General features: G+C 40.3%; 1 protein-coding gene across 1 annotated transcript; it reads left to right on the top strand.

The window, feature by feature from the left end:
* Positions 1 to 28,561: 28,561 nt before the first annotated feature.
* NKD1 (NKD inhibitor of WNT signaling pathway 1) lies at positions 28,562 to 137,794 on the top strand (the record flags this gene model as incomplete). The annotated part of the gene is made up of 10 exons (XM_082319592.1): positions 28,562 to 28,586; positions 28,726 to 28,758; positions 28,925 to 29,082; positions 99,108 to 99,165; positions 118,728 to 118,834; positions 121,439 to 121,534; positions 130,176 to 130,323; positions 131,383 to 131,467; positions 136,332 to 136,462; positions 137,220 to 137,794. 10 exons carry the CDS (start codon positions 28,562 to 28,564, stop codon positions 137,792 to 137,794), a joined length of 1,416 nt encoding a protein of 471 aa, XP_082175718.1.
* Positions 137,795 to 144,179: the final 6,385 nt, after the last annotated feature.

The following is a 144,179-nucleotide window of genomic DNA, read 5'->3' as shown; positions in this document are numbered from 1 at the left end:
TCCTGTATGAAGGGGTTTGAGAAGCGGGGTGTAATATGTCTTCTGCAAAGAGATTTTTTTGCAGGTTCTTAATCCACGGCAGCTCAGACAGACACCCAGTTAACTACCAGCCATTGATCTAATCTGCAAAATCAGGCACATTAAAAAAGTGCCACCGAGGATGGAGCAGAGAAGGTGACTGAGCTAGAAATCCCATTCCTGAAGAGCTTACTCCATTTGTTAGAATTATTTTTTTAATTTAAATATGTTGAAAAATTTGCTTTTATAAGGCAAGCTAGTACAGTGTAAACACAATCAGCTGGACAAATACACATTCAGTTATGATTGGTAGCATTTAGAAAAGGCTGTATAGTAAACCCCTTCATCTCTCTTCTTTGGCTTTTATCTTTGGTTGCGAGGATGTGAAATTTCAGGCTTCCCCAAAACGCCAGGCAGGATAGAGAAAAGACAGTCTTTTGGAGACATTCAGGAAAAAAAGAAGAGCTAAAATAGCTATATGAAATACAGTTTTCCTTATTTTAATAGTGTTTCTTAACTAATGTCATACTACAGTCATGTACTATCTAGTTGTACTGTTAGCTTGTGAAAAATAATGTGCATTGTGATGCTTCCTCTAGGCATTTATGTGTAAATTAGTTTCATTTCACATTAAGACCTGCCTACTTTTTACCCATTGTTCTTGCCTTTTACCGTAAGCGTGCCACTAGACATGCTGAGATATGTAAAGAATATTTGCACTGTATTTGAACTCTGACTTGGGTGTTTAGAGACTAACTTAAGCTTTGTTCTTCTCACTTCTTACAGAGCTTAAACTACAGTATGTGATGTTTTAAATATGGTCCCTGAGCCAAGTTGTTTCCTCCCTAGAACATGCGTTAGGCATCAGCTCTCGCCCGTCATTTGCTGGGATTGATAATGTGCCAAGTCTTGAAGTCTTGACTCAGTTCTTACTCTGACAAGACTCCCATGGAAATCAATGGAAGTTTTGCCTGATTAAATACTTCTGGATTCCTCTCCAAAACACTTGGCTTATTTATATCAGGCACGTTTGGAAAAATCCAACATTTTAGCCCCTGTAAAGTAGGATTATCAAAATCTTAACTGATGGAGGACATTCTGAAGGCAAAATACCCAGGGGCCTGCTTGCTGGCAGTGCAACACTGCCTGTGTTTGAAAAGCAAACCAAAACAAACCCAAAGGCTGCGGGACAATACATCATCTAAAAAGCAGTTAAACTTATCTGGCAGTATCCACATATGGACAACATGAGATGACAGTGTCTTCTTCCACTGTAAGGTGATCAATCGATGACTTGTGTTATTCAGAGTCACTTTGAAACTAAACAATGGGCTATGAGACATTATATATAAACTTTTTCTCCTGTTTGTGAAAATTAGAAGAACTAACTGTGCAATAGATTCATACAGAAAGAGGTACTGTAGTTTAGTAAACATTTCATTGCAATCAATTTCAATGAATACCACAAAAACACTTCAGGATGAACATAATCACCAGAAATAAACAGAAATTAACTTTAATGATCAGCTTTTAATGTATGAGTATCATCCAACTCTTATTTTATAAACATGCTTAGGTTTTCATGAAACTTGGCATGCTTTATGTCATACAATACATGTTGCTTTGAAAACAATATGTGCTTTGCATCTGGAAAAAGAAGCCATTTAGGGGGTGTAAGAAAAAGTAATGTCTATACATTCTCCATCATTCTGCCATAGAGTACATCTAGTTATTTTGAGACACATGCAACTTCCATTTCTTGGTGAAAGCAAAGGAATTGAAACGCAGTTTTCAGACAGAGTAAGAACTAACATCATATGAACCAAAATTAGATGTAATTTTTTAGTTATTCCACTGACTCTGTGCCACACTGGGGAGCATGAGAATTCCGTTCTGTACACCTCAGTCCTGGCAGTAGGAGTGTCCCAGTCAGGCCCTGCAGTTCCATAGGATGGTGCGCATCTTTGTTGCATCTTCCTTTGGAGCCAGAGTACCTCCTTGTGAGGTACGTGTACTGGTCCCACTGTAGAGTGCACTTGTCCTGCACTGTAGACACAGCTTGTTTACAACAGCTCTGACTATGCGAACCAAGATCAGATGGTGATTCTTTCCATTGCCTGGAGAGATGTGTCAAAGGAGCAGGGCCTTGGCTTTTGGAAAGAAAGCATATCATATTTCTCTCCAAAGTCTTTCTCCAGCTGTCCAGGAACTGCACAGTGAGATTGTGGGATTATGTCTACCCTGTGAGATGAAGAGTAGTTAAAGCCTACTGAAGCCTATGACTCATGCTTTCTTTCCCAATGACTATTAGCCCAGCTGCAGTTTTGACTTAGAGCATTCACATATTCAGGAAGAGTTGGCTTGTGTTATGTCTTGGCAGACTATTTTGTAGCATGTATGGTTTGCTTGTGTCTGGTCCATCCAGACTTATGAACAATAGCTTGGGCCCATGCTAAAATACCAGGCATGCTTCAGCAACTATAGGCACTGTTTCCTGCTCTGATACCTGCCTTTTATTTTCCTTTCTTTTACTATCAAACACAGCTTATGATCTTAGAACTGATTTACTATTGCTGTGTAACCTGCACAGACATTGCTTTTTCTTGTGCCTCCCGAAAGTACAGAGTTTGGGCTGAGACACACTCTTAACATCGGCCTGAGGTTTTCGCTATGAACTGGGGGCAGGCCAAACCCTGAAAATGCATATAAAAAGGTCAGCAAAGCTGACTTTGTGGCCATACGCTGTGACAGAGTATACGAAGGGTAAGGGCAAAAAAGCTATCGGGGGGGAATTCTTTAGGATGGGAGCTGCTGAGTTCAAGATGCAACAGGGCTAGGCAAGAGCCCAACTTGCTGTCTGCAAAACATTGTTCCCCGTCTCTACAAGAGCAAGTTGGGAGGGAAACAGCCTCCAGTCACCTCGCAGCTGTGTTTGGAACTGGATTGCACTGCAAGTTTTGAATGCTTCTTGCTTTAGTTCCTGTATGGTCAATTAGCAAGGGGAAGATATGTGTCAGAAGGACATATGCAACAGTAATGAGAACTAGATCTAGGGAGTCATTATCTGGTCAACTGTACTCCAGACTCTTAACTTTTATGTACAAAGAGAGTAGTCTGAGGTCTCTAAAAATATGAGCATGATTGCACCATGACCTATGAACAAAGCTACCTTCTTTGAAGCAGGGTGACATATTTTAAAGTTTTAATTCTAATTTTTTTCACCAGTTCATTTGTCTTTCTACTTTCCTATCTAATACCTCTGGAAATGCCCCTGCTTCCACAGGGCCTATGGATGCTTCTCACAGGCTAGCATCACTCCCTGCTAAAACAGAAAAAGTTAAAAAGCTTTATGCTACTTCCATTCTCTGAATCTCTTGGAGTGAGTCTGTTTTATCTTCTCTGCCTTTCAGTTTGTATGCTCTTTTGGCAGGAACTGTTGGCCTGATTCTGATCTTATTTGAAGTGTGTAAATCAGAACAAAGCTCCCTGCCTTTGAGTGAGATATGGGAGCAAACACCCTGGCACCGTCTATGGCATTATGTACTGCCAAGAATTCCATCCGGATTCACGCCAAAAGGGAATTCTTAACCAGGTTCAGTTTGTACAAAGGGCAGTTTGCTACTACAAAGGGAGTCAAATAAATAGAATGACTCAACACTGAAACAAAAGTGGAGGTAGGGACCACAGTAGTGAGTTTTAAAGACATTTATTGGAAAGTCTATAGAAGGGGGAGAAAGTGAAAAAGAGGATAAGAGTCAGTTCAGCACAGGCATGAACATTCAGTACAGACTCATTTTTCTGGAACATACTAAGCTGGTAAGACACCTGGTATTTTGATTAAAATCTGATGATTATTCTTTCACTGGCTATTATGACTGCTTAAACTCTCGGAAAGGGATGGGGAGGGATGGTGGCATCAGATGGAATGGAGAACAGCTATGGTAATTAAAGTCGGTATAAGTAAAAGCATAATTTTAAAAAGAGTGATTTTCTGTTTTAAGGTTCAGTGTTCTGGCCAGCAGTGATTTGGGCAGGAATATAGAAGAAAACATACAGCATTTTAAAGTGACTAGTGGTAATACCACAGTATTTAATTTTTAGTTTTGGACTGACACAGCTGTGTTTCTCTTGATAACGTCTTTGCAATTTGCCTTCAATTTCAAAAGTGGCAAGGATTTGTCTTTTGGGGGGGGGGGGGGGCGGAATCTCTATTTCCAAATTTCTTTCATTGCATTTTTGCAGTCAATGCTTATGTACATGTATAGATTTATCAGCCAATCTATAATATATTATGATAGCTATATTGCTGTAAATCCTGGGTGAACTGGCCTATTTTGGAGCGTCTTCACATGAGAAATTACTCCACTAGAAGCCCAATGGAAAAACTTCACTGGGATAATTCTGATGGTAAACTTTATTATTCAGAGAAATTCTCAAAAGATGCTAACATTTGCTATCTCAAGTTTCCCTGCACTGGAAAGTTTGAAAATATCCTCGAGATCTGTTGCCACTGAAGTTGTGTATATCAGCTAACAAAGTCATGCATCTTAGTCTCACTTGCTTCCAATACAATATTGCTAAAACTGAGAGAGCTCGGTTTGTTTCACAAGTGAAGGAAGCACTTTTTCATGATTTATAATTCGACTACAGCACTTACCACCACAGAAATTTGTGGAAACAAAATAGATTCAAGAAAGGATTAAACCTATGTCTGATTAAGCACCACTGCTGTGTTGCAGACTCTAACTCAAGGAGTTCCTAAATTTCTACTTGTTGGAATCAGGAAGGGTGATGGAGATAGACCTGTGCATGCCTTGTTCTTCCCTTAACAGCTTGTAGTGCTTAGAAACATGATACTGAATAATTAGCTTGACCAAGTGTTGCAGATCCTACACTTTTAATACTCCTGAGACTCTTCCCGGAGATGCACAGTGAAAGGTTGAGAAGCGGTGGTCACAGGTTGTACCAAGGGAAATTCTGAACGGGTATAAGGGTAAAAAAAATTACAGGGGTTTGGACTAGATGACCTCCAGAGTCTCTGCCAATCTAGATTATCAAATAATTCTGTGATTATCAAATTGGAAGGAACTTGGCAGTATGTCCAAGTTACTGCTATTGCAGGAAATATCCCCTTTCTGTCTCTTCAGTCTCTTTCACAAGTTGATCAAATTCCCTCTTCAAAATAGTTGGTAGGGTCAGGGGGAAAAAAAAATATCTAGGGAGCTTTCCAGCTTCAGCTTCTGTGCACTGCTCTTTTCCGTGTTAGGTCCAGTCTTTGTAATTTCAATGGCTCTTACATCTCATTGTTTTCCTCTTGACATAGGACTAAGGACCAGATACCATCAATCTAGAGCTAGTGTCCTTTGACCCACACAGCTGGGGATTCCCTGACTGAGGAGACCTCTCTCTTCCCTCCAGTAACTTAAGAGTAATAACAGTTTATGACAGTGTGTCAACTGAGAGATTTCTAAGTGCATGTATTTGCCAAAATTAGACTTCAGTAAGCCTACCAGAAAGAGATTAGGACCTTTTCATTAGTTTCCTTTCTTTGTCTCTTCATAAATATTGGAACTAAATTCCTTTTCCATTCATTATGCCTTCTGTTCCCAGACTACCAAACTGAGGATCCTGTCCTGCCTGCGAATCCCCCGTCACAGCACTCACTCTTACCTCATTAGACAGCTGGATGAACTCTGCTCTGCTTTGCTGATAGAGAAGCCCTAAGCTACTCAAGGCTCTGCAAAAGTGCAAACATCAAAACATGTGTTTCTCCATGGGGAAAAAAAACATCAAGAAAACAGTAATTTTTTTCACTCTTAGCCTTAAACCTGCACTATGGTTTGCAGAACCCAAAACGTTATACGAATGTCATATATATTTAATGTATTTTCAGTATTTCCCCGTACTTTTCAAGAATAATTTACACTCATTAGTTTCCTTAGTATTGTTCACCCCTGAAATATTTTACTTTAGAAAAAAATTTTTTTGAATTGTCATTATTCCAGCATGTGCAATGTAGGTGTATTATAGAGGTGTTCACTTGAAATGAATATTTAATTTAAATACAATCTAAATGTTAGAAATGTTTTTCTTTTACCTGGCTCATCACCTTATTGTAGTTCACAAAATACAGAAATCTATTCATAGTACTTTAGTTCATAAAGTTTTTATTTTGAAAGTCTTGGATCTTGTGATCTGTACTTCAAGTCACAAGAACAATACTATCAGTCTTAACCTTTTACATCTGCCTGATCCTCTTCTTGCCGATTTCTGGTTGATTTAATACTCTTCCAGATGAGCAATTGATGCCTGTGTCTAGCCTCTCATTTTCCAAGTGAAAAGAAGTGACCCTAGTAACACCCACCCTTCCTGCAGCCCAGCCATGACAGAGCTCCCTGCCTGTTGCATGCAGCACTTCTCTCTCACAGCAATTTGCCTTCGTAGGAATTTGTTTCATAACCAAGTTTGGCTGCAAGAGAACAAACTGTGGCTCTCTCCCCTGTGGGTATGGAGCCACTATTTTTGTTTTGATTTGTCGTTTGGGGTTTTTTTTGTGTCAGTGTTCTACATATTTGGCCTTGTCAACTATATTTACTCTAGAGTAGGAAAAGAGAAGCTGGTCAGAAAATGACACGGAGTTGAGCAGTTGCTGAACTGCTGCTTGTATCATTCTTTAACTGGGTTATCAGTTCACATTCAGAGAGCTGAAACCTGATATTCCTGCATTAGAGGCACAAGTAGAGCTTTTGATTTGAAGTGTATGTTCTCCGTATCTAACTATTTCTTCGTGATATTCATCTTGAGATTTGAAGAGGAAGGTTAAACTGGAGGCGTTTTACAGATGGCTTTAGGCTTTATCCTTGCTCTACTCACTCACCATGTGATGGGTCTTTCCTGTACCAGTGAAGTTCTGAGCTCTTCCACAGCCCAGTGCAAACTCCAGTTTTCACTGTTCTGACCTCATTGTCAGAGTGTACCAGCATTTCTGCCTTCTTGCCTCATTGAAGTGTAGAAGTTGGTAACCCAGAGTAGGCTGCCAGAGAGTGGGGGACATCAGAATGAAAAGATACGGCTCTGAATGTATCATCTTAATGTTGTGTCCTAGTGTTAAAATTCATGTAAGTAGCTGTCAGTGTATGGAGACCAGGAGCTAAAGCTGTTTGTGTGCTGTGTAACATAGCAGGGGAGCCTTTTGATTTACTGAGCGGCTTTGTCTAGATCCATAGCTGCTTCTTTGCATGCTTAATATTATCTTTACAGTTCTAAGAACAGATAAGCTGTTCTGACCCTCAACAGAATCATTAGATAGATCTTCTTAACAGCTATTATACTGATTACTTTTTTAATAGAAAATGCACTCACAATTCCGCATTAACATTGGGATTATTTTCCACATACAAACACCCTCAGAAGAGACTTCAGAGTGAATAGAGCTATTTTCCCATTTCATTATCTTTATATCATCAAATATAATCTGGCAATGAGTTTATCATCTCCTCTGATCATCCTCTCAACATCAGTTATTATCCCCCCATAGTCATGGGCTGTCATTGGCTGGGTACACTAGAGACTCAGCTAGAGTATTAATGCTTTGTGGGTATCAAGGTTTTGCATACTTGCTGGATTGCTTTCAAGCTTGGTCAGTGTCCGGCAATGATAACTGGATAATTTGTGATTTTATGAAAACATCTGTATGGATAATACTTCAGTTAAGTGTGACTAACGTATTTCCAAGCACCCATTTAATGGCCTACTTGAGGAATCAACCCTCTTATAAACTATAGATCTATTTCTGTTACAAGGAGCATCTTCTATCTGATCACGAGCTAATATTTTCTATTTATTCAATAGCCCTACTTTTACGTGTGACTCTTCTGATAAATACCTGGATTCCAATCAGCATTACTGCTGTGATGCTGCTAATGTGTTTCATCCTATGCATGTTATACCTGAGCCCAGTATGGTATCTTCACCCTAATGCATTCTAGGCTCTTAACTGGCTTAGGCAACTTTAACAATCTCTTCCACACAGCTTCAGCACTTGTTTAGACCTTCTTCCTGAATAAGACTAACACAGTCAATTGAGATTATCTTACAACACAGTTCTTCAGTACAGGCGACTGTTCCTTACCATTTACCTCCAACCAGCTTTCCTTTGCTTTCCATCATGCCCTGTGGCAAGATGAGCTCATGCTCTATATTTTGTTAGCTGAGGCTATTTGAAATAATATCTAGGCTTTGTTAGGATTCATAGATGTTAATGCATTCGAGGAATATAGTAAATGTAGGCAGGGCAACATGGCATTGTGGCAGGAAAATTAATTTGCATGGATACTGTGAGCTGTGTTAAAAGGGTGTGTCAGGCCCTAATTATGCTTAGCATGTAGGTTTTTTCCTGTATGAAAACAGGACCTACAGAATTGGATCTCTGAATCACTGTTGCCATTTCATATGTCTAAAATTTTTGGGAAGGCTTTGAAAATAAGAAGGAAATGGAGGTGACTTGACTGGAAAGCAGATATTGGGAGGTGTTAGCCCATAGGCCCCTTGATAAAGGCCCTATTTTGTAGCAACTTTTTGATGTCTGAGCTGTGTGAATGCATGTCTCAAAGACACAAAAGTGTTCAAGTGTCCTAGAAGTGTTTGTTCTAGATCTGGGACTAGCAAATCAGGGGCGCTTCCGCTGCACTCTGTTTTGGAAGTTGGAAGTTCAGAATTGAGATCTCTTTCTCCTTCTCCTTTGTGAAAGGAGACCATACCTTATTTTTGCTGCAGGTCTATCTTTGTTTAGTAATCACATAATAGGATGGGCAAACAGCTTCAAAAGAGAGACAATGAAATACTCATTGTTGGTCATTTAGAAAAACTCATGGTCAGGGTCTTTAGTAAGACTAAAGAGTTCATCATCTAAACTAGCACACGATATAGATGTTTGTCAGCTTGCCAACTTCCGAGGACTCTTAACAGCAACAGCTTTAACCAGAGTATTTCAGTCTCTTAAAAGGCCCAGTAGTAACGACTTATACATAGTTCCATATCCTGCACCTTTATTTCAGTTTGAAATACCGGGATTTCCTTCTGTGATGGAAAAAGCATTAACCATGATTATCTGAAGACAAACTGCGTATTGGAGTGTAGTGCTTCATTTACCAGATGATTTCACTGCGGCATACTGTTCTGATACAGCATCCCTCTTAGATAAGTATTTTAGCATTCTATAGGCTATTATTGAAAGAACAAATCCATTGTTCCAGTCAATGAAGTGGGAACGTTTTCAGTTGTGTAAATTCTGGGTGTACTCATGCTTTTTGATGAGCCAGTTCTTCCAGGTATATTTACCCTAGATGTTAACAGGAGTTAACAGAGGCACAAGGAGCCATCTGGTTTTTGTCATGTAGTTTTGTTTGGATGGCTTTACCTGGTAATTGCTCTAGTTGGGATAGCATTTGCTGTTAATTTTCCAAACTAGTGATAATGGACAAAGCATTATTACCATTCTTATATGTGAGCCTGTTTGTGGTTTAAATCTCTAAAGCTATGGCAGCAATGCATGGTTTGCCCAGATCATAAATTTGCTCTCCTGAAAATTCAGGCGGAAATGCCCTACTGATCTAAAACCTTTTGCCAGGAGGTACAGTACTACGGAACATAAACATTGCCTTTACTAAAGCACCACTCTCAGTTCTGTTGCATGCTCATTCTCCACCACTAGACTCTGGGTTCAATCTGTAACAACTTTGAATCATGGGTAGGCTAGAAAAGGAGCAGTCTGCCTGTGCATGCGTGCATTTGTATGTATATGTGTATAGAAGGGATGAATGAACCCTTAAAACTGCCAAATCACAATTGCTGACCACTAAAAGGGTACCTCTGTCTCATCCAACCTCTGCTGAAGTTTTCACATACTGGCAAACTCACAAATAAGCCTCCTGTACCCTTCAAAGCTCTGTGTATCTATGATCACCTGGGGACTTGGCCAGTTCTTTTTAGAGGCAATTTTTTCATGCTACCAGGTTTAATGACTTCATTTAATGTTTCAGTTGTTCCCATTTACTCTTTTTTCTACCAACTGAATTGATTGCTTTTGCTGATTGCACAAAAATACTTCAAAATACCTCGGACTTCCTCTTTCCCAAAATACAGATCAGGCTCCAAGTTGTGCTGCCTCAGCTCACAGCAATCAGTTGGCACCTTTTTCAGCTCCAGTTGCCTTCCTGTTCAGTGGGCTGCTGAAAGGGAAAGGGAAAGATTCAAGTTCTATGGGCAAATCCACAGCCTCTTGGAATGACTTTTGCTTCTTTTTTTTCCCCTGATCTTGATCTGCAAGTCCAGATGCATCTGAGTGTATATAAACTGGTTCGTTGCCTGTTTATCCTGGAAGATCTTACATGTACTCGAATATGCCAAAAATACAAGTTTCCTCAAGTCCTTTGCCAGGTCAAGTGGGGTCTCTTCCTTCCCTCCTGACTTCTGCCTCTTAGCTGTGCTGTGGCCAGCTATGCCCTGTGCTGGCTGGTTCAAGAGTATCAAGGGCTGGTCCTGGATTGGAATGATTCAGTTTTTTTTTTTTTGGGGGGGGGGGAATTTTGCAACATCATTGGTGCTAGATCAGACTAGCTGACTGCTAAAAAACCTGCCCTTTCTGACCATCATGTGGGCCATTCACTTGAATGTGACGTTGCGCTGAAAAAATGCCAGAGCTTGCACTTTGGTTTAGCAGGAGTAGCAGTATGCTTACACTTTAGAACTCATTGCTAACACCACTAATCCCTTTTTGACCTAAGGGGCTCGCCAATTTTAGCTTGTTTCTGTTGGGAGGAGAAGTTGACTATGGAGTGAAGTATTTCTCTGGGACAAATCTGTTTAGTTACAAAGAATATGCACTGGGGCCTGTTTGCCTGAGCACAGCTGGGATTAACAACAGGACTTGGAGATCCAGGCCTTCGTCCAGCCAGCCCTCTACTTCGAGAAAACTCTTTTTCTTAACTCTTCTCAGATCACGTTATCTCTGTTTGCTTTGGATTTCTTTCTGCTGCCTACATTTGTTCTTTCACTGCTTCTTTCACATGCTCAAAGATACAGCACAAAATTCAGTACAAACCCCTCTGTCATTGCATTTTTTAATTGAACCCCAGTTCAATTTCTGCCTGCAAGGATCAGCCCATTCCCAAGTCTTTCCAGGGCTTCTTTTCTTTCAGCTGTCACTTAACCAAAGGAAAACTAATGGAAATCATCTCGCATTTAGTAGAGTGACTTGTTTGTCTGGTGCCAACCGGAGTATTTTGAAAGAATTCTCCACTGATATTCGCTAGAGCAAACAGCTAACAAATGGAGTCACGTTTCTGTGGGCATATCCTGGAAGTTGGTGCGTGTCTGCAGAAACTCACCCATTTAGGAATTAACTGTGATTTTGGTCTTATTGTGATGAAAGTTACAGATTAATTTATGGAGGTGGAAGTAGAATGAATGCATCACTTCAGTTTAGTAGAATGGTGCATCACTTTTGTTCGTCTACCCAAGAAATGCACACCTGTGAAACTGAGTTGGGAGTGACTTACTCTTAACTGTATGTTTCTTGGCTATGTTCTAGTGTTTGGGGAAGAAGGTGGAGGAGTATGTTCTTAACAGAAAAAGTCGTGTCAAGGATTATGTCCTACTTTTTTGCATCAGCTGAATTGCAAGTACAAAGTGAGGATGAGCATTGGATTTTCAGCTGTAGTGGATAACCTCTAAAAAGGGGTGGAAAAGAAAGTTCTGTGACTGTTCAGCCTACAAGTTCTGGTCATCTCTATCAAACTAATCAAGATACTTGGTCTGTACACTATCTGTCTTTATTAATAAATTTAAAATAATTTGTGATGGTTTCATCCCAGAGAAAATGGCAGATGACACAGAATTAGTGGCATCAAGAGCACATGGTAGTACATTAAGAGGTATTCTTAAAGATTCTGCTGGGAAGGAAAAAATCTGCAATCAGGAAAGCTTCTATAGCATAATACAACTCTAATATTTTAGTGGTTATGATCATATTTCATTCGACTTCTGTGTGTGAAGTGTGAGCAGCGCTTGTCTTTCCCTCAGTGTAGGGCACTTGGTGATTTCCACGGTCTAGAGCTGGAGCTGGTAGCTATCAGGTAACTTCCTTGTGACTGACCAAACACAGACTGTCTCGCCTTCAAATATTAAATTTGTATTTCATCAGTTATAACTGGGTCCATTATAAATGCTCTTCCTGGAGAGCTGATAGGAATGCCAGAGCCCGACTCATGGCAATTTGGAAGTGCTGAGGCTCTTAGTAATTACTAATTTAAAAAAAGAATACTCTAAAAAGGAATGTGTTTAGTGAGCACAAGAGACAAAGAAGGCCTTAACTGTAGAGATGATCAAGAAAGACATTTTCCATTCTCAAATCAAATCAATGGAAGTTGAAAAGAGAAAGAATTCTCAGGCAAAATTCCATCTTTTCCAGTTTTATGCTGACATTATTTTCTAAGTTCTTGATCTTTCTATACTACAAACAAAAATTTTCCATGAAAATGTTTGCAGTTTTTTACCCAAAAAAGAGGAATTTTGTCACTAAAAAGGTTGAATAACAGATTTCAGCCAGCCTCATTTAGTATTTTACATACATAGCCGTGACCTAGGATGGTCATGTGTTCAGAATACCTGACGTTTCTGATGCAGCCCTAGAGTTCTCAAGGATGTTAAATTACTCATAAAAAAGGGAAAATTAAATCTTTTTTCTCCCAGGTATTTTGTTGCTAGTGAAAAATCAAACTGAGAAGCAGCACACACATTACTTGAGAAGGAGGGAATCCTCCAAACAGTTTAGGGTTTTGAATAGGTTCACCACGACGTACCAAAGAGGTGCTATCTGAAAAGTGCTATGAGGAAAGGTACAGTTTTTGATGGTCCCTATGATTATTTATTTTTCCCCTGAACTCTTAGTACCATTTGTCACTCAGCACTACTACCTGGACTCTTATGTTCTTGGTAAACATAAAGACAGTTCTATTTTGGATAGCAGTATGCTTCTGGAAGTCATTGTGTACTAAAAAATGTGTCAAATGGGTCGGAGAAAGCCCTTATTTAAATTAAAAATTTGTGGGGCACCTATTAAAAACTTGGTCTGCCCAGTAAGACCAAGGCACACAACTTTAACCAAATGCTGCTGGGGAAGGCCTTTGAAGGAGAATATTCAGATTGCAAATCATAATGGGGCTCATTGTCCTTCACCTTGTCAGTACGGTGATTTGAATCTACGTGAGTAAATAAAAAATATGTTCAAGAACACAATCCTGTCATCTAGAATTCGTGTGACATTCAAACATCAGAAGTATACCTGTCCCCCCACTCCTCCTGAGAGACAATTCAGACTTTATCGCTATTTCAGACTTTTGTGAAAACTACCATAAATACATGCATTTGGGTGACAATCATAAATATGTGAAATGTATTGCATACTTTGAAGTCTGTAGAGTTCAGTCCCTGAAAAAAAAAGTAACCTATAAAGAGTTTATAGAAATGTAGGAGCAAGGGAAGGAATTTGTGCTGAAGGTAAAATCCCCAACTCCGTAAACGTCTGACCGTTTAAAACTAGGGGAATCACTGTAAGTGCTTCGTACTCCCTAACACATCCATTCTCATATTAGATGATCTCTGTAGCCCTTTGTACCCATTGTGGCGAATCGCCAGAAAAAGGCATACTTTAGCTGCTCCTCATTAAGAAAAACATCTGAGGAAAATTTCTGAGAACTAGACTTTCAGCTGTATTTCTTCTACATTTTCATGTTCTTAAAAAAGAATTTTTATTGCCACCAAAGAGTCTTCAGCACAAATATCTCCAGGCTTGAAAGCAAGAATGGAAAGCATTGTTTACCGATAATTTGTAAAGTTTTGTGTGAATTTTAGAGCACATTTTATGTATAGAGAATGTGCACATCTGCCAGCAGAATAAGGGCTCGTGTCTGAACTGCCAACAGCAATAGACTGCGCATGTATCAGGAAGGGTTTGTCAACTGCTCCCTTCTTTTAATTTGCACGGTTAGTGCTGTGAGGTTTATGCAAGGCAGCTCTCAGGGGAGGGGACTGAAAGTTCTTTGAAGTCCTTTGTGGTGGCTGTCTAATCTGGAGAAGAGGATTACTTTCTTTCTGCCAGAAGCACATGACAGTTTGGTAATTAATGAGCATCATAAAGTTCTCTTTTTCTATTAGATACCCATTAGTAAACCTGGGATGGTTGTCATTTTGGACAAAACCACGCATATCCTCATTTTATCCCAACATCAAAGGGGATCTCCTACTGTCTGATGCTGAATGCTCTAATTGTGTTTGCGTTCGGTGGAGTTGGTGCAGAATGCATCTGAAACAAGTCTTGGCATAAACTGTAGGTCCGTGATTGGACACACAGCCTGAGCCTTCCCAGAGCTAACAGCTTAAATGAGTGGTGGGTATCTCTATTATTTTAAACATACTCCTTTCTTCCTCTCCTGTCTGTCTGTTTATGCTATTTGTTTTCCTTTGAGAGTACAGGAATTAACATACTTTCCACATCCATATCATGCTGCAAAAAGGAAAGCACTGTGTTGGGCTATTTCCCTTTCCCCTTTTGATATAGTATTACAAAAACTCTTTCTTCAGGATTTAAGAGCATTTCAGGTATTAAAGCTCTCTTGGGTTGTCTTTTTCACATTATTCTGAAAGTACAGAATGGTTTCCTGCTCTTTATATTTGGCTCTTTTATACTGAAACAGTTGAAAAGTGCTAGTCTGTGGACTTTTTCTTTTTGAGAAAATGTCACCCTTTCTTCCAAAGGTTCCAGTTTCTGAATGCAGTGTAGTTTCTTCAACTGCATTTAATCTCCTTTAGAAATAAGAAGAATGGCTAAGCAGCCTGTTTTATATATTCTGAATTTAAGATTTTTTTGAAGGTCAGATGCTCATCCTATATTCAAAATCTATGCCGAACACAGACAGGGAAAGAACTCAAGGATATGCAGGCGCCTTTTCTGTAAGTGAGGTTGAACCAGAAAGCTCCACTGTAATGAAATGTGATGGCTTCAGAGGGACTGTACAGTTGTAAAGCCAAAAGAGAAATACACATACTTAAGATTCCTTTTGTTTTGTTTTCTCTTACACTATTTTATCTTTTTAATAGGATTATGTCTGTATTATTTGTAGTATCTGATGGGGACAGAATTCTTGCTCAGGGTTAGTCTGGATGCTGTACATTGTGCCTGTTAACTCAGTGTTAGCAAACAAAATATTATTAACTTCTGCATCTCATGCGGGGAAAAAGTCCTAGTGTTCTAACAAAGCAACTGTAAACATCATCAGTATAAAAATACATAAAATAAAGCCAATTGGCTTTGGCTAGCCAAAATGTTTAGCATAATCGGAGGCACCCTGGAGTATTTCTGAAATGAAAGTGTACCTTCCTCACTGAAATCACTGTGAAGATGAACTTAGGTAAATAATGGGTCAGATGAATCAGAACTGGAAAGTATTTTTTTCAGATGATATCTTAAATCTTTAAAATGTGATAAAATAATAAATATAATTATTATATTTGTTATATCTAGGGCCTGGACTTTCAATCATGATTTTCTGAGTCATCTTTGCCCTTAGGAGACGAAAGGCATGAGTAATACCATTGAAGATACAAAACCACTTGTAAATATAATCCCTGTATTCTCTCATGTTTCAAATTGGAACTGGTCAGAAAATTTATTGTGGAACAGCTTTTCATTGCAATATGGCAATCCATATAAATGGTTCACTTTTGACAATTTTCTGTGTATTAAAAACATTGGAGCAGGATATTTGAATAGACTTGAAACAGAAGTTCTTTATATGTTTGCAATAGAATATTTTGACCTTGTGAAGTAGCTTTTTAGCCCATTGTTTAAAATTAGGAAGATATAAACTGTGCTTTGTAATAGAAGCAGCCTAAAAATCAGAATGATCAGTTTCAATCCAAAAAGAACATTAAAAAAATTGTGAAAATTTCAAGGGTTTTTTCCTCATTCAGAATGATTAAAAAAATATTTGTGGAATTCCTACAAAGCAGAAAATCTACTTTCTGCACAGCTCTGATTCCAGCTATAAGCTTGACAAAGGCTTGAACCATTGTAGCAATTTTAAACTCTTATATTTTCTTCTAATATTTGCTTCAAACAAATGCAGGGAATGACGTCTGGATTATTTTAATTGCTAAAATGAAAATTAGGATGGCTGGGATATTTTGTGGTCCCTGCAAAATCAGTCTCTCCTGCCAGTTTGTACACAAAAGACCATTCAGTGTTTACTTCTGAGATTGGTACGTTACATTTGTAGTTGACTCTAGACACAAACTCCAGGTGTGTTCCTCAGCGTAGCCTCTGGCAACCCATGTTAATGTGGGGATGGGGCTGGGAAAGCCGATGCCCACCTGGAGCTGAATCTGGCAAGGGATGTGAAGGGCAACAAGAAGGGCTTCTGCAAGTGTATCAGCAGGGAAAATGTGGGTCTGCTGCTGAATGGAGCGGTGGGCCTGGTAACAGAGGACACAGAGAAGGCCAAGGTACTCAGTGTCCTCTTTGGCTCGGTCTCTACTAGTAAGACCAGCCTTCATTGCAGGTTCCTCAGTCCAGTGAGAAAGTCTGAAGCAATGAAGACACCCTCAGTGGAAGAGTGTCAGGTTAGGTAGCACTTAAAGAAACTGGATGTACACAAGTCCATGGGAGCTGATGGGATGCATTCACAAGGGAGCTGGCTGGTATCACAGCGAGGCCACTCTCAATTATCTTTGAAAGGTCATGGCTATTGGGGGAGATTCCTGAGGACTGAAATAAAGCAAATGCCACTCCTGTCCTCAAGGAGGGCAAAAAGGAGGATCTAAGAAATTACAGGCCGGTCAGCTTCACCTTGATCCAAGGTAAGGTGATGGAGCAAATAATCCTGGAAAGCATTTCCAAGCATGCTAAGAACAGAAGGCGACTGGGAGTGGTCAGCATTGATTTATGAAGGGGGGAAATCATCCCTGACAAACCTGGTAGCCTTCTATAATGAAAGGTGGATGTTGCAATGGATATTGTTTATCTTGACTTTAGTAAGACTTTTGACACTGTCTCACATAACATCCTAACTGACAAACTGATGAAGTACCGTCTAGATGAGTGGACAGGGAACTGGACTGAAAACTGGCTGAACTGCTGGGCTGAGAGTCTTGTGATCAGCAGTATGAAGTCCAGCGGGAGGCCAGTCACTAGTGGTGTACCCAAGGAACCAATACAGGAGCCAAATACTGTTTAACATCTTCATGAATGACCAGGATAAGGCTATGTTATCTTTTAGGTTGTTAATCTTGTTTGACTTGATTTAAGACTGATATATTGAAACTCCTTAACTATTTGCCAGGGTGCCATAATTCTGAGTATACATTTAAATTGTGTGAAAGATTAGCTATTAAAATAAAAGACTTTATAGTAAAGAGAATATAGAATTTATAAACAAAAGTTACATTATCCATCTCATTGGTTTGTGCTACAGGAAAGAATTTGTGGAGAACCATAGGGTATTCAACAATAATCCAACAGCGGGGAAGAGCTGAAGTATATTCTTTTTCCATAGAGATTTATGCTGATTTGTAGAATTTTAAATCCAGTTTTATTAATGCCTTCCCACTCTCAGTAGGAAATACTCAGAACATATGAAGAAAGTGTCTTATGAAACAAGATTTTATTTTAATAACGTGGATATTATTGTACAGCTACTCAGACATAAAGAGAATGAATTGTACCTCGTGGGTCTCTTGAAATCAGTATGGAGTCTCCAGACCAGCTCAGTGGCTTAGTTGAACTCGGTGCAGAAACTTTCTTCCTCTCCTCCATGGGGACAATACTAATTGAACTTCTTCAATTGGTCTCAAACGCTCACGATCCACTTTATTTTTTGTGGTAGGTAGGTAAAGAATTGCTGTACAGGATGCTGGTCTCTAACGGTGACCAAAAGCAGATGCCTGGGGAATAATATAATAACAGGGTTAACATATCATGATACTTCCGCTCAATCATCTCTCGGTCTCTAAGAAGTTGTTATTCAGGGAATTCTTGAGTTTGAGATGGCTTCTATGTATTTAGAAACTGTCAGTGGATTTCCCTTATGTTGGTTTGCCCAGTCTTTCCTTGAGCCTGTGTAAGCTAGGGTACTCCCACTGTTTGGTTGGTTAGGAATATCAGAGGACTAGAGATGACGTAGCTGTTCTTTCTTGTATTTTGTCTGCTGGAGGTTGATGGGAATGGTTGGTCTGGTCGCTGGACAGTGCCGTGCCTGCCTGCACAAGAGGGCTGATTAGAACAGACCCTAAGGTCAGAGCAGTTAGAAAAGCTTTTATTGATACAGTGGTTTTTATGCTAATGAAACTTTCCGTGATGACATTCTTACTCCTTGACGAAACAGAAAATACACCTTGAAATGTTCCACAATAGCCACAAGTACATATGCAGGAATTGGCTTAACACATACGTAACTTACACATTGACTGTCTTCTGTATGATGACAAGGGTATGATCTTTCAAGCTTTTATATATACTTACTTGAGTCTTGTTCAGCTTAGTAGCAGTTTGTTCCCTCTGATCTCCTAGATGTTTTGCAGTGTGTAGCATGCAGGAGTATTATTTTTGTGTAAAAAAAAAAATCATCTTTCCTTTCAAGACCAGAGGGAAAAGGAACCTTAAGTCTTACACCATGTACAGGGAGTGGAATGCATCTCACCCAACTTTAGCTGCCTACAATATCTTCACTTCATCTAGTCACCCAGTCTCCCCTTATAGCCAAGGGAGGGGAACAGCCATTTCATCTGACCTATTTTAAATGTCTGTATTAAGATGAAGCAAATCATGTCCTAATAGGTACTTTTAGAAAATGATTCATCTCAACTTAATACAGACATATAAAAATAGGTCACATGAACCACCTATTTCTCTCCATTGACTGTAGAGGGAGATGAATTGTACCTAGTACGTTTTCAGGAATTTGTATTTTTTAAAATCTAAATTTGTTTGAATCAATAAGAGACTGGGATATTATTGCATGAAGGCAATATCAGCCTCAGTGATCCAGCCCACAGTCCTATAACTGCCTCAAAATACTGAAGGAGTCCTATAGGGAAAGATTCCCTTAAGACATTGCAAGAAACTCCCACAAGTGAGGGCAGCAGGTAATGCTGTGAGGAAGTGCGAGGTGTGTGGTTCATACGCCAGCAGTCTTTCACCTCTCTGACCTTCTGCTGATAGAACAGAGACAAAAGGGAAAGCCTGGTATGATGCACCCTGCCTTTGCAGGCTGCTGGCAGAAATGCTGCCTTGGTTAGACGTGGTCTGGCACTAGTTCAAAACCACCACAGCAAAATTACTGAATGCCAGGAGAAGAATTGGGGGCTTGTTCGTTTTATGCAAATCCCAGAATTCCTGTAGCTTCTGTCATGTATTTGAAAATATACAATGCAAAAGGACACAGAGTGTGGAGTAGAGCAGCAAAGTAAATCTCCATGGGTTATCCTCACTTCATTCAAACTAGTGCAGCCTATCTGAATGCAATGATTATGTCATTAATGCCATAAGAAAATGTTGCAGAACTACAGTGAAGAGGCCACGTATACAGCGCACAAATTAGATCAATGTGCAGTGTGCCGGGTGGATGCAAGGTCTTGTAACAATGATAGTCAATGGTAAAAGAAAATCAGAGAAGTATAAATTAAATGTTCAAAGAGTTTACTTGGACATCTCATATCTGTCCATCTGCCAGGTCTTGAGAATTTTCCTTGTAGGAGTGAAGACGACTTTGGTTTTAAGCTCATTTAAGATAGTGTCTCACCTGTATGAGCCACACTTGTGGTTCCATTGGATGCATTTTGTAAGAAAAAACTAAGTGAATTTTGAAAACAAAACTGCTTTACACAGCAAAGTTTAGAGAATACAGGTAAACAAAGGCCATTTAGATCAAGCTGTTTGTGCTGCGCTGGTTGCACCAATATAGTTGCATTGCGCTAGTGATTTCTGTTCTCCCTGCAAGGAATTCAGTGCGCACAGGGCTCAGTCCATGTCTCATCACCCGGAGGGTGCGTGCGTGTGGTGCTGGGCAGCGCTAACGGGCCCCTACTTCTGCTGCGTGCCTCCACCTCCCTATGTCCATGTCTGAAATGAGTCTGTTACTGATTCAACAACTGTGGTGAGCTGCACAAATGCTGAGCATCGAGCCAGGACCATGCTTTTTGTGCCCCTTGAATGAAGTTACAGAGAACCTGTAGTTAACAGTCTGGATCTTTCTGTTTAAGTCTTGCGTAATTCATCACCAAGGCTGGCTGTAGGCTACAGGCAGCCAGGGTCTGCTCTGTGTCCGGCGGAGCAGAAACACGCATACTGAAATGGAGAATGGCTGTTGTCTTTGCCACTGTTTCTCACCTCTATCAGTCGCTATATGCTGCTGCATCACAAGCTTTGCATCAGCACCATTCCTTAGTGTAAACAGAGTATCTGTGGGGAAAATCAGTAGTAACCAAAGATTCCACATGTAAGCAACTTAAAAATACACCTGAAGGTTTATTTTGCTGAATCTTAATGTTCAGAAGAAGGCATTCTTTTATAGCCAAGTTTATTTTAGAATGACAAAATACTTGTGGCAAGTTACTGGTGCCAGATTTGTACAGTGACATGGTGGCCCAAGCATATTTTTTAGAGTAAAGTTTTCTTTCCCAGTATGATATGGCTATGAGTGAGTTTGCCAAAACACTTTAGAATGGTTATCATTCACACATAGCTTAAAAGATAGTTTTACTAACATTTTTTATCCTTTTCAGATATCTATTAAGTTAAACACTTCTTACACTTACTTATTTGTAAGCACGGCACCACCCCTGCCTACTATAGCAACAGAACTTCAACAAACTTTATGCTTATTTTAAAAAAACAAGCAAAACTAACATAGAAGTGCTGTGCTGAACCAACACACATTGAATTCAAGCCTTTCACGTTTCATGAGAGTTTTGCAAAGGCTATCGTATTGAAAATCAGGCTCGAGTGCCTGTCAAACTCTGTAGTTTCCAATCTGCTGGTTCCAGAGATGGAACCTAAATACAAAATATAGGTGCAGATCCTGATTCTTACATTCTCTTTCCAAAGTTCACAGCTTTGTCAACATGCAACAGTATAACTAAGTTTGTAAGACTTTACCAGGCCATAGCTGTAAATAATAGGATGGTGATCAAGCAACTTTCTTTCTCCTTCCTCCACTCCTCACTGTGGGTTGTCACTCATCGGAAGTGACTTTACACAAGCAGTGTGCTCTGTGTGTTAGGTCTGACTGGTCTTATTCTGTTTGCATGCCAGTTATTTTTCCAGACCCTTTTCTTAGAAAGAAAAGCACCAGCAAGTTACAAAATGAAAACAAAAATCCAGCTTCTTGTAGTTTAAAAAAACTCCAACAACATTGAGCAAGCAGCAGTGGAGTGGAGGAGCTCACCTGCCTTATCTGACAGTAGCCATTCACTTTAATGCAAGACACGTTTCTTTTGTCCGCATGCAATGAGCATCCTCTAGAATGGATATGAAAAGTAATAGGGAATTGTAGGATTTAATGGTGACCCTCAGGGCCATGCTTTAAACAGACCTATGTTGTCTACGTTGTCAGCTGTCGGGAGTGGGGCTCTCTTCAGTCATCAAAGCATTTAGCAGAGTTTACAGTCTGCTGTTTACATTACTGGCCAGTACTTTACTCTCCTGAATACAGTTTAACTATTCCACCACCCCTGTGATGAGTATTCTTTTCATTTGGCGGTGGCAGCAGTCCTCACGAGAAAAGCCTTGGAACATTGTTTTTGGACACAAACATACACAAGTTATTAGAACACAAGATCAAAGGAGATGTCCCACTGTCTTCCTTTCAATGCTCCCATTGTGTTTGTATGCTGAAGCCTGCTAGAGAGTTAGAACCAGAGAAGGGGGAGAAGGGGGGGGAACCTTTGTACAAAGGTACTTGTCACTGAGAGAAGCCCATAAAAGATGATGTGAGAAAAGACACCAGGTGGAGTATAAACCACCCTTATTGTTAAGAAATGCAAATAAAAATCCTCTCCTGTATTAAAACTTTCTTACTTGTCATTTCTTAGATGCTAAAGGAAAGGTTCTGATTATTGAAGTCATGGCATTACTTTTTACTTTGCTTCTTTTCTTTTTATGTATAGCACACTGTACATGATGTCGGCAAAAGTTATTTTTCCTCTTTTTCTGCATATTGTTATAGTTGTTAGCAAATTTTATCTCAGCAAAATATCCACCGGAAAAAACTCAGAAAAATCACACTTTAAAATATCTCAAGAATTGTCTTTTTTATGAAGGACATCCACAGTGTCTCGGATTTGTAAATAAACTGCAAGTTTATTTTATTTAGGAAGGAACTGTGTTTTCCTTGGGGAAACTTTGACAGAAAAATTGCTGGTAATTCTGTACGAATTACCTGAATTCTGTACAAATATCTGAATTCTGTACGAATATCTGAATTCTTTCTGGCGGATCTGCAGTCAGATTCCAAGCAAACGGATTCTAGATCCAACACCCATTAAAATCTACTGAAAGAGACAGTTGCTTCTAAATTGCTGGGAAAGCCCTGGTCCAGCTCCCTTGGCTATAGAGAGATACATGGTAGCAAGAGTCTCTCACTTGTTTTTAGGCATCATCTATTGTTGTTTTCACTTTTTCCAACTTTTCTGATGAGCTGAAGTCTGCATTATTGAGTTGGTTATGCAAAGTCCTTTGAGAGAAGAGATGCAGAACTAAACAGGTTACTATTAGCAGTTCACAACAACAAAGCATTTCTAACAGAGAAGTCTTCCAGCTGCACCAAAACTCAGGCCTTCAGCTGACGTGGCCTTTCAGAGTTATAGATGGTGAGAACAAAGATTAACCTGGCATGAGTCTATATCATCATCATTGTGGATTCTTCCATTTAAAGGCTTTTTAGATTCATTTCCCTGAATACAATGCAAAGAAGATGTGATACTATGTGAAAAGGAGTATTTTAATGGAGGCAGTACAAAGCACACCTAGCTGTCTCCTGGTGGTCATTGTGGGAAGCAGCTCATCTGCTGAATCAGCACATGTCACCCTGAACCATCAGTCCTTAAACCCAACAGCTATCTCCGTATGACGGGTTTTCTCAGCTTTGAAGAGAGGTGAAAGAGAAAATACTTTGATGATGGAAAGTATCTCCACTGGAGTATGGAGACACAGTGTTTTAACAGTCTGGGACTATGACTTGGGTTTGCCAGGGTTTTCTCCAGCCCATCATCACAGGCTCTGAGAAGAAGTATAGGGATATTCTTGAAGAAGGCCTGGAAAAATTTCTCATGGTACCTCAGCATGTGCAGTATCTGGCACACTTACACAGAAGGGCAGGTGATGTAGTGAATGTGCTCATTTGTGATAGACATCTTTCTGCTGCACAGACACTGTTTGAACTTGCTGATCAGTCTTTCTTTCCCCCTAGGGTCAGGGCAGTTGCTGACATCCTGAAAAAAAAACAAAGAAAACCTGTGAAGCAAGTAGGTTTGGAGTTGAAAGGATGCCACAGTGCAGACTCATGCCAAAGCTTTGAGGCAATAAGCCAAGGCTGCAAAGTTGCTAAAGCTAGTAGTGCTGACATGCCAGATTGCAAAAATGCCTGAGGGAAAATGCTGAAAAAACTGCCAAGACCATAGGTACCAAAGACAAAGACCCAAAAGCTGAAACAGTGTCTTGTGACAAGCATCCCATTTGTGTGTCTTGGGAATGAGCGATCAAAGCACTCATATGGTCACCAAAACAAAATTTAAATGTTATTAAAAGGATCAGTCATACCTGCAAGACCAGGATTGTGACCCCAAATGCATCAGCAGGGTAGTAATTGAAGCAATTGTTGAAGAGGTATCGTTGCTGTGGGCAATTCTTTGTTGATGGAGTAAAAGGGATTTGATTGGAAGGTGGCTGAAATGGAGGTTGAGTGTGGTTTGTGCCCCTCTGTGATTTTGAGAGGGATGGGTTCAAAATTTTGTATCAGCTGGGTCCCAAAAATCTTCAGAGCTTAGATATATTTCAAATTGTCCCTGACAATGGTGCTGAGAGCACCAGAAGCATCTTTAGAAACTTGAAATTGTATATATTTTTCCTTTCGCAACTGAGCAGCCTTTTTTTAAAACACTTCCGTAAAATATAGACAGATTGTTTAATGCAGAGGAGGAGCAGCACAGTTCGCACAGTTACTGCCTCTGTGCGTACACTTTTTGGAGAATGACATGCTTTTTTCCACTTCAAAAAGCACAGTTCAGCTCTCACTGGAGGTGGTCTAGCATGACCTGTGTGCCACTTCCAGGTGGAAGAGAATAGCACCCATCTGAGACCTTGGGAGGCCAATGCCAGACTTCTTTCATCTTCAGCTGGATGGGAACATGGCAAGAGAGGGGAAGCAAAGGAAGGAGACAAAGCTGAAGAACTGGAAAGCAGTATATCTTACCACTGACCCCATTACCCAGACAGGAAAACCAGTGTGATTCTTTCATCTATTGTGCGTATTTGCCCTCGTCTCTCTGCTCCTACATGTAGGGAACAGCAGCCTGGTGGAGGGGGTGCATTGCTGCCGTCTTGCCTTGGGCACCAAGCAGAGCCCCACTCTGTGGTGGTGTCAGTGGTTCTGGCGTGTGGCTTGTGCGCTGTGCGGGGCTGGGCCTTCTCCACTGGCCGTGTGGACTTTCCGAGTGTGTCAGCGAAGCCTGCGTAACAGGGAGGTGAATCCCATCAGCTATTTATGTTTGCCATGATCGACTGAGTCTATCGGTCCATGTCTTATGTGATCTCTGACAAAATTTACCAGTCTAAAGCCAGATACACCATTAATGTGTAATGTAGTATTTCTGCCCTGGCCTCTAACTGGTTTTAGGACGTTTGCTTTCATGCAGCCTTATACCGTGTTTAGTTATGTTTAGGTACGTGTTGAATCAGAACCTTTTCAATGCTGGTTTATTTTGCCATATGCTAGGCTAGCATTTATTTTTGCCCGCTGTTCTGTAGCTAATATGCAAATACAGAATCAAACTAGATGTGTTGTTTTGGCTGATATCGTCGCATAGAAGTACTCCGCTCTTTGTCAGGACATGAGAACAACTTGCACTGGTACACAGAGGGTTCTTCTCAGTCTAACTGATCATATAACTCTTGCTATTGCAAATATTGTCATTAATTTTACTATGCTATTGAATATTGAAAATTAATTTTGGGAATGGTCTTATTCACTTGTTCTTTGGCTAAGATATATTTATTTCCTATCATCAAGTAGTTTATAATATATCAAGGTTCAAAAGGGTTTTCCATCCTCTGAAAAAGTAGACTGTAGTCAGCATTAATGAAAGGGCAATGAATAATACTCTACGTCATGGCTTTCAAACTTTAAGAATTCCACTGGGGTCACTGGGTTGAATTAGAGACCCTTTAATCATTAGTACAGTTTTATGAATGGGGTACTTTACTCTGATATTTTACTAGATGTCACTACTTAACACACTTCTGGCTCCATGGAAGGAAAAACAAAAGGCTTTGTGTTCCTCAAAGTCCCTGTAGTTTTGAGGATCATTATAATTCTACCGAGTCAAATCCTGAGGTCCCTGTTTGGTTGTTATACCATGCTAAATCCTCCTGAAATCAACTGGAATTTGTCTGAGCAAAACCACGCTAAGAATCTCAAGATTTGGCCCTCCTTTAAGAGTAGCAAAAACTTTCTCTCTCCCAGGCGGAGGAAGAAATAGCTGCAGTTGTGATTCGTACTCAGTGTAACGTAACCAGCGTGTATTCGTGTTACTCCTGTGCCCTAACATTGCAATCATGAATCCCATTGTAGGCAGTCAGTTACTGACATTTGGGATTCTTGTGTCAGATTTGCTCTCCTGTGAAACCCTTGGCTTTGCAGGGTACGTCATTGGCTGTAATTAAAAAGGGCTTGCTTTAAACTCTAACAAATGTTGCATATGTGAAAGCACTACTGCACAACAGTGGCTGTGTTACCAACGCAAGTCCCTTCGTCTCCCTAACTGTGACACCAGTGGACCTCTGTAATCCCCTGTGAAAGTGAGGGCTTCTTCCCCCAGTTGCTTGTTCAGACCTGCTGAACTCACGACATTTCTAGGGCCTCATTTTGTTCCCAAGAGCTGAATGATGGGGGCACCACTTCACAAAATAAATGAATAAATCCATACCACGTGGGAGGCACTTCCACTAAGGTGTTCTCTATTTCTCGTAAACAGGGAAGTTCAGTGATATCCCAAATAAAACATTTGCCGACGAAGTTAGAAAAGAGTATTCCAAGCTGAAGAGAAAATAAAATTGGTATTACAATTACAAATTTCTTAATATGCATCAGAGAGTTTTTACAAGTTTTCACAGTCTAGGTGAGGCTCATGCCCCAAGGAGTCTGCTTCACCTAAATCACTTTCTTCCCCTCTTTCTCCTCCCCAAAACAAGAGGCAATCTTCAAAGGAACAAATATGTCACCTTAAATACACAACATAAAAAATGGGCCAAATAAATTATTAAAATACATAAAAAAGAGATTCAAAAAAGATGCATGTTATTAGCTATTTGACAAGCAATTGATGCTGTCGCAACGGCTGCATTTCACAACGCAAGTGTTTTCTTTGCTAGACAGATAAATAGTTGAAATAATGTGAGAAATGACTTTGCAGTCATCCAAAGAACAATTTGGCTTTAAATGGTTCGTTTAATGCCTTTCTACTGGCTGTGCTGCGCAGTCACTTCATACCAGACCTTCACCACTTCCATGTGCTTTGGAATTCCTTCTGAAAATGAGCTCCAAGCCTGACCCTCCTCTCCCCGTCCCAATTCCCCACAGAAGTGTTACTACATATGCTTTGAATCTTTTTTTCAGATGAGCTCCCAAGCCTAACTCCTACCTCCCTGCGCTTGAAACGTATGGATTTGAAAGCACAGATGGGGCCTTGAAGTTTTTGGACCAGGCCCATCTGGGTCAATCCTTACATAGTTTGACTAGTAGTTTCTTGAGTAAAATTCTCAGAAGCCTTCATTTTTTCTTGTTCTGAATCTACTACACACTCTCTTTTATCTCTCCTAGTTGAACTACAAGGATCTCAAGGGAGATGTGATTTTCATAAACAGAAAAATAATGACCAGCCGGAGGAAGGAAACAAATTTTTAATGACTGTGAGAATTGTCTTTATGAAACAGCAAGTTTCCTTTTAGTTTATTCTATAGGTAAAATTCATAAACTAGAGAAGAAGGGGAAATTATTTTTAAATCTCATCTACTCAGTAATTTAAAAAAGCCGATAAGAGACTTTGTCCTGCTGCCAACATTTTGAATCACTGAGAAAGGGTTCCGGATCCGACCCTGAAAACTGCATTTTGGCATTAACAGTGACTTCAGTAGGATCACTTGTGCGCGCAGAGATGCCTGTGACAAACGGTTTGCAGGACTAAGTCCAGAGAACAACTGCTTTTCCAGACAGGCTGGCTTCCTTCTCAATCAAGAACACCGCTGAGCAGGGACACGAGGGGTGCGGGAGCGCTTGCCCACCGCTTCCCGGTGCCGGGGGTGACGGAGGGCTGTTCGCCAGCATCCCGGGAGGCGCGCGGGGTGCCCAGTGCCCGCACCGCTCCCGCACCCCCGAAGGGGCGGCGGACGCAGGCGGGGCGGCGGACGCAGGCAGACCCCGCGGCCCGCGCGGCCCGGCTGCTTTTCCGCGAGTACAGGGGCAGGCCCCGCGGGCGCGGAGAGCGGCTCCGCAGCGCCGGCTGCCCGCGGGCGCCGCGCTGCCTGCGGAGGGCGGGGCGGCCCCGGAGCCCCCGGCCGGGCCGGGCCGGGGCCGGCGGCGGCAGCAGCCGCAGGCCGGGGCAGGGGCAGGAGGCGGCGGCAGCGCGGCGCGCAGCGGGCCGGCTCCGCGGGCGGCAGGGCGGGGGCGGGGGGCAGCGCGGCGCATTGTCTGCCCGGCGCCCCCGGGCTGCGCGGGGAGCGGAGCGGAGCGGGGCCGGCCCCGCCGCCCGTGCCTGGCTGGAAGTGAAACGCGCCCCGGCTGCTCCTTTTTCTTTTTTCTTTCTTTTTTTTTTTTTTTTTTTTTTTTTTTTTTTTTTTTTTTGGAGCCTCCAAAAGGCTCACTCGCCCCTTTCATCTGCCGCCGCGGCCCAATGGGAAGGCGGAGGCTGCCTGCAAGTGGTCTAATCTCAATGAGGTGTCAATCATGTTCCCCGGTGGGTGAAGTAAGGTCTTTTGTAACCGCCTCTGTCTTTGGGAAAGAGAGGAGAGAGGAGAAGACTGGAGCGGAGAGGGGGACGCCGGACCGTGCTGCAGGAGAGGAACTGAGATTTGATCTCGCTTGTGCGTTCGCAGGGAGAAGCGGAGCACATGGATTTCTAAACACGCTGGGATTTTATACATCTACACAAATAACAACAAGCGAACCTGACCCTACTGAAAACAGTCAAATGAATCGTAATTGCAGATCAATGCAGAGAGATGGGGAAACTTCACTCGAAACATGGTTAGTTCCTTTCACTTGCTACTTTCTTAGCCCCTTCCCCTTATTCGGATTTTACTCGGCTGTTGCTGTGATTTTATACCGGTGTCTAATGATCTTCCTTTATTATTTCCCCCACACACTTTCCTCCGGATCTGCCTAGCTGCCGTTTGTAAACCCAGAGAAAGTCCAGAAGGTAGGGATGGCTCCTTGCTGCTAGTAACTTTGAGCGCCTGCCCCCGGTGCCCGCGGCTGCCCCCGTCCCCCTGCCCTCTCCCCCCAGCTTTCGGCCCCGGCGGGCCGCGGGGGGGCCGGGGGGCTCTGCGGGCGGCTCAGCGGCGGCATTGTCTCTTCTCTTCTAGGTGATAGTTTCGCGGTGAACGCCTCTCTGGCTCGCAGAGGGCTGGAGGACTGGATGGTGAAGCAGAAATACTCCGGGGGCAGCAGCAGCGGAGGCAGCAGCTCGGGACTCCAGCAAGGCTGCCAGCACCGGGCTGTTTGCAGGCTCTCCAGCGCCAGGGTATGTCAGCTTCCTCGCTGCCCCCACCCCCCCTCCCCGCCCCTTCTTTTTGAAATACGGAAAACCAAAAGCTCTTTCTACATCCCTCTCTCCCTCCCAAGGGCCGCTTGTGCAAAGGAAGGGTTTTCTTTGCCCTAATGCTGCTCCAAGGGGCTGCCCCGTGGGTGGTTTCCTTCAGTCCTTTGATGAAGTTAGGAGCTGCAGAGCAAACTTGGTGGTGGTACAAAAGCCAGAGGAGTAAGGGGACCTGTCCGCTAGTGTCTGGGCAGTACGGTTAGAACAAAATCCTTCACAAACGGGAAAAAACGGAGAATCTCTGGAAAAAGCCCAACACCCTGCCAGTGTGTGCAAGCTTGCGGACCCTGATTGGTGCACAAGTTTGTCTGTGACATTTTGGCAGAGGAATTCAGGAAAGGAGAAGTCCCCGAAGAGTGTATTGTTATTTATTTGCTCTTTGCTAATAATGCGTGGCTGACTTTCTCCATAAGAGTTACTGCACATGTCACTTGTCCCGGCTGTTACCGCACTGGTCGCTTCCCACCCTTTCTCTTTCCTCCAGTCCTCCCGTGTAAAGCTGGGCTGGAGGAAATGTTTAAGTTGCCTTTGTTTTTTTTTTTTAATGTTGTCCCTTTAAACAAAAAGGCATGATGGGAGGTAAACAAACTTAACAATTCTTCGATATGGTCCTCACAGTGTTTCGGGGTATGATCCAGGGCTTATTGGTGTTTACTGAAAGGCTCCCATTGACTTCCGTGAGCTTTGGATCAAGCCCTGAAAGCTTCATCAGTGGAAAAGTAACCTGAGAGATGGGGAGATTGGAATCTGTGCTTCCCAGCAAGGAATGTGGCTCTGAAAGTGCAAGCAGAGCAGGGCCACCAAACCTCCTGCAGGCTCTTTGCTTTGTTAGCCACCAGTTTTATTGTCAGAAGCCCAGACTTCTTGTGTCTCAGGAAAAATTAAGTCGCAAGTGGAGAATACTTCGTTTTAGGTGGGGTTTTAAACTGTGTAGAAGACGTGTAGAATGGGAAAAGCTAATGATGACTTTTTAAATTCCACCAGAATTGTATTTAGAGGAGGATAAATTGTTTGGGAGTCACTAGAAGTAAGGCAAAGGGGGTAAGATACTGATCTAAGTGTTTGTAATTGATGAGCATAATCAGTTCATGTTCAGCTTGCAGGTATGGTTGGTTGAAGTGTTTTTTTTTTGTTGTTTTTTTTTTTTTTTTTTTTTTAAATTGTGCTTTACTTGGAGACAATGTGTCCAAAGAAAGAAGTTCTCATTAATAATGGTACATACACGTATGATACAGGGGCAAAGAGTAAAAGCGTGTGCTTTTAATTATTTTTCATTATCCCCATTTTTGTGAGTCAAGCTTTTTAGATATGTTCTACCTTTCACATATATATTTTCTAGGAAAGAAGTTCAACTCACCAAACTCATGGGTTTAAAATACAAGAGTTAAAGGTCAAAAACTCTGACTTTAGCTTTGTGAAATGTATTTTCTTCCACAAAGACAGTTTGCTTTCTGAAAAGAAAATAACTTGCTCTCCACAAAACTCTTCAGTTTTCAGTTCCATGAGGTCTGCTCAGCTGGAATGACAGTAGAACAGTATTTCTCTTCTTACTCAAGGTGTCCTCCTCATGATAGCTCAGCAATTAGCAAGCCATTAACTAAAACTTAGTCTATAGTTTTACTACTTTATAAAACTGTAAATAGGTTTAAGTACGCTTAAAAGCACTGTTCCCATGAGGCGTTTTACTGTCATCCTGATAGAGCTGTTTCTGAATGTTTGAAAATATTTCCAATTTATTGCCTAATGTATTTGGTAGTATCTGTATGCATATATAGCCTGCTAATTGATTTAGTTTAATTGTCATCCTGTCACAGGCACACTGTGACAGCTACATTAAAGGTCCTTTAAAATATGAACTTTTGGTAATATGGAAGGATGCATTTCTAATCCTACATTGGAACCAGATGTGCCATATGTACAGTCTTTTTGACAAGGATTATGGAGTCACAGCTATTGACTCCATAACTGAGATTGCATGACTGTTTCTCTTCTGAGATCTCTTTGATCTCTTGTATAATTATACCAAGATACAAAGCGAATTGTAGCCTAACCTCTTGGCTCTTCATTCACCTCAAGATATAGAAATACGAGTCACTTTGACTGATGGGATTGTGTGGGACAGTTGTGTATTCCCCAGTAACGTAGTACAGTTGCACTTCAATCGACCAAGGGCTTTTCTCCTTACTACTTCAAAATTCCTCCTGAAATGTTCGGTTAGTTTTACAAGGCTCTGTGGAATGGTACAGTTTTATTATGTCACAGCTGAAACTTTGGCTTCTCATTAAAACATGATTTTTCCTCTGAAATAGGTCCTAATTGCTGCATTTGTGACTTATGGCAGAAAGAGTTAGATCAAACACATGAAAATATCTGCATTTGGAGAAACATCCCGTTGAGTTTAAAAAAAATAATGGTCCTAGAAATAATTTTCCTCCTAGGAATCCTTAACCAGAGTTTTGTTGATGGTGGCTTCATTAGTATGTAGGGCCCTATTTGGTCAAATCCAGTGTACTTCCAAAGACCAGTTGGTGGGAGAGGAGAGCTCTCAGTTGCTTCCAAGTCTGAAACTTCAAAGATTTGGATCATTTTGATTAGAACTCGAATGCAATAGTGAAATTTGATGTACATTGCTCTCTATAAGCCAAAAATTCTGTCTTGGTTGTAGTTGGAAGGCTGTTTTCCTCAAGAAGAGACACTGAATTGCTTTGCTAAAGTTAGTCATCCAGGGGAGGTGACACTGAAGTTCAGGGGGATTCATGTATTGTTTTACAAGAGGACTGAGTGACTAATACAGGAAAGCAATAAAATGTCATTTGTGCTCCTCTCTAGAACGATTGAATTTACAATAGTTGTGGAGGGGAGGTCTTGACATCAGTTCACTCAAGGGGTGTTTGACACAAGGAGGGTTAAAGAATACAGCACCTTTTCTCTTCCTGAACTGAAGTTTTGAGAGTTTCTTGGTTAGAGCAGACTTCCCTCAGCTGACATGTCATCCATGCCTTGTCCCATCCATCCGTGTGTTCCCCCCACCAATTCACTAGAAGAATGGTAATCAGTGTCCGGCTATTGCCAAATGAATCAGTGACCTGAGAAGCATCTCACAGTAAACTGTTGGGTGAAGGCATGAGCCAGAGGAAGGGGAGCGCATCTGAAATATGCTCTTCTGGTGTGTATACAACTTTCTGTTCTGGGCTAAGAGCTCTGATCTCATTAAACCATTGCCGCCCGCCCAGCAGGGGCTGCTCTGCTCTAAATGTTTTAATTACTGTGGAGGCTGAGGGCTGGGCTGCAGCCTTCCACATCATGTAGAATTAACGAAAAAAGGAATTTTGTTGCAACCCTGAAAAGTATGAGGTCCAGAGTCATCTTCTAGTTTCAAAGCTAATTGAAACCACTGGGGCTGTAAATCTGCTAGAGCAAGTGAATACAGTTCTTTTGCTGCTTTATGAATGAGTTAACTGGTGCCCAGAAAGGTTTTCTGACACTGTGGATTATCCTGTATAATTCTTAAGTTTAAATTTATTCAGTGTGTTTACTTTTACAAACTATTTTTGGAGATCAGCATTGTTTGCAAATATTCATGTATTTATTTATTTAACTGAGAAGTAGTTATATGCTAGGGGGGAAAATATTATAGATGACATTTGCTTAGTTCACTTTACTTTTATCTTCAAAGCCATAAGAAATTTTACTGGTTTCTTGCATGTCTCATTGAGATCTGTGCTTGGGATTGGAAAAAATCTCATGTTTTTAATTGAATTTCAAACTAGCTCACAGTGAGCCAAGGTATAAGTAATCATTTTAGGTAAAATAGGAAAGACCTCAGCTTACCACTTCTGCTGGGCTCTTTAGTGCTAGTGATCCTCATGTTCAATCCTAATTGATATTAATTAGAGTTGAGTATCTGGTCTGGGAATAATACAGTATGAAATGCCGAGGCACATCACTGCTTCAGAGGTGGGGCTTGTTCTCCATTTGTTCTGTGCCTGTAACTGCCAGTGACATTAATGGGCATTCCTTGCATGGCTGAGAGGAGACTACGCCAGTGTCAACTTCACTGCTCCTCTAGCATGATCTTAAATTTAAAAAAAAAAAAAAAAAAAGCCCTTCCCAATCCCCCACTGTTAAATAGCATGCGTGTGTGTGCATGTAAAAATACATAGCCTTATGGAAGACACAGCTGGGTAGGTCATTCATCCAAAATGAAAATAATAAACAGAAAAGAGACTTTTTTTAGTGGTCTGTATGGCTTAAAGGCTGTTGAATTGGAAGATTTAATTGTAGCACTACTTTGGGGTCACCTCATGGGTGGAATGACATTTGAAAGACTGCTTTCTTATTGATATGGTGACAAGAGCAATTAACATTTCCTTGGGTGATATCTTGTGTGACTGCTTGAAGTGATCTTTTAAACCAAAATATTTCCCAGTACATTAATGTCAGTACTGTATAGATAATTATTTGTATCGACTCAGAAAATTAAAAAAAGCAACAGACTCAGCAGGGCTAGATATTGGTATGACTAAAAAAATATTTTGAAATACAAAATATTGTGTATGGCATTTAAAATAAAATTGCCAAACTTTGTATTGAAAGAGAGGGAGGCAGAATCTTATTTAGTGTTGAAATTTGGTGCCAACAAACCAATATAATTTAATTAGTGGTGCACATAGTATATCTTGACAGCTCTGGTTTGGGAAAATTATAATATGAATATTAACAATCAAAGAGTCTCTGAAAGTGTTAGTGCCATGGTGATGAGATTAGTGAATTGGCCAATACTGTAGCAGAAAGCTGGATTCCAAGGGAATTATCCTTGAATGATACCAGTTGGTGCAATTAAAAGCCACAATTCAGTTGCCATATGGAAAGTGTTAGGCATCCTTACATGGTTTCAAAGCTATGTGCCGGAGGTTAAATTGACATATGAAGAAAAGCATAAATTAAATATTTTGTGTTATGAAATTAAAAGTTGACTTTGCTTGAGCCATATGGAGGAGGTGGATGGGAGACAGTCTGTATTTCATCAGGGCTTGTTTTATAGGTGTTTCAGGTTTAATGTGGAACACTTTTAATTTGGCATGTTGATTGGAAAGCTGAATGGCCCATGAGGTTTCTGCAAGCAATCTCGTTAAAGTAACTTTTTTTTTGATCTCTAACAACCCTCTTAGGTTGATGTTTGTAAGAACGAAGCATATTCTGTGTAGTAGCTGGGCGAAGTCATCATCTAAGTGATACAAGCTATGTTTCTTGGGCTACTGATAGTCCCTCTTGGCTTAGTGAAATGTTAGTTCTTCTGACTGAGAAGGCCTTGGTTATGGAGTGTTGGTTGATGAGGAGCTCAATATGACCTGCCAGTGTGCGCTTGCAGCCCAGAAAGGCAACCGTATCCTGGGCTGCATCAAAAGAAGTGTGACCAGCAGGGCGAGGGAGGTGATTCTTCCCTTCTATTCTGTTCTCGTGAGGCCCCAGCTGGAATACTGCATTCAGCTCTGGGCCCCCAATGTAAGAAGGACATGGACCTGTTGGAGCGAGTCCAGAGGAGGGCCACGAAGATGGTCAGTGGGCTGGAGCACCTCTCCTATGAGGACAGGCTGAGAGAGTTGGGGTTGTTCAGCCTGGAGAAGAGAAGGCTCCAGGGAGATCTTATAGCAGCCTTCCAGTACCAGAAGGGGGCCTACAAGAAAGCTGGAGAGAGACTCTTTACAAGGGCTTGTAGTGATAGGACAAAGGGTAATGACTTTAAACTGAAAGAGGGTAGGTTTCGATGAGATACCAGGAAAAAACTCTTCACTGTGAGGGTGGTGAGGCACTGGAACAGGTTGCCCAGAGAAGCTGTGGCTGCCCCCTCCCTGGAAGTGTTCAAGGCCGGGCTGGATGGGGCTTTGAACAACCTGATCTGGTGGAAGGTGTCCCTGCCCATGGCAGCAGGGTTGGAAGGAGATGATCTTTAAGGTCGCTTCTAACCCAAACCATTCTATGATTCTATGATTATATGGAGTGCATTTTCTTCTGTAAATTGGGATGAAAAGTAACAACAGTATGTTATATTCTTTAATGACTTTAATGTAAATAATATAGTCCTGACTTTATGCTAAAACTTTGGTTATAACAATTCATAGCACAATTATTGACATATGGGAATGATCTTTACAGCAGCATTCATTAACAGAAAGGTTGTCTGTAGGTTTTTTGCGCTATTTGTAGGCACCCTTCAGAAGAAGATCTTAGTTGACTTTTATGGTTTCTTTTAAATTGGGTTATGAACAGAGGAGAGAAGTGTCTCGAGTATTGAAACTTTGTAAGATTTAGTTTTTCCAAAGTTGGGGAAATAATTGTTCGGTGATGATATTTAAATCAAAATGGAACATTGCTCCCTGTGCTGCAGATGTTGGCCTTTATAGAAATCCCTGTGGATGGATTTTGCTTTGTGAATGTCAGCATCAAAACCTGGTTGGAAAGTAAATGGTAGATATTGAAACGTACAAAATACTTGAAGTATTTTTTTGTAACTAAACCACCTTTCTAGTTAATATACGAGTTATTCTGAATACTCAGTTTTCAGACTATGTGATATTTATAGATACCTTTTAATGGAAAAGGAGGTATAGTTTTAGTTCAAAAAATTAATGTGAAGAAATGGTCAAATAGACTTTTTCTGTGAATTTATTTAGTCATATCTGCCAATGTTGGCAGCAAAACTAAGCTTGTATTTACTCCTACAGAGTAACTACAGCTATGGGAGGCTGAGTTGGACTGTATTCCATTCAAGAATTATTAACCAAGTTCCAAATGCAAAATCTTCATTGTGTCTGATTTCTGAGCCAGCAAAGCGTGTTTGTGTTGGAATATCTCATGACATTTGTCTTGCAGTGGTGGAACGCCAGTGGTGTTAGCTGTGGTGAAAGGGCTGTGCTGGCGCAGATACTTTTACTACTGCGTAATCTAAGAGAGAGGGGAAATGACTTGTGTAGGTTCAACTATTGCTGTCCTGGTCTCTCTGCAAGGCATACAGCCATACAGTGCATTTGCTTTTTGTAAACTTCGGGATTTATTGTCATCAGAGCAATAAGGCATATATTTTGTCTTGTAATTTGCAGAATAGAGATGACACTTCTGAACATGTGAGACATCCTTTTTCGAGTTGGAAAGTCCTGTATAGTTAGTGTCTTGCAAATAGACTGCTGTCATGTAACTGGATGTCCGCTGTTCAATAAGGATGAGTCCATTGGCTTGTCATGGGAGTTGGCATTCAAGCAGGCTTATATCTGCAAGTGTTCAGCCAGATTCCTTAATGCCTTTATGCGTGCATCTTACACGACCTGATACGTGCCCATCATATGTGAGAAATACTTCTGTTTTAGTCGTACAGAATCTAATCGTTTGAGGAAGGGAATGATGCGGTTTCTTGTTGGGAAGTCCTATAACAACCGTGAAATTGAGTACCAGTGATTTTGCTTGTGGGGTGTGGCCTATCATATGTTATAGAGCAATAAATGATCCTGTTGTTCTAGTCTATAAAACTTTTGGTCGAGTAAATCCTTTTGCTCCTCGGAAGACCAGACTGTGGCCACAGGAGACTGAAACACTATCGGTGCCTGAGAAGCTCCTCAATGGCCAAGAAGAGCCCTGTAAAAATACACCTAAAAGATCCCACCACAGTAACCCCTTGGCAGGGATAATGGAAGACCCTGTGGTTCCCTGGTTCAGACCAAGGTCCCTGCCAAATGTGCGTGAGAAGGAGTTGTTCCTTAAATCTGAAGCTGCTGTTAATACAACTTAATAGTTGTTCACAAGACTTATCAGGCAAGCAGATTTTTTGCTTTTTTGTCAAAGCTTTTGAGTTTGATAGTTTTCTCCAGTAACCCTTCTCGATCTGAAAATTGAGTGGAACTCTGAAACTCATTGAGCTGACTGTGAAAGGGTGTCTTGCTTATACCTTCAAAAGTGCCATCTACCAGTCTTACTTTTGGTTGTAATGGATTTGGATTTAAATGCGGGCTTGGTGGCACTGGTCCCTTACATCATTTACAATGAGAATCCCTTGAGAATGTGAGATCATCCCTGAAAATGTGGGAGGAGATCAGTTATGTTTTGAACAACATTTGCAGCAGAGAACTTTTAAAGTGCCTGGAATTTTCAGCCACGTATCCTTGGGCTTCAAACTAACAAATGCAGGCAGTGTATGTTGCTTTAGCTCAGAGGTGGATTGGCATGTGGTCAGAACAGTCTATGCACTGTCCATCGAGAGAAATACTTTGTGTTTTGCGATTAGGGTGGAATTTAATGCATTTGGGGGCATTACTGTGGCAGCTTTAAAGGGATTAAGTATATTGAGGTTCCTATTAAAGTATAACATTGTGATTCAAGATCTGTGAAAGAAAATCATGCATGGGTGTTTGATCTTGGGGTGCAGCCACACATGCTGTGAGGCATAAAATAAGGGGATAGACTCAGTAGGGAAGTGACAGAACAAAGTACTGTCTTGCAGGAGAAATGGGATTTGGGAGCAGCCTCGGATCTTTTGATCCATACTCTGATGCGAATGATAAGTGGTACGGAGGTGACAGATTTGTCTTGGGGGAGGAAGGAGAATGGTGGGTAGTGTGTCGCATTGCCCTCGGAGATAGTTTGCTGTCTGATTCCCCAAAGATTTGATAGTGGTAGGTAAGGACTAAGCCACTTCTTGTTGTCCTATCTTAAAAATCCTTTGTAATTCCAGGATGGTTACTTTCAAGAGAGTTAAGTAAAGAAGGTAGTAGCTGTAAACTAAGCCTGATGCATTAAATGCGTATAAAGAACAAATGCCTGTTTGGGGGAGCGGGAATTTTCTCTAAGCATAAAGTGCCCCAGCCTTGAGCTCACAGACTAACAAGTAGTCTCTGTATTGCATAAGATGCTGCGGTTAAGCCTGTATCAGTGTTTCTGTAATAAACTACTCTTTTTGAAACAATAAATAATAATTTTGCTTGTGAACTTTCCAAGTCTCTCTCTGTTCACATAGCATACGTGTGTATAAACTACAGACACTTATTCCCCTATAAAGAGAGAACATCATAGTCTAGCAAACAGAATATCTGTCATTCCAGCTGAGCAAAGGTCTAAGGCAATAACCCAAAATATCCTGGAAGAAATTCTAAAAAGCATTGAAGAAATCAATCGTCTGATCCTAGAGGAAGGTCTTTGATGTAATCCTGGTAAGTTTATACTGGGAGCCTGCCTGTTTCTTTATGGTCAGCCCTAGACTTTCTATATGAAAAGTGGATCAAATAATTTCATATGCTTCTGCTTTAAAAAAAGGTGGTTGATAGTTTTCTGAAGCATACACACTGTTTAAATGTAGATTGTGGCTTTTAGCCGAAGCCCAGGTGGGGAGGAAAGGCTTTTCAAAACAAGTACTTACAGAAAAATAAATAATACTTTGATATTTTCCCATGGAAAAAGTGTGCCTCATTTAGCCATCCTGAATATTTAATTTTATTTTGAGGATAAACTTCATAGGTTATCTCAGTTAAAGCCATTTTTATTTATGCAAAGCTTATGTGCAAGGTCTTGTTCCTGATATGGATATGTATGTAAAAGGAGTTTTTCAGAATACCATAAATAAATTACTTTTAAAGGTATATTTTTAACTAACTCAGTGCAGTTGGGTAAGGCTGTTTTTACCACCCTGAAAAATTCTGCAATATTTCTCTGTTATGTTTTGATGCGAAAGCCCTGCTCTAATAGAGGGGAAACTTCTCATTGCTTTCAGTGGTTTTGTATTGGGTTCTCTGCCACATCAGTGGAAGACGGGGGAAGGTTCAAGTGGTGAGAGTAATATCTATCTATTATCTAGCAGCTACATTGCTGGTGGAATGGCAATGTATTTCCCCCTGCAGATGCAGTTTATCTGATCGTTTTATGACAGGTTCACAGAAGTTTTTCCCGGTTGTGCTGCCACTTAAATTCCCATTTGTAATTAGCAATGTAATTTTGCAGATAGGTTTAAAAAGCATGTTTTGAGAGAGGCTATTCCCACAGCTCTGCTTAATACCCATTAAAATACCACATTTTTATTGTATGAAGGTGTTTTTTATCTAATTAGGTTGGTTTGTTAAAGTATTGCACCACAGTCTCATTCTCTCCCCTGCCCCCCTTCTACTCTAAGGCTGTTTTTAATCGTTTATTTAGGGCCAATAAGAAGCACACAAAATCTTTAACTCTGGTCTAATGCACAGCATAAAGAAGTAAATGAGATCTCTTCCTGCCTAAGCTATTGTACAGGGCTTTTCTTTGAAAGGCAGTCACTCTTGGATTAAAACATGGTGACATGTAACAGAAAATGAAGAAAAAACCCCCAGCGTTTGGAAAGGAAGTACTGTATTCATTGATGCTACATAGACTTCATTGGAATTTGGTCATCAACCTTACCATGGCACTCTTTTCTAGATGTACAATTTCTAAATGCAATTTAGGAAAAAATGAATGAAATCAATTTTTGTGAGAACTGCGTGATGAAAGTCAAAAGTAAGGCATGTTGAAGTAGCTCTGTGTCCTTCGACATTTGCTGTTATCCAGGAGGGACTAGCTAGACTGCAGCATGCAGGTGTTGCCTGTGCTTAGTGAACGTACCTGTGCTGTTTAAACACAGAACAAACCTCTGCTAAAACATTCACCTTTAATCCACGGCCACCTCTGATTTTCCCCATTTTGGAAAGACAGAAATCGAAGACACTGCAGTGGGAAGCCCCTTAGATTTGCCAGTAAATGAATAACAGACAATGGGTAGTGTCCTGTGGGAGCAGCAAAAAGGCTGTGAGGTCCCTTATTAGCTCTGCAACAGTAATCTGAGCCTCCTCATGGGTGTTTCTGATGGCAACACCAACAGTCCTGGTCTCCTCAAAAAATGAGGAGAATTTCACCACCACTGGGGAAAATAGGAAAGCTTGTCCAATATAGAAGAACAGAATGGTTAGACAAGAAAAATGCTCATGTCATGCCTTCAGGGGTATGTTTTAAGCAAGGAAAGAGTCCTTGCCTGCTGTACAGTCCGAGCGTCTCCTAATATCAGCAGGAGCCCTGTCCAAAGGCAGGGTGAGGCTTCCTCCTCTCAATAGACATGGGGTGTATTCAAAATCTGCTGTTACTGCATATCAATCCCAATATCCAGTAGTATTAGGAATGAATAACCAGTTCTGCCTTCAGTTAGAAATATGTACAGAGACTCTTTTGTGAGAGGCGTGCCAGTCTGAGACACATGCCAGATCAGGGGCAGGATTTGGCTTTAAATGGTGTTGGCACAGCTTACTGATGCCAGCAGGCAGGGTGCTAATAGCTGATGGCAGAACTGGGTGGAGGGAAGAAACTCAGCTGAAAAAGCAGTCTTCTGATGTTGTCTCATCTGTCTGTAAATGGGGGGGGAAGTGTGTGTCACCTGGACTTAGCCATCCACAGCCAAGAATCTTTCTTCTCATGATGACGGTGGTGAACAGTGAGTATTTTGTGTCATACCGGCTGCACGCCAAACTATATTGTAAGTTTTGTGCAACACTGGTTTGCAGTGACCCTTCTTGAAGGGTGATGCCTTCTTTCTCTATCAGTGCTGCTTTGTCCGGCTGAAGTGCCCTTTCTGCTGTTGACCAACTTCTGCTTACAGCAGTGTTTACCCAAACTTGACGTGCCTGTTGGAGCCGCCTGCCTGTGTTGTACAAAGGGTGAAATGGCGCAGGTTTTGCCATATGTTTTTTTGACTATATGCTATTGATAGGATGGCTTTTGGAGTGAGGGATCTTTGTGGAATATAAAGGGTTACGTTGTTGAAGTTACACAGGCGCCAATCCACTGGCACACCGCAGGTGATCTCGGAGTGAATGTTGTTTAAAGCGCCTGTCCCACGGTTTCACAAATGTGCTCTGACCAGAGGATGTTTTTCTAACTTCAAAGGGCTTCTCAGGCTGGCTCGGTGCCTCCACAATTCCTCTCTGCTCGTGATGTGTTCTAACCATGTGTGATTTTTTTGGTATGTGATGTTTTCTTAAAGCGGCATTGACCTGTGTTCAAGTGAAACTTGCTCTTAAGCTTGTAAACACAAACTTGTCGTGTGGGCAGTTTTCATCTTAACTTGATGTGTGTATTTTTTTTCAAGAGCAAGAATAGACATCAAAAAGAGGAGTAATTGGGGGGGGGGGGGGGTGTGTAGAAATAAACTTGCAGCAGTCTTTTGAGTTGCACCATCCAGAGGCTTTTCCTTGAAGATCAAGGTGTGGGTCCTTTGCTGTAAGGAGCAGAGCATATTTCCACCTCGGCAGTGCTAGTGCTACAGTAGGTTACTTTGTCTGAAATGTGCCTCTGCACAAGGGGTATGCAAAGCGGGAAAGCAAGGCAAAAAAGAGTAGAAAGTGGAAAGAACCTAGGACACTTACCAGTGACCTGATTTTTTTTTTTTTTTTCCCCTCCACCCTGTTTAGCAGTGTTATATTAAAATAAACTTTTAGGAACATATTTGTATGTTTTTAAATATTAAAAGTTTCTTTTTCTTCCGTAGTACTTTGTCATATAGTTTTCTGAAGGGGATTTTTTTTCAGGTTAATGCAAAATATACTTTCTTTGTAATGCTGAGAATTAGAAAGGACTGAGTCTTTGTGGACCAAATTCTTTTACTGTTGAAGTCCATTAACTCTCCATTGACTCTGCTGAGAGCAGGATTAGGCCCTGAAATATGCTACATTAGCTGTGGTTGTGAATCTGGGAAGATCTCGTGTTCCACTAAGTTGCATTGGTGGGCACTGGTTTTTGCAATGCTTGTGCATTCACTAAGGCTAGAAAAATGAACCTAGTCTGAGGTTTGAAAGTCATAATTTTTAGTTTACTGTTATTACTATTATGGATGTTTTTGAGTATATTAAAGAAAAACCAAACCAACAACAAAACAAACCCTTTCTTCTAAGAAAATGATACCTTACGAGCCAGACCATAATACTTTCTGTTTGCCGAGTGATTGAAAAGGATCATCTGCTGTGGGAATAAAACATCATACTGTGAATGTCATGCGGTGAACAATACATCTCAGCTGTGCAATGAAGTTTTGCTCCTCATGAGTAACAGTACTGCAATCTAGCACTTAATAATTAATCCAGCTTTCAGATGCAGCTTGGTCCCAAGGTCCTCATCCACACAAGATCCTGAAGAAGTTAGTGATCTCTAGGACCTAAGCCCTAACAGCAAACAACCTGTGCTACTCTGCCATCCCATGGTTATCGACAGGAACCATCCCACCACGTTTATTTTGGCCAGTTTTAAAGCAGGTGGCCAGGATGAATTCCTAGTTTCAAAGTCACAGCTGCTGCTTTGAAATTGTGTAAGAAGGGCTTTGGTTTCTTAACACAAAATAACTGAGCTGCTGTTTGGTATTAGAGCATCATTATTCTGGGAAATGCACTCTTCATTTTAAAAATATCTTCTGTATGGAAGTTGAAAGTTTATACTTCATGATTCTAAGGGCAAAGAGCTAAAAAGGTTCCTTGTTTGACTGATGATTGTAAATACTTAAGAATTCCTCAGTGACTTGAGTGAATGGAATCTGAATGTAGTATTAAAAATTAATAGCAATATTAGAAACGCAGAGTTACTGCAGGAATATGTTGCTTGTTGGTATTAAATCATTTCTGGGGTGGTTTTTTTTTGGGTAATGATAATTTAAGATTTTTCTCTTTTAACTGGATGTTTTTGTGGCGGTTAGCCCAAAAATGTTATGTCTTTATCATTAAATCAATTAAAAAGACCAAGTGGACTTTATACCATTACAGTAATGATGCTGTGATTAAGTAGAAGGAAATGTTCCGTTACAAATCCCCATTTCCTCTCCTTGTAAAATTTTATTTTAAAATCAGCCTTCTTGGGTGACTTTTTCAGTAGCGTCAGCAACAGTGTCAGCAGAATGGTGAATTCGTGTCGCTGGAAGTATAAAGAGAATTCATGAAGGAGTTTGTGTTAAGCATAGTTTTCTTTTTTTATAAAAAAGGATTCTATTCACTGTGGTTTTTTTTTTTTCTTTTGTATTCCTTGCCACTTTATGATATTATAATGTTTTTTGCCTACTTTCAAAATTCCATAGATATATATTTATAAAAAATATATGTCATGTAAGCCTTTTTCTAGTGTAAGAGAAAGTACATTTTATGCAAGGTACACAGCATGGGGTTTTCTGGGCCTTCAATCTCATGTGATCCTGTCTCACAATAAATATATCAAACAGGAATGAGCAAAATGCAATCCTCTCAGACTGGGTGAAAATGCACTCTTAAGAAAGAAGATGAGGGAGGGCTGGTTAGAGGAAAGGTCTAGCCTTTCTCTGAAAGGAGGCCTGAAAAAAGCAAGTAGGCAGAGGATGGAGTGTTTCTTCAGCTTATGTAGACAGGCTTGTTAAAGCATGCAAAGGGAAAAATTAAGGTTCACTTGGTATTGGGGAAACAGTCAAAGAAAGGAATGTAGGATTTGCATGCATAGGATATAACAGAATCATTGACTAAGAGGAAGGGGTGAGAATGGGCACATCAGAAGTACAGGCAGTACAGATGGGGTATCTGGGCTGTGCCCTTAATCCTTTTTGCTTCTATCATAAAATAATTTTTGTTTGTATTTTTATCTTGTGATAGTAATTACTAGTAGCTCTCTTGTCTGTTGGAAGCTACATGTTCTAGTGCAGCACTTCTTACGTTTATCCATTAACAAGTGGTGCCGGACCATGTTTTACGTACAGGTATATATGGCAGAAAGATCCCTGCTAAGTTAAAGCTCTCAGCAGTTCAGGGCCAGGCTTTCTGTGCAGTCCTTGCATCTCTCATAACAGTGTGCCTTTGCTAACTGGGCTGACTAGTGTAGCCCCTTGGGTCTCTGCTTAGTGGCTGGGATTTTCGTGGGTAGGATGTTGTACTTAAGGAGATAGGGTAATAGGTTAAATACAGCTTTCTTAAACACTCTGAATCGCAAGGCTTTGAAGTCATCTGAGATTAGAGGACTGGCCTATGGGCTTGGATGTGAAGCTGGGAGGTGTTTGTGATGTGGGTGATCAGAGATGGACAGCCATTGCTGTGGTGCTACCTGGTCTCTGAAACTCTGAATTTATGGCTTAAGAATGAGATACAGGAGCCATGTATTCTTGTCTAGACCCTAGCTTTAGCTCTATATCCTTTCTCAAGTTGCTCAAACATGGATCTTCACAGAGACCCAAGATAGCTAAGCACTTGCCACTCGTTTAGTGTCATTTGTCTTCTCCTTGGAACTACCAGTTTTATCCACTTTTTCCCACTTCCATCAGGGAAGTGGGGATAGGTTTTATCCTTTTACCTACCTAGGCTGTTGAGGTAGACAGAGAAATATTTAAAGTTCATTAAGAACTTCAATGCCAGCTGTGGACTTAATTCATTGCTATGTTTTTATGAATAAGTCAAGTATTTATTACCTACTTTCCTGAGCAAAGTAAGAAAATAAGAATGAAAGAGAATGTTTGAATTCCCCCTGGAGTTTATATAATCCCCCTTTGCAAAAAAACCCTCTTACATTGTTTCTTCTTTTGCTCTACAGTAATCTTCCTGAAATGCTTTTGGAAAGGGGGCTTTCTGAACTGTCCAGCTCTTGTCACAATCCAGTGGCCCAAGACATCTAATTCTAAAAATTTGGTATTGATCAAAACAGTTTTAACATATGGAGAAAAAAGACATTTGACTTCCCACTCATCTGAACAAGAGTTTGGACAAGGTTAGAAGGTGGTGGAAGGGGTCGTGTCTTTAATGTGTGAACTGAGTCTCCGCTCCTTCTGGAGGCCTCTCCAAGGACACGTGCGTTCGAGTGATGCAGACTTCTGGCTTATTGTTCTCCCTTGCTTTTGGTAATGCATATAAATTCAGTGCAAGACTAGTAGTAACACAGGGATAGAGCGTATGGCTAGCATATGTATAAATCATGATAGGTAGATAATATAGGATGAGGAGAATGCCAGACTTTTACCACTGTGACTAGGTGAAATGGACTACACAGACATAATTAAAGGGTGAAGGAAAACGTTTGTTAAAAATTAGACTGAAGATGAGCTCTGATGCACCAGCTAGACTTGAGGCTTTGCAGGGAGATGAGCTTTTTTTCTGGTGTTTGCTTGAATAATGAAATTACCCTCTCTTGGAGGTTATTCTTCAGAGCAGCAGAGTTTGCACATGAGTGAAATGCATGTCAAAATGTTTACAATGAACTGAAGTGGAGTGGTGAGTCAAAGCAGTAGGCTTTTGTTTGCACTGGCTTTGTAATGGAGAGACTTATAATGAGGGTGAACTATGCCTCCTATTCTCATGGGCCTTTGTGCTATCTGGAGCACAAAGTGGAGCAGGTTTACAGGTTAATTAACACCTCTTCCTTGTGGTTCTGGCATTGATGTATCACCCACGGTCATGTTTAGAAATGGTGACGGATGGTTAGTGATGGATACTCCCAAGCTTTTTAGCTGTTGCCACTGGATTCTCTGCTGGGAGTGTCACTTGTTCGTTCAAACAATAGAGAGCGCAGTTAAATGGCTGGTGCTGAGGAGGCACTTCTTGTGGCGGGAGCCTGGCGGCAGCCAGCACACCCCAGCAGCCGTGTGCTTGCAGCCAGGCACAGCCCAGCCTGGAGCTTCCCTGCTCCCCCCGCCTTACAAATATGACGAGAATTCAGACAAATTCTGCCTGTCTAAAGAGGATTTAATGGCATCTCACAACCCATTATTATGTATTTAAGGATGATTTCTCTGAATACTGAATTGTAAGGGTGGTTTCAGTCTAGCGGCTCTGTGGTTTTGGAGAGTTCAGTCAGTCTGGCTGGAATCATTGTGCTTTAGTCTTCGTGTTAGATACGGGCATTTGTTGTTGGGTTTTTTTTCCTCTCTCTTTGGAGACTTAAAGTTTTCTTTGCCACCTATTGCCAACAGATCACACTTTCTCAGCAGTTGCCCCGTGCTGCTTTCTTTTCTATTTTAACAGCTATTGCCTTTGCCTTAGCTTGATTTAAATGCTACGTTGTTCAGAAATTAAATCTTGGTGGAGAAACGAAGCCACATGGTGGTCTAACTAGCAGGGTGTGTGTTTGGGTGTGGCACATCAAGAATCCTTTTGCCATCTTGCATTGGTGACACAGCATACTGTAACATTTGAGGCAAGTACGTACCATACATACTGCCTAACCATACCCTACCCACTGTACAGATTGCTAGCAAAAAACATGTATAGCATATATGTATTTTTGGAGCTTAAAAAATTTCTCCTCACGTCTCCTCCTTCCTCACTTGCCTGTTTGTGAGTGGAAAGATGGTGGAGCATAGCTCAGCTCAGGAGCAGAATCATCTCGGGAAGAGGACAGTGCAGAGGCAGTGCTTGCTGCCTTCCTTGAGGCAGCGGGGAAATTGGAAAGGAAACTGTGATTCAGTGAATCACAGTCATCTCTCAGACAGCTCCAGGGGCAGCGCAGCTCTCAGCTGCTGCCTTACCGTGGATTATAGGGTCATAATACAGCCCACTATGCTGAAGCAGAAAAGCAGTAAATTCATCCTCGGGAGCTGCTTTGTGTTGTCTAGAAATGAAGAATTCCTCTGTAAGAATGTAATGCTTTTTATCCAACTTCCCAATTCCCATGCTTCAGCAGTATATTTATCTTCACCATTTTCATGCTGTGACTAGAGGAAGGCCAAGAAACATGTATAAAGGACTTCCTTTACAGCCAATGATATGTGCAGTATAGCATCCTATAAAGTTAACAGGGATTAAGGTGAATGACCATGTGAGCAAGGGAGGCATCCCATCAGGAAATATGTCTGTGTAACAACTAAAGCAATACTATCTACAGACCTTGAATCAAAGGCTTGGACAGCTAAACAAAGCTAATCCCCAAAGATGTACTATTAAACTCATTTCCTGTGTATGGAACAAATATTGTAGGAGTTTTGAAAAGCATTTTCCAGCCATTGTTAAGAGAAGAGTTGGGGTGTGAGCTATAAAATTCTGATCTGGGTTCAGACTTTCTCCATATTTGTGGTTTTGGTTTGAGCCTGTCTCTAGTTAGCAGGGATATAAATGTTAAAATTTACCCATGTGGCTTGAGAGCTGTACTGTGTTAGTAGTGCAAGTCTCGCTTTTTCAGTGCATCTTTATTTTAGAAAGTATTTCTTTCTGATGGAGTCAGATCCTTTCTTTTACGGGGCAAACTCTGAATATTCTGGCAAATAAGGACAACTTGACTAGGCCTAGTAGAGCTGCAAATGTAAAGTGTTAATTGTCTGTGAAAAATAATGTTTCTCATAAATTCTCTTGAAGTGAAAACTCAAGTTTGTATGCCCTTACTGAGAAGAAAGTAAATGTCCTATCATGTTATCTTGTTAGGAAAGCTTTTATTTCTTTGTTTCTTTGTTTCAGCCTTGATAGCTTGTTATATTTCACTGCTCAAGCAGTTGAAATTAATGATAGATGGGAGGAGGTTTAAACTGAATAATGAATATTCTTGGTTTCGGAGAACTTCAAGTGAGAAAGATGAACACTAAGAATTAGATCCTGTAGTGAGCTGAATGTTCCCCCCACCACCACTTTGAGCCTAAATACAATTGCAAGAACAACTCTCACTTTGGGTAAAAGAGCTGTCTGCTCAGATCTGTTAGGCATAGAGTGGGAGGTTAGGGCTCTGAATTTTAATCCTTGTCAGAAGACATAATTTATGAATGGCAGTGAGAAATGATAGCCCAAACGAGAGCAGAACAAATAAGCTAGGCATTGAACACGCTCTCTCCTGGGCTGTCACCCATTGTATCTGTAGCCTGGTGTGTGGCACTTAATGTAATTTCAGACTGGCTTCATTTTGAGCAAAGGCTGATAATGTGTGAACATGTGTGATGGTCCTGAGATGATGGCAAGCGAGCCCATCAGACACTGCATGGTGTCTGTTTTCAGAGGGGATTTTAGTGCTGACTTCTGTAGAGTTAGGCTCTGGCAGTCATAATTGTGTAGCAGAGAATATTACAGAAACGGGTATACAGGCTTTCTCAAATGCTTGGCACTTTGTCATAAATTTAATCTATTTACATATTTCCTGTACCACTGTACAAACAAACCAGTGGGCAGAGTCCTGAAACCATTTTCTCAGGCAAAGTTCCAGTTGATACCAAAGAGGTCAGGATTGAAAATAATAGCTTGTTTAGAAGCATTTGAATGTGACCTTTAGAGAAATCCTCTTTCCTTTTGCTGACTTTTTGAACCCCTCATTAGGGAGCTATTGAAAATCAGTAGGAAACTTCAATGAGTTCAGGCTACAACCCCAGCTGAGTTGTCACTTGCTATTCCTTTTGGAGCATTGCAGGGGACATCACTTCTTCAGAAACTAGCATAGACCTATGGTGTTGTTACTCTTTGCTGTTTCTCATTCCTTGTTGAATTTGCAAGTACTTTTCTGTTAGGCTTGTTAGATCTGTGGGTAAAAGCACGTGTGGTGAACTTATGCGTGTTTCGGCATGGATGCTGAGGCCGATCCAAGTCTGGTAGTGTTTTGCATGCATGTAGAGATCTTATCATGCAAGCAGTATGCAATATATGGTTCTCTGCCACCATTACAATATCCTTTTGTTCCCAGAGAAACCCCAAAAAAGATATTGGGCAAGCCTGAAGAAATTCATAGAAGAGCTAAAGGTGGTTGAACTAAGACGACTGAAAGAGCAAATTATTTGCTTCTTGTGTACGTAGGGAAACTGATAAGAAGAGTTCTCGTTGCAGACAAAGAGTGAAAGAATAAAAGTACTTTTATTTATCAGTAATTTATGTGCTTACTTATATAGATTTTTATTGTGATACAGAGTGTTTGTGCAGCAGCTATTCTGGAATACCTACTGCAATCAGTTTCCACATGTCAACATGGCAGTAAATACTACTGAAGCAATGACTGAATGAGAATTTAGTCTATGTTGGAAGCTTAAAAAAAGTTATTCAGAACTGTGAAGGAGTATGATTAGGAATAGTAACAGGGGAACTTAGGAAAGATTGAGTGTAAAGACATGGTGATGGAGGTCTGTTTGCATGCGGAATAATTCTTGGAAAATGGTACAGGTTTTATTTTCTCTCAGAATTGTTAAAAGTGCACAGTTTGCATCTCTAACTTTCTCAAGTATGTGATGGCAAAGGGTCTTCAAAGTTGAGTCCATTGAACTCAGTCTATTTCAGTTTCTTCTACTGAAACATAGAATAATTGTGTGCATCTATGTCAGCAAAATGGAGATTTATGGGATTTTTTCCCCCTTCCAGTGAATATCTTGTACATGATACCATTCAGCATAAAAGTGCTGTTACTTTAGGCACGGCTTTAGCAGATTATGCTGACAGCAGTTAGTTGTAACTCAGAGCTCTGTCCTTTATAAAGATTAATGATCCTTGAAATAATAAATATATTGGAAATGCCAACCCTGGAAGTAATTTTCAATTCATAAATAGAATTGTTTGTGTAACGGCAGACATCTTCCCCTGCTATTTCCTATAATAGAGCAGAAGTAAAATACTAGAGCAGTAAGGTTTCAGTATCTCAAAGGTGCTGTTGGAGAGAAAAGATCCCTTCATGAGGAATATATGTGTTGGGAAGGGCAGGAAGAGGGTGATGACAAGCCATTTTGCAATATCACATTTGCTTATGGCTTATGGGGAGTGCTGCAAAGAGCTTGAACCTTTTAACACATCTGAGCATTGTTGACTTATTCTGGTTGCCATCATTCAGTAGGCAGAAAGCAGGTCAGCAGGCACAGAGGCCAAAAGCTTGCCTTCTGTGGGTGGGCATTGTTTTGGGGGAGAACCAGCAACTTATTTTTAAGTTTGTTACAGTATAGACCTAGCAGTAAATTAATCATGACATTAAGAGGGAATGTATGTATAGACATTACTTCACAGAGTTGTCATAAATTCTGCTCTTGCCATATTTTAATTTCCAAGGCTTTTGAATCTCAGACAAGGTGCTATAGATGTAGTTATTAAATTCTGCAGAAATATTTTTATTGGGTAGGACATTGCTTGATGATGTAGCTGTGAAAGGCAAATTCAGAGACTAGCAAAAGGTTCTTTATCCATGCATTTAGGAGGAAAAATATTATTTTGTAGCGTTCACTTATTATTGAAATACTTGTTTTAAATTTACCTTCTTTTTCCTGAATGTATGTATGTGTGTGTGTATATATTGTGTCACAGTTGTGACAATGTAGGGTTTATTCTCTTTGTTATTGGGTCATCAATAACATTGTCATCAATAACACACAGGTGGAAACACAGCTTTGGAAGTAGCAGAGTGATTCTAACTCTTGTAGCTCAGCAGACACTTGTTATTGTAGAGTGACCTGAGGACATACTGCCCTTTTTCAGCTTTTTTGAATACTCTTGAGAGAAGACACTGGATAGGATATAAAGAAAAAAACCCTTTTAAAAAGTTTGCACAGTGTACTTCTTTCAGTGCAAAAGTTAGCTTATGTGGGGGCTGAGTTAGACTAAATATTGCTGAAAAAACAGTGTCTAGTTCTCTGCTTTTCCAAGATCTTTCCCTCATGTGCTCTGAAAGGGGAAGCCATGTTCTCTGCACCTTTCTGTACCAAAACACGTGTTGCTAATTATTTGGTTTCTCCTGGGGGCTGTTCTTCTGTGTGGTGGTTTGCCTTTCCCTTTAAGCATATAGGGACAGCCAAATGTCAGAGGAAGCTTAAAATAGGTTGTCTGTACTGAGGACGTATTGGCACCCAGGCAAAGAATGGAATGGCAAAGTGCTGGAAGAGCTAAACCCCACCTCATCCCACCTTATCTGTGTAGCAAACCTGTGCCTGGCTAGAGTGGAGATAGCTTAGGATCAAGTACCTTGAAGGCTGATATGGGAGTTTGGTTGCAGTTTTAGGGCAGATGGTCTTTGGGTAAGCAAGGCTGTGCACACACAAGTAACTGTCTGCTCCATGGAGTCCTGTCTGCATTCCCTTATAGCCCATGGTAAATACAAGGTAATTTGAGGCAGCTTATGCCTTTTTTTAACCCAGTGGAAGTGTTGACACGAGCTATTACCGTGGAATGCCTGCCATGTAGCCATACTCTCGGATGTCCTAATGTTGAGAAACTAGCCCGAAGCACTTTCCTGAGGTTCATCCAGTAAAACTTCCTAGCTCTTAGTCATCTGCTCCATAAACCATGATAGCAGAGCTGTATCAGATGGCAAAGTCCTACAGCTCCTCGCTTATAGCTTGGAGCAAAATTTAAGAGTTATGTATTGAGTTTAATTTGATGTAATAATAATTTATATAATGTAAACGCGCTAGATATATGTTCTGTTGCTGGAACTAATCAGGAAAAAGTCATGTATGTAGAATTCTCCTCTACGTCTTTCTTTTAAAACACACGCTTGCTCCTGGTTCATATTTAACAGCACTGGTAAATGAAGTTCTTCGCCACAAAACAGGTGTAAGCCACCGTCCTGCCCTGCCAGCACGCCTCGGTCATGGCATGGAGAGCCAGAGCTTGGCCCGTCTGGTGAAACTGCCAGTTGTGTTGCAGGCACCTACTTAAGAGAAACTGGAAGTGAAATCACAATTTCATTTAACATTGGCCACCTATTGGATAATAACTTTCAGTCACCATAAGACTGGGCTGGATTTGAAACAGCAGCCTGTTATTGAAAGACTCTGTTTCCCTTTCTGATCTGCTGAGCCAGCTCATCCTCCAGAAGCGTTTGAAAAAAATCTAAGTGGAGTATAAGAACAAGAAATTTCCCTGCCTCTTCCAATGTGTTTGCCTGTGTCTCATTCTCACATGCCTGTTAAGGCTTCAGTTCACTGTTCAGTCTTTAGTTCTCACATGCCACTTGGCTTCAATTTCCATGCAAAATTCTTGAAAACCAGAGATGATTCAGAAGGGGATGAAACCCTTGTCCTACAAGACTCTTCATGAAGCAGGCAAATGGTTTCCTTTCTTGTAAGGAGCAAGTGAGTGCTCTGAGCTCTTGAGAGCCAGCTTGATTCCTCACTCTTGACACACAAGAGTCGGGACACTTCTGCCAAGAGTTTTACTTGCACTTATGTTAGCGGAAACGTCCCTGATAAGAAGTAGTCGTTGTTGAAGTCTCGTGGCTTTGACTCTGAAGGCTTTTAATTTTTTTGCATGAAGACTGTTGATCCACTTATATTTGTTGTTGTTGTTATATAAAAATGTGAGTGAAGGTTTATCTTTTCCTTTGAGGTGTATGGCTGTCACTCTGGAATTGCTTCCAAGTTTAGGAAATGAGTCTGTGGTTTAGACCTCTCTGATAAACAATTTTTTTTTTTTTTTTTTATTGCTGTTGCAAAGTTGGATCAGATTTTTGTTGTCATAATGGTTGGTGCACTTGGCAGCTTGCATTTTAAATAATTGGGAGATAAAATTGGACTGTGTTTGAAATCCAGTATGTCTGGTATTTTCTTGCTTTACTTAGTGATGTTTTTAATCCCCCTTTTAACTTCGAAGACTAATGTAAGGCAGTTAAGAACTGAGGATTGATAATTTTTTATGTCATTTTTGAAACCTAGATCCAAGCCAGCTTCTCTTGCAATATTTCAGCCTCACCTTCCCAGGATGCTTTGAGATAAATCAGTCTTTATCGAAACAAGTAGGCTTTTTGTGGTGGTAGCATTGTAACGTTAAGTATTCGTTCTAATTTGCAGAGTTGAGACAATTATATTGAAGTTCCTGATAAACTTTACTTTGGATTTTGAAGCTTTAAAAATATGCCACTTGCTTAATTTCATTCTACAGTAGCCAGTAAGGGAGTTTACAGCTCAGATGCATTGGAAGTAAGATGTTTTGGGAAGCTTGTGTAAAGTCTTCAGTGCCCTTCACGGCACATGAAACAATGTGACAAACTGAAAGGCAGGCGCTGGGGTTTTGAGGGTTTTCTCTTCCTTTTTTTTTTTTTTCTTTCTTCCTTCCCCTTATTTTTTCTTTCCCCTCTTCTTTTGGCTGGACACAGTGCCATGGGAATGGTGAGGAAGCAAAACAGCAGGCTAAATTGGGAAACGTTTTTCCCACTTAAGGAATCTTTGCTGCATGAAATGTATACGGTGAAAATATTCTTTTATATAATTTTGAATCCAGTCACATTGAGGAAAAGGATCCTCATTCGCAATATTGTTCTGCACCTCTTAGGAGCTATTGGTTCCCATTCTGGTCTAGAAGTGGATGCATTTTAACAACCAGAGAAGTAATTTTCTGTATCATTAGAATCAAATTCTAAAACAAACAAACAAACAAACAAACAAACAAACCAAAAAACCCAATCAACAAAAAAAACCCAAACCACCAAACCCAGAAAACCCAAACTTGGCCTAACTGACCATAATTTGGCAGTATACTATGCATTCAGCAGAGGATTAACAACACAAAATTCGTGACAGTGTGGGTCAGGCTGTGTCTTCTATATTCAGGCTTGGGAAAGAAGGTGTATTTTGGAATTAAGTAACACAGAGTGCAAGCATCAAAGTCTAACTCATAAGCAGATGTTTAAAAAATTGTCTTGATTTTACTTACTTAACTTCTTCAGGCCAGAATAAATATGTGAGGAAGGAGAACTGGAAGTCTCTGGTTCATAGCCAGCTGTATAGCTACAAATGCCACTTCCAAGGAAACATTTTGTGTTAACAGTCTACCAGATATGCCACAGAAGAATAGTTGTGGCACCTGCTCTCACTTCACATTCTCATAGGCATCTTCAAACAGAAAGCATAGAAATTCAGGGACTTTGAATTCACCTTGTTTCCTTTGTTCTGATGGTCCCTCAAGTACGGAATTGAACATGGCAGCATGGAAGAATATAACCTTGCTCTCATCTGAGCTGAGTCTATTCTGAGGATAAATTGACTACTCAATCTGCTTTCTTTCAAAGGGTCTAAATTCACTTTATTCTCTTTACAGTTGATTTTCTGTAGAGATTGGGCCTCCCAGTTTTTTCCTCTGGGCAGCCTGTGGGAGGAGATCCAGATGCATAGGCAACTGGCAAAGCAATTTTGTTCTGCTGCTGGTGGCCTTAATTAATTGTGTCTAGATTAATTAGCTGATCCATTTGTGGATGCAGTGTTTGGGGAAGAAAGTAACTGGGAGTGTTGTGAGCCAACAGTTAGGGCTCTTGTCCAAATATGAATAAGAAAACATACACTAGCTGATATTCTCAGAGCAAGTGTGCTCCCTCTTCATGCTTATTGTGCATACGTATACACAGATTTAAATGGTGAAAATAGAAATTTAAAAAAAACCCCAAACACTGAAGTTTGAATGGTAAAAGTATATACATAAAATCAAGCTGTTTCCTTGTGGAATGTGACTTATGGAGAGGAACACCCAAGTTTTAAACTTCCTCCCTTCAAAATTTATGGAAGCCTCAGAAACTTTCTTTTTCTTTTTTTTTTTTTATATATCAGGATCCATTTCAGGATTTAACTTTTTTTTTAAAACATGTATAACCCCAGTACATTTCACAACTTGATTTAATGCAGCTTCCATGTGTCTTGAATACAATAGTAACTTCTGAAACCAATATTTCTTTAGAGAGCAGTAAAGTTGTTTCTTCATGACACCAGTAAGTAGTTTTCTTGCCAAGAAGTATATTGTAAGATTTATTAGACTCTCCATTGCCCTCCCCCAAGTAACCCAGATTTTAGCTTCAAGTAAAGCAAACATGTTCAAAAAGTACTCTTTAACTTGAGGCTAGGCGGATACAAAATAAAATCCTCCAGGGGTACATTACAACTAAAAGATTCACAAGCGCTCCAGGGGATTTAACTTTTTAAGTAGGCATTTCACAAGTATTTGTTGCATAAACCATTATATGCTCCAGGCTGGAGTTCTTGGAGATTTTTTTTTTTTTAATATAAGACATGCGGCAATAAATGTATTTTTGTGAAAATAATATCTCATCTTTGCTTAGAAGTGATGTTCTGTGCTTTAGAGCATGTGTTTTCTTGGTTTAATATTTAATATCAAATTTCTTGGACTGTCAGTTTAGTCCACTCAGTACCTTGGGGTGCTGCTATATGGAAATGGGGATCATACATTCCAATTAATTCCCTTCACTCATTTTTCTAGATTGAGTGCTTTTGGTCCACTGCAACTCCATCTTTGGCAGCTGGAAAAACAGGTTTTGGAGACTGCAGAGGCAAATGACAGCCATTTATATGTTGTCCTCACATAACTGAGTAGACCAGATGGGCACAAATGCCCTGGAAAATAGTGTATCAGAAAGAGGAGATAGGTAGCCTTTCAGTTTTAGAAGATCTGGCCTCACTTTCCATATCTTTCAGAGACTTCCTTGTAAGCTTGGACAAGTCTTGTTTCTGTATTTTACATGTTGCTCATCCTTCCCACAAAGATAATTACCCTTTATTTGTTGCTTTCAATTTTTAACTCCCGGGGCAGAGTCCCTCTATTCTAGTGCTGTAATGTGCAAACCGTTGTCTACAGTTTCATTGGGACCTCCAAGTGCTACTGAAATGCAAATGACAAATAAGAATACGAAGAATAGAAAACAAGTAATGTAAGACAAAAAAGGATCCTTTTAAGATTGTAACAGGAAGCAATATAAGAAGTTTAATCCAACCCTCAGCCTTCCAGAAGTGCATGAGGAGCTGTAACTCAAAGAGTTTTTGGAAGAGAAGCCCTTGTGTATTACAGGCTACCAAGTGACAAGAAAATGTAGGAAAAGGAGTCTTGATTGTCTTTTTAGATGACTTGTTAGTTGAGTTGAAATGTTGCATTTAAATAAGAATGATGATCAGTTCTAAGTAGAAAGAGTAATAGAAACCCTTGTAAGAAGGGAAATGATGTGTCTGTCAGAACAGTGATACTCAAATCATCAGACACGAAGGATAAAGACAAAATACTGAAAGCTTCAGAAAAACAGGAAGGAAGTATAAATCCCAGCAAATAACTTTCTTTCCAGATCTGAGTCCCTTACACAAGAAAGAGGGCAGTCCTGATACCTGTAAGAATACCTTCTTGAAAGAGGGGTTCAAGTAAAAATATTGTGTGCATCAGAGCTGAGTCATATAATAGAGAGTCTTAAGTATTTGGTAGACTGACAGAGTTCTTGGTGGACAGAGACAGCTGTCCTGTATCCAGAGGTATTTTGATATCTGAAGGTAGAAGGATAACTACCAGACATTACTAAAGTGACATAGTATTTGTCTTCAGACTTTAGTGTTGGAAAGGCACTTGGTAACATGGGCTCTAGAAGTGGTCACTCCCTACACCTCCATTTCCCAGAAGAGACTAGTTCTGCCTCATTTTTTGCAGGAGCGTCCTTATCTCTAACAGGAGCTCATCAAGCTCTGACAGCAAGACAGCTCTAAGTTTGTTTCTACCAACCACTGCTTTCAAAAGTATAATCCAGGAACAAGCCTTGCTTTAAAGCCCCAATTTGAAGGAGAAAGATGAAGCTCTGCTTGCACTATAGTTTAAGTACTTCTACCCTGGCTGCATAAAGTTCAGTGGTATATTGTCTGACTGACAAAGGACTGTGCTTATGCTTTGCCTCACAGAGAAATTTGAAAACTATTAATGAGAGAGCAGATTTGCTCAATTATTGATTCATTCCACACGCTGCGTGCTTTGTAAGTCGTATTTTGCATAAAAGCACATGGCTGGTACAATCAAGGGGACATAACTAGTTAATCTAGCTGGCATGGTAACCTGCCAAATTTGTGCACAAATTGGCTTTAGTGCCTGGAAAAGTATGGAATTCTTCCTGGTATGGGCATGTGCAGGTTGGGGAGGTAGCAGTAGAAGGCTACCATTAATTAGAATATGGTTTGGTGTTTTGTGGCTTTTTTTTTTTTTTATTATTATTATTTTTTTTTTTAGCAGAAGTATACTACTTGTGATAAATCTCTTTTTTTCACATCCCAACTTCTGTACTCTATTTTACCTTTCCTGCACTGCAGGAGTTAATTATATTAGCAGGCTTCTACTCAATTATTTATCTTTGAGGATGTTTCTCTGTAATTTCTATAAATATTTTGATGTCTATTGCAGAACCTTTTTGAGGTTTTAGTGTTCTGGCTCTGTCATTTCCATTTGCTTTCTTGCATTTGGACCTGACAAATTATATCCATTCCTGTTGTGGTTATAGCTGATGCTGCTTTTCCATTTTATGGGCCAGATAAAGTCCTTGGATGTGTATGGGCAGTTCCCATTGACTTCAATCATCTATATATTTTATTTATAGTCTTTTTGTCCCCCAGACGCTCATCATTTCAGCAAGACAGTAGTATCCAAATGTTGCAACCTCCTGGTCTCCGATGGCCTAAATAAAGTGAAAATGAGCCAAATTCTTTTCACGTTTACACAAACACAGTGCCTCACTTTGGGAGTGAATGTGTGAAAAGGGGAGATTTGTTTCAGCATGCCTGAGGCTTTTATGTCTCATCCCTGTTCATACAACTTGAGCAATTTTTGCAAAGTCTAACTACATTAATGACAAAGCAAATTTGATTATTAGGAAGCAGTGCTCTTAGTCACATAATATGCAGGACTGAGATAGTTGGCAGTAATAACTGGTATTGTTTCAACTCTGTCTCATTGAAAATTACTAAAGTGAAATGTAAATCACATAAATAAAATTACGAGAGGGCCTTTGAGGGTATCATTGTTATAGAGCAGTTCATTCATTGTTCACCTGGGATAGAAAGAAATACTTGAATTTGAGAGGACACGTACTGCTTCACAGGTAGAAATCCAGCATAGCCAACGGAGGACTGCTCTACTTGTTTAGATATGCATTTCTAGCGTCTTAATGATCCTCTAAGAGTTTTTAAATTTCTTTTTTACCAGATGTTTACTAGAAATAAAACCCACTGATAAATTTACTCTACATTTAGCTAGGAGAGCGTGTTGTTCATGACATAGTCTACAGAACAAACAGTTCTACAAACAAACTGGAGCTTCAGGGCACAAGATCAGATTTTCTCCATCTGTGGGAAATTAATTGGAAACTTAACATGGAAAGAGGAAAAAATCTTAGATATCTTTCTGGTGAACTTCTTGGTTTATGTGAATTATTTTCTGAAACAGAACGAAGCCAGGATATGTTTGTAGCCATAGGATGCTAGGATGCTGCCCCAGCTTTGGCTCCTTGATAGCTCACCAGCTCCTCTGTAGAGTACCCTCTTGGTTGGGGCAATCCTCCTAGAGAGCTGATGGAAAATCTAAACCAACTTGAGATTGCATTATCTCTTCTTTGGGGCTATATAAGATTTGGAAGGGAGCCAGAGTGATGAACCTCATGGGTTTTCCTTGATCTCTTCCTGCTGGTGTGATACAAAGCATTTCCTTAGGACTGCAGAGGAGCAGTCAGTCCTGTGGATGCAGCTGAAACTCATTTCTGTGTTGCAGATCCAGCTAGGTTCCTTTCTACATTTGCTTACAGGAGAAAGGGGGAAGATTAACCTCATTTTGCTGTCCATGTATTACCTTGAACAGGATGGACTGAAATCTGAATAGTGTGCTGTTGAATTCTTGCTGGTTGATTTCTGTGGAGAGCCTGCATGCCTCATTTTAATTTTTCTCCATTTTTTGATTTTTCTTTTCCCTTGATTCTTCCCTTTTTCAGTCATTTGAAGTAGGGAATGTAACTTGAAACTGGAAGCAAAAAATTTGCTTTGAGAGATCAAGAGTCTTTTAAGCGGCTTACTGGATCAGCAGTTGCAAAGTTATCATGAGGCCTGAACTCTTTCTGTGGGTTTAATGGAAGCAGCACAGTGCAGGAGCAAACATCACAACTCTGTATCCTCAAGGGAAGACTTAGTGCTTTACACATACAAGCAGAACTAAATACTGTACTTTGATGTACTCCTTTTTTTTTTGTTATTAGTTTCAACCTGTTGGGAATAAGTTTTTCTGCACTCCTGGTTAAGATTTCCCTTGATGTTTTGTGGATCTCATGGACGTTATATAAAACTGGAAAGAAGGACACCTCTTGTAGATGGTAACCATCCTAATAGCTATAAGCTATGGATTTGTGTCAGTGTGAGTTTTATACAGTTCCATGTGTGAAACAGTAGTCATCATGTGACAGGGTTATTGCAACGTGTAAGATTTGATGTTTGCCCGGTACTCTTTGCTGTGTTTGGTGAAAGCAGCATGGATGCCCAGTGTCCATTTTGCAGGGGCGGGCTGAGCTGTTGCTCCCTGTGTTGAATTAGACTCAACGGGTCTCTCATCAGATACACTACCAGGACTCCAGTTTTCAGACTGTGTGTACGTGGCGGGTAGGTGCTACAGCACACTGTACTCTGTTGCTAGTCATTGTATTATCTGGGTGTAAATCTGGGTGTTGACAGGTGGGATACAGTGGACTTCACTCCTGTGAAAGTGTATTTTTAAAATTCAGGGTACTAAGTTGTATGAGCTATCTCGAGGTAGGAGCACAGTGAAGACAAGGCACTTGGCTTTACCAGAGGGTTGGCTACGCGAGGTCAGCAGCAGCCAGGGGGTGACTCTATCTAGCTTGCCATGTGTTTAAAAACCTTGTTTCTCTATCTAGGATGTCTCGTACATTAGAAAAAATGAGGCAAAGGGCTGGGATAATCCTCTGGGTTGTCAAGGTTGTCCCCTGTGGTTACAGACAGCCGTGCCATATAAGCACATTTATAAACTGACCAAGATCCATTAAAATAAAATAACCCAACAACACTCCAGGGTTTTTGATTGTTTGTTTGTTTGGGGGGACAGAGGAAGAGGAGATTGCCCCATTTTCCTGTTGGAAAGGTGTTCCATTGCCTAACCTTTGGGTAGGAATCTATATCTAATTTCAGCCTAAATTAGTTACCCTGAAATGCAGAAACACACCTTTTCAGCAGCAAAAACAAGGCCTCAGAGAAGGAAAACTAATGGCTGGTTCATAGAAGCATCAGGTTTCAACCACTGAAATGCCCTGGCACAATAGTTTGAAATCCTGGCAATGTCTGTGTTTGTCCTTCAAAGGTAAATAAATTAAGCACCATGGATTTCACTGGCTGGAAATCTGTCATGGGAGGGTAAAATTTCCATTTATTCATCTTCTTTAAGACCACAGGATAGTCTCCTTAATAAATACAAATTGTCCTGATGTCCCCGATTTAAATTTTCTCTTTCCTGTTCTCCACTGTATAATGCACTAAACTGATTTCATCAGTTCACTAAATGCTATATGTCAGATACAGGCACGTTGAAAACTTCCATGATCTAATGCTAGTATGCCATGGAAATTCAAGTGCAAAATAATAATAATAAAAAATCTTTATTGTAATAGCTGAAATACCTTTCTGTTATGTCATCACGAATGCATGTATTTTGAACCTTTCACACGGTTTTTGTGGAAAGGAAAAATTTACGGTAAAAAATCTGTATGAATTTCTCGTGAGGTTCTGCAATACCTGCAGTACTGCTTCATATCCTGAAACCTGGACTTAACCAAATTTCCTACTGAAACCAGTAATCTTGCTTAAACAATATCAATAGTGATAGTGGGACAACTCAAAGCTGGTCTGTAATCCTACTGTGAATTTTATTTCCCAGACAATATGATTTGTCAAAATAGACACACTGTGTGATAAAGCTTAATTTCAAAAAATGTCACATTTTATTCAAAATTGCTGAAATATCTGATTTTTACATGTTTGAAATGAATCTTTATTTCTAATGTTTGAGCAATTTTTTGTTCAGATTTTTCATTTATAGCAAGTAAACAAGCAGAGATGGTTGAAATTGAAACAGAACTGTTTGAAAATTATCTAAATAAATCTCTGGATGCTTTGATTGACCCAGGAAGATTTTTAGAAAAAAAATGAGTGTCACTTGTGACTTTTTTTTTATCCTTCCTTAAGATATGTAATTTTTCTGAAGTTTTGAAAATTATTGTCCAGCTCTCCAAGGTTTTTCGCTCACATTACTGTATGGAAGTCCATGTTTAAAGTCTGCTTTGGTCTTTCGTTGTGTATAGAACTATATGCTATGAACATTTTATAGTTTGTTTGTTTGTTACCCAAAATAATTGGGACCTACAATAATTGGATATGCAACAGCATTGTAGTGAAATAATGCTGAACTTCCCATGTGCAACACAAATGCTGCCTCAGATCCGAGGACTCACGTGACAGCTCTTCAAGAAGGTTTAGCTATAGTTGGCTTTAAAGGGTGTCTGAGCTAATTAGTGTATTAGAGCTCATGGGCCACGGCTTGTGAGTTCAGAGCTTCTGCTAATTAAGTTTTGAATGTAATTTTAGTTAAACTATTAAAGCTTTGTCCCAGGGCTGTTCTCATTAAGCAGAACTCCAGCTCTCCTGGATTTTCTTTGTTCAGAGCTCTCTTGCAAGTGCATGGAGGCACATCTGGTATTGGCTATGGCATTCACATGGGTCTAAAACTGCTGCAAAAGAAACAATGCAATGAAATTTATCTGGAAAAACAGTGAGATCACAGCATAACATTTCCCTGGAGAAAAGCCTGAACCTTTTTTATGATCTGGCTTAGTACTTAGTACAGTACCCTTAGCCATCAAACTTCAGAGCGTTTGAAATCCCAAAGGATGGAAACGGAAATATATTTTTGTTTAGTGAAGGCTAGGGTACACCAAGATAATGATTTCATCTCCTGCTTCAGGATTCATTTAGGGGCCTAAGCCCCACTGAGTCACACGTACAAAAAAAGTACCGTAGGTAGTTACTACCAATGGGTGTGGGATCACATACCATGAACCACCTGTGCCTTGAGTACATTGAAGCCTCTCAAATCTCTGTTATTTTTCTGGTGTCATCACTTTGTTTACCAGCTTTGGGCTTTTAATTAAATTTTACAGGATACTTTCCCACAATGTGGATTAGGCCCATTATGTTACTTGGGGGGGGGGGGGATTATTTTCAAACATGAAGCTTTAAAATTGGCAGTTGCTCAAATTTATTTTTTCTTAAGACTTAATAGGCATGTCGAAATGAACATGGCAATTTCTATAGAATAGAAGTGAATACACTGTTTTGTTGTATCCAAGATCTGTGTAATAGACTGTGACATCTCCTGCTGTGATACCAGGTGAAAAATCCCTTTCAAAAGGGCCAAAACCCACCCGTTCCCATTGGCCTATAATGCATCATTTTCTCGCTGGTGGCCGTAGCCCGCTCCTGGCAGCACTGCTGCGTGCAGCGGGGAGGCTGCAGGTTGCAGCACTTGTAAGGTGGCTGAACTTCCATGCTAGTGTTGCTACATAGCACACCAGGATGGAATGATAAGTGGAAAGATGAAACTAAGATAGAAACTTGGGAGCTGATGTTCTGTGGAGGTGAACAAAAGTAGTTCATTCTAATTAGAGACAAAATTTCTCCCTTTGCATCTCTATGGAGAGCCCTATGTAGCAAAAGATACCTGTTGTTACTGTTTATCTTTGTTTTCAGTTCTTGTGTACTCACTCTACTGTCTTCCCCTCCCTCCCCCCCCCCCTTCTGAACTAGTTGTTTTCTTTCCTTTTGGTTATGTAGCATGACTTCTTCCTGATTTTGTTGTGGTTTGTTTTTGTTTTTGTTTTTTTTTACTTCTGTACCTGCCTTTCCCTAGATCTTTCTTTTTTCTTCTCTACTTTTCATTTTTCTTTTCTGTCATCTTTTCTTTTTGCTTATGGAGCAAGAGCTGCTGGAGTGACAGCACAGAGTTTGGACTGCTATGCTAAGGCTGCAGCTGCTGCTCACTGCGGTGGTTCACCTCTTGGAGGGAGCTGGAGGCAGGCTACCAGCTGGGAAGTGGAGAGGGAAGCCAAGAATGCATATTTGGTTTGCCACACACAAACACTTTGCAGCAAACAGTGCTCCGCACCTCTGCATGGAGATCCTACCCTGTAGAGATGCTGACAGATCATTACCTTTTCCTGGGTGTAGCTTTACTAGGGTGTTTAGCTGTGTTTCTGTGTGTGTGATGAACACGAATTTTTTTCTCGAGTGTTGAGTTTGGCTTGGAGTTCCTGGATCGGGCCAATCTGAAACTCAAAATGAACTTCAGAAGCTGCTCCCTCAGGAAACCATAGCCATGGTCTTAGTTTATCTAAACAGTGGGAACTCGGAGTACTCAGCACTCAGAGAACCTTTCGGTCATGTTCAAGGACAGTATTTGCCCTCACCCCTGACTCACGGACCCGTCGTCTGAACTTCTCTTCCATGTCAGTCATAGTCCTCCTGGTTCTTCCTGGGGCAAGAACTCAGCCCGAGCACCAGCATCATTTCAGATTCCAGCTCTTTCTCCATGTTGTTTCTCTGGCAGCACTTGTCGAGACTGTGGCATGTTTTACTCAAATTCTGGTTTTCCTTTTTACCAAGGAGAAACCACACCATTCCCTCAGCTGGCTTGGCAGACTACCACAGTGAGTTAGCAGTCCGAAGCTCTGTGAGGCTTCTGTTGCTGCTCAAATTTTTAACCCTTTTATTATGTGTCAGGGAAGAGTTGCTGCTTTTGAGACTGCAGCAAGATAGCTCAGCTCTCATCCTGCCAGCCTAATGGGCTGGTTTTGCACGTCTTTGCTTCCTCTAAATTGACAGCATTGAGAAACAGTTTTGCAGATAAGGTTTATGTATTTCACCTTGTATTAATTTTTCTTTTCACATACCCCAAGTTAAACATCAAAAAGAAGATAATGGGTTGTTGGTTTAGTTTGTCCTGTAATAAGTCTTTTCTTTACTTAAGTCTTTCCTGTTTATAATATTTGATTCCTTTTTTGGGTGGGAGCAAGTTTTAATGACCACAGAACTTTGTGAATATGAGACCAAACACAAGGACAGTGCTTGCCCTCCTACAAAGGAGATCTTTCCATAAAGGATGTATTAGTGTATTTATTAGATGTTGCCTTGGGATGAGACTATAGCTCTTGGAGGCAATAAACAATTTGGCTCTCATTTCCTGTCAAAGACTAGCACCATGTGATTGATGGAAAAAGTGAATGCATCAACAGATCTATGTTTCCTGTAAAATCCGGTTATTGTATTCTTAACTTACTCTCATCGTTGTTCCTAAGGAGCGTGATGTCCAAGTCGAGGCAGAAACTCACATTAATTTGGTGGTGAGATTATTACTAATAATCTTAATTGTGTCTAAATGGTATTGGGCATGATAGCCTGAAACTGAGTGGTGTGGATGATTAGAATGCTACTGTGTCTGTCAAAGAAAATATTCCTTGAATGGCTGTAATTGTGGTCAGAATAGGCCAGCATACGCTTGTATGCCATGCTGACTTTTCTAAGGTAAACCACCACTTTCCATGGAGAGAGAATGAATTGGAGCTGGGCCTGTTTCCCCGGACTTCTCATCCTCTTATTCCTTCCCCCCACTACAGTAAAACACTATATATAGCAGTACGGCAGCAGGTCTCTCCATCAGCTCAATTACTGTGAGACTGCTCATTCCTCACTATGCTCAGTGCAGAGCTGTTTCTTACAGCAACCCAGCGTGTTGGCTTATCACTGAAGAATGTGCCACAGAAAAGAAAATGCCCTGCTGAAGTTGTCTTGGGAGCCTAGTATTAAGAAGAGAAGTTCTCCTAAAGTCATGGGCTAATACTTTGTTTAGCTATATTGGGTCTTTGAACTGGTATTTCCCATCTCTCCCCACCTTTTCTAATTCTTCTTTTTGCCAACTCAGCCTCTAACCTCAGCCTGTCTTGCGCATTCCTTTTTCACTCCCTCTTCCACGTCTGGGCTTTCTCTCTCTGTTCATCTATGTCCACATCTCTGCTCTCTGAAAAACAGCAGAATTTCTTCTGTGTCCTAGAGCAAAATTATACCGTAAGAGATTTCTGCTCCAGCACCACTAAAGCTAGACTTGAGTCTGACTTCTCTCTCTTCCTCATAGGCATAAAATATCCCATATAGAGAGGTGGGAAAGAATAAAAGTTTAACTTTTTTTTTTTAATAATGCTAAAACTGCCTGGCATTGCCTGGTGCTATGTCTGTGTCCATTCAAGAAGGACGACAAAGCGAGTATTATAGGGAACATTTTATCATACTTCTGTAATTATATACAGCCTCAGGGTCATCATTCAGGAGATGGGGTGGAGGGACTTCCACACTATTTTTGGTCTTCTATTGAACCCTTATGTGACTGGGAATAAGTAGCTTCACTTCTTTTGGATCTTTTTTCCGCTACTGTGTTTACTTATGTCTCTCACCTATTAAGACTGTGTAGGGCAGGATGTATCTTCCACTTGTATTTAGAGTCTGAATATTATTTGAATTTTTAGACACTTCCAAAATGCAACTGATATTTTTCAAAGTTTGCTTAATTGTGTAATCAACTGCATTTATACGATCATAAATTTCTCTATTGTCTTAGCTATGAAAGATACTCTTGAACCTCTTGTATGCTCTGTTTATTTTAGAGGAAATAGACTCCTTTTTGTATATATCAGTTTTGTTTAGTGGAATTAACCGTCCTCCTTACCAGAATTATTTTGATAATTTAATCCCTATGGAATTTGATAGGAAATGTAATCTTGTTCTTGTACGTAGCACTTTAGTTATGATCTTCACAGCTGTGAACTGGGATTTCCCTCATGCCTGTCTTACTTGCCCTGTCTCTGTTAATATGAATTTGACCAAGTGTGGTTTATAGTTAGATTTCACGCTCATTACATTGTGACATGAACTGGTAGCCTGCTGAAATGAGCATTCAGAGGCTTAAGAGCCAGGCAGGCTTGCTGGTGTGTTCAAAAAATAAACACTGCGAGGAAGTTTCTTCATTAGATGGAGCTGGGAACTGTAAATGCTGGGAATTTGAGAATTATCTATGTACATATCTGAGCACTTAGAGCTAAACCAGGGAAGGTGTGAGATTTCAGCTTTAAGTCATACCTGTCAAGGGTTAATGGGAGTCGAAGCTGGGCTACTTCCTTTGCAGCAGTATCCTTTTACATACATGCTTTTAAAACCTTGCTAACCAAATACAATCTAGCCCTCGCTTAAAAACCCGCTCTCACTTTCCTAAGGTTTAACTAGGGCTGTCTGTCCAAATCTGCTCACATACCATTTGATATCACATGGGAGAATCATAACTGCCAGTGGAAAAGGCCACAGATTTATCCTAAAAGCAATGTCTACCAAGAGTCCATACCCTACATGACACCTGAGCTGAGAGCTCAGGATTATACCCACTTAGAGACATTCCTTTGCAACTTTAGTTTCCCTTAAGTTTGGCTTTTGTATACAAATGTGCCCAACATTTTATAAATACATTGAAAAAAAATTCTTTTCTTGTGTGTTTCCAGAATTTGCCTTTATATCTATGTTGCTCTACTTATTAATTTTTAATGAGAACATCTGATTGCTTGCATGATTGACACAATGAAAGGAAAACTCAAAACAGAACATGCAAAAACACACAAAAGTTGACAAAAAAAAAAGTAGACTATAAAATGAATTAAGAGTTGCATTTTTATGAATTTTCATTTAGGAAGATATTTTGCTGAATGGGGGCATAGATATGTCTGTTACAGCCTTTTCCTATGACGAAATTTGCTAGAGGCAACTGTTCTCTTTTTAAATCAGATCCTTGAATGAGTATCACGAATGTTGAGTAGAGCTGTTGACCAGAAGAAAATTGGGTTGTAAAAGTAAGAGTTCTACAGGTTACCAGATGCATGTGAGTTCACCCTTATTTTAAAGTTTGAGGTTTGATAATCCTTTCTCTGTGACAGGTATAAATGACTGCACAAATCAGTTTGAAGGATAAATGTAAAAATCAGGCTGGCTGTTTGTTTTTAGTTTTTACGGTGTACGGTGAATGGTGGGCTAGCCTCTGAACTCTGTTATCTTACTGCAAGTCCAGGGTGTGCCAGAACACATGTAGTGCCTGAGTGTACATCTAACCAAATAGGGGCGAGAGTTGTTTTTCCTTTTTTGCCTTAATTAAAGATTTTTCTTCCTAAATTATATAACATTTTTTCAGGCATCTTGTTAGTTAAAAAAAAAAAAAGGCTCAATGTTTGTAAACAGCGAGAGATAATTTGACTCCTGACTTTAATTTAACCACAGCAGATGCTGCTAACTATACTCTGCTTCCCAATGAAGTAATTTACCTTGAGGATGAGAAGTGGAAACATATTGTTTAAATAGCTGACTTGATTGCTCAGAAATGAGGCTGACCAAAATGAGTTGATGACTTGTACCTTAGGACTAGGCTATTTAACAAAGCTAAACATACAATAATATCAGCAAAAGCTCTCTGGGAGAATCAGACGTCATTGCAATGGGGATGTTATGAGTATTTTTTTAAGCAAATAAGCATGCCGAGTCAAGCAATAATGAAAGTAATGCAGCAGTTTGCCTGCAAAACTACCATTAGGGGTCAGGAATGAAAATAAGTGGGAAAAACAACAGAGCACCAAAAAAGAGGGTACTGGAGGCATGAATGTTGTCTATATCAATGAATAATAAAGACAAATGTGCTGCAGCTGACACAATACAGAAAATTATTCTGGATTCATTAATGACTTGAGCTATCAAGAATTTTGTAAATTATAACTAAGCTGGAAAAGTTTCAAATGCTCAGCTCAGTAAAGTTGGGGTCAAAACCTGCAGTGCCTACTCAGATACATTGCCAGATGTCTTCATTCTAAGGCTTCCAGCTTCTACAAATAGGAAGTTCATTACTAATTTGGTAATAGTTTTTGATATCGTATTTAAATAAAATCAACATAGGAAAACTCCCAGATTTTATACTTTATACTACTTTATACTACTTGTATGCAGAATCTGCATTTAATTTATGGTTACCCTTTGTCTTGCTAGCACCCCTCGTTGCAACTGCTGAGGTGCTGTGCAAGTACTATGTACTTCTTGTCATGTCTTGAGCTCAGTTCATCTCGGCTAACTTTAGATGTCTACAAGGTAAATGCTGACATCTGAGCTAGTCATGCTGTCTCCTTTCATCAGGGGCAAGAAACAGCAACTTAAGTGAGGTCGGTTTTGACACTTGTGACTGTTTCTGGTAAGCCACGTGAGCAGGAATGTCTATTTTGTTGTCTGCGTTACACACAGCAGAATGAGACCTTGACTCTGGCTAGCTCCTCTGGGTGGTACTGTTATATATAGACCATGGGTGAGAATTTTCTTATAGCATTGAGAACATTGTTATTTTTGAATATATAGCAGGAGGTAAGTGAGGTAAGATTAGCTGCTCAGTGTCTAGCTGCTTTGAAATTTTACAGTTAGTTGTGCTATTTTAACCAGAGGAGATATATCAGGTTTCCATGGATAGACTCATGCCCACTGTGTGTGCTGGAAGTCACTGCGTGTCCAAAACTGTCACTCTCGGGGAAAACAAAAAACCCAACCACATTCAGTGGCTGAGAAGGAAGAAACTTAACAGAAGAAACACTGCAATAAAAATCTGGGAGAGGATATGTATATTTATAAAAAGAGAAGAGCAGATGACAGCAAGAGCAGAAAGGAAAGCTGCCAACTGTCCTTTCTTTATTCATTGCTGCCTTAAGGAAGGCCATTAAGCTGGAGAGCAAATTGGAATGTCAGCAGCGACACGCAAGCATTAATCTCGCGTATCTGAAAAGGGGTAGATTTAGGAACCTTTGACTGCGAAGCTTGGCCTCTGTTGCACTTTGTTAAGTGTGGGTGTTTAAGGGAGAGTGTGTTTGTGTGTGCATGTGTCAGAGAGAGAGAAAACAGAGGCCCAAGGACTTATCTTTGCAGAACCAGAACATGACACCCACTATCAACAGTGGGTGCATCTCCTCTACAGATAGAGGGGTTTTGTCCATTGATCATCTTGTTCTCTGTGTCTTCAGTGTTTGCCTGTGTGTCACAGAACTGGATAAGCACTCATAGTACTTCTCAGCCTTGTGCTAGAACTGTGACTTATCCCATATCTCTTTGTATCTGCTTTTTACATTGAACAGACTGAGAAAATCCTTGCTTTTTCCCCAGCAGCACAGGTCAAAGTAACAGCTCCATTATGTTAGAGGTGAGATGTGTGCCAGTAGGAACGTGTGTGTGTGTGTGTGTGTGTGTAAATAACCCAAACAACTTTAAGCTGTACATTTTTTTTCCCCCGAATGGTTCAAAATATTGAACCTCTTTTTTACCATATGTATAACTAGCATAAGAAACAAGTAATAACCCTGTCACTCTGCTTTGGAAGGATTATTGGCCAATGGTTACAAAGTAGGTGAGGTTATAAGAAGTCCCAGGTTCTTTGATTGGTCCTCTCGAGCTCATTAACTTCTCTGTGCCATGCTTTATGTGTTCTGAAAATACTTTAAAACTTTTTCAACCTCCATTGCATCCCGTACCATCCTATCACTTGCCATCTCTGCTCACTACCACAGCTAGTTGTCATACTTACTTTACAAGGTTCTGTTAATCTCTGTGAAGCAGTTTGTACTTACTTTCAGTCATGGAATTCAATATTTTCTTAATATCTTCCCAATGGCGTGGTATTTAGGGACAAGATTTTGCCTGGTGAATAACCTTTCACTTGGGACTGAGCAATACCAGTGCTTGAGACTTTCTTGAACAAAAGATGATGTCAGCCTCTTGCAGGAAGGAAGAAGCCTTGCCTGTGTTTTAGTGGCATAGATAAGGGGAGGGGGAAAAAAATTCCTTCCCTGAATACTCGTGCTTGAAGTAGGAGGGGCTCCTATCACTCAGGTCTTGAGCTGCTTTATTGTAGCCGGGTCTTCCTCTTTGATGCCTTTTTTTCCTTTAGAGCCTTGTAGTTAATTAACTCACTTGATTAAAAGCAGAATGTCCAAACTCACGGGTCACCACACTTGGGAAGTTTAGATGTCCTGTTTAAAAATAGGCATCAGCACCTGATATGCCTTTTGAAGACAGCGGGAGCCTGTCCTGCATGGGCTGGCTAAATATAGAGGCAGCCCCACCACTTGCTGGAGAGATTGATAAAGGCAAGAAATTCCATTTGGGCAGGTAGGGTGCAGCGGATCCAGAAGATCTCCCAGCTCTGCTGTCTGGTGGCATGGGCTCCTAGTAAGAGAAGAATTGCTTATATTTTTATTTTGTTCGATATAGCGGTATAGAGAAACTTGCTCTGTCAGATGTTGTCAAGTTGTGAACAAGAAGAATTTTATATGCCTTTTACTCAGTTATTACTTGGACAGAGCAGAAATACTTGAAAATTGCTTTTTTACTTCACAGCTACTTGCAGAGATCAGCCCTGCATGCAGCCTTCACTTAGTGCAATAATGAGAAAACTAAATGATCCTAATTGCACAGTGCACCTTGACTCCATGTTTCAGCTGTCCTTCATTTTAGTTTTATGTTTCCTACCATTCCACACAGACCTGTTTTTTGTCTTATTTGTATTATTGTAAATGATTAGCATCAGCTCAAAGGGACGATGAAGGTGAAGTTAAAGGAGCTGGACTGGTGAATTACTTAAACTAAAGTTTAATTCTGCAATTTTATTTCTTGTGTTTCTCAGTTTAGGCATATGTTCTAAGTCTGTGAGATTTGGCCAGCTGGAAGTTTTTGATGTGTAAGGACCTCTGTACATAAACACAAGTTGCCAACTGTCCAAAAAAGGAGAAGCTAATCCAGTGAAAAGGCTAAGATCTGAAATGAGAAATAGAAACAGTGGATTAGAGGAGAAAGGGGAGAGACTAGCCAAATTAAAGATGCAGGAACAAATTCTGAAGGCTGACAACTAGCTTTTGGAGTGCTTTTACTCCACACACTTACACTAAGTAATCCATCCTCCGAAATAAAGCCTGAAAAGTTTCGCTTGTATCAGCCAAAAAAAAAGCTTTAACTGAAAGGGGGAAAGAGTACTATTGTGGAATTTTTGATCTGTATGATCAATATAAACTTCCTTTGCCTCACTGCAAAGTTAACCTAACCTTCCACTTCAGGACAGAGTACTGCTGAGTGTAATGTCCTACTATCTGCCTTAGTCTGCAGGGAACACCAGAGCTTCTTGTTGCCGCCACAGTACTCTTACATTTCAGAAGTGTGAGCAGTAAATGTCCAGGACAGTTTGGAACAGCATCAAACAGTCTTCTGCTGTTTAGGAGAAATTTGTAAATCCTTCATATGTCGCTAAAGGTGAAAAGTAAACTTAGTGCTGACCAGCAGTTGACACACAATGCAATATAATAGTCCACTGTCATAACTGAGATTCATCAAAGATCAATCAAAAACAGCAAATAAATCCAACACAAGAGGCCCTGAAAAACTGCCAGAGACAGTGCACCTCTGGGAGCGTTGCTCCTCCAGCAACTGAGAAAGAGAAGGCTGATTATTTACCGTGATGTTATCTCTGTACAGATATAAAAATACGTTGATATAGTGTCATTTGACCCTATCATTGCATTCGGTGTATAGTGAACAGCATACGGTTACCATGTAGTCCTTGTAATTACAAAGCAGGTCCCTCGGGAAAAAGTTATATCTGAAAAGGAACTTTTTAACCTTGATTGGTAGGGTTAGTATTTGAAGTATGTGGTATGAATAAATCTTTCACCTTTGTATTTGTAGATTATTTCATCTCCTCCAAAAATCTGGTATTTAGAAACACACCTTCTTACTGCATACAGATGTTCTGATCTGGGGACCCTCTTCAGGTAATAATTTGGCCTCTTTGAACATAAGAGCTTTTTTTTCCCCACAGACCACTTGAAGCTGAAACAGATGCCTGCCTGACCAGGAGGGCACACTGATGAACACCAGACTGTCTAAATACTAGCAAAAGAAGGAAAGAACAGTGATATGAAAGGCTGAGGGAAAACCATACTCTAAAAAAAACTTCTATGGCCTCTGTATACATGGTCAAAATATGCTGAGAATTGCTCAAACACTCATAACACAAAGGTGGCACTCCTGTCACTGAGCTCTGTCCTATATTTCCTCCCAGTGGATGTGTGATGCAGGCCGGCAGATCCAACATTTCAGGTGGGGCTGAGAGCCAAAATTTCTTTGCTTTAATTTCTGAGCTGAGATTAATGAGCCTCAGTATCAGTTTCTGATGGAAAGTGTTTACCAATGTCACCTTCTCCCTCCACACTGAAACACTGCTGTTGAAATAATGCCTGTCTAGGAATCAAAAAAAAAAATAGAGATATGGAGCTAATTCTGTTTTGTCAATATTGTTGCTAAAGATGGGTGGTTTCAGCAGTTGCAGGCGAGGCTTAGGATCCAGATGAGTGCTGCAACTGAATGGAGAAGAGGCTGAAAGAAGTACATATTCCACGGGGACCCATCAAATCATTCTCACCCCTTTCTTAGGAAGGAAAACAAAAGCATATTCTTCAGACTCTGCTGCCGTTCTGTCCATTCTCTATTTATTCCTTTAGTATGGAAAAGATAGAGAAGCTTTTTCCAACAACCTGTCTGCATTAGGCAAAAAATAAATGTATTTTTAGTACTTGTTCTGCCCCAGCCGTGTCTTGTCTCTAGCGAGCCTCATGTAGAGCTGCTCCCCTTTGAGATAATCTGGTGCAGTTAAGGCAGGGTGGTGCTGATTCCTGGGGGAATGCTTTTTGTGTGGGATGACAAGGAGTCGTTTGCACCCAGGACAGCCAGGAGCCTGGTCAACACTCACCGGCTCATTTAAGTGGAAGCTCAGTGCTTAGTGTGAGAGGGTTCCAGCTCATCGCCAGGGCATGTAGGCATTGCTGCAATGCAAATAATTATTGTTACTGGCCTGTCACATGTCAAGAGTAGATAGGCATGGAAGCTAAAATGCCATATTAAGTGAAGTTTGTAATAGAGGCAGCAAGGAAGAGCTCTACGTCCAGTACTGCATAGCAGAGCACATAAAGACTGTCAATCTCATCTACTTTCAGGAGGTCTTCCTTTGTGCAATATGTTTATAGAGAAGTTAATACTCTCCCTATAATAATCTAATTGTGTTTGAACCTTCTGGACTCTTTTGTTAAAAGTTTTACTGTTGGGAAGCTTGAAGAGAGGAAAACTCCCTTTCTTTTCAGAGTATATGCCAGTAGCATCTTCTGGATACTTAATCTCCTCATTTTTCCTTTGTAGTTACATCCTTTCCGCTTTTGTGGAAGAGTTTTAGATATGTTTTAAATATTTTAAAACAACAAAAAACCCCAACCTTTTGAGCTTCTTCAAAACTGTATTGTCCCAGTTTGCGGTAACAGTCCTTCTGCCTGTATTTCCCTTAAAAGTAGTCACCCAACTCTGAAGTCTCATGAAACGGCAGAAAATAATTTTTTCAAACTACATCTGGTCTTAAGAAGACGTTTTCTATTGTCTGTGCTTCTAAAAACAGTATTTCCCTTTCTGAACTCTTGAGCTGCTTTTGTTTCTGCTGAAAAACTTGGCCAAACCATATTTAAGAGAAAGATTAACAGAAATAAGAGGATAGAAGGTCAAGAGAGAAGGAAAGTATTTAGTGGCATCACTAGTTTTAAGAGCATTGTACAAAGATACTGTTGTATCAGTCTTTGTGTAGTCTGTGCTCCTATGTAGTTTCTAAATGTGTGTATCTCATGAGTTAACGGTAAGGAATCTATTAATTATTTCATTTAACAGGATTTTTTTCTTTGGAGCCTTTCCCAACTTTTCTTTGGGTCCCAAAGAAGGTGGATAGAAGCTTTTGGAAATTCACAGCCTACCCTTATGCTGACTGTGGAACAGATAGGTAAATCCTGATAGACCAAGACAAATTACATGCACTTGCCTGTCTGTAAGAGACAGTAATATACTGGAAAAATATTTCTTTGCCAGCACCTTTCGCACATTGATTCATCTCATTCCAGCAGCTTAATCATGGCCATTTGAATGTGCCATTGCAGATATTAATTCAGTTTGACACATTCATTTTCCATACACTTGGGAAGGAAATCTCTTTCTACTGGTTCCCTACTTTAAGACACAAAGCAAAACAAAAAACAAAGGAACACTATGTGATTGGTACCAGCACTAGTTGCTCTATTTGTTTGTAAGTTCTTGTTCTTTTTGAAATAAGCTTTAGTGGCAAGAGGGGCCTTTAGACAATCTGGAGGGGATATAAAGAATGTGCTTTGTTTGTACTGAGCAAAAATAATTGAGCTTTTCTGTTGCTGCCTGAAAGCCATGTCTCCTTTTTCTGGGACCTGTTTACTGTGTACTGTACAGAGCCTGCAGCCTTTCTGCAGCAGATCGGGACTCCCCTAGCCTTTCTGCTGTTTCCTTTTTTATGGTTGGGCTTTTGAGCAGCAGTGGTATGCCCCAAACACCTGCCAGATTTGCATATCATTCTTGCTTGGCTTGAGCATCCACTGCAAAGTTGGCACATGAACTGTGGAGAAGCAGGGCTAGTGTTTTGATTGTACGCCAGAGCCTGATACTGAAATAGGCAGTGGGAAGGAATCCAGTAATTGTTGGCCTCTGATCAATGAAAACTGTCGTTAGGCCAGTAAATCGTCGGTATGTGGGCTTAGTTCTATATATCATCTTTGGGCTGGTGTCACCCTGACTCCAGGACGAGAACATTATCAACATGTCATCAAGTCTGCTGGGAGCTTTTTATTACTTTTTCTCCCTTTGATTTATAGCCATTCTCAAATTTCACACAGGTCAGGTTCGACAACACAGTGGAGGGACGATGAAGGGATTGTTTCTTTGGTGCAGAAATAGATTTGCCAGCCCTGTCTAGCAGGGAGCCCCTCTCCCCTGTACACCCCGAACTGCTGCTGGTAGAGCTCTGGCCTGGCAGAGCCTCCCCCTCTCCTTGCTAATTGCTGTGGGAGGAAGCAGAGCCTTCCATTATCTCTGCTCAGACTGTGCGCTGGAACTGTGGTGAGATGACACCTGATTAGCTTTGGCCTTGTCCACACACACGAGTGGCACAACTTCAGTTGAAATGAACTGCTACTTTAATTTGGATTGAATGGTGAAGACTGTTGTGGGCATTAAGGATTCTGGCTATCTTTTTTGTTTGGCTTAAAATGATTCTGAATCAATTAGGCCAAATAAAAACAAACTGCACGAAATAAATGTCCATGCAGCTTTTTGCACCTTAACTCAGTTTAGAGCTAAGCCTCCGGTTTAAATCCAGCAGAGCTTTCTTTTGCAGACAAGCCCGTGCCACCTGTAGCGCTGTGGGAGTAATGCCGGAGCAGTCCCTCTGAGCACAGCAGATGTACCAGCTCAGGCAAAACTCTCCCCTGTTGCCATTGGGAAATTTAAATCTCTATGGGCTACAAAAGCTGCTGCTTCTGTGGCTTTGCTTATATTTTTCTAAGCAGGTAAATGGATGGTCGTTGCTATGTGTAGGTGTGGAATAATGTAATTTCTTCCTTAGGGTAATTTATTGTGAAAGACAGACTTTTTCTGCAGTAGCACCTGCAAGAGGCAGGTATATTGCTAAAGCAGTAGCAGAATAATTGTAATTGTGACAAAGACCTACACCTGCTTTAAAGGAAATCATGAATGTTCCTAGTGTAAAATACTGGCCTTCTCTTTGAGCTGGAGATGGGGAACTAGGTGGTATTTCTTCAGTAGCTTTTTCCTTTATTCCTAACTGTATCCTATATTTTCAAGGCAAAGTAATGTTATTTCTCAGTTACTACTCATGAGAATGATTAGTGTTTAAAAGTATATGGTGTATGCAATTAAAGCCTATTGTAGTGTAAAGGTTTGAACTCAACTCCTTTTGCATGCAAGTAATGACTGAAATCTGGAAAAGATATAGCTGAAAAGAATTTGGCCAGAACAGACGGGTGTTGCCTGTTGGATTACAAAAGCAGGACAGCACGTTCAGAGTTAAGGCTGAATGCACAAGTCGCTGCGGCATACCAAGGGATTATATGCTGCTGCCTTCTACATATAGGCACAGTGAGTCCGGATACGGTTAAGAGTCCAGGCCCTGATTTTTCCCACATTTAGTTGAACTTGAAATGTTCTGTTTAAAATAACTCTTTGTGGATTCCTTCCTTGTATGTAAGATAGCTTTATTTAAAGGCAAAGTTAGACAAAAAGTTGCTGGTTAAGGGGAATGGCTAGATTTTTACAGGCTGAGTGGCTTTTCTGGAAACCTTTTATTCTAATGTGTAAATCCTCATTAAGGGACACTCTGTTTAAATCTGATCATGGCCCCATTTCAGCAAAGCACTTAGCGTGTGCTGAAGTATGCGGGAAGTCAGTGAGATTACTTGGATGCTTAAAGTTAAGCAAGTGCAGTACCGAATTGGGATGTGCATTAGCACAAGATTAGTTGCTACACAAGTACAGACCTTATTACTCAAAGTTAAATATTTTGAATTCTTTTTTAATCTTCTTAATGGGAAAGTGAGTAGGTTGCCTTGAAACTCCTTTCTTGCCAAATTCCGTTTCTTAAATCAAAGCTCACATTTGATTTACATGACCACAAAAAGCATTATAAACTAAGAAACCTCTGCATTTGTTTACAGTTGTGTAAACTGAAAAACAGACAAACTAGTTTAAGATTTCTTTGTTCTTATTTTTCTTTTTCTTTTAGTGTTTACTGTCAGGCTTGGGCCTTTGAACTGCGTTCTTTCTTTGGCCACGTTATGCTCTTCCCTAGCTCGACCCGTCAAGGGTGGCTTGTGACAGCTGCCTGTACCGAACTACACAGCCAGCCTTGTTACCTCTGCGCACACTGCCTCTTCAAAGGAGCTACTGTTTTCTGTCAGTACAGTTTAATATGTCCAGAGTGACGTACCTACCTGACCCAGTCTGTTATCAGAAGGCTTAAATGCAGCCCTGATCACAGAGGGCTGCACGACTGCTTCTAAATGTCACAGTGTGGTGACTTGCTCTGTGTGTAATTAGGAAACTCGTGTTCTCCCTGATTCCCCTCCTGCCTCGGTGAGAAGAGCAGAACGCACATTGTGAGCGGAGAGCTAAGGCTTATGTGCAAGGGCATAACAAAAATAAACACAGTGATAATACATTAGGGGAAAAAAGAGCAGAGGTCTCTAAACAAGCGTTTGTGTGCTATCTCCAGCAAGCTTATAAGAGAACTCACAGCATGAATTTGTGTATGTGTGCGATCATTGGCTTGAGCATGTAGGCTTTAAAGTCTGGTACAAATTGTATTTGTTAGTATTGCCTCTTGTCCTAAATTCTATCCAGAAAGTGAGATCTTGACGCTATGATAGTTTCCTGTTCCATTTATTTATTTCTTTTTAAATCTTTTAAGTTTGTTACTCTTAAATGGAAGAGACACCAAAGCAGAGGAGAAGGAGCTCTGCCCATCAAAACACGCCTATGGAAATATCCCTAGCTAAAATAAACAGAGCTTTATTGGGCACATTTAGGATTCAGTCAGGATGCAAAGGAGTACCCAACCCCTAACAAGCTCAGCAGCTGCAAAGTTTGCTTTGCAGGCGTTGTGTAAGAGATACACAAAATGAAGCTCTTAACAGGGATTCTGCTGCCACATTACAACTGATAAATATTGGGTGTGCATAGTTATTTGCCATAAAACCAGAGAAACTTGAAATAAAATGGTCTATTAATAGTAGAGAGTGTGCAAATGGAGAGTACCTCAGACTCCAGTGCAAAATCCATATACTGCCAGCCTATGTGAAACACCTCGGCCCATCCTAAGGCAGAGACTACCAGTTTTTGAACTGGTGTGCTAAAACTATCACAGCCACTGTGGTTTATGATCTAAGCCAGGTTGTGTTCGTGTTTCCTGAAGTAAAAAGCTCGTCACATGTTAACAGACACTCACCTCCTAGGCTTCCTTCCAATATTTGAGTCTACAATATTCATCAATTCAAATGGACCAGAAAGTTGTGTAAAGTTCTGTTCCTCTGTGCTGTGAACCCCTCTGTGCCTCATTTGTGGCACTTATGAGTCCGCAGCAGATGGCTTTTTAGGGACACTGTCCTCTAGCTCAAGCTGCTGGGGCTTCTGCTTTGGCCCTGAAGACGCTGGAAAAACTGTACAAATAAAATTTACAATGAACATCCGAACATTGCATTTTTCCATATATTTGGTGTAACTTTCAGGGCCTTTACTTCCATCATGATATGTTTTCCTAGCCTACCTCCATGCATGTTTCTGACTCCTCGAGTTCTTGTTTTATTGTTTTTCAGCATCCCTGTTACTGATTATTGCCTTTGAGCAATGTCATTTGAGACAGTTACTCCTTTCTGCCTCATACAACACATCGGAGGGGGATGTCTATACTATACACACTGGTGTAAGAGCAGCTCATGTAGGAACTCTGAGAATTGCTTTAAAATGGTTGCTCAGGCAGCACAGGGAGTGCATGGCAGCACAGGGGAGCTTGGTGGTGGGTGAGGTACTGCACTGTCAGCTGGCCACGCTGCTCCAGCTGGGTGACACTGTTTGCAGAAATTTGTTAAGATGGACAGAGAACTAATCTGCCTCTTTTTTCGATAGTATAGAGTTGTAGAAGAGCTTCACTGAAAGACGTCATCCACAGAATTATCTTCTTCATACCCAGTTTTCTTATGAATTCTTGATGTTTTTTCTTTCAAGGCAGCTCTGCGTATAAGTTAGGTGTTGATATCTAACTTTATTTTACATATGCATGATCCAAGGAAAATTCATTTACATGTTAAAGAAACTTTTCTCACTGGGGCAGTGTTCTCTGTTTTCTGAAGTGTCAGCCAGCAGCCCATCTCATTTCTGTCAGGTAAGCAGCGGAATTTGTCCATAATTTCTCAGAAATCCCAGTCTCCCCTGGATATCTGTCTCTGCATGCACCCCATTTTGTCACACTCCCAGGAATTCATTCTCACTTGGACAAAGCTGTGGCTGTTGGAGCCATATTGTAAGAAAAACGCAACCCTGCAAGGGCTGTGAGCTAATGACTAAATCCTGCAGATGCAAGTGTGCTCATTCAAGGGAAGCCCCTGCAACTCCAAACCTAGGAATGTCTTTAAGAGTTAGACCCAGGTCATTGAAATTCACAGCAATGGCCATGGCTTTACTCTTTTCATCAGGTGTTAAATGTTTGCGGGCTGTGGCTCTGAATAGATAGGGGATAAAGACATGTGGGCATGTTCTTTCTCTACACCCGTCTTATTTTCTTTCCTGCTGTAGTCCTTGCTTCTTTGCCTTGTTTTTGTTTCAGTCTTTCTGATTACTCCCTTTTCACTGCATATTCTAGTATATACCTTAGCCTAGTTTCTATCATCACTTTTAAATCTTGCCTATATTACCATTCAGGTTTCTTGTCCCACTTTGAAGTTTATTTTTAATGAGAGATAATTAACATTAATATTAATGTGATATTAGTGTGATACAATATTTCATGTGCTGTTATTGTGTTACAGATAGCTTGTATCTTTTTTCATTGGTTTTAAGCATTCATTTTAGATGCTTGATCCTGCAAACTGTAAAATTTACTCATTTAAGTAATCACATTGGTTTCAAAAGAACTGTTTGAGTAAGCTTTAGTCTTTGTGCAAAGGTTTCCATGATTTTAACTTCTTCTATGCATCTGTTTTCCAATCTTCTTGTGTCACTAAGCCTTGTCTCTAACTTCTCCCAACTTCAATGCCTTTTGTGGTGTGGTTTTTTTGTTTGTTTTGTTTTAAATCCATCCACCCACTCCCCCCCCCCATTTCTTACTGCATCTTCCGTCATCGTCACCATCCTGGTTCTGTGTGAAATTGGTTTGCTCCTTCTAAAGAAGCCTGTTGGTAGTTTCTGGTAATAACTAGTTGGTAGTTTCTGGTAATTGTTTAAGCAAATAAAGGCAGATTGACAGCAGTTTGTTTGGGATGAAAGACAATTGTAGTCTAAAGTGAGACCTGCAAGGCATGACATATGGTTTAGGATGTTAATCTGCAGATGGCCTATGCTATGCAGTGGAAACAAGGCCTCTCCTTCCGTTAAAATCAATGGCATAACTTCCATTTACTTAAATGGAAGAAGCAGCAAATCCACAATGTGTATTTTGTATAATTACAAACATCAGAGTAGAGTGACTCAGACATTCAAACTTCTGTTTTAACCTTTTGAGGAAGGTACGTGTTTTCCAGTGCAGTGTGTAGGTGAGTTAGTATGATAAGATTATTGGTGGCTCTGCTGGGAGAGTGTGGAGGTGAACAGCGAGGTTTCAAGCTGTGCTCCTCCTTTTCCAAAGTCCCCACATGCCTTCTTGCTCCACTCAGTCATTCCTTTTTTCCTCTTTTTCCCTCTTATAAGTTTCTCTTTTATAAGAGGAAGAGGGAGGCAGGCTTTTATCCAAAGCAGGTAAACAGAGCAAAGTCTGCAAAACTCTTAAGGCTGCTCATGGTGAAGAACACTAACTTTGACAGATGGTTCAGGTATTGTAGTCTTCTGGTTTTTAGGACCTGAAAGTGGAATATCTGTAAGATAGGAAGCAATTGGTTAGGGATAAGTGTTGGTGAGAAGCTGTGTTGGAGCTGTGCCTATGTTGCTTCAGTTACATCTGTCAGCTCCAGAATAATTCTTAGGACTTTTTATAACCCTGTGCCCACAAACTGAATTACACAACAGGAGACTTGACTGAAATCAATAATGAGATAAGAAATCTTTCAGGCAATCTGAGCTTCATCAGTCCATGTGGGGAGAATTGACCAATCTTTGTTCTGCTTTTCCCACAGAACGCTGAAGGTTATGCATTTGCAATATTGAATCTTATATTCTGTCTCCCCCTAAATCAAATCCATATTTAGTTCAAAATGCCAGTGTATCTTTAATTGGAGAGCAATAACCTTTCCATAACCTTTGTTGGGATTTATGAATGAATTTCTGTCTTAAGGCAATACTTTATTTAGCTATTGTACATGGTGATAGCACTGGGCTGGGTCCACTGCTAACACTAGTGGCTGGGACAGCTGGAGTAAATCTTAATAGCATCAGTAGGAAAGGCTGATCAAAGTTTCAGGTCACTTGCAGCCTTGTGCTTCCTTCCTGTGTATCAGGAATTTCTTATTCTCTGCCTTCTTTCTTTTTTGTTTGCAATGTTTTTCTTTATGGTCAAAGAGGAACTGTAGCCTCCCAAGAGGTAAAGAAAAAATGAGGAAACTCTTTAGTGACTAGCATGAGCAGATGACTGTTTCGATAATGAGGTTCATTAAATATGGTGCAAATAGTGGTGCAAATGCCTTCGTCAGTCAAGTGGCCCTTTAGAAGACTTTGGAGCCAGGATATTTCCTTTCATCATCAGGGCTTTGTTGAGGTGCACTGTTGATTAGGAACACGAATGTCAGGCTGTCAGTGTGCTGAGTTGGGAAAGCGTGTCTGAACAGACTCCCAGCAGGAAAATCACTGAGCTACGCTTAACAGGTGAAATAAGGTGGGAACTGAGAGAGAAAACCACTGTTAATAGAAGGCAGCTGACTGGGGAAGAATAGTGGCAAAAATCCTCATTATTATTATTTGTTTCTGATAGATGTCATCTTTTCTTACTGCATAGTAAGTGTCTTCTGAGGAAAGACAGTGCACAGTAAACTGAAAGTTCACTTTTTGCACCTTCACTGAGACACTGCACCAGTCACTCTTGCAGACACTCAGGATGCTCTAAGAAAGCCTTTTTGCAAGTTGCTTTTCTCCATTATACATTTAGCAGGTAGAGTGACTGTCCTTGCAGACAGTTAGTGAGTACTATGGATGCTGCTGCACTCTGGCTACTCACTAAACTTACACGTGAGGATGGGTCCTGAACAATACAAGGTAGTAGGACTTACGGGTCTTTTAAGGTCAAGTCCAGTAAATAAAAAAAAAACCCTCTTGTTGTATGGTGTTGTGATTTTCACTGCATGTCAAAAAAGAATGACCCATTAGCTGTAATTATTTCTTAAAAGAAAAACCAGGTGGCTCAATTTTTCTAATACAGCATCATCAAAATGCACACCTCAGTACTGAGTCAAGATGGTGTGCCTGGTCTCAGTGCAATTGCTCCTGGATGTGTTACAGTATATTTAAAGATTGTAAGGCTTACCTACCCATGGCTGGCAGGGCAAAGACTTCCAGTCTAATACTGACCTGTGTTGTCGCATTGACGGGTTACTATGTCATTTGGAAGTATTGGCTAATGGCTAAAAGCATTTCTGTTCCATGTAATGCAGTTAGAACCAAAATTTGTCCTTGCAGTTGAGTTAGAAATAGGAGTTATTGCAGACCAGACCACAGTCAAGGGTTGCTTATACTAAGATCCTTTTATGGGATCTTTAATACAAATGTCTCACTCTGCTTGCTGCTTCTGATTTCTTTGGTTGTGTTGGCCCCTATGTGCACTTCTGGCCTTGTCATTTATTAGATTTCTAAATAACAAAGCCTCAAGTGCAGACAGCAGTTTGAACCATTGGGCCATGTGTGTGGCAAGATAATGGTTGTGGTGCATGTGAAGTGGAGGTGACTCTATAGTCTTTGTACAAGACTTCTTGTACCCAGAACAAGATGGCTGAAAAATCCTTCTTGTTAAATCACCCTCCACCACCCGTGACAAGCATGGCAGCTGAGGTGCTTTGCAATGGCTTCCTACATCTGCCCAGCATGTGTTCCTGATGACACCCAGCCAGGCGGAAGCACATGTAGAGAATGTAAAAGGCCTGGCTACCCTAGTGCTCGCTGTGGCAGGTATGCTGCGCTGTGACGTGACGTCACCGTGGTGCTGAGAGTTGTGGCAGTACCGGTAAGGTGGGCTGCTCCAAAGGATGACGGCTTATACAGCAACTTGGTTTTGGAGCAACATAATGGTATTGGCTTTGTGCATGTTTAATGGAAAAACTTCTTCAAATGGCTCCTAGCCCTTATATTAGTAATTTTAAAATAAAAGTTTTCCTTTTAAGAAAGGATGTTACTGGTTCTTTTGAATGCACCTATTTGCAGAAATGGTTTTGATTCTCATCCGCTTCCCCCTGCCCTTTTTTGTTGTGTGGTTTATTTCTTTGGGGTGTTTTTGTTTGTTTGTGCTGAGACCTTTTTTTCCTTCGCAATTTGATTGATCCTCCTTCTTTCAATTCCGCATTGGCTGGCTGCATATGGAACCCCGCTTGGCTTTAGCTGAGACAAAATCGACTGCACACAATTTCCCTCTGACAGCTTGTACAAGAGCAAACATTTCCGAAGAGCTGAAAGTCTAGAAATTCAATCAGCGGAAAACCTACTGTGTGGAACAGCTTTGCTAGTGCTACAGCTCCCTGCTGGGTAGAAAAGCAATCCAGTTACAATAAATCCTTAAGAGTGGAGTCATTTGGGTAAAAGGAAAAACAAAAGCTGGTTTATACAAACTGATTGAAGTCAGACGTTTTGACTTCCCATTGAAAAAGGAGTCAAGGCCCAGGCTTACTTGGTAATTTAAAGGGGAGATTGGCTCCTTTCATCTTTCTCTAGGGCAGGGTTCTTAATATTTTGCTTGTGGAAGAAATATAAAGAGTTTTCAACTTAAGTTAAAATATCTACTTTGATATCGATATTGATGCTATAGCTGACTATAAAATGAGCTGGTCCTGAATGCTCCGGCAAGAGGTGAAGGCACAATTCTGTTTCCAGCCTCTCTGATTTTGTTCCACTGCAGTTACAGAAATGTGAAACTAGGGTAAAACTGGGATCAAAATCAAGGCTTGCATGTCTTGCCAGGACAGCTTGGGCAACAGTTCGTGCTGTGTTGCTGGTGTGTCATGAGCTTATGAAGCTGTTGATGCAATCTGGGCTGCCCGACAGACTCTTCTGACTGAAGTTGAGAGTTGTGCCTAGCAAGAGAGGAGAGGTCTATTCTGTTTGTGTTAATTTCATTTCATTCTTTAAATACAAGCAATTAAAAATTAGCAGCATTAAAAAACATTTGACGTTAAAATAACAATATTAACTGAGGTGCCAGTAATGACTGTGGTAAAATATTTCTCCTAGTTTATATTTCAAAATTTAAATGGAGGTAGCTTGGGGTAATAAAGCCTCCTTGTCATTTTCCTTTATTTTAATAATTATTTGCACTACTCCTCTTTGTGCGCCTTTCATACTGGAGCATATTAAATGGACCAACAGGCTTGAATTGAAAAATTAAGGCAACAATCTTTTTAAAGTCAAGTGAGCAAAGTAAACTGACTGGAAATGCTGAGGTTTCCTTCCTTCTTTAATGCCTTTCAGGTGTTTGTGTGAGACTAGGTGAAACTTTTCTGGGCAAATGTGAATTTTAAGATGCTGCTGTCCCTTTAGTAGCTGCATGGGGTCAGTCAAGCCTGCTGCTCTGCATATAATCTGCATTTGGCTGTCATCCCTCCTCCCTCCCCTCCCAAACGTGTCTGATCCTCATGGAAAATATTAAAGATTGTATAAACATTGTAAAGGATTTCTACTGGCCTTTCTGTTTAAATAAGATGTTATAAATCATAGCAAATGAGTACAAAACCTTGCCACAAAGATGGAGTTAAGTTGGTTTTAAAAAGAAAGTAAGGCAGGATGGTAACCTGATAAGACTCTTAAAACTCCAGTTTGTGTCACTTGCTAGTCACAACCACACAAGGAAGACTTTGTGGACCTGTGATGAAACTCAAGTACCCTAAGTTTCTCTCCAGCTTTCTCCCACCCTCTATGGGAAGAGAAAGTGGCTGTTGATCCCAAGTGATGCCACTTTTGTCAGTGTTTTGTGCTAGTCATGAAGTCGTGTTTTCTATGCCACTTGTTTAAAGGGGGGCTGTGCCCTTCCAAGGGGCACACTGAGGACTTCCTAGCCCTAGTGATGTGCTCAGAACATGGAAATGGTGCTCTTACAGCTTTTGACAACATCCGATATCCTTGGTTTGGTTGGCTTCTCACAGTGCTGGTAGTTTTGGCCTCTCCCGTTTTGTGTGAAGTCTGATGTCCAGGCCAGCTTTTGTCAGATACATGCACTGTATCTGAAATCATACATAACATCATGCCTAGAGATGGATCCCTGGCATTCGGGGTTGATCCTGGAGTACCTGAGCACTTGTGAAACCTGGACCGAAAGATCCAGTTTGGTTCCCCAAGACCTGTGCACTCACCTTTCTCTGGGCTTGGTCACCGCAAGAAGTGAACAAGTGAGCTGCTCCAGATAGCAATGCTTGGTGGGGTCTTCTCTACTGCAAGAGCCCACAGGTAGCAAGAAATAAATCTCCGTGTACCTTTTGGAGTGCATCCTCCTGGGCCAGGGGAGGGTTTGTGGGTCTTCATAGCACTGGGAGGCACAGGCAGTGGCCTCTGCTAGAGTGTATTGCAGAAGAGTAATATATAACAGTAATACTTGGTAACAGAAATAGTGGAACAAGGGAAAAAAGGCATCGAAAGAGGTCCTACAACTATTAGCTCCCATAGTGCTTCCGAAACCCAGGCATGGGTTTGTCACTGCAAGGTAAATTCCTTTGTTTCAGGTAAAGGAACTGCATATATTCTGTGAGACTGGATTAGGTTTTTCTATCAGTGTTTCTTGAGAGGAAACTTAATGCTTGGCAAAATTAATCTTTTTTTTTTTTTTTTTTTCCTTAAAGTTTCTGTTCTCCTTGCAATGTAACAAACAAACATACGCACTCCCAAGATGCATACACACAATCAGAAAACCAAACGTTTTCCCTGAAATGGTGAAAACCAGTCATAAAAGCCCTTCCAAGGTCTTTGGATGTCTCTGGGCATCATTCTGCCCAGTTCAGGAGACAAAATCATACCAACGACCTGATGTTCAGAGTTTTGCATGTCCAGATTGTCAGAGTTGCGTCAAAATGAGGATCTGCTCCATCACGGCAGACCGAAGTAGGTTTTTTCCCCCCTCTCCTATCTGTAGCACCGTACCTGTGTGTATCAGCAGAAGTCCTGGTTGAGGAAGATACACGCGTCTGAAAGATTTCTGTCTAGACTTTTAGTGTTCAGGGGGATACAGTTGAAAATACATTGATGGTATCTTTGACAGTTAAAAAAAAAAAGTTCAGGAAATATTTAAAGAATTTTAATGGCTTTTAATTTGTCTGCTTGAGATTGGACAGGAATTACGAGTTTCCAAGGGCAATCAATACTTCTGGGCCTCTACTGCTGAGACCATTTGAAGGAGATATACACTTGAAAGGTTTTGTGCTCTGGCTTGTCTATGGGTTGGGTTTTTTCTTTTACAAATTCTAGAAAAAGTAATTTAGCCTATTGAATGTAACTTTTCAATGTATAGAAACAGCTGAGGGAGTCCAGCAAGGTTACTAAAACGCTGGATGTACCAGTTCCTCCGTAGTTTATGTTCTGAATATAGAAAGCAGAAACATGGTTTAAAGTCAGGAGTATTGCTATAGGTGCAGATTTCTAAGTCTTTATTCAGGCAAAGCATCACCAGCTTTAGGAGGAACCTCAGATTGTAGTCCTATTATTTTTTTAATGTGAAGCCTCAGTCGTGGTGCTGCTGCTGTTGTGCTTCATCTTATGCTGGGAAAACTTCAGCTTTTGCTGGCAATAGCCACTTTAAGTAATAGTTGCTAAGTTTTTGTTCTTTTTTTTTTTTTTCTTCCTTTTTCCTTTCTTTCTTCTAATTATCATTTGCTATTTTTTCATCCCAAAGGACAAATTATTTTGCTGTTACAAAATAGTCCCAATAGGGCTCAGCTGAAAGTAAAACCAGACCATCACCTTTATTTTATATTGTATATTTTGGGATTCTTTTTGTATTCCTTGCTCTGTTCTGGTACATGTGAGACAGAAGGCCCGTTTAATTGGCCCACATTGGACTATGCTATTTGACAGTTGTAAAAAACATGGGCAAAACACGCAGTGTCCTCCGAAGGCGGTTCCTGTGCTGCACCCCGGTAGCTCAGAACCTGCGGTTTGATGGAGACTGGAGTGTTGCTGCAATGCAGCCACCACAGACGCGTGGCAGAAGGGGTTCTGGTAGGGCTTCACAGTCTTTCCGCACACTAAATAGTCCTCTTAGTCTGGATGTGTTGGGGTGTTTTGAGGAAACTTAGAACCCAGATTTTATAGGTGTGCTGTTTGGAGAGTTTGGTAAGCTTTTGGATTTACGGAATAGAATTTTAAATCTTCTGATTCCATGCTTTTAGCCATAAGGACTCAGTACTGTTTTCTACTTCTGTGTTGTTCCCTGTCTCTTTTCCTGACTCTCTTCATCTCAGCCCTGCTCTGCCGCTGTAGAAATCTCCAAGTCCACAGACTAGATTTGAGTTACCTGAGCAGCTCTACTGTCTGCTCTCCTGCTGAAGTTTCCTGCCACCCTGAAATGTGGTGGATGACCTCAGTAATACGGTATTTTACTTACAAAGCCACAAGGCTTCAGGACGCCTTCCTTGTTATTCCCTAGAGGAAACGATCCATCCGCAAACAGTGAGGCAGGAGAGATAATAAGGAATCATTTAATGAGGAGCCACATTTTATCCTGAACAAATCTGATAGAAGATTTTAGTTCTGGTTTTCCTAAGCTGTTTACCAGTCTGTTTGGGGGACAATTATTCTGGAAAGAAGGTGTGCATGGGAGCAGCAGAAGCTGAAGTGGGGAGACTACTGAGCTGCTACAAGGGAAATTTTTACACAGATGAAAGTGGATGCAAAGTGTGGTGCTTGGAAATGAGCAGCAGTGAAAAACTAATAATTCCGCATATTGTGCTACGGTATTACGGTTTGTATTTGAACCATTGTGAAAAAGAGACCATGCGTTGTTGCCGCTGCAGAAATAGGGCTGACTTCTCCCCCCGCCTCTTCCATCTAAACCCCTGAAAAAAACCCAAGCGGGAGAACACACCTGTTTGTCTAAAACCATTAAAACTCTTTACATTTTAATTGTTAGATGAGAGATGCCTACAATTGTGTAGTGGGATAGATTCCCTCTGTCCCCCCCGCAATATTTTCTTTCTCCTTGTTACTTGTTTTGTGCGAAATCTGCAGTTCACTGGTAGGAACTTTATACAGACTTTTATACAATAACTGCAGTGGTGGATTCTTAGGAGTTTGTGTATGAGGGGGAGAAGGAATTTACCGTTGTTGTTACATTTTCATTTGTTTTGATTTGATATCCATCCCGATGGAGGGCAGAGCACCACCGAGAGAGGTGCTGCCAGGTGTGGCTTCCTACTGCTTTCTAATTCTGTGATCACAGAATACCCGATTCTGCAGTCCTTGCACAGACAAGTCTCCCACTGATTTCAATGGGAAATTTGCCTGCATCAGGGATAAAAGAGCGGGCCCCAAGTTGTGTACAATGATGCAATCTGATCCTCCTGCTGTGGAAATTGATGTAATCGCATTCTCGCCCTCCCCCCGTTTCTCAACCCTTCTCCCTACCAACCCCTGGTGACTCCTGGGGGGCTTCTCACCAAAGGCAAAGGAGGATGCAGCTGTGTGCTGAGCAGCAGGGGAGGGGAGGAGACCTGCTAGAAAAATTTATGAAGGGTTGCATCCTAAATGTAACCCTAGAAAACGGCTAAGAACACGGACCTGCCTGCCCTGAAAAATGCAATCACCTGCTTTTGCTAAATGAGCAAATGTTTCTTCTTTGTAATCGTGGCATTCCTGACATGTCCTCCTGCATATGTTGTAGGGCTGAATTGAAGTGCTTCGTGAACGGAGCGATCTCATCGCTGCCTGCATTCATTCTGCGCAGAGGGACAGGGTTAGCTTTTTTTAGGGCTCTCCGTATTGTTATTGTTGACAGTCTCCGCTTTTCAGCGGTGCTTTTGTGCCCTGGCACAGCGCAGGTTGCTTGGGAATATCGAACCTCGAGAATGCTGGGCTTTGTTGCTGGGCGAGCCGGGTGACCTCTCTGATGCTTCCCTCTGCTTTGCCATTTATATGGGGTTTGGTTTTATTTTTTTCCTTTGGGAATTCTAGGCTCAGCTGAATTTGTTCTGTGTTTTGCGGAAGAAAGAGCTTGTTAAAGAATTCCCTGATGACTTTGAAGTGAACTATTTATTTTCTCTCAAGGGTTATTCAGTGTAGCCGTTTGCCCCCTCTCCTCTGTTTTTTCACCCCAGTGTTTCCTGAGCTACAAGCATTCTTGGAATATATTAGTTGTAATGAGTTATGTGGGCATCAAAAGTTTTCTTTGAAACTATATGGCATCAACATCTGTTAGCTCTTAGAGAACAGAGACGCAGACAAAGGGGCTGGTGGGGGGATGGAGGAAAAAGATATTAAATTCTGGAGTATGAAGTCTCCGTCTCAAAGACTCGGGGGGAGGGGAAGGGGAAATCTGCTGAACTGCGCGGCTTTGATGTGGTCCTCTGGCCCTCCGGTTCCTTTTATGGGAAAGTGCGTGGCCGCCCAAGCGCTGCCTCCCAGCAGCCTGCCCCGCTGCAGCGAGAACCCCGCCACGGCCCGTGCTGCCGCAGTAACGTTTTCAAGGAAAATGCCCTGTGGTCGGTTTTCAGCTATTGAGATGGGGAATCGAAATTCCTAATAATAGAGGTAACTCTTAAGTAAAAAAAAAAAAAAAAAAAGTTTAGAAGTGAACTTTTTATTTGCTTGTAATCCTCCTGACCCTGTGGGTCAACGTGCAACTGTTCATCTAAATCAGGTTTTTAAATGGTGTGTGTCTGTGGTTTTTTATTGCCTGTAATTAAAAAACACGTGTCTGTTTCTATGTACACAGCATCAATCAGCATTCAGGCATGATCACTGATGCTGTACTGCTCACAGGAATGTGTGGGGACGGGGTCTGCTTTTTCTTTTATCTTTTTCTGCAGAGCCTCACAGTGTTTGTCCTGCATGCCAGGGAGCAGAGGAGAGTAAAAGAAATCTCTATGCCTGTCTTTTCCTCTTGTTGGCTCCGTTTTTAGCCATAATGCTGGTGGCATTGTGCTTCGCTGTGACTTCCTGGCCCATTAAAACCCTGACCAGTTATAAAATGATTAGTTGACATACCTGGGCTTTGGGGACAAAGAGGTGGTTTAAAAAGGAATGTGAACCATCTGTTTTGCCAGCACCTCCTGTTGACAGATTTATGGATCAACATTAGCATATGTGTCCAGGGTCACACACCTGTGCTTCCTAACAAGGTAATATTATTTACCAGGGTATGTTTTCGTCCTGAGGCGCGTCCTTCAGAGCTCTCTGCAAAGGTGGGCATCAAGAATTCCGTTTTACACTTGAAAAATGAAGGCACAGAGAGATTTAAGTGACTTACCCTACACCACACAGTGAGTCTGTGGTGGAGCAGTTATTGAAACCAGGTTTCCTCCAGCTGCATAAATATACGTCATCCATTAGCAGGAAAAGACTTAGAGCTATAAACATAATAGAGGAGCATTGATTATCATTCTAGGGGAGCTTTAAGCCCTTGTGCTGTGTGAAGACCTGAGCCATGTAGGAAGACACAGGCCTTTATCACAAGAAAGGTTCAGAATGCAGTATGTTAAAGCTGTAATGATCACTGAAGTCGGTGGAAAGAGTACCCTTGATTTCAGTGACCACATCTTAAATGAGCAAGTTATTCTGTAGTCAAGCTCTGTAGCCATTTTCTGCATGCTTGTTTCCCAGTGTATGCCTGGGTAAAATCACCTCAGTGCACTTAAGTCTGTTTGTTAAAGGGTTTCTTGGTAACCAAATCTATCGTGAAAGGAAGTTGAACAGAAAACTAGATTTATTATGTAGCTATGCCCATCTGTCTGCTGTGGTGAAGAAGCCCAAAATAAGCAATTTTGAGTAGTTATTGAGCTTCTCCAGGCTGGAAGGTAGATGGAGCTTTGTCCTCTTTCATTCATGTTCTTAGACTTGTTCATCAGTATAATCTATGTTGAAGATAAGATCTTGAGGGACATGGGACAATTGATTTTGCAATCAGCAAAGAGATTAGAGGGTAGCTAGAAGAACAAAGTAAGGTAAATAGCTGAATCTGTAGAGTGAGTTCATTTATCCTTCTGAAGTAGCTTCAAAGTGAATTTAAATATAGCAAAAAGTGGTCATTTCTTGTTTCGGTCCTATTTAATCTCAAAGACTGATGATCTTTTTTTAGTTGGAAATGGTTGGACCCTTCAGTTGGAAAGTAACTGCTGAATCCATATGTCTCATTCATAAAGTTGCTTTCAATTATATCATCTCTTATCTGGCAGAAGTCCTTGAAAAACTCTCTCTCACCCTATCACCTTAAAAAGTAGAAGCCATAATAGTTCCAGAATTCCAATACTAGCGTTAATGGAAGATGTCACTTTGCAACACCTAGCAAGAGTTTCTAAAGATCCATGAAATCCAGGGTGAAAACATCATAGAAACAGTAATGTTCTGTCTTGAAACTGGAATGCCTTCAATAAAACTGTCCCCTAAATGGATCTTCTGACTATCTACAGGTCTTAATGTACATTGGATAATTTTATCTGTTAACGCTTTTTTGCTAGCTACATGTAATATTAAGCAAGTCCATAGTATTTTAAGCTATTATTGCTGTTTTTTTTTTCTATAGGTTTTGTTTGTTTGTTTATTTTTAATACAGGATATCAGTAGATACATATTTACGAGCGTGCTTATTTCCACAGCACATAGGAAACTTATGATTCAAGTTAAATGAGCAGGTTGGTAGCTTTTGTTGAATGCACGTTGCAGTGACTGACCACTAAAAGAGGATGCTCATTTACCCACTGCAGCAGAGACGAAAAAGCTACCTGCAAAGAGCATGTTTCAGTATTGCCACTACTCGATTTCCACAGGCTGGAGAAAAGAAATATATCAGAAGAATGAAGAAAGGATTTATGTTTTATCAGAAAGCCTGGTCCAGGTGTTGAATTGGGACAAAAGAGACTCAGCTGCATGTTGTAAGCAACCTGGAGCAAAAAGTACCACGTTTCCTCTCTCTACTTATTCAGATGTTCATCATGAAGGCTTTTGTGTATTGTGTCCATCTGCTTTGCACTTTCACTTCCTCAACAGCCTCATGTTCTTGTTCCTATGGATGGGATAAAAGCATATCATACAACTGCTCCTTGTACCCATTTGAGGGTTTGTAACAGGGATATAAAGATATTGGGCATATTTTTTGCCTCATAAGTCTCTAATAGTCCACTATCCTTTGTGACTGCAGATTAAGGGTGCTTTGGTGTGGTGGGTTTTTTTTTGGTTTTTTTTTGGTTTTTTTTTTTTCCCTTCCCTGTCGTTATCTTCACAGTATTTTACCAACAGCTGGAATTGCTCTACAGTCACCTTATGTGAGATGAGACTGCAGGGGCTCCAATCCTGTCAAATTGGTGGATATAGGTGCAGTGATTTCAAACACTATTACCATGTTGTTATGGCTGGGAGTTACTGCTCCTAGAGCAGTGGCAGCCAAACTGAATGCATTTGTATGCTTCACCATCATAGTTTTGATCTGGTGTATTAGTGTGAACTTTGTGCTAAGGTACCAAAGGATGAATTTCAATATCTGTTGTGATACACCCGTTGTGTTCCGCTGCCTCTGTTAGGAAGACCGTAACTTGGGACATAGAGGCCATCATGGCAGATGAAGACAGTAAAATCCTAAACTGCAGCAGCTAAACCCATCCAAGATCATCTATCAGAGATCTTAGAGAAGTCTGTTTTCTTAACAACTCTACCTGCTGTGATTATATTATGAAGAAATTTTATCTGAGAGAAGCTTCCATGCATGGTGGAGGAAGAAAAACCCATCTGTAGTGGATCACAGAGCACCAGGTTCTTATTTCAGAGAAAGAAAATGTTATAGAAGTTGAGCTTGCTGCTTCTGCTTAACAAACTGCATTATTGCAGTTGCAATGTATATTTTAATGTTGGTCTAAAAGTTAAAGTCACCATGACTTCTTCTCCAAGTGTGAGCTGCTTTACACATTCTTTACAGAAAGTTTAATCCTGGTGAGTTGTCTTTATTATTAAATTATCCGGAATGGAAAACTCAAAAAGAAAAAGTAAAACCTCGTGGTTGCAGAAGGAAAGGTAAAATATGCTGTAGGAGAAACAACATTAGGCTTAAACCAAGGCATAAATGTGTATTGCTCTACAGGGTTTTTCTGTATGGTGTATGCTTTAATTCTTAATTGTATTTGCCTGGTTTCAATTTTCATTATATTGAGGCTTGGAATATATACTTTATCTGTGTAAGGCCCTAGGTATATAGATTACTTATGAACAGGGAAGGAAAGGAAGCTCTTGTCCTAAATAGGACACTTAATACAGAAGCGTATGACTTATTTGAAAAGGTTTATGAGGGGGACCTTCAAGCATTTTTGAAAGAGAGTATTAATATGAAGGCTTCACTTCCAAATGTGGAGAGAGCCAAATACATGCCCAAAATGCATTCTTATCTTTTGCCTGTAGGTAGTAATCACACAAAATTGTGTGCACAGACGTCCACTTTTATGTATATTTGACTGCATAGGTTTGTGTGCATGGAAGCTGCTAACCTAGCAAAATGTCATCTCCAAGTATGTCTGACTACAAGCAGTTTGTTTGTTTGTTTATATATTTATTTTATTTTCAAGTTTTAAGCCTGGCTGTAAAGCTGTATTTGTAAAGAATGATGATCACTTCAGATAACTGAATATCACCTGCATTATCCTAAAATAAATGATACCGTTTTTTGAGGTGTGAATAGGTTGCCCAGTAGTGAAGGCTAGGCTTGATTGATCATAGTTACACATGGCTATATTTCTAGTCCATGGGAAATTTCAGATACCCAAAGGGGAACTAGGTTCCTCCCATCAGCTGTTTTTCAAAAAAGTCTTTTACCTCTTTCTCTTCAAGCCTGGACAAGATTAAAAATAAAGTAAAACAATAATAATGATGGTTTGGGGGTTTGGATGGGTTTCCTGAAGCATCTTCAAGGCACTAGGTTTTCAAAATCTGCTAAGGACTCGCTATATGAAAATCAGACTTATTTTGGAAACTTGTTTCCTGCAAGTGAGACTGAAGCATCCAGAGTAGCTGCTCAGCGGTTGACAGAGCCCTCAGTCGTTTGGGTGAAAGACCAAAGGGCATCCTCATGTTTTTGAACCTCTGTTTCTTGGGATTGTTTTTTTGTCTACATCAAGAGTGGAAGTTTGTGCATAGGTGACACAGTATTCTTGTTGGTAGCTACTTTAAAACAGTTATAAAATCTACTCCACAAGATGTTAAGAGTTACCACATATCTTGTCCCTTGCAGTCCTGTTGTGAAACACGTTTCTTCAACTTTTCTCTTTCCAAAAGTACTGGAAGTTTATTGCATCAATATGAGAATAAAGAGAGAAAAAAAAAAATCGTGGTTCAGTCAGATGGTTAAAAATAGGGAGTAAAGTTTTCCTAGTTGACTATATGTCATTTTATATGTGTTTTACTTGGGAAAAGTGGTGGATACAGTACCTTGATAAGAACTTCACTAAACCAGGAAATGTGTGCATATTTTCTGCCAAAAATGTGGAAAATTGATTATCTTAAGGCTAAATCAAAGGATTTTAATGAGATGTTTGAAAGAGGAGGAGAGGAAAGCAACTTGTTTCTACTTGAGAAGAGCCACACCTTTTAGAAAAATGTTAATTAACACAATATTGACTGTGATGTAATACAGGGAGTAGTGGGGGTCCAAACTAAAAATGTGCTTGTCACCATGATAACCTACCTAAATCAAAGGTTACCCTTTGATATATCCAATACTTCTATGGATGTAGCTGTCTCTACTTACACCAAAAGCAAAAGTGTATTTAACACCATGTTAGTCCAAATGTGCGTTGCTAAAATACACACTCTGCTTGCATTCTGTAGCTTTGGCTCTTACGTGCTGGCTGCTGGGTGTCGTGGAGAGCGGCATGAAAAGGCAGAGCCAGGGCAGGTAGAAAGAGTCATACTGATGACCAAGATTAAAGGAATCAGTGGGCATAGGGGCTAGGAGGTGGGGCTGGGAGATGTGAACGCAAGTACAACTGTGTAGAGCTCGGAAGGTGAAGACAAGGAGCTTAACCTCAATGTTGAAGCAGAAAGGGAGCAAGCAAAGGCATTGGAGGAATAAAGCGATGTAGGCAGAACGATGGGTGAGGTTTTGGATGGCAGTATTTTCAGATAGCTGGTGAAAAGGAAGTCAATAGCTGGAAGCCCTAGAGTGAGTGCCTGGCCTTTAGTCTCCAGAGACTCGTATCAGTAAGAAAACTGCACAGGGTGGTTAGGGCTGAGGTTGGGGTTAAGAAAATAAAATTCCCAGTGACTTAAAATTCATTGGAGTCTGATTGCATGGCAAAGGTGGGAAGCGAGTGACGATTGCCTGACTTGTAACCAGCTGAATAGAAGCCCTGGGGTGTGGGAGCTTTTAAAGATTGTTTTTCTTCCTCATGTATGTATATACTCAGCAGCATTTCTGAGGGAGTTGCGCTAATTAACTCTTAAGCTGAGTGCAGCAGCATCTATCAGAATGGGATATATGGGACACAAGGTCCTTTCTACCCAGGCCAGGCAGCCAGCTGTTCGGAGTTTTGAAGCAGATGTTTGAGCCTGAAACTTAGTCATTCTGTGTGATTTGTACTGGTAGCTAACGGACGCCAACTTATATATCTGTGAAACTCCCGGTGAGGTAGAGACACTTACCCTAGATGGGTTCCTGTTTAGCAACCTATAGAAGTGGCATGCTGGAATAATCCTTCTACATAAATGTTTCTTTTCTTTATTCTGTCAAGTGCTTGCTGACCTCATTTATATAGTATTTCACAGGGTACATCTGGTTTTGGTTGTTTCATGACTCTGTGTTCCAGTTTGAAAACGCAGTGTTGTGATTTAAAACATCATGTCAGGACAGTGATATACAACTACCTATGACCTAAATGTTGTTGCTTTTGCTCTCTCAGGCACCGCTCCTGCCGCGGGCCGGGCTCCTGCAGCTGCGCGGGGCGCGGGGAGGCCCATGCTGCAGAGCCTGGCCGAACGGCAGAGCCGCTGCTGGTCTTCCCACCCCCTGGAGCCTGTGTTTCCTTTGTGCTCAAACACGCTTCTCTCTAGTGTCAAATATTCCTACCTGACTATAGCGTTTGCTTCCCACTAGAATTTCTTGAGCTGCAAGTTATGTTTTACATATTCACCCTTTTCTTTCGCTCTAGTCCATTTTCTGAATTTGGGTCGCTGGGGGTAGATGCACTATTTTATTCACGTGAAGGCAATTTGTGCAGGTTACTGGGAGAATGCTCCATTCTGCAGTACGAGCTGCAGTCAGAATGTTTTCTCTGATGCTTGCTCAGCTTTTGTACTTTTCTGTTGAGTGTGAGTTTACATCCACTGTCCAGAATCCTTTTCTCAAGCAAGTGCATTTTGGTATTTATCCAGGTTGTGACATCTGTCTCAGTGGTGCTAAAAATATTCAGGTAACTCTTGCAGGTTTTTTTGGCAGAAGAGTTAATGATAATAAGATGAATTATATAGTTTCTTCTTTTTCCCTTCATTTTTTTCCTGTAAAACCTTAGAGTTGCCCAGACCTTTTGCAGATACACATCTGTCTATCAAAGATAATACATGGCATAATCTTACACAGAGGAACACATTTGAATGGGAGCTGAGGAATTCTGCTTAAATGTGACACTAAAATGTTCAAACGATACTCTCATCAGTTTCAGGAAGGATTGTCAATTTATGTGCTATTTAACAGTTATATTATGGTTCAACATCATGAAAACATTTTTCTAGAATTTAGTAATTTATAATAATTTGGTTTAAGGTGGAAACACTGGAAATTTGCTTGCATTAAGTTACTACTTTAACTTAAATAACTAGGAGCTAGAGAAGGAGTGAAACTAGAGTAAATATAAAACATATTTACTTAAGACCCATGTAATGATTAAAAATGAGAAAACAAGGAAGCTAGCTTAATGAATATTAATGCTTCACTCTTGTGTTTTACATTTCTGTCTCCTACTCTTTTCCATTGAGCTACTTGATGGGGCGTTTTACATCAACAAATGTATGCTCATTTTTAAGTGACAGCTTTTGAAAAATCATGAAAATTAATGACTTGTGGGTTTTGTAGAGGATGAGATGAATGACATCATTTTAACAGGCAACATTTGATACCCAGATGCACTGCTTGCTTTGCTAAAATTTTAAGAGATGAAGGCTACCAGCTAGATAGTATTCTCCTCAGAGATACATCACAAGTAAGATCATACCTACTCATTGCATATTTGCTGATCAGGTTAAAAGAAAACATTTTTTTTCCAAGAGAGCAGGAGGGAGCAGGAATTCTGAGTTTAGTTAAAAAAACAAACAAAAAACCCAAAAAAACCCCAAACCCCAACCCAAAACAGTTATGAAATATTTAGCATTGTGGGAGAGAGCAGAGGTGCCATATATACCTATGTAGTCACTTCTATGTATCTCATTATCTACGAGAGCAGGCAGAGGTGTGCTCTCAGAGCTTCGTGGAAAATGGTGACATGGGGGAATTTGATCGAACAAAAGTATACTAACTTTTACAAGGCCCTGGAAAGACCATCGTCTTGCAGATATGTAAGTTACGCCAACATTTAATGGCTTCTTTTCGTTCACTGTCCATTTCTTCCATAATTTTTAAGGTAATGATTGATTTCTCAAAAAATTGACATGCTCAAAAAAGAGACCTTTTTTTTACTGGAACAAAAACTCAAGGAAACAAAATAGTTTTTGTGATTTGCTTCTTGGAAAGCTAAGTCCAGAATGACAGCTTTTATAGCAACATTGTGCTGTGCAGAATCCCAGCATTCCAGGCCAGGTTGCCAGCATTTCTCAGAGCCATTTGGCCCATGAGTTTTCACATTATTTCAGGGTATCTGCTCATGAACAGAACAATATTTTCAAGGTCTCTGGGCTAGCTATCTGGTCGTGTTTGCGAAATCTATTTTTTAAAATGCTGTCGCAGAAATTGATGCTGAAGAATTCTCAGGATATGCTTTTGTGGCTTAGTTACTTTCTGATAGCTAATCTAAAAGGATAACATTTGGGCATGTGGAAGGCAGAAAAGAGCCTCTGTCAGCTTTTTCAAGAAAAAAAGGTGAACTGTTTTTATCATGATAATAAAATTGCTTAACAATAAAGCTAATGAATACAGCCAGACATTAATTTTCACAGGTTATTCCCTTATTCTTATCTTGTGCAAAAACCTCTGTACTGTCAACTTCCAGTTCACAGGTTGATGCTGAGTATGCTGGCTCTGTGTTCCTGGTATGTTTTTGCAGGTGAAGTTAAAATGGCCATGAGTGCAGCATGCCAGCTTTTTAGGACCATATCCTACTTTAGCACCATAATTATTTATCAGTGGCAGAGTGTGTTTGTGGAGAATCTAGGGAGCCAGACTATAATGTAAGGTCAGTGATGTTACGGTGATGCTAGAGCCTTTGGAATGAATGGGAGAAGGCAAAACATGAGGATAACTCTCATTGCTTATGGTTTAGGTGGGGTGGAGGGGATGGAGTTGGAAGGGTCTGCTAATAAGAGAGTAAGAATGTTCTTCAGGGTCTTTGTAAGTGGGATTAGCTGCAAATCCTACTGATGCCCTTTATTACTACTTCAGCACCATTAGTGAAATGGTTTTTGGGTCTGAGATAAGATCATTTGCGTATCTATGGCATCTGCTTCTGTATGGCTCTAGACATACCGGGGCTGACAAAATTTCATTAATTTCTGGACTGAAGGATCAGGCAGCTCTTCAGAGTCTGGTATCTGCTTTTCTTGGGTGACCTCTGGCATATGAAATTTTTCTGTTTGTTGGTGGAACCAAGTGATAACATTCCTCTGTGGGTAGTAAAGGGCTTACTTCTCCTTTATCATTTCCATTTGGAGGGTTTTTTATCTTGCTTGATTGACAGAATGTTGAAATGCTAAATATTAATCTGCTCTGTAAAAGAATTTGAATATGAACACTTCTTTTTTCTTTCCTCTGTGCAATCTGTTCATCTCCATTAAATTTTTGTCCTGAAGTATGTCCAGAGCATTGTGAAATAGCACCAAATGCATTGGCTACCACTAATAAAGTGATTGACTCCTTTCCTGGAAAACAACTTCTGTGCTTTGGTTAGTGTTTTAAATCAAACCTGACGATAAAAAATATATATTCTTAACACCTCAACACTTTGTATATAGTATATTTCTGATTTTTTTTTTTTTTTTTAAACAGGATTTATCTGGGGAAGGCTACAGAGACACTATTGGTGATGAACACTTTCATCTAGAAGGTATTTAAAGAACAAAATTTCTTGGTTAATATTAAGGGATATTGGAGTAAGTCAGTGAACAAGTCAGCATGAGAATGCATGTATGAGAGTGTAGTGCTTGATATACTGATGTGTTGTTTGCCTGGCAAAACTGTTAAGATGGGAATAGGGTATTATTTCTGTATCTCCTACCTCTGTCCTCCTAGTATCAAAAAAAGTCACCCAGTTGTATCATAGGGACCAGGTGTTTTAATTCAAGGTCTCACAATTTTTTTTCGAGGTACTTCTCTTGCCATTGGTAACAGTAATGAAATATCACTGTCCCCAGCAGAGGTGGTAAATGCGATCACCGAAAATGTTAGCATTGGGTTTTGTGATACGTTGCACACCCTTCTGTGTTATGCAACCAGACTTACAAGCTCCTGTATTAATTTCTAATAAAGACCAGAGACACTTACTCAATACATTTCTCTTGAATATGAATGGAATTGTTATTGCCTCAGATAACTTCTCCTTTCCAAGGCTCACCTCATCTCTTCCGACGTGATCAGGCCTCTCCTTGCAGTGGAGGTGGAATCATTGTTATGGTGGAAAGGGGCTTTGGGGACCTTGAGTGTGGACACTGTATTCTGTGTGCCAGAGAACACATCGGAGGTACCTTGAACTTCAGTTGGGCAAGTGGGGGTTGATGAACGGAAGAGATATTAATTTGAAGACATTGTTGCTCAGTCTTTTAAAAAAAAAACAAGGAAATGAGACTTCAGAAACTCTCTGGGAAACTCTCTAGGACTAAACAAGTGGTTGCATGGGCTGTGTGCTAAATTTACATTATAGGCTACTGGAAATGATATGTCCAACTTATTACAGAGCAATGACCCGTGCCAAGCTTAACTTGAAAATTTCTGTCCTTTTATAATCCAGTCGTTTGTTTCTGGTAGTAGAGACTTCTGTCTAAACAGAACTTGAAAGTTGTCTGTGTTAAGAATATCAGTCTTCCAGTTCCTTACCTGTGAAATGTGTTAATGTACTGTGTTTCTTGGATCCCATGTTTCTATCATGTCTGTAGTTTACAAAGAATGCTCCCTCTTATGTGCCTGTAACATAGGAGCTCAATTTCAGCTGGTGCTTGTAGGCTACTGTTAAACACAAAAGCAAGGTATACTTGCCATGGTGCAGTCAGTGTTTGTTAAAAGTGTTTCAGTATTTAACTTCACTGCAAGTTTTCCTTTCTGCTCATAGTAGGACATAACTCTAATAAAAGGTGGCTTTTTAATTTTCAGAATTACAGGAGAATCTACTTAACACAGGATATTAAATGTCAGCGAGGTGAATAATTTCATTTTTCTGTGTCTCATTCTACCTTTCCTTGCCTCTAATTATTTCTTACTTTGTTGTGTAGAATTGTCTTGCATAGCAAACATAATATCCAATATATAGTATTTCCAAACTAGTCAGCAGCAGGATTGTTTTTATTAGAGTGTAAAACCTTTTAGGCTACTGTAATTTCAGTCTTTCAGCAGTTTTACATTATTACTTCTGATGCGTCTCATTTCTTATGAAGTAGCTGAGTAGTGGAGACAAAATTTAGATACCAGCAGGTGGTCCTTTCTTTGTGTGCTGCCACTGGGAAAGAGCTGTTCTGTGGCATCTTTCCAGTTGGGAGGCAGGTAACCGTTCCCACCCAGTGCTCAGGCAAATGTGTGTGGCTTGCCACGACTTGGTCCTCATCCCTTCAGCTCTCAGATCTCCAGGCTATGCTTTCCACGCTGGGGACAGTGTTAGCCACTTCCCTCTTGAATGGCATATTGAAAATCTTCTTATAATTAACAGAAGATACTAGAAGCATTGTGTTAAAGCAGGATGCTTTCACTGTTTTTGTATAACTTTGTACTTTTTACTAGCATAATATTTTTGGATGATTGTGAATAGTACTAGCATAAAATTATTATATTAGCATAAAGTGAAGCTGAAACATGATTTGAGACCTTTGTTAGGGCACACCTTGAATTCTGTGTGGCTTAGGTACAAGATGACCACTGTCGTAGCTCTTTTCTGCATAGAAATGTTTTGTGTGAAAATGTAATTAATCTTCTAGAAAGTATATTAATCTTTCTATCTACAATAGTTGTTCTGCCTTTATTTTGCTGCCTCACAATCTTTACATATGTACTCGTGTAACACATATATGTTGCATGGTTATACATTCATGTGTCATTAGATAACATCAACATCACAGATAACTAGTTTAAGAGACAGGGAGATGTAACGCACTGAAACATGGTTGGTTGGGCTAAGCTCACAAAGGGCATGAATAGCAAAACAAAGACTTGAACGCAGCTCTACCAAGTACCAGGCAAGTGTCTAATCAATGAACTATATTTTGTCCTCATAAATATGTGGTAGGGATGGAAAAAAATGAAAATGAAACATTTCTCAGATTTGCAAAAAAGGTGCCACTGTTCTTCTGGGTTAGGGGAAAGTTATAGCCTTCACACTCAGAGACTTTATTGGAGAATAAATCTGAGTTCTTTAGAAGACTCTCACTGAAAAGACAAAGTGGCAATAAGAGAAATAATTGAATTCCTTATTTTGTTTTACATAGCCAAGTTCATTACCTTTTTTTTTTTTTTTTTTCCTCCCTCTCATTTTTCCCCCCTCTTAGCTGTCTGAGCAGTACAGATAAAAAGAACTCTCTTTGCTGGATTTAACTTCTGTGTTGTTATGTAAAGCTTGATCAAATCCTTTCGTCTTAACAGACTTAACTGGCCAACAGCAAAAGGCTCGGGATTCTGGGATTAAGATTGTATTTGGTAAGAGGACTGGTGCATTACTGCTTTCTTTTGAACTGTAGAAAGAACAAAGTAAACATCAAAAGCATTAAGCCATGAGAGAGGATTGTTGACTCAGTGTTGCTGCATGACAAGAGGTTAGAACTCAATAGTGGCAACTCTGTTTACTGAGTGCTCTGCAGAAAGAAACAGTTTGACCAGTATTGTTTATTATATCCAGCACCTGCCTTTGATTTTGCTGCTGGGCAAGTCACTAAATTGAAATTTTTGGATTTTCTCTTACATGGTCAGTGATTTCCTTAGATAAGAGACACCAATGGAAACCTCAGTCTCTTATATTACTCTTACTCTGTTTCCCTTCTTCCTCTTTCATTAATAACTCAACAATTGGGCATGCTGGATATAGTTTCTATAGCGGATTCATTTGCAACTTTCATTCCAAGTTTAGCAGTGCTTTCCCACCGCATTTCAGAGACTTCCGCTTGCCAAGCTTAGAGTACTTGTGCAATCTGCTGTGGCTGTGTACGAACTTCTCGTGCTTGGAACTTTCTTGTCCAGCGGTTTCTGCACAGGAAGCATGTGCTTTATCACTCTTCATGTCTAGGATAAAAGAGCTTGCATTTTCTCTTCCTTGTCCCTAGACAGAATACTAGGTCACCAGAACCGAATGAATGGAGGTGGCTCTGGAAGAAGTCACAAAAACTAGCACGGACACTGGCAGGTATTTTTCATTTCATTTCAGTGGGGAAGCTAAAATGGCAGGTACGAATTGAATGTAGCACCAAACAGCAAGTCACTCTTCCATCATGGAGACGTGCAGGTGGCTCAGAAAGATACCTGCTGTTAGTGTGTTCAATAATGGCATCCAAGTTCTCTCTCTGCTCTTCAAGGCGTAAGTAAACTTTTTAATGACTCATTGAAGAGAATTGCTCTTGTTTTCCAGAACTTTTTTCACCTCCTTTCTCCAGACCTTTTGGGAAATTTTCACAGCTAAAGGCTGCAGACCAAGAGAGCTTTCTTATCTTGACCACTCCATGTCTTTATGAAGTGAACTGGGGTTTCTCCATCTTATCACTTGAAGATTTAGAAGCTTTTCCGAGCACCCTCTTTTCTCCCTGCTTGTGACATCTGAACCAGAAGCAGGAAAATCTCCCTCTGACACAGACTGATTGTGGAAAAGAGGCAATTTCTTACTTGTCTCAATACAAGCTCTTCAGAGCCCAGTAGGATATAGCTATCAGTCTACTTCAGCTGCCTTTTGGAGTTCAAGGTGAAGTCCTTAAGCGCAGAAGACACCTAGCCTGTCACTCCAATTAGTTATGTGATAATGTGATTTCTCATGTCACTGTTCTCCTGAAACGTATGACTTAAGTGTTTCTACTAACCAGAAACCTTGCATCTCTGTGCGATCAATCCAGTCCTGTAACTGTCAGAGTTGCTGCCTCTTATGCTGATCGCAATCTGTTCCCTGTTTCGTCCGCTGAGGGTGATGTCTTGATTATTATTCTCTCAACAGAAGACTGGAGAAGATCCAAGCCTTCCTGGTGCCTTATCTGAACATGATATCCAAAGTCCTGCTGAAAGTAGTGACAGAGCTTGACCTGAATCAACAAACGCATTTTTTTATATGTTTCCTAAACCAGATGTATCCAAAACTCTAGATGTAAGATGTTCCCTCGTCTGGTACCAGAAAGGACAAAATTATTCAGGTCATCTTTTTGCCCATAAATATTAGAGAGCCCTCCAGCAGAGTTCAAAGCACATGTTGTTGCTGGAAAAAAAAATCCATCATATCTGTAAAAGAGCTACTTGTAGCACTTTTCACACATTTACAATACATTATGGAATTTCTAAACATTCAAGTAAGGCATGCTGTATTCAGCGAAGGAGAAAAATAATTCATTATATTCCTAATATTATTATATGTTTTTCAAGATGTTACTAGTATGTCCAGTCAGTCCTTCATCTCTTCTTCTTCCGTCCAGCATCCAGGGAATCTGTGGTCAAGTGGGAGCTGAGGCGTGGTTAACAGAGTTCCACCACAAAGAGTTGTGTTGTTATTTTTGGCTTTAATAAGAACTGATAAGCAAACAAGGAACCAATAGTAAAGAATGAAATAGTGGTTTAAGGCTGCTGATCTTATGCTCAATGCTGCCAGCCATCCCAGACCCCGACACAGCTGCACGTGTTTCCCCCCACCGTAGGCATCCCAGACAGCCCAGCGAAGAGAGCATGCTGGCTTCCTCGCGAGTGCTGCCCAGGCGCCTGTGCTTTCCCCTTGCTGGGGCTGCAGCTGCAGGGGCGGGCATGGGGTGGAGCGTGCCTCCCCCACAGCACCCTGCAGCAAGGCTGCTCTCATGCGTTACAAGATAATTCCCTCTCCTCTGTCTCTCCATTCAGGAAAAAATCAGTGAAGACTTTAGTTCCTGGAGGTGTTTCTAAAATTGGTGATTGGAAAAATATCTGTTGGGTTGTCAACTCAGAGGAGGGGTGGCAAGCTATGGTGCTTGGGCCCAAATTGTTTATAAACTTGTCAGCAAAGGAAAACTTGAACAAGCATTTTAACTAGTTTTAGTTAACCTTCTATTTGCCCGAGAGACACATTTTACCATACATAATCTCTTAGCTGCAATAAATTCATGTGTTGTGCTAAGCTGAGCTATGAATGGGTAATAAAAGGCAGTTATTTCAAACTGCATGCTCCTTTCTAGTTAATGCCTTCACTTATGATGGTTATTTCATTTATTTTCTAAAGCTTAAATAATTTTCTACGTATCACATACATGAAATTCCAGCATATTTATCGAAAAGACATAGATTGCATCTTGCACACAGGCAGTGTTGCTTTATGTCAGCACGATCGTTATTACCTAGCTGGTACTATTGATGCAGGCTTGGTGCTTTGCAGAAAATGAAGGTCCCTTCTCTGTCATTGTCTTAAACCAAATGCTTATTCATCAGTGACACTGCAAACAGAGTGCCAATAATTCTACCTTAAAAGTGCTCTTGTGGTCAGCCTTCTGGGATGTTATATGGGAATTCTGCATTTTAATAACTTGTTGCTCATCCTATGTGCTTACCATAGATTTGCTGTGCATTGTGTATATGCTATGTGATCACCTCAGACTGGTGATCACTTGCTCACCGGCTGTATTTTTTTCGGCTGTCAAGAGGTTTCTGCTGTACCGTTTCCTACTACTCAATATGACATGAAACAACTCTGAAAAATATCTTCAGCTTCAGGGTGACCCACCAGCACCAGCCACCATTATCGGACAAACAGCTAGTCCCTCCCTAGGCTGGAAGCTGATAAGCTGGTTACTGTGAATTGGAAGGAGTACCAAAGAACATGGGGGAGAGGCGGGGAAGGAGCAGTGGAGAGTGCCAAGAGAAAACTGCTTAGTTTGGCAGTTAGAATAAAAGTCACCAAAGAACATGAGACTGGTAGGATTAGCAGAAGTTTTCCTGTGGTCATACACAGATCCAGGAAATTATAAGAAGCAGGTAGGCTGTTTGCCATGAGTGGGAGGAAAATCTTATGGCATAAGGCACTTTAAAAAAAAAAAATTAAAGAAATATAAAATTGTACAAGTGTTTCTTAACATTAGCTGTTCCAGTTGAGGGGGGTTGATATTTGGATCAGAAGCTTTTACTTCTGGAGCTGCTGTTTCAAGTGCAGCCAGGTTAGTAGTGATGAAAGACTGTTGCCATCCAATGGTTGTCCATGGCCTGTGTGTAATGAGTTAGTGGTCTCCAGGTGTTTCCAAATGGACCTTTACAGTGTCTAACAGCTCTCACCCATGCTGGCAAGCGGAGCACAGAAAGGCAGTGAAAAGTAGGCTGTTATGTCACCTCGGAGGGTGAGCTTTCCTCCTCGCGCTGAGCTGCTGCTGTGCGCAGGCTGTGTGCTCTGCTGCCCGTGCCGTGCTTGTTCTCTGCATGTAGGGTATCGCTCTCTTTAGCTGACAACCCACCAGCTCCTACCCGCGCTGCCTAAGTTTTTGATAGATGATGTGTTTTGTCTTTGGTTTGAGAGTTTTGGTCTGGGTTATTAATTCTCTGCATTAGACTGGGAAGATCATACCTGCTGTAAGTAATAGTTTCACACTGATCTCTGTATTCAGATCATTCTACACTGCTGGAAATTCGTTCAGGAATTGTTATGCCTGAACACAAGCAGGTTGCATGTTTGGTTCAGGGACACAACAGCAAAGCTGAGAACAGAGCCGGGGATTTCCTCTATCCATGTCTGTCCCTTACAATATGACAGAGAGAGGGTTTCAAAGTATAGTACCCAAGAAAACCTTCCAAACTTACAAGTGGTCTCTCTTCTTTATGGTGGCCGAAGAAAGCCAAATGTTAATTTACTTGTGTGTGGTGTATAAAAAATATATCAGTAGAAAACCGAGGTAATGAAAAGGGAAGTGAACAAGCATCTCAAAGAAGTGAAGTTGATCCTTATAAACACCTTAAACGTGGAACGCTTTAATATTGTATGCATGCTTGATATTTATAACAATATTGTTTTTCCGTACTCTTTCCTTCTACCTAAGACTGGCAACTTTTCCTTCTTTCACGGAGAAGCTAATGCTCTTCCTGAGTGGTCATTAAAAAAAGAATCCGTTAAGAGTAAATGAATATTCCTATTGCTAGCTCTGGGGTAGTCGTGAACTAGTTTGCTAGGAGGCAAAAAGTCACCTGTGAATATAGCTCTTAAAAACCTATGTCTACAAATCTCTCAAGCTGCTTCTCTTGCAGCATGTAAGAGGCAGACGATCAGGGTGCATGTGGAAAGCAGGACAATCAAAGGGCAAAAGTACGTAGCTAAGGGAGGAGGGCTCTTGCATTTGCCTTCCACAGCCTCAAGGTGAGCGAAGCATCCCAGCGATGCTTAGGCAGCAGACCGTGGCACCCAGCTGGTTGCTCACACCAGTGAGTGAAGCCCGAGGGAAGCCACCGTGACTAGGGACTGAGATAGGGGTGAGAAATGGGTGCCAGTGACATGAGGCTCATGCTCTGTGCATGGGGCTTGAAAGGGCTGGGCCTCAGTAGTCAGGACTCACCAAATCAGTCTTGGTCATTGGTGTTTCCCTTGGGCTGTCAATGTTTGATTCAGAGGAGGAAGGAACTGTAGCGTGTGTAGTCGTATCTGGGTGAGCTGTTCATCTAGCTTAGGCTGGGTAGCAATCACAGTGAGCGCACAGGAACGCAGGCTCGTGTAGAGCTCTGCACTAGCTGCCCACCGCATGGGTACACCTGTCAGACCCTTACCACCCGCCAGGCATGGCTGGCTTACAGCTACCTACGTCCGTCTGCACGTCCTGCTCTCCTGCCTCTGCAGTGGTGACTGCTCTGGGAGGCAGGGTCTACCATCAGGTGTACCTTGGCAAACTGATGGACTCAGGCATATCTGTGAGAGACAGCTGATTTAGTGTGTATGGTACAGAGATAAAGCTGCATTACTGTACATGTGCAGCAGTATAAAAATGTAAGAATGAAATATGGGAACAAGTCAGGAGTTTGAAAACAATCTCTCTGGAAACATGATGAATACCAGTGGTTTCATTTATTCTACTTGAAGAACAAAGGTCCTTTTCTACTTTTAATTTCCCAGCAATGATTATTACCAGTTATTTTTCTTGTAGCTTTGACCACAGTTCGTGGAGGTTTTATTAAACATGTTTTTGAAAAGTGAGTCAAAATGCCATTCTTCTCTGACTCTCTTGCGACTCTCTTTTTTTTTTTTTTTTTTTTTTTACCCATGTGAAACTAGAGCATATTTCCAGGCAAAGATTTGGAGCCAGATAATACTCTCATGCTGGTGTTCATGGAATTATTCCAGTTTTGTGCTCTTGTAATTGAAAGAAGTTTTGGCCCTTGCTATTTCAGAAGACAATATATTTGTTTCAAATCCCTTGTCTTTACATGAAACATTACATTCATTTTTAGAAGCCTTGAATACTGCATTTAATAGGCAATATGTCCTGATGCAACTCCTGAATATTCCTAAAGTTGCCAGTTCTCTTGTGTTTGACTTGACCTTGACACAGCCAGGCAACTGAGTTTGAGTGCTCCCTTTGCTGGGATTTTGGTAGCTTTCTGTGATAGGCTTTTGTTTAGATCCCGTGTGCATGCTCCTGTAAGACCCTTCTCTCCTGCCTATAGGGATTTCATATCCCAGAGTGTCTCACGTGAGGGTGCAGCTTATGACAGGATTAAATAGTTCTTGCATTTCTGGGATTGAATTTAGGAGCCATCGTTTTATATATAGACGGCTAGATAGATGTAAAGCTAGACAGATGCCTGAACCTTCAGGCTGGATAGTTTAGACACAACAACCTGTCATCCTGCTGAACCTTACAAATACACAAGCATGTACATGTAGCCTTATAGAGGCAATTTCAGTGAAAAGCATATTGCTTTTGCCAGTTGCTGTTCCAAATTCAGAGTGTGTATCAGTCAGGGTGCTTTTGTGTGCTTCAACTCCACTTCTGCTGCAGGAGCTACAGAAACCCAAAGTTTTACCTCACCAGGCAGAACAAGTGCCCTTTGTTACCTAGACAGATTACAGCTTTTTCTAAAGTCTGCTCTTCATAAAAGCCCAGCTTGAACAGTGGAAATTCTGACTTGCCTCAGATACTGAGGAGACTTTTATAGTTTCAAGTAGCTCCAGGGTTATATTTTAAAAGTTGAATTTCATCACATGTTTCAAGTTTGGTGGAAAAAAAAAAAAAAAGGCATGATATTTTTAGCAGAAAAAAGTCCCCCCCCACACCTTTTTTCTTAACAGATGTTTCATCTCAATCATATCCAAACCTCAAAGCACAAGTAGCAGTCAACCTTATTCTCCTGTGGAGAAAAAGATAAAGTGTCATTTGTTTGGAAGAGGGTTTTTTTTTTTGTAACCACAACTAGTTTGTGAGTAAAAGCAAATAATAAATGCAGCACTATGGGGTTGTGGAAATGAACCTGAAGCAACATTTCTACTCTTGAAAGAGCTTGGAGTCCAGCTGCGCTTGTTAGATGGAAAGTCCCAACCCCCAGTCTACCAAAAAAATAAAAATGCCAGTAATAAGGTTTTTCTTGCTTTATAAATCTGATCCAGCAATCCAGGTCCTTTCACCAGTAAAATATGTCATACAAAGTGCCCAACTTTGTGCCGAAAAGGACTTAAAACCATAAATTTAACAAAAAGAGAGGAAAGGAACAGTAGTTGTAAACCGAAATATCCAGAAGTAAAAGAGCTGCTACCCAAGGAATTTTCACAGGGCTCTGGAGCGGCAGAGGGCTTTGCTGTGCCTTGCAGCCGGGGCTGCGCACAGGGCTCGGCGCTGGCGGGGGAGCGGCAGAGGGGAGCCAAGGCAGCCCTGAGCAGTGCGCAAAAGATTTATTTAGGAGGGAGTTATAGTCCCTCTTAAGGATTTGGAGGCATGAAGCTAAAGTGCAGTGCTGCAGACCTTTGGTTTTTTTATTTTAATGAGCCTTTACAGAGAGTGGAGCCATCCAGATGTGGAAGGACATTCTTGGCAAATTGGTGTCCAGGTGAAGACTGCTGTCTGTGTCTGCTGCAGGACCCTCTGGGAGCTGCACTGAGCACCCACCCGCCTGCCCTGTCCCAGGCTGCCTGTGCCCCTGCAGGGGTGGCTCCCCAGGCCCCACTAGCAAGTAGTGATTGCCACCCGGATTTCAAGACGCTGCGTTTGAATGAAAATTCACAATGACGCTGTCTAGGAGGATATTGCAGGGTTTTCCACCGAAGGGGTAGCTCCAAGTGGGAAGCTGACTCTTGAGTTGCAAAACACATGGGCTCCCTAGAGCAATGGGAAGGGCTAGCTCCTCCCGTAAGCCTGCTCCAAACCGTCTCCTCTTCTGCATTTTGAGCAGTACATAGCACAGCAGGTTTCCACCTCTGATTGTGGTCTTTAGGCTGTACTATAATTATTAATAATGGAGAGCAGTTACCTGCATTTGCTCTGTGGGAATAATTTCTTGTGATGAGATCCTGTGTGCTCTCTAGACTTTAAGGTGGTAGGGTCAAGCCTTGATGAATTTTATTTCTCTGCATGTTTTGCAGTATGTGATGTATCACCTTAGTACCATTCCTCACCCATGTATAAATATGAAAAGGGAAAGAGACATATGCTTGTGCGCACACACGTATATGCTGGACTATTAGTCACTATATTACTTTTCAGTTGTGTTGTGGATCAATTTCCATTTTCCCTCACCTCTCTGACTAAGATGCAGGGCTCTCAGGATGGGAACACTGAACCTGCTGCTGTATATTAACTATGAGAGAGTTGTCAGATACCCAACTGATTCATCACAGCCAAAATAGTGTTACAGTACAGGTCTACAACATTGCTCTCTATAAAAGGCTAGCTTTGTGAGGGTCAGAGCAACATTCTTCCTCATGGGAAGCAATTCTGACTAAATTAATCTTACAGTTCAGATGCCTTTAGAGGCCCTGTTATCATAGCAAAGGTGGTGGAACAACGATTTTCCCATTGAACATCTAAGTTAGATGGAAGAGAGTTGATATCAAAGCCTACATTATTAATAACATTACCTACTCAGCCTTCATTTGAATAAAGGGTTATGTAGTGGCTGGGTGTTCTTTCTTCTTTTACTTCCCTTGTGAATCTCAGGGGGAAAAAAATCCGAAGAGACAAAGAAAATTTAAGACAGAAAATCCTATGTGAACACACATATCTGCAACTTCCACTGAGAAGGGATTTTTAAAAAGCAAAATTGTCGCTAGTTACTAACCAAAATCAGTGTATGGCCATCTTTAGAGAAGAGAGGTCTTTCTTCTTTTGCTTTAAGTTACAAATGATCAGTTGGTGTCCCCATCTGTCACTGTTCAGCAACAGAATTCAACACTTCCCAGGCCCATTCAGAGCTCCAGGGACACATAATGCTGTTAGAAAGTGGTAAGTGGTCCATATGACAGTGACAGTTTTCACTTAAGAAGTACTTACCCATGTTAAATGATACAGATAGTTATAGCAGATTGCATTCTGTTAATGTGGCTTTTGATATGCCCACTGATCAAACGCAAATCTTGCTGCTACAGGTATCATCCTGAACTATTCTGACCAAAGCTTATGGAGATTCTAGCCCCTCATCCCCTGTCGTGTCCTACCCCCCCCCCCCCCTTTTTTTTTTTAAGATAGGGGAGGGGAGGGAGAAATGATCTTCTTTGATCTCTGATGAGGAAGGGAAAAAAAAGACTTCTGTTCAGGCTTTTGGCTAACACAACAAACAGTGTTTAAAATTTAACTTTGCTTAATTAATTAGTAATTCTGTTTAGTGCTGTCTGATCTTCATCCAAAAGGTATTTTGAAGCTTGAGAACTGAACATCAAAGTGTATTGGGTGAAGATGGTCAAGTAAGGCATTTAATCTGGCAGTTGCTGTTGATGAAATACAGCCAGTTGGGGAACTAATTGGAAAAGGGAATCGTAATCTGGCAAAATTCAACAAGCTCCCTCCCGTCAGCAAACTCACTCCAGAGAGAGTGTGAGAAATCTAGGTTTAGTGTTTAAGCATGTATGAGTTACACCCTAGCTAGCAGAGAGAGACCGTATTGTCCTTTGTATCTTCATCTTTATTACAAATCTTTTTTTGGTAAGGAGATAGTAAAAAACTTCCCCCCCCCCCAACCCAATAGTCAAAAAAAAGACGCCAGACCTAGACAGAAACCTGTGATTCTGTATCAAGGCTTGGAAATACGTCTGCTTATATGTGGCAAATTATTGGGGCTGGCAAAAGAAATTGAACCTTTAAGGGAGGTGGTGTTGCACAGACCTGTGAGTTTGACTACTTTTTAGCCAGGAGAGAAAATGTTGTCTGAACATTAGAGTGAATTTCAGTTTAGCAATTCCCAAATGTCCTAGTGGTGACTTGTCAGTTAGAATCATTATCTGATGCCTGAATGTTTAAAACATATTTTGGTTGTCTATTTTTGTTGGGGTTTTTTTGCAAGCCGTCACATGGTCTGAGTCACTACCCCTCTGTTCTGTGCCTAACTGTCTCCCCCTGGTCGGGTGCTGGCAGTAGGTCTTGTGACATCTTGGATTTTTTTTTAATTCCCACATGCAATTGAACCTTTAATTTGTGTTGTGACCAACAACAGGAAACAGTGAAATAGAAGAAAATGACTTCTCTCCATAGTTTCAGGTTGAAATACCCATCCCAGACTAGTACAAAGTACTACTAGTACAGCTCTTGCTAAATTGGTTTTGACTTGTCCCACTGGACTTAAAATGGACAATTAATTTCCCTACAGTAAGTTTCAGAGAAGGCAGCTTGATCTTTGTTGTTTTGAAGGGTGTGTCTAATTCATCAGCTTCAGCTTTCAGCCAGAGAAAGTTGAATACACGCTTTTGGCACTGACCCAGGACGAGCCTGTTTTTCTGTGTGCTTATGCTGGTGGCTGTGGAACAGGAATGTTACTCCCTTCCTGGTCCTATTCTGCCTACGCTCATTTGCCGCGGGAGAAGAGGACCTTTGCTCAAGCAAAGTTATCTCTGTCGGGGATGTATTTCAGTCAACTCTGTGGAATAAAACCAAAATGTGTTCTTAATGGGGGTGATATTTCTTAATCCGTGGCCTCCAGGAGAACTTAAAAGTGAAATCTGAATGTGAATGTAATTGTTAATTAAAGGACGCCTTCTCAATTTGGATTTTCAAACATAGCTGTTACTGCTCTGATTGTTGTCGTGCAGTCAGCGAAGAATGTCAGTTATGTTTGTCAAACCTGATTTGCAATGAAAAAAATGTTGACAGAACCAGATAATTTAGACATCAGAGACTTCAGGAAAAACAACACAATTAATTCTCTTTCTATCTCTTTGGTCCTCATAGTCTCTGGCTTTAAGTTCTGCTGCATGTGCTAGATCTGTAAATTAGAAGTGAAACCCTTACCCTATTGACGTCAATAGGAATTTTACTACTGAGCTCGGTTGGACCAGCTCTTTGACGCTCAATTGCGCCAGTCCAATATTGCTACTGAAGTTCAATTTGAGTTCTTACAGAAGTGCTTATGACTTCATCTCCTTGTCTTGATATGTCTATGCATTTTTTAATTTTCCTTTTATCCTACTCCCCCACAAGTCTCAGGTTCTAGTGTGTGGTTTGTTGTTTTTCCCCACACACAGATAATTCTGTCCCTTTGTTTCTGGTAGTAGTTTTAAAGAATCGCTGTGGAATCCAGTCTATCCAACTTGAGGGGAAGGCTAATAGTATTGCACTTCAAAGGGTTTGCCTTCATGTATGCCAGATGTTGACTTTCATAGGTGGCATTTTTGTCAATTCTCCAATTTTACCTTTACTCTGCTTTCTCTCAAAAATTACACAGTAATGACCCTGACGTTAAGATAATAGTCACTGGTGATGTTCAGTCATAATTTATCACTGTGGAAATGCATAGCTTCTCCCATAGTTCTGCTTTCTGAGTTAAGGCCCTGTGATCTATCACATACCTTTTGGAATGGCTGTCAGCCCAAAGAGGCTCTGAAGTAGTTCATTTTTCGCCTGAATTCTCCTAACTGCTGTGCAAATTTGGACTTGGTAGCTGTAACTTAGACCTGAACATTCATCAGAATTGCATCCTTTTTTGTTTCTGGCCACAGGATCCTCTTAATCCATCTGATTAAAATGCTCGGTACAGTTGAAAAATAGAGTGAAACTGTCCATACTTGGAGAAGGAAGATCATTTGTTAAAGAGCATGGTGCTTTGCTTGAATGAGGCTTTGAGAAATCTGAAGTGACAAGCCACCTGAGTGAGGGTGAAAGTTTAAACAGTCACTTTTCAACCTGACTGCAGCTGTATTTTGGCGCCCTGTTTTTTTCCCCCTTAGATGCAGGATGGAGGTGAGTGAAGAATGGTTCGGCTGTCTGGAGCTTAGCATTCTATGCTCATTCGATACATGCAGCGCAGCAATCCGTTTTACCTCATTTCTGGGATTTTTTTAGTGATTCCTAAGGAGCAGTTGGAATTATTACCCCCTTCTTTTCTTAGGAATCAATAACCCCCTGGAAAAAAGACTTAATTCTTCAGGGATGAGTCTTAATACCTTTAAAGTGGTGTTCATTCTCTTCCCCTCTTCCTCCCCCACCTCAATTACAAGCAATTGGGTGGTAGTAATTAACAATCTTAGAGAGAAACATCTGCTAGTACACTTAAGCCAGTCAGTTTGTTTTTCATGAAAGAATGGTATTTCACAATTTTTCCAAGTTAATATTTTTCCTTTATTGTCTTTCCAATTTCAAATATTGTCCAGACGCATTTTTATAGTGTCTTAAGGTTATAGAAGTGAATACAAGACCATTAATAATGAACAAGAAAAGAGAACATCATAAAGAAAACATATGCAGTATTTCAATTCATGAAACATTCTGTTAGGGAACATTGTTTTTGAGAGCATATGGTTATTCCCATGAGAAGCAATAAATACACTTTTTTTTTCCCCCCAGTTGTGGATTCCCACAACAAGGGTAGGTTTCTCTGTATATTCATCTATATAGAGCGTTCTCTTTGTCAGGACTTGTTATCTGAGTGGGGAGGTAAGTAAGTATTTTTGCACGGATGATATATTGTGTGTGGACCTATTTCTGGTGGCCTAGACTTTGGAAACACAAGTCTATTAATTCTCCACACTCCTTTGAGATAGCAATCTTGTCTGGTCTAGTTTAATATCATTGGCAGAGCTGAAAGGAAGTTCACATTGTGAATGTATCTGAACCTTGGCATGCGGCTCACTGGTGGATCTCTGTTTACAGGCTGCCAGTTTTAACTGTCCCAAGCAGACATTCTCCTCTTATTTATAAGTAGGTTCAGCATGTGTTTGTATCCTTCATGAAACTGAGCGCATGTCAATAGCCAAAACTAAGTATAGAAACAAGATACCAAACACTTATCCTTCTCTTCTCAGACAAAACAGTCGTACTCCAGTATGTATTTTTAAATGTTCATTGGGTTTGGATAAGGCACATGAGGATATATGCACAGACACATTATTTGATTGCTTGTAAATATTATTTTAATACCTCCATATTCCTCTTTAAAGTTTCCTCATTTAGATTTCATTTTTCTTTGCTGAATGAAACTTGACATCAGGATGAGATCACCAAATTTCCCCATTTCATCTGAGCTCCAAAATGAGTAACTGATTTCAAAGGATAATTCCCTGGAGCAGCAAAGCCAATGGGTTCTTGAGATCAAAGGTCAGCGAAGCTGAAAGAGGATAATTTCTGGCATACAGTATTTAAACTCTCTCAAGGAGTGTACTGCAAGATGTATCCCCTCCTTCCCCAATAGCTGAACTCTTGTTTTTTTGAGACTAATTTGTCAGAGCACATTTTCTTCCTCTGTTACATAAATTATACATTAAAGCGAAAGCTTTCTATCTGAACACACAAACTGTACATCCAGAAAGGTCACTAAACGTGCCAGTGGAAGGGCTATTCCTGAAACCAGAAGGTAACTCTGTGCCATTCCTCTCTGAAGCACCCTGTGGACTGGGGAACTCTGGTGCTCTCTGCACATGCCAGCAGCTTTCAGCACAGTGCAAGAGCACATGGTGGGAGGGAGAGAAAATGCTCTGCAAGACACTTTGTTTTGACAGAAAAACCCAACAAAGCGTGTTGGGGCAGGGAAGAGTCACCTTGTGCAGGATCTGCTCCTCCGTATCTCAATCTAATGTTTGCCATGCCAATGTCATTTGGGATGCTGTCCCTTAACAGGTAAAAGACCACTGTAGAAGTCTTTTGGCATTACATACCTTCATACATTTAATAGTAGATGTGATAACAGGGGTGGATTTTTTTTTTTCCAGTTGGTTGTCCACTGTTCCAACAAAGCTAGGAGTCATACCGGCCCAGCTTTCATTTATTTCACATTCCCTAGAGTGAGATTGTGAGGGATTGCAATAGCCCCTCATACAAATGTTTCTATCAGCTTAGTTAGAACTGTTCATGTGAGAAGTGATGACTGGTACACATGAGCCGCTGAAAATCTAGGGGCATATTTAGTAGTTATGAAGAACCACTGTCAATATAACTTGTTATGAAGGCCCATGTTATCTTTTCATTTCTCATTGATTTTGGAAGGAAACAATGAGGCTGGACTAAGGTAGACAACCAAATATTGTATTTTGTTTAATGGGGGTCTTTTTGTGGCCTTAGCTTTGAACTTGCAGGAATATGGAGTTGTATTTATGGACAAAGTGGGTATAAAGCAAATGACACTTCTTTGGATATATTTCAAAGTTCTGTATTGTAAGCAATATTTATCTTAATATGTGCCTTCATTATGATAAACACTATACAAAAAAACTCTTAATAAACAGTGCCTGTTGGTCCAATAACACCAGATTAAAAGGACAAGGGAAGAAACTGCTGTGAATTGAGCTTTCTCTTCCTTCAGCTGACCTTCCTGCTTAGCTTATGTTTGGTGTGGGGAATCCTAACATGGCTTGGAGTAGAAATCAAAGTGTATCAGTGTGTGAGTATGTGTATAATAAACTCTATGTTTACTTGCATTTGTACAACGCAATTTACATGTGCGTGTTGGGAAGCTGGTGTTAGTATAACACCAAAACTGCAAATAAGTATTAAAGTCAAGAAATTCCAAAGGTTTGGGTGTCTGCTTCATTCCCCCTTTCTTTACTGCACATCCAAAATCTTTTATACTATACCACAGTTTTGAAAACAAAAAAAAAAGTAATACAGTAGTGTTAAACTTAAACAAAGAAGTGAAACTAGAAAATGTGATATATATTGGCTTCAGCCCAGAAAGCCAGCCGTATCCTGGGCTGCATCAAAAGAGGTGTGGCCAGCAGGTCGAGGGAGGGGATTCTGCCCCTCTGCTCTGCTCTGGTGAGACCCCACCTGGAGTACTGCGTCCGGCTCTGGGGCCCTCAGTGCAGGAAGGACATGGACCTGTTGGAGCGGCTCCAGAGGAGGGCCACAAAAGTGATCAGAGGGATGGAGCACCTCTCTGATGAGGAAAGGCTGAAGGAGCTGGGGTTGTTCAGCCTGAGGAAGAGAAGGCTGCGGGGAGACCTTATTGCGGCCTTTCAATACTTAAAGGGGGCTCATAAGAAAGATGGGGATAGTCTTTTTAGCAAGGCCTGCTGCAACAGGGGTAATGGTTTTAAACTAAAGGAGGGTAGACTTACACTGAACACAAGGAAAAAATTTTTCATGATGAGGGTGGTGAAACACTGGAACGGGTTGCCCAGAGAAGTGGTAGATGCCCCATCCTTAGAAACGTTGAAGGACAGGCTAGATGGGGCTCTGAGCAACCTGATCTGGTTGAAGATGTCCCTGCCTGTTGCAGGGGGTTGGACTAGCTGGCCTTTAAAAGTCTCTTTCATCCCAAGCATTCTATGATTCTGTGATTGCAGTGTGGCAATGTGAATGTTTTGGCAGAAATCTTAGCTTTTGGAATTTCTGAGAATATAAAACTATGGCAAGGGTAGAATTTTTTTTTAAGCTAATTGGTCTATTTTAAATGTGAAAGAAAAATGAAAAATGGCTAATAAAATATCTTAATTTCTAACATGTTAGTGACTTGCTTTCCTGGGAGAATGCTTGGGAGGCACCTCAGTAGTGCTGAACACAAGGAGAGCCACAGAGTAAACCCAGTTTGAAATGGGTCATCCTGAACTGGAGGGAATCATGTCTCCTTTTATGTAAGGAATCTGACGTTACTGAACTGGCACTTACATGAGATCTTACTTACAAAGGCATCCCCAAGAACTGGTTCCTACATAGCATTAGGATAAAGGTTTTGGGTAAATGCGAATGCTGCAGTGCAAGAGAAAAAATGTTGACTTTAAGATGCATGTTCTCGCAATATCTTATGTTTTTTGAGGAGTAGGCAGGATTACTGCTATGCCTAATGAAGTATGGGCATAAGACTGTTGGCAGAGGTACATGGATGTATAAAAAAAATCATATCTAAAAAGTTTGAGGGTAGGGTTAAAAAAAATCTTTGTATATTTTCATAACGCTAATGAATATAGAATTAATTTTCTTCAGATACAGGTTTTCATCATGTGCAAGTCTGAGTGCCTCTGCAGGAGCCAAAGGCACAGCTATTAAGTTCCTGAGCATTTATCTTTTAATCCACATGAGAAGTATATATATCTTTCTGCTATATATTTGATATATGTTATGATATATCGTGATATCTGTCTGATAGATGTTAATATCGATGCTCTTTATGAGTGCTATTGAATTATGCAAGTGTGTAACGTTTTACTTTGAAACTTAGGTGAAATATATTTTTTCATACATACTTGAAAAAACGCAGCTTAACCTTTTTGGCGAGTTGTGTTACCTTTTTGGAAGGTCGTAAGGTTTGTGTGTATTTGAAGAGGGAAATTGAAACAGAATGAGGACTTCATTTCAACTTCATTACTTCACCCGCTGCTGGTGAATGTAATGTGTTTTTGCAATATGTCACAAACTTTCAATATTTTGCAAATTATTCAGCTTATTTACAGTAACATTCTGCTGATTTATATTCTCATAATACTGTGTTTGAACTTCCTGTGACTCTAGCGATGTTTGTAGGAGAGGCTGTGTACCAAAAGCTGTTGGTAGATTGTCTGCTGAAATTATCCCAGATGTGTAGTGAACACAAAAGCAAATCAAGTATAATGATCCTCTCATACAAGTTTGCTGAAATCAATTTCACCCTAAATATAAAGACAGATTTGCAAATATAAGACTGCTTTGACATTTTCTTATAAGCGTTTTTTCTTAAATATGTTTTTCGCAGTGGCTTTGCCTCCAGAGAAGACAGATGGAGTTTGCAGTGGAGATGAAAAGAAAGCAGAAAAAGAAAGTGACACACGCACAGGTTCCAAGAAGCAACTGAAATTTGAAGTAAGTCCTCTATATTTTAAAGTTTCACTGTACTGACATAATTATGGTAGAAAAATAACCTGTGGACCAAATAGTGTCCTCTGATGCATGTATATAGCTCCCAGCGATTATAACGGGTACAGGAGGAAGCAGAATTGGCACAAGTCAGTGTCTTACTGTTGGTGCTCCTTATGAGGTGATTAGTGATATTTATTTCCAGGTTTGGAGAGGATCAAATGATGATCATTCCTCTGTAGGATCTGAAATGTATAGTAAGAAGAGGCATTCAGTTTAACCCTTTATCTATGATCCTTTCATTAGTAATTTATTATGCCAGCTACCATGTTCCTAAATCCTTAGATTGACTTTCATGGACTGTTGCCCTTGATTAAATCTGCCTGGTGTAAAAGATATTTGTGAAAGCTTCCTTAACCATTGGTCTTCTGTGGCTGGACCTCCCAAGTGAAATACCCCTGACCTGCTACACGGGAAATCCATCTGATCACATGGCAGGAGGAAAAGGATCTTGGAGGGCAATGAGTCTGATGGTCTGTTTCCTTGTAGACTTACAAACATCGTAAAACTGCCAGACATTGTGTGTAGTTGGCAGGTTTTGTTTATATAGGGAGTGATTTAATAAACAGGAGTACTGAAACGTGCTGTCATCTGGCTAGAGGGTTGTCTGTCTTGGGGAGGAGGAAGATAATCTGGTACCGGCAAGAAACAGCACGAATTTTCATCTTTCTGCGCTCCAGCAGACGTGGCAAACTTCTACCTTTCAGTGCTGTCAGCCTGTCACAGTAATGAGCTTTGCATTCCCCAATTGTTATTTAAAAGCCCATGCAGCCACCTTGCAGCATGGCTCGAGTGTTCGTTTCCTTCTCTGGAGCAGATTTAATAGTCTGGTACAATTTATTTTTTACTGTTTTAAGGCTGATTAAAAGGAAGTAGCTTTCCTATAGGCAGTTCAGGTGTTGCTAGGTGCTTGTGTGCCTTCTGGGGGGAGGTGACTTTTCCTGCCTTTTCTTTTTGCGCAGCAATAACTTTTTCTCGGCACGTTTTATGTTCTACCTTGAGTAGCAGACGTTTGCAGACAGGAAAGGCATGATAAATTGCAATTAACAGTGCCTTGATATTTGAACGTTGCAGGACACCTGTCAACATGGTTGGTGCCAGAGTAGCTGGAACTCCACAGTACCAGCAAAGTCTGTGTTTGTTCCCAAGTAGTTCTTGGCATGCCATAAAGGTTAGCACTTGGTACTAGGCACCATGACTAATGCAGGGAAGGTTGCCATAGCTCTTAACTAAGCAGAGTACATCCTCACATAAAGATGTTATGGTAGGCAATGTGGGACAGGGAAGTATTAATATGTGGCAAGAAACCAAGTATTGATATTTTTCCCCTTGTTCTACAAACGAGAATTTTCCAGCTATGTACGCTAGGAGCTAAGAGATTGGTACATGTTTCAAAGGTATAAAAGAATCAGAAACGCAAATGTTGAGACAAGAGGTCTAAATCTGAGGTGGATGTGATTTGGCTTTTAAAGGTGCCGGGAATGTTTATGTAATACGAAACTGTGTTTCCACAGTAGAGTGTGGGGCACTTGGCAGCTTTCAGCCGGGCTTGTTACAACTGAGAGAGGGCTGCCTTTGAACTCGGCAGGGGACAGGGGGTACCGGTAACTGCTGTAGGGAATTGGTTTCAAGTCAGAAGAGCAACCAGGTATTTTGAGCTCTATCATGCTGAAGCTATTTGGAGCTGTTTATTTTACTTGCATACAGTGGCTTTCATTTTAATTGCACTGTAACTTTCCTGGTTTGCCTTGTTGTGGCTCTGGATAATTCTGATTGCAGAGGTCTTGAGAGAAAGCAGACGATTTACACCCAGGTGACTGGAGTCAGTCAAAGTGCATCCTTTGTTCCTGACTGAAGTCTTGGTTTTGGTTTGGGGATTTTTTTTCCCTTTAACAAATTGATTCTCTCAGGCTTTCCACACATCACACTCTCGCTAACAGAAGCACAGTTGAAATAAGGACCAGGTGCTACTCCCAGGTCGTTCTTGCCTGCCAGTTCCTAGGCAGGCTCCATTTCAGGAGCTTCAGTGGCATGATGCTGTACTGCACTAACTCTGATAACCTTTGGGTATCAAATACCTGTGTCAAGGACAGGTCTCTCTGGTGGGGATTTGTGCCATATGTCCACTTTGTATTAATGACTGCTCCTGGCACCGTGGTGTACCGCCTCATTCTGTGAGTCTGTTCCTGTTATCTTTCTCTTCCTGAGTTAAGCAGAGTTTTCTTTCTCACTTTTTAGTGGGAAAATCTTGTTGTATTTCAAGAGCTTCAGAGAGCAGTTTTCTTGTACCTTTTTGTGTTTTCTACAATGAAGTAGAAAGCATCTTGCAGATTCCCCGAGGTCTAGCCCAAGGGAGTTAGGATTATCATGTGATTGTGATGAGACTCTTTCACTGTGGTGGACAGAGGCCTCCCCGGGACATATCCTGAAAGCTTCCTCCCGCGAGGGAGGGAGGAAGGAAGAAAGCAAGCGGCCTCCTTCTACAGAGAGTCTCCTCTGCAAACAGGCCTTTTGCTTTAGGTAATCAGCTGCTCTTTGCATGTTTCTTAGGAATTGCAATGTGATGTGTCTGTAGAGGAAGATAACAGGCAAGAATGGACCTTCACACTGTATGACTTTGATAACAACGGAAGAGTCACACGCGAGGTAAGCAAAGTACAGCTGCCCCTTTGTGTGCAGCGTTTGCTAACGAGAGAGTGTTTTATAACAGGAACATTTTTTCTTCTATGAAATAGAGGTGTCCTGCCAATTTAAACAGCGGTTTCCATGGACCCTTCCCTCCTAGAAACAATCCCACCAGTAGGTTACTGTTTTCAGATGTACCACACCACTTTTTAAGCTGGTTGTTGTTTAATATCTGGGATTAGCCTTTAAAAAATAGTACTGGCATTTGAGGAGGAAAAATATCTGAAACAACTGAACACTAAACACATTGTCAAAATAAACCCCTGCAAATGTATATTGTTCTGGCTTCTATCCTGCTTTTCAGAGTTAAGCTAACCAAATAGCAAGGTTGCTTTCTGACATTCTTTCCAGTAGGACTAACTATACTGTTGTGTTGTTTTCATGAATATTAGGCTGATCTCTGCCTTCTCCCTCCAAGTATAAATAACACTGATGATCCTTGCTGGAGGACCATAGTGAATGGCTGTCAAAGCATACCCATGTGTATTTTTTATTATCAGGATGTCGTCAAGTTGTATTTCCTGTGCAAATAAGAAGCCAAATAAGAGGATGTATAGATTAGAATACAGTCCTTTTTCAGAACTATTTCTATCTAAATTGAATGGTACTTCTAGAAGAATGTCTTTTACTGAGATTTACTGCAATGTGCTGTCATTGATTTTTTTGTGAGGTGTGTTTACTGGCTCCCATGCCTTCAGATAATCAGCTGAAAATTGACAGTTTTTGTCTCTCTTGGCTCTTATGCTGGTGTCTGTGAAAATTCCTAAGAACTGATTGAAAGGAATAGGGTAAATACTGAAAGTGTAGTGGCCTTAGACACCAAATGAGGGCAGAAATTTTTCCTAGAAGACTGAAGCAAATCTCTTTTGACATTTATGAACAAATGGCCAAATGCAGTGGTTGTTCAGGGTTTTTAACATGTATATGAACATCATTACTAGGCTTTTTTTATTGTCTGTACTCTAATAGTGCTTTGAATAGTCAAATGAAATCTATGCCCCTCATGCAAGAGAATAAGCAGATGAAACGTTACAGGCCAAGTCCAGAGTTTCAAATGGGAAGAGGAGATATATAGAGAGGGCAAGGAGAAGGGGTGAGGAAGTCGTATTGTATTTGTTAATGTATGGGGAACAGAGCCCAGAAAAATGAAATAACTTGCCTGAAGTCTCATAAGAACCTAGTGGCAGATTGAACCCAGATCTTTCGAGACCCAAGGCTAAGTCTTCATTACAAGATTATCGTGACTCTCAAAGAATAGGGGAAAAACACACAAAACCCAAACCCACACACATGGGTGTCCTTTACATTCAGGCATGGAATTCCCATTAATGTCAGTGGGAGTTCCATGTGCTGAACGTAACAAGAATATGCTTTTAAGTATGTATACAATAATTATTTGTGATTATGTGGTACACCAAAGAGCTTAATTTGACTGTACTTAGAGAATATGTTACAGCCAAATTCTACCTCTCCCTGCTACAAGAGCAGACTGCAGCTTAACTGAAACCAAATCTGTGCAGGGATTGAAAATTATACTACTCTGAGGTCTGGAGGTTGCTATATTCAGGCTTGAACCTGTGCCAAAAAAAATTCTTTTCACCAAGGGACCAAATAGGTTGATAATTTTCGGCTCTTTATGTGTGACCAAAGATAGAAACAAATAGTAGGCACCATTGCAGAGTTTCCCAGTTGTGTTACACAGTTCTTTTGCAAGCTGTTCCAGTGCCATTTGTATAATCCATCCTGTTGGTTGTCTTCTGTTGAATCCAGATGCAATTTAGGAGTTGTTTGTGCAAGAATGACTAATGATAGCAGCTCATAGATAATCTTGGCCACAAAAGAGGAATTTCAGTCTCTTCATACGACATAGAATTTCTTGTTCTATTAGGCCCTGAGAGACTGGCAGTCAACATAGTGGGCTTGATACTGTTGTTTGTTAAGCAGCTCTGCTCCTGATCCAGCAAAGGACTTAACGATGGTGAATGTTAAATGTGTGAATAGTTTCAATTAAAATGAATGGAACACATGCTTTGAGTTAAAAGTATGTGAAGCACATTGCTGGATCAGGGACAGAACGGACAGTCTGAGGAAGAAGGCTGATCTGTACCAGTGCCATTTAGTGAGCTGATGAAAACACTTTCAGAACCAGTCAGCTTTTCTAAACAAAGGTCCAGTGTTCTGGTGACAAAAGCTTAGTGTGGACCTTTTCTCCTTCTTTGAAAATTTCACTTTAATGTCTCCTGGATTTATAGCCAGATGTAAGAGAGAGATGAAATTTCTTAAGTCAGATTTCTATCTGTCGACCTTGAGGTGCTATACAAAAAGAAGTCAGCCTTATCATTCTTATTTTTCATGTTGGAAAAGTGAGACACTGGAAGAGGAAGTGACTTGCCCACCCACATCCATTTCATTTGATTCAAAGTCATTGTGTTTAAAGTATCGGACTTCATGTCCAGAGAGTTTCCAAATGAATACAGTGTTAAATTAAGTTTGTAAGAGACATGTAGGTGGGGTGCAATATTACAAGTGGACTAAATGTTTTTTTCATTAAAATATTTGAAAATTGTAAATAAGATATGGGTTTAGTTACTGGATAAAATTTCCCTTGGGTTTTACACAATGACAGATCACCGCAAGAGCATTCAAATTCCATCTTAGTGAAATTTCTTCTGGATCTTAACAACATCTTCAGAACTTAATATCGCTTTGATTTCCTTGTAGAGTCTGTATGACTTATTCCGTAGTCCTTATAACTAGAAATTCAGATCTAGTCATGCGTCTTGAAGAAATACACCCATTATGAAAGCAGAATTATTGGGATGGCAAATTATAAAATTAGCATTACTGTATGTTATTAAACTACTGCTTTTTCTGTCATAGAAGACGACCATTTTTCAGTCCTTTTGGTGTAGTGGGAGATAACTTTTCCTGCTCTAATATGTATATTACAAAACTTGGCTAATAATGCTTCCCTTCATTCCATAAGCCATAAGAGGACAATTCATTATGTACTGCAGGCCTTTTTAGAACTGACAGCTGCACTGTAATTATCTTCACACGGATATTTGTAATCGGGCTTGAAACTTGGATAATTGAACTAATGTGTTTTGATCCATGAGGTTTTATATTGAGCTCTCTGAATGTAATTATACTTCATAAACACTAGCTTTTTTTTTTTTTTTTTGCAATCAGTTCTTTCTTGGAAAATTGTGTTTCTTTGGTGAGTGACTGCACAGGAATAAGCACACAAGAAAGTTGCTTGTCAGGAGTAAAAAAAGGGAATTTCTTCTAGACTAGTTGTTGAGTAGGTAGCGAGTGAAGCTCGTTTCAGGTTCCAAATAAGAATGATTCAAAAACATACGTGATCAAACAAAGCTGATGTTGCAATAAAAACATCTTGCTGTATGTAAAAATCAGACTACAAACAAAATACAAGTGAGACATTTGTACTTTTCTTTTTCTGAGGGAAAGGTAATGAACTGATATTGATGTTTCTCTTCATGCATTTTTAATGCTAAAAATGTTCTTTGTATCTTACATTAAATACCCAATTTTTCCTCTTATGTTTCCTTTCTTAATTTTTTCTTTCCCTTTTTAGTTATTTTTGCTCATATCCTCTGTAATGAGTGAAAAGGTTTGAGGTTATTTCTGCATTCAGAACTCAGCACCAAATCTTTGACTTGGGGAAGGATGCTGGCTTTTCTGGGGCTACCATTTTATCAACCTGACCCTTATCTTGAAATTTGCTGGTTTTCACTGTGTTTGTCAACATTGTATTAACTCATGATACAGAAGCAGCAAAGGCACCAACAGACAGAAGAGTAGTGCCTGTCTGTGTCAGAGGGGGGCCATCATTTCAGCCATTAGATTTGGTGGATTTGTGCCAGAGAAAAATATTAAGAGAAACTATGACTTTCTCTTTTGGTTTTGAGGGGAGCCAAAGACATCTCTCCCAGACAAGTTACAAAGGATCAAACTGAATGTTTTCTTTCAGTGTTATTAAACTCAGTGGGGTTTTTTTGTTTGTTTGTTTGCTTTTTTTTATTGTTGGTTTTTTTTGTTGGGTTTGGGGTTTTTTTGTGCAAATGTCTTATTGTGTTAAATTAATTCCGCTGGAAAAGCCTCTTAGTTTCCTTTACAGAATCTCTAGTTTGCTAACTAGTCCTATGATGATAAGCTACACCAATTCCGGAAAAATAGGGTCGTCCCTGTACCACTAATGTTCCTTAGAAGTAAAAAATTAATACCTGGAATCGGGACTTCCTCAGTCATGAGTTGTGTAAGGAATGAGGAATACCTTCAGTGTAATTTGCTCTTGTTCTTTTTTGCAGACCCATTAGTTTCTCTGAATGTTCTAAATTCCTGCTAATCTCCTACTGGAGATTTGTAAAGTATTCTGTGGATACATGTGTGAGCGCAGCATACATGTGTGGCCTTAACTGTTCGCTTTTTAGTATTTCTAATGCAAGTGTTTCTGGCAATCTATTGAAGTTGCTCTTTTTAACATACTTTGTTGTATTAGCTGCTTGATAAAATAGGATGTGAAAAACATACAGATTAATACTGTTAAATCCTTCAGCCCTGGAAAAAACAGCTGTGGTGTTCAATAAGCAAGACACAAATAAGTCCTAGGTATGGCATGTGCTGGCTGTTTGGATACTACCCAGCAAGCATTTGTTTTCCTCTTTGAGGAAAAATATCATAGTTTCAATTTTCTTACTTGATTAAACTAGCTATCCCAGCAGAAATTCTGCACTGTAGAAGCCCTTCAGAAGTTAGTTAGATGCATGCAGCCTACTTCCCCTCTAAATATAATCCATTTGCTCTAAAGGGGATAATTTTTTTTTTTTTAATTTCTATTTCTTTACCCATTTAATATACTCATTTAAAAATCCACAATGATGTTTAGCTAGAAATGGTTTAAAAGTACATTTCAGTGAAAAAAACCAAGCAAATGATATGTTTGGAAAAATGGGAAACACGGAAAAATGTGTTCTTGTTTATTTTTCATGTAAAAAGGGAGGAAGTTTGAAAAATGCGGGATGAGACTTTTTGTGCGGGAAGTGCCGAGCAGTCTTAAGCAAAGCAGTTGCAAAATCATGTGACTGGTAAAAATTGTAATCCAATCATGCAGAAAAGTTAGATTCTTTGGTAGGTGGTTTCTGAGACATGCTAGTTGGTGTACCAGAAGAAAGGAAAATTTAACTAGCTTTTATGCTTGATCCTTGATGCTAAATTTCTTGAGGACAGTGAAATGCACAAGCTGGTGTGTAGAAGGTAAAGCTGTCTCAATGGTTTTAGGCAGTTCTTTAAGGAATTTAAATGCAGATAATGTTCAGTGGGACAGCTTTCAAGGGGAACATAAATTGCCTGTCTCCTGGCAGGCTACTGGAAGAGGAAAATTCTTTTGGGGGTAAATATAGACATAACTATAAAATACCAATTTTGGAACATATATTTAATGGTCTAGTGCTACTAATTTGACAAGAAGCCATTACCATATTAGCTGCCAAAAAAGGGCTGCGAGAAGGTAGTTTTAGTCACCGTTCAGAACTCATTGACAAAGACCATTCTTACTAGATCATTGCCTCAGGAATTTGTATGTTGTAATTGTGAAGCAATAACTGGAAAGCAACAGGAGGTTCAGGCTACCTTGTAGCTGATACCTGCTCGGCCAGGACCTTGCTAGATGACAGAGTAGTGAATGACCCAAGCAGACTTGTTTGACCAAATCAGAACTGTCAGTTTGCTAGAATTTCCAACCCCAAATTAGGACCACAAGTAAATGAATCCTGTAATAAAAATGTTGTTGTCGGTATTTAAAAGATCAGCCTAAGCATTAAGTGGTTACTTATGGATATCCCTAACCTCGATCTTGGTATATATCCAGTCTGACGACCACGTTCATTCAGTGCCAGAATGCAAAGCAGTTCAGATTGTTGTGGAGGAAGCTGAGTACTAACCGTGTAACGAAATGCACAGGCAGCAGAGCGTAAGGCCACGATGTGTCCCAATACCTCTGTGCAGCCTCTTAAACTGCTTGGAGCCTGGACATTAATTTGGGTTAATTCAGGCCTGTTTGGCTGAGAGATGTAAATTGTCCTGATGTGATATGCGTGTGTACATATTTCTGACTTGCCAAATATGTGTCACACAAATGCTGCATCTGGCCTTCCTTGACAGCATTTGGGAGTACTTTTTAAACTGCTGAGTCAAGCGGTTTGTTGAGAAAGACCCTCACAGACGCAAGGAGCAGATTGTATGCCAGTTAGCAAGTTAGACCTCATCACTGGAAAAAAATAATGTAAAAGGACAGTGGGAGTAAAGACTTTTTGTCTTTGCCTATTGAAGTTAAAATAGACAAGATGATGAGCTTGTACAGACATCTGGCATAGCTGAAAAAAGGAAGGAGGATAGATTATTGTGAATGAAAGAGTTGATAATAACCTCTTGATAGTAGCCTTGTGTGGAAAGATGCCATGTTGGCTAACCAACACTTGTTAAGGAATGTATGGGAAAGGCTCCGTTCACCAAAGTGCTGAGTGTATGAAGCCCTGTTAAGAATAAATATGGTGCTTAAGTATTCTGCTGAAGGGGAAGGTTTGGCTTATCGAGGTGTAGGATTAGAGCACAAGGCTCCTAGAACATAATTTATGGAGGGTGTGTAAAACAGATATGTTTTGTCTGTCTGTCTATGTTCTTGCTTGGTTGGGTTTTTCTCATAGATGAAAAAAAATTCCAGTCCTTCAAGCTGGCTGTCAGATACTGCTGTGTCTATTTAGAGGTCTGGCTAGGTTTCAAATTAGGGTGGAATTGTGAGAAGTGAGATGTGTTAAAGAGCTGTGAGGTGTCCACTAGATTGTCACTGAGCAGTCTTGCCCTCATTCAAGCTTTAGACGGTGATTCTTGTCAAGAGGCTGGAAAGTGGCTACTGACATGGTAGTAAGAGCCCATATATAGACACTCTTGTGGCAATGGTAGAAGAAATATGTCAGTGGGGAGATAAAAGAGAGACTGCAAATTCTGCTTTCTTTTTATGAATGTTGTCTTGAACTCACAAGTCTGGAGAAATTCCACTGACTGCAGAAAAGTTAGAGAGGGTACATGTTAAGACAAAGTCTGGACCCTCTAGGATTTAATTATTCATTCTGTCTATTGAGCTGGAAAATCACCTACTGTAAAATCATTTGTCCTGACTATTAGGTCAGTATCTCCCTAAATTCTGTGTGAGTAGAAATTAGTATTTCTGTGTCACCTTTAAAGCTGGTTAGATAATGAGGACTGTGTGGTATATTGACTACTAAAGTGCTGGGACCCATTAGGGCATACTAAACTTTGAGCTGCTGTTGTTAGGGGCGTGATCCCTGGGCAAAGGAAAAATTGTAAAGGTTTTGAATTTTTATAAACCTGACTTAATCCTCAGAACCAGTTATACTTAACAAAGGATGATTTAGATATTTCCTTTGTGCTCGCAGGCATCTGGAAAGAGTTTAGGTACTAGGATAGATCAAGGAATAAGAAGACCAGCATGGATAAATTCTCAGATATACATTGAATGGGATCTTTATGGCCTGCAATGATCAGTATGCTTTGGCCTTAGGTTGGTGCCCAAGATCAATTTTGGTGAAATCCCTTTGGGGTAAAGCACTGAGCCAAGAGATCTCCTTTTCATCCTGGCAATTTTAGGTAGTACCCTATTTGAGCCTGGCTGGATTAGATCAACCTGAGAGACCTTTGAGCATCACCAGCTACTAAACAGTGTTTCTCCTGTTTGAAACAATTGGCTTATTAAAATTGGCTAGTGTTCTTTCTGATATAGCCAGACATGTGAGCATTTGTTCATGTCCCATTGCCTTCAAAGAGATGTATGAAAATGTTATGTAATAGGCCTGACTGGATAATCTCTGCTGTTCAAAAATGTGCGTTTAGAACTGGTTTGAACTTTGCAAAATAAGCCAGACCCCAATACACATGTGGTAGAGTGACATTCAGACATAATTTCTTTCCAAACCTGAGGTTTACAGTTCTGACACTTCTCTTACTGATTTTCCTCTATATAATCAACCATTTAACTATCCCAAGAAACAAAAACACGAAGTAGTAAGACTGTAATGTCCAAGATTTTCTTCAATTCCTGTACTTGTTTTGGTCATGTGAACTCAATTTTTAGTGCAGTATGAATGGTTATCCCTGGGTTCTGTTGAAACCAAAGAAAAGAAAAGGCAGAACACAATTTTGCTGATTCACAGTTTGGGAAACCTGAATGCCTTGTGCTTTTATTATTGTTTTGATCTGGTTTGCCTCATTTCATAAATCTTAATGCCATTTGATGAAGAAGGATATGGATCTACTCGAATCATTCTCTTCTGTGTCTGTGAGCTATATTACAGTCTATATTAGAAAAAATGGGGATTAACAGAAGAGAGAAATGGATCCTTTCTTGTAAGGTTCTGTGCAAGTTCAGCTCTCTTAAATTCAGTGACTTCTGAGGATATTTCAGCATTTAATAGTCCCAAGTCCAAAATAGTTAAAAGTATCAAAGCTGTAGGTTTCATACCATTTTCACAATAGCGTGTCTTTTTGTGTTTCAACCCAACTATAGGATATTACCAGCTTGCTTCACACCATCTATGAGGTAGTTGATGCATCAGTAAACCATTCTCCTAGTTCCAGCAAAACTCTGCGAGTGAAACTTACTGTGGCACCAGATGGCAGCCAGAAGAAAAAGAGTATCTTGTTAAACCATACTGGTAAGGATGTGCAATCAGCCATTGGAAAAAACATGAAGAACTTCAAGAATCCCTTAAAAATCCATCTTCGTATTTTGTTAATACAAATAAATATATACTTAAAGGCAAATAATTATGTGGGTATTTTAAACCCCATGAACCTGTTTTAAGATCTCAGGTGCAAAATTGTCTACTCTCCTTTCAGTGTCTCTTAAGCAAATTGGGGTTCCCTCTCCTGATTGCTTGTTTCCTCTTGGAAGCAGCAATAACCCGTATGTTGTGTAATTGTCTTTGTGTACTGCAAGGCAGATTTAAGGCCTTTTCAACTTGTACCACCTTAACTCTGCTGGTATTACAGTGCTCAGTTTGTGTGGAAACAGGTGTAGTGGTATAAAATGGTCTTTGCAAGTGCACAGCTATCACTGCTGCTGGATAAGAATAAACAATTAAGCATAAGTAACCTTTTTGAATCTATGCATAAAAATTGCACATTTTTCTGTACTGGCAGAGTCTGCCATTATAAAATAGCTTATACTCTGATGGCTTATTCACCTTATATTCACTCTAATAATAGTTGTATCAGCGTACAAATCTTCAGTAGATAAGTACTTCAGTACTAAATTAAAATACTTAAAAGTATTTTAAGTAATACTTCAGTAGAAAATGTGGGCACCTTATCCAAAAGGAGAGCCTTGTTACCTCAGTTTTATTATACACATCCACTCAGTCAAGTGCAGACATAAGCAAATTTGCCCTGCTGGGGAGCTACGTGATGCATTAGTACAGCATCGAGCTCCAAACTACCGAGCCCTCCTGAGGGACAAGTGTATCAGTGTGAACGTGGCTCCATTTAACCTGCCACATGGCTTGCAGCCTAACCCTGACTAATGTCCTACAGTCAAGGTTATGTCTGTCTGAAATCTGTCATGCAGACAAAAGCACTTTTGAGAAGGTTACACGAAATGATACATTACATCTTGATCTACTGACAAGAATAAATGTACTTGCAACGTAGCATGTTAGTTATGCTGATCAGCAAGGACAGTAATGTGAGAATAATGTACTTTCTCTTGTTGGCAGATTTGCAGAGTGCCAGGCATAGAGCTGAAAGCAAAGCTAATGAAGAAGTAAGAAGCTCTGAGAAGAAGCAGCGGGCTTCTCTCAGGTAAGGGGAAAGAACCCTGTCTCCTGACAGGCACTGGGTACCTCTGAGGAAACCTCAACCACTGATTTCTTGCTTACTTGCTTTATTTTTAAAAACTATGTTAAAATAGAGGAATTGCAGGATTTGTCACTGTGGAACCATCAGAGGATTCCATGGGTGGATACTTTGTATATTAAAACAAAAAAGAAAATCTGTAGAACCCATTGCTCAAATTTTCTTCTTCTGTTGGCTCTTTGGAGGACATGGTCTTTTTAGATGCCATCTGCAAATATTGTGCCTACTAGTGGAGTTTATAGCACAGCCTTTTGGCTAAAAGTGTCCTAAAACCTTTTCATCTTCATAGAGGCCAGCTCTTGCCTTTCTCTGTCCTCTTTCCAGCCCATCTTTTTCACTGATCAACTCAGTTAGTTCCAAGCTTTCTTAAGACAATCTTGTTTACCAGGTCATAACCAGACCTGCTCCTCCTTACTGCCTTTCCTCCTAAAGGAAGCGGCTTTGAGCTGGCACTGGGTACAGTTCCTAGCAGGAGGAGGAAAGAAGGGAGCTTGCAGCAGAGCAGCAGACAATCAGCTTTACAGCAAGTGGTCTACATAGGCTATGTCCCACAGAGTACGCGACAAGCAAGAGCTTCCAGCACGCTGCCTGCTCCATGCTCAGTTCTGCTGAGGTGGTTCTGGCTTATAGCAACTGTGGGGTGGCTCAGCTCCACTTACAAAGTGTAGTTGTACATTTAGTAGGAGAAGTAAATTCATCTCTTTCTTACCTCACAGTGACTTATCAGAGTGGCCATCTCTGCTGACTCCCACCTGCCAGAAACCATGCTTCCCCGCTGCCACGTCAGCTTTAGGTCAACTTCTCCCTTACAGAATTAGGTAGTACCCAAAAAATACTTGAAAAAATACCTGTCTGTTGTCTTTCAATGGAATCCAGCTTGTGTGTCTCAAAGTGCATCCATTTCCAATAAAGCACAAGCACAGTGGTTTCTTTCATGAAGAGCTGCAGGTACACTTGCAACCATCTACAGATTAGATAAAAAAAGGTTTTTAGTTCTTCCCTAACAGAATGTACAATATTATTTTGGATGCCAGTCCAGAACAGGTCTTTTTCTTCTGAAAATGTGTAATCATGTGTATCTACCCTGTTATCATGAGTTCTACCTGCCTGATAGATATTACCAGGACTGAACTTCAGAGTGCGTTGTAATCATTTGCAATGTATTTTTCAAGTACTAAAATTTTTTACAGCTAAGAAAAATGTTAATCTCTCAGTCACATGTAGGTGTGCTATTTCTTTTCCGAACTTGGCATTTTAATGTATAGGAAAAAAAATCAAAAGCAGATAATTTTGCTGCATTTTAATGTAAATCAGTTGCTCCAAAGAGGTCATCTTGGTATATAGGTTAGATCTGGTTTATGATTGTATGTTTCACGCTAAGGCAGAGGGAAGTGTTTGCTGAAATGCTACCATAGTGACATTGAATCATTAGTTGCATTTGTTTCTTCAGCTGCAAATTTAAAAAAAAAAAAAAAAAAAAATCCACTTTTGGCTTTCCTTGGAATTAGGGATATTTGTTCAAATATATAATAAATTTATCAGGAGAAAGAGCATTCAGTCATTAAAAATGACAACAAAACAGTGCCTCCCTTTTTTGGATAGAGTAAAAATGCTAGTGAGTTATCCCAGTGAGTAAATCCCAGTACAATCAAATTTCAGATTAAAAGAAGACTAAAATGACTTCTAATCTTCTGTTAGCAACTCTGTACAAAATCTTCTGTGAACTAAAGAATACTCCATGGTTTTGCTTGCTGGCCTAGATGTGGTGTTCAGATTCCCTCTGCCCATTAGCAAAGGTTTGTCCTGTGTGAATTTAATGGACTGTTTTTGTTTGATAATCTATTGCAAAAATCCCCTTTCAGTTGGAAGCCCTCCCCATCCACCTCAAAGTCCTTGTTTTGCAAATGTAGTGGTTTTATGAACAGCAGCCATTTGCACTTAAATTCACAGTCATAGAGGCATCAAATGTTGGGGTAGAATCTTGGCTCTGCTGCATTTGTCCTTCTCATCCCTTTGGTTAGAGGCTTCCTAGACAGAACAAATCTGTGTCTTAAGCTGAGCAGATCAGCATCAGACAACTGTCAGCATCTGGCAGTTTTTGCTGCATCTCATTAAATGTGGCCAGGACAAAGAATGTCCTGTTCACACTGTGTATGTTGCAGGGATGTTTGTGCACTCTGGCCAAATTGCTAACCCTCAGGAAAGCTCCCTGAGGCTCACATCAGAATCTCACAATATTAATGCAGAGGCTTCCCCTTTGAAAGCAGCAATGAGGACTTGTGAGAAGTGCACACATTTCACAAATTCAGTCACTTAGGAATTCTAGGCAAGATGTGATTAATATTCAAGACAAAATGGACAGAAATGTTTTTATCCTGAAGGTGGAAGATAGATGGGTTAGATTTTTCATCTGCTGGAAGCTACAGGCAGGAGTTTTCACCTGTAGGGCTAACACAAGTATCAAGATCAAGTAGCAAGATTCATAGCCAGCTTGCCTGGCATGTGTGGTACAAAATGGATGATGGGAGAGCACTGGCAGGCACCTTTGTGAATTGGGTATCTTCATGCCATTCTAGCTTATATTTGTTTAGTGCAACAGGGAAAATACGATGCACGCCAGCGTCTAAAACCTCTTCCTTTTACCCACAGATACTCATTCTCACTCTTTCTTAAGTGATTTCTTCCTGACTGGCTTAAACTCTGTGTTATCAGTGAGCGTAGCTTTCAGGAAACGTCCTTGCATTTTTCTACCCTGTGCTCTGTTGCTGCTCTGTTCCCCATACCTGCTATATTGCTGTGAGCTTATTAGCATCAGGATGACACTCCAGCATGGGAATTCTAGAAAGGGCTTTCATACACTCCACAAATACTTAAGCAGATGCCTTTTTTTATTAAAAACCAAACCAAACCAACACTGTATATTTTTACACGCTGTGCTTGATGCATGGTTGATGCATGCCTGTGTCTTCCCATGAGTATGCAGGAGAGCGCTGTGGAGCTGGATGCCAGACGCTTCAGTTCTCAGAAGTACTTTAAGTTCTCTTTGACAGCGGAGCACATCTCTCATCAGTATATAATTGCTTCACTCAATATATTTGCATGAATATTGTTGAACGTCATCTTGCATGTAAGAAAGTTATTAGAATGCAGGGCTGTGGCAGTACTGGCGTAGTTTTTCTTCACTGTCTTGATGAGAGATGGAATTTATTACAGTAACAAAAAAACAGGTTCCCTGTTAACTTAGTTTTCAACAGACAGTGCTGTATACAGTGTTGCTTAATTGTGTTGGACCAAACCCAATGATGTTCTTTCTGGGTTAACTGTGGATTGTCTTCAGCACATGTGTGCAAGTCCCAGTGATTTTGATATGCAATTCATGCCTGGCAACTTCAGTTAGCCAGGTTCTAGCCCCAGAGATCTTTTATGTTGACCTGCTAAAGTGTAACAACCTGTAAAGGTGTGTCTGAGGCAGGAAAGGTACCAAGTTGGCTATGTATCCAAAAAAATAAAGAATATCTGGACATTCCCTCTTTTTTGATAGTGCTCCATGTCACTTTTGGAGTTCAAAGCTGACTCAGAGTCTTTAAAGCTTACCTGCTTTCCAGGCAGCCTCTCCTTCATTCAGGAGACTCTATCTCTATCAAAGCAGAGCAAAAATGATCTTCCAGGTAGGTCAAGTCTTGCGACTTTTATCAAAGAAACTGTAGACCTGTGTCTGACAGAGACACGGGGGACTCAGTTCTGTAATGTCCCTGAACAGTACTACCCTAGACCAGGAAAGCAGTTTGTGCCAAAGCTCAACGGGATCGGCAGCCTTTGGAAACCTGGAAATGTGTTAATCGACTGAAAGTGAAGTACTGGGCACCATATGGTACAGAGCCCATATTTAGCAACTGGTGTAAGATACAAGGCCAAATTCTGGTCTTAGGTTGACATCGGTGCAATCACACAGGGAAAGAGCAAAGCCTATCTTGTGGTCTTGGAGACTGAACTATCTGAATGACAGGCAGTGACTTAATCAAGAGTTTTCTGCTTATCCTGTTTGTTATATTGAAAATATTGTTCAAATCTGCAGACATCCATTTAAATTGCTGAATTAAATTGTTCGGCATTATGGGCTACAATACTGTAAACCTCTGTCTCATTTTTTCTGCCTCATAAATGAATGGTATTTCAGATATTCATTCTCAGGAAATAGTTCTGCTATAAATAAAATTGCAAAGCTGAGCAGGAAAAGGAGTCGAGATTCTGAAGCCAGCGGCTGATCTGACCTTATTAATTGTATTTTGGAAAGCAGCAGTTATCTCTGGGTGTCCTACCAACACCTTCTCTTCCCGGGCTCTCTCTAGTTACTACACCTGTGCTGTTGCCTGTCTTTCTGAAGCAGATACACATGAATGTTTATCTGACACAAGGCTTACCCCAGCGCTTCCTGACAGCGGTGGGAACAGTCATGAATCAAACAGCAGGTTTTCTTTGGCATGTCCAAATTAAAGAATCAGTTGAATGGTTTGGCCCTAAGACAGAATGTAATAAACCCTAGGAGCATTTTTATTTGTTTTTGCATGTGTGATGCAATTTGAAAGCCTCCTTTGCTTTGCAACATCGGGGTGGATTTATATCAGGGGAAAGAACAGTCAGTTCAGGCCTATCGACTTAGCAAATTCGGTCATCCAGAATTTCAAGTGTCTGTTGTTTCTTTGTGAGCAACTCCTGTCACTTCAAAGGGGCCATTAGTTGTTGGTTTGCAGATGGTGATAACAACTTTAAAGAAGTTCTGCTGAATTGTAATTTTGCTTCCTGCTGACAGATATCACCAGAGTGAGAACAATCCAGAGCAAAGTGGGTGCTATCGTCATTGTGTTGATGAGAACATTGAAAGGAGAAACCACTACTTGGATCTTGCAGGAATAGAAAACTACACATCAAAGTTTGGGCCAGGTAATTTGGTAATTTATGTTGCAACCTTTTCATCTTTCTTGCATGTTCCACATCAGGGGCAGTGAATTGTGGACCTGTGTGATTTGTCTGTAGTGACTTACTGGAAGAAATAGGACTGTGTGAATACTGCAAGATAATTACAGTTGAAGGTGGTATCACAATGGAGTGGCTAATGTGCTCCAAGCCTGCTTTGAAGCACTTGCTTGTGTAGCTAAACTTGGAGGTGAGCCTAGGAGAACAACCTTTACATCTAAATTATTAAGTTTAGTCTATGGGTGAGGCAAGGACTGATTTTTGGATGTTGGAGCTCATTCCCAAGGTGATAGCAGCACATATTTTGTACTCACTACTGACCCAAAAAATCAGAGAATGTGGGTTCATACCTCGAATTTTGGCCTCTGGCCCCAAATTAAAGGGATTTGGATTTCCTCCCTTTCCCTGTCCTCTGCCAAGATTTTATTATTCCACTCACAGTTATTTTGGTGAATTTCAGATATATGATGACCAAGAGAAAGTAATGTAAAGACTTTCATACATGTGCATGCACACACCCACTCTCATATAGATATGTATGTATATTTGTGTGTGTATTATTGACTAGTCAGAATTATTAAATGTAATTAAACTAGACGGCTATAATTGCATTCACTTCCTTAGGAAAAATTCACTCTGCCGATTAATGCTATCCCTGCCAACTGCATGCTGCTAATTAAGACTTTGAAATACTAGATGACTAACTCAGCTTGTTATTTCCTAGGATCTCCTCCAGCAGCTCAAAAACATGACCCACCAAGCAGAGTTGTGAATCAGACTAGATCGCGTTCTCATGAACCTGAAACCTTCCATGCTCACCATAGGAAATCTCAAGTGGTGGATCCGAGCCACATCAATCTAGCTGAGAGTTCATATGCCAAGATTGCAGAAATCCAACAGAGGCTCCGGAACCAGGACTCAAACAAGCACTTTGTGAGGTCTCCCAAGGCCCAGGGCAAAAATGTTGCCCCTGTGCATCCTGGAAGGGCAGTAAGAAATAAACCTTTTCAAGGGGCGCCCATGCCAATGGCTTCCCCAAGTGCACGGGTGGGCCAGAATCTTCCTTACCTCCCCTTGCAATCTCAACAGGTTCACAAGAAGCATAAGCAGAGGGCAAAGGAGAATCACCAAATGTGCAAAACCTTCCAGTCTCCAGGGACAGTTGTGGAAAAGGAACATGTGAGAGACCTGCCCACAGTCATTTTATATGAAGGCCAAGTTGGACAAATGATACAAAGACATGAACACCACCACCACCATGAGCACCACCACCACTACCATCACTTCTACCAGACATAGAAGAGATCCCACCAACATCCTCCAAGAATCATCCCATATGAAGGAAATGCGTTCTTGTGATACCAGAACTAAGGCATTACTATGATTAATATTGTTACTCCATTAATATTCAGCTAGCATATATTTTAGAGGTTATATGGAACTCTTGAAACTTACCCTATTTATATGTCGTGGAACTGCATAGCTTACTTAAACACCTTGTGGATTTTTTTTTTTTTTTTTTTAAAGTGGCTTGTAAAAGAGCAAACAGCCATAGCTTTTTGAGCTGTGATTTAATACAGGTCGTCAACGCACTTCTTTACAAGTACTACTTCCATTGTAGTAGGAAAGATACTTCAAACACTATTGCAGACATCTAGCTTACCACTCTGCTGTATGTCGGCTGATCGCACACAAGCCTTTTATCAGGGGAGCAATGTTCGAAGGGTTGGACTCCAGAGATACTCAGAGTAACAGAAAATACAAACAGCTGCTACCTCTAGTATTATTCAGATTTTATTTTCTTTTTATTGATTGTAATGTGCTACGGGGGGGGGTTAATATACTGCATTCATGTAGCCTGTTTGTGTTCACATCCTTTCAAATTATCTTAATAATTACAAGGAAATATTAGCTATACTTGTCAACAGAGCTACATTTATATGACTTTTACACTTTATTTTCTTGGAGATTCTTCACTGACACAAGTACAGTCTGTTATATACTGGGTAATATTTAAATATACTACTTTTATTTTTGGTTTTTCTCTTGCTTATTCTCCATTCTGTTTGGGGTAACCATTTGAAAGGAGGAGGATGTGAAATGGGGTTTTCAAAAGCATCACTAGACTTTAGTGCTTGGGCCATAAGTATCACTCATGGGGTTTGAGAAGGAGAGGGGTTGTTTGGGGGTTTTGTTTTGTTTAAGTCCACAGTTCTTTGTTTTGAGAAAGAATTGAGGAAAATATACTTTCTCACTTTAAATGTTGGCAAATATATATAAAATATAAATATAAATATATATATATAAATATGCACACTCTCAGGTACATTTTGTTGTGTTTTAGAAATCTGTGGTTTGAATATTAACATTATAATTTTTTTTTTTCCACAACAGTGACTTTTTAGAAACATATGCCATGGCATTTTCTTAGGTGCCTCCAATTTAAATTTCCCCAGCACCTTCCAATTTGTGCTTCTCCCATTCTAGAGACAATTCAATATGTAAAAAAATATCATTCACAATCATCCTGGCCTCTTCTACTTTTTCTGTATCAAAGGGCTTCCATTCCATGAAGGAGAATGAGACCATACTCACAAGACCTTACTGGCTGCTGAGAAATTTGAAGGTCAAAAGCAAATGGGAAAAGTGAAAAAAAGGGTCAGTACATTCAAGTTTTACTTTCTGTGGGGCCCAAATTTATAATACATTCAGCTGGGTTTTGTACAGATCACCATTTTGCAGGTAGAAAGTGACTGAAAAACACCTACGTTGCTTTTGGAACATTAAAGTAGAGAACTCCTCACATGAAAACATAATTGTTCTATAAACATATTTGCTTTTGGTTTTAATTATTTTAAATATTGTGGTATTTTGTCTATAGTATATATTGTGAAATGTTGCTATCCCACATTGTTATAAGCCCTTTATGATTAGGGTATTTTTTTTCTCACTAGAGTTTTGATCAGTCCAAAATGGGGTATTACCTTACTGCTGACCAGTTTTAGAGGGATGTTATCCTTTCTAAGAACATGGAGACATCAACTTTTAAAGAAAAGTGGAAAGCCTTGCCTTCTTGTGGGATTGGAATAGTATCACTGCTTCGTGGTAATTAGGTCCATCTCTTGTCTCCCTGGATTAGCAGTTGTTTAGACTTATTGTCCTCTTAAAAAATCTGGTTTATTTTATTTTATTTTTTTAAGCTGTCAACAGCGTGTTCTGTTAAATCTAACAAAATGTTTTTAAAATGTGTTTGATCTGTGTGACAACTATACTGTTCTGTTTATTTTTAAAATTCCTAAAGTCCAAAAATATTTATATGCAGAATTTTCTGTATTGAAAATATGAAAAGGCCACAAATTTGGTTAGTTACCACTGAGTTGTTCTAGTCTAAGCCTTTTTTGCTGCTTGTGTATCATTCTTTTTCAATGTATATATAATTATGGACTGCAAAAAAAACAAAAGGCATTTATATGTCTAGTAGAAGGAATAAGCTTATTTATATTATAGTGTTAACAAAGTCTGATGTATTCAAGTGACGTACGTTATACCGCATGCAAACACACAAGTGTACATTCCATCTAAGAAGGGATGCCATGCTATTTGTTTTGAAGATGTAATTAAAGCTGTTCTCTTTTCAGTAGAGCATATGCCAGAAAGACTGGAAGGTGGGAATTGTTCCTTAGTCAATTTTTTTAACGCAGATTGTTGCTGAAAACCAGAAAACATTCTGGAAAACTAGAGTGCTTTCAGAACTGTGGGCTTTTCTAGGAAAGGGCAGCAAAGGGGCATAAATGCTCTTTCACCCAAAGATATTTTGCTGGAAAAGACAACAGCACCAATAACAAAATCCCATCTGATTGAAAAGTGTGCAGTACTAGCTGTGCCAAGTGGACTCTGAAATGTAACACAACTGACCATTGGTTACAACCTTGCATTGATTCGTTTTGGTTTATTGTATTTGGAGATTCAAAAGACAAATTCTACCTTGCTCAGATTCTGTGGAATACAAATACATTTTAATAACGTGGCATCCCCATACCAAAACTTTACACCAGCCATGTATGAACATACAGTATCTAAATACTGTGTTGCAGTTGTGTTACGTGTATTAAGTGTGAATAACATGTAGCACAGTTTCTTTTCACAGAACCTTAGATTTCCATATCTTTTAAAAACGTTTGCTTTTCAGTATTTTGTATAGTAAATATAGATGGTTTTGACTAAATGCTTTATTTATTTAACAGCAAAAACTGTGCCAAGAGAACCCCCTGTTAATTAAAGTTTTACTAGTTCAGAAAGTATATTTCCTTCTTCTTGTTGTGGATTTCAGGGGCTTATTGCAATTGCTGTCAGTGCTTGCAGATCCCACTGATGAAAGAGCTTGCATTAACATTTTTGGGAACAGAATCAGGCTATAAGGTATGGACTGGGTATGCTTTGGTTTTACATTTAAACTATCAAGTTTCAAAGTTAAATTTCTTGTCCCCTACTATTAGACCTGTGTTGAGTAACTGATTTTTCAGCTTGTTATTAATTCTGAAAACCTTTTTAAAAAAAATAGTTTAAGTTGCTCAAAACTGTGGCTGAATCAAAATTTAAAATAGATCAGTTTCTGGTTAAACAAAACATTTCATTCCCAAGAAAAAAAAAAATTGAGAGTTGAGTATATTATTACTATTTAAAAGTAAAATGCAGTGGCATGAAGTAGTTTCAAATGAAAACTTCAGCCTTTTCACTCAACTTTTTCTGGTTTTACACAAAGCAATTCAGCAAAACTAAGGCAATCCCAAAATTTGCGCTATTTACTGAAAAAATTTCAACTGAAAAATTTTGCTCGGATCTACCAGCTGCAATTTTTGGGAAGCCAGGTTTTTGAAAAGAAGGATTGCTAAGGTCTTCTCACAACTTCATGACCACCTAATACAAAGTAAACTAAGCTAAGGATAGAGAAGTAAAATCTGTTTCCCAGTGAAATCTCTGGCAAGACTGCCAGATTCCCACTGGCTTCAGGGTGCCTATCATTTCATTCCAGGAACGTGGGTCTGAAGTCTACATAATGCGCAGACAGTGATTTCAGTATTTATTTTTTATGCATCTTGCTGCTGATGTTTTGTGGTAGCTAATATTAAATGGAAGTGTTACTGTAAGAGATCAAGCTGGTAAGTTAATTAAGATTAGCAGCAAATACTGTGCTTTATACTCATGTCATTGGAGGACCTCAAGGCACTTCCAAATGTCTTTGAAACATCCACATATCATTTAGTCACTGTTAGAAATTAAGACCCAGTTCTGCCCTTGGATAATGAAGTAGAGGTTCTCCTGGCATATTGGCAGACCAGCCCCTTAAGGACATACCAAATTAAAAAGCCACATATATGACCTCTATAACTGCCTTCCTACTCTAGTCATCATGAGCACAGAACAGCAAAGTATAGCTGGAGAACTGCCTTAAAGATATGTGCGTGCGCGCGCGCGCGCGTGTGTGTGTGTCCTCTGGCAGAAGTTAGTGAATGGCCCAAGATGGATTCTGACAGAGGTGATCTTTTATAAAGGGATAAGTACTGCGTGTACTCAACAGTCTACAAGTTGCCACATAAACATACAGATATGATGAATGCTTACTGCTCTCCATATGTCATTGTGTACCTCAATTATTGAATGACAGATTTCATTTCTAGTCCAATTAACAGGAAAGTTAGGCCCCTTGGGGCCTAGATTATACTTGAGAAAAATTCATCATGCTAGAAAATTTGCAAAAACATTCACCATAATTTTTGCCTGGAGTATAGGCAAGAATTTTCGTGTTTGGAAACGTGTCAGCTAATCAAGTCTCACCTTTAATTACCTTGATGCAATTCATCAAGATCTGAAAGTATGTTTTCAAACATGACTTATTCATGGTTTTGCTGGGAACCAAGTCATATTCAGCATCCTGTTAGTTGTCAGACTTCTTTTTTTTAAAATGCACCAAGCAGAAACATGTTTGAAAACCCATGAAATAAAAATTGAACTTAATGTGTTTTCTAAATAGCTTCTGGAAGATTTCTCTTCTTTTCTAATGTACTTAGCAGCAAAACCAGCCTCAATTTATCACATAATGATTTATTTTCTTTGCGTATTTGACAGATGTTCAGTTGATTTGACTTGGAAGGGGCTGTTTTGGGATTTTTTTGGCTTGTGTACATTTAAAATGCGCTCATAATGGGCTACAAGGAACAGATGTAAAAAAGCAAATAACTTTATATTGAAATTATTCAGTAGACATTGAACTGCATCTTATTTGAAGTTTGGATTATAGTTATTAAATAATGAGGTTTTCAATGATGCTTTAATTTACTTTTATATTTCTATATAATTCTAGATAATTCGATCCTACTGAGCTAAAATGATAGAAATCATATGGATGGGGTCTTCTAATTTCTTTGTTTTAAAATAGCTGTGAGGGATTACTGTGAGAGTTAGAGCTGTGAAGAAAGACTGGCAACGGAAGGATGGAAAGATTTGAGAAGTGTAGGGATAGCACAGAACTGTCCGATGGAGGGATGGGGGGAGACAGACAAGAGGCAGGAAAATACTGTATGGAGAAGCTATATTCATATTACTTTTTTGAATCTCTCATGTGGTACATTTATTGCTCATAAAATGGCAACAGTAGTTCATAGAATGCTTTTCACTGGGAAAGCGTGAAAGGCTTTCTAGAAGAGGTCAATCTCCAGTGTGCAGCGGGAGGTGCAAGGAAGGAAAGCTGTAGATCATCACCACCAGGACTGTGGCAGAATAAGAAATGATGCCCTGGTTTCCTGAGTCCCTGTCCAAGCTGAGGGAAATTTTTTCAGAAGCGGAGGTGTTTCTACAGATGTTTTCAATGTTCTTTAGAACATGTGTTGAATAGTAGCATCAGTTGTTTTTTTGTTTGATTACACACATAAGTTGGTCAAATGTTGCCCAAAGCTTCGATATCTGTCCCAATTTTTTCTAAACATTAAGCACCAACTATGCCTGTGAAATCTATTGACACAAAGTATAATCTTTATATCACAAGAAATGGCAGGCTGGACTTATCAGCTGTCTGGTCAGCCTAGTATTTCAGGGTCTGAGAGTAGGACGTTCCAGAAGTTTGATGAGAATGTTGAAGACATAATATTAAGGGGCTTCATAAATTTGGCAATGGGCAAACATTAACAATATCAGGCATACTGGTAATTACGCTCACTGTGCTTTCTGTTTTTTACAAACTGCTTATGAAGTGGGGTTTGTGTCTTCCTTTGAGTGCCTAGTCCGTATAGACAAAGCAGCCTGTAATTGCTACCAGCTAAGAGATGTACTGTTTTAGTGAGCCTGTACTTTGTGGATGAAGATATGGGGTTCAGATCCTTCTGGTGCTGAGTACTTATTCTTGCACTTAATCCCTTCCATTCTGTTCTGTTCACGAAGTATAGCACGTTGAGGCTTTGTGAATTTTCTAATAAAACACCTGACAAACTGGGCCAAATTTGTCTTCAGCTTCACAAATGGAAGCCAGAGAGCCCCATACATGTCTTGGAATTTGGATCTTCAAATGCAGTTTGCTATATGGGTCATCATTTTTTCTTGTACTAATTTCAGATATTTGATAAGCTCTTTTTATGGTTTACAAGTTTAAAAAGACAAATAAAACTTTGTAGATTAAAACATTGGTTTGGAG

Source organism: Platalea leucorodia (assembly GCF_965183815.1).
Source record: "Platalea leucorodia genome assembly, chromosome: 8".
Classification (NCBI taxonomy): domain Eukaryota; kingdom Metazoa; phylum Chordata; class Aves; order Pelecaniformes; family Threskiornithidae; genus Platalea; species Platalea leucorodia.
This window is presented reverse-complemented; position numbering and strand designations above follow the sequence as displayed.